The sequence below is a fragment of the Camellia sinensis genome, chromosome 7, assembly GCF_055761805.1.
Source record: "Camellia sinensis isolate YWXY chromosome 7, ASM5576180v1, whole genome shotgun sequence".
Classification (NCBI taxonomy): Eukaryota; Viridiplantae; Streptophyta; class Magnoliopsida; order Ericales; family Theaceae; genus Camellia; species Camellia sinensis.
Genome location: NC_138967.1, coordinates 189,839,440 through 189,983,618, shown reverse-complemented (window position 1 = coordinate 189,983,618; position 144,179 = coordinate 189,839,440). Strand labels below are relative to the sequence as shown.

Sequence of the window (144,179 nt, the reverse complement as noted above, 5' to 3'; positions counted from 1 at the left end):
TGCGGGGCTATCATGGTCTGAGGCGAGGTCAAGGCCGCCTTGATTCTCTCAAAGGCCTTTTGGTGCTCTTGGTTCCACTCGAACTTGGCATCTCCTTTTAACAAAGAGCCGAAAGGCGCAGAGATCTCTGCCAGTGCTGGGATAAACCTCCGAATATAAGACACCTTCCCGAGGAACTTCTTTAACTCCTTCTGAGAATGCGGGGGAGGCATTGCTCTGATAGATTTGACCTTGTCTTCATCTGCCTCGATACCATGCCTATGTACAAGAAACCCGAGGAACTTCCCGGCCGTCACCCCGAAAGCACATTTGAGAGGATTCATCCTCATTTTGAATTTCTGGCACCTCTTGAATACCTTCTCAAGGTCTCGGAGATGGTCTTCTTCTTTCTTGGATTTCACCACTAGATCATCAACATAATCTTCCATCTCATGATGGATCATGTCATGAAAGATTGCAGTCATAGCCCTTTGGTAAGTTGCACCGGCATTCTTGAGTCCTAAAGGCATGACTGTATAGAAGAAGTTTCCGAGAGGTGTTCTAAAAACAGTCTTTTCTGCGTCCTCTTCAGCCATCTTAATCTGATTGTATCCACTGAATCCATCCATGAATGAGAACATCTGGTGTCCCGAGGTAGTATCCACAAGGGTGTCGATGTGAGGAAGAGGGAATTCATCCTTCGGGCAAGATTTGTTCAAATCTCGAAAGTCTACACATACTTTGATTTGGCCATTCTTCTTCTTTACTGGCACGATGTTTGCTAACCACGTGGGGTACTGTATTGGCCGGATGAAACCAGCCTGTTGAAGTTTTTCAATCTCCTCCTTAATCTTCTCTTCGAGATCTGGATGATATTTTCGAGCAGCTTGCTTAATTGGCTTGGAGTTTGGGAACACATCAAGATAGTGGGAGACTAGGTCAGGATCTAGTCCGGGCATTTCCTTATATGACCAAGCAAACACATCTGAGTATCGGCTTATCAACTTTAACAACTGTTCCCGCTTTTCTGGGCTAAGGCTCGAACTTACGAATACCGGCCTCGGTGCATCTTGTCCATCACTCAGATCTATTTCGATAAGTTGTTCAGACTGAGGCTTCGGCCCATCTTGCATACATTCTGGAGCCACTTCAGGCTTTATTACTATATCATTGTCAGGAGGCTCTTCTTTTGACTCGGAGTCGGTGACTGAAGAAACCGACTCCCCGCACCTTCATAAATAGTACACCATCTTGCCTCCTTCTCGAACTTTCATCACCTTCCGAGGAATAGGCGGACTTTCTGGTCTAGACATCGCCCGCTTACTTGATTCTGTCATCGGCTCCTTGTCATCTTTGATATCCTCCCAACGAGGAATTTTGACCCCTCGAGGCTTAGAGGTGGTGGGAACTTCTTCGACAGCCAGTTCGGTGAAGTAGATGGCATCAGAATAATGAGCTTCATGGATCTCGAACGGCCTTTTTGTAGCCTGAATTGTCACCGTCTTCTTTCCCCATTTAGCCTTAACACACTGATGATAACTTGATGGTACAGCCCCATATCTATGCATCCAGGTCCTCCCTAGAATGATGTGATAATTTGCCTCAGAATCGATAATATGGAACTTGGTGGCCGAGCGAATCTCTCCAACGGCTAAATCAACTGTTACGCATCCGATAGTAACTCTCCTTTCTCCACCGAAGCCAGTGATGACTATCGGCTGCTTCACAATGCGTTCTTCAGAGATTCCGGCTTTTTCTAGAGTAGCGCGAGTCATAATGTTGATAGAGGCTCCACTATCTAGAAAGGCCCTTTTAAACTCAACCCCGTTAATAAAAACAATCACATAAAGCGGGCGATTGTGAGAAAAAGGATACTTTCGATCAGCCTCGGAGAAAGTAATGGCACTAGATTGCTCTTTTGCCTTCCTCGGGATAGACCCCTCAGTCGACATGCATTCCTCATGGTGTGCCTCGGCTATATTAATGATAGACTTGGTGATTTCCATTCTTGCCTCCCTGGAAAGTCCAAGCTGGTCAAAGAACTGCTTGAATTTTACACAGTCTTGCAGGGTTTTGGCATAGTGATCCGGATCTTTTTCCACTCTTGGAGGCTCGTAGTTAACCATCTCCTCGGTCTCCTCAAAATAAGATGCCCCATAAACATGGTGTCCTCCTCTTCCATAGTATTCTTCTCCTCCTTCTGGATCAAAGGGATCTTCGCCATGAGTCATAAATGTTCTGCCCTCTGGATCGAGAGCACTTCCATAGTAAACTTGCTCACCCTCTGGCTCGAGGATGTCGTCCAGATAACAGTCATCGTCATCGAGATTAGCGATAGCCTCGATCATTGGGCCTTCATAAGCTATCATAGCAACGTTCTTGCCCTTGTCTCGGTGTTGAGGATATGGTTGTTCTCGGATGTCTTGAGTCCCTCGCTTTTTGAACCTCAATTCGTCTGCCTCGACTTTATCTCTGAAGATTTTCCTGAGAGTCCAACACTTCTCTGTCGGATGTTTCAATGTACGATGGTAGACACAAAATTCAGGGCTCTCACGGTCCTTTTTTGATGGCATTTCTTCAACATAAGGCAATTTTAGCTCTCCGTCAGCCACCCATTCCTTAACTAGAGCTTTCACTTCCTCGATTCCACATGGATAAGAAACATTCCCCTTTTCACTATTATATTGCTTTCTTTTCTGGCCTCTATGACCTCCCCCTTGTGAATTTCGGGTATCCGGGGCAGAGGCAGCAGCAACGATAGGTCCACGAGATGACTTGAAACTAGTCTTGTAACTGGCTTTAAATCCGGACTCCTGAGCCTGAGGAATGCTAATGTTCCGAGCTGCTTCTATTAATGCCGAGAAGGTGGGTAGCTAGAGTCTCGATGAATCGCACAACATGTTCTCGGGCATTTCCTTGTTTGCCGTCGAACTTGATGAACTTCGGCACTGTATACCCCTCAGGGTATGGATAGCTCAGCATCTCAATGGGGTAAGGCGGCTTAACGTCTGGATCAGGCAAAGAGGGTAAGGTCCTCTTGCCCCGTTCGAGATCGAACATGGCCTGCACATCAGCGAGAGTGAGAAACTGTTGAGGGAGAGAGTTTGATGGTGGTATTCCCGGGACTTGGCTTATGTACCCGAAGACTGAGCTAGGGACGTCTTGGCCATTCTGGTGCTGCGAATTCATCATTGGTGAGGACATTTGACGATACTGGCCATCAGCGCCTATAGACAAGCCAGTTGGTGATGGGATATTGAATTGAGGCCCATAGAGTCCACCACACGGCGCCGCTATACCGGGTTGTGCTTGCAGATTTGTTGTCGGCACCAAAGGAGGCCCGCTTGGTGCTTGGGTAACATTCACTGGTGGCGTAACAAGATTAGGTACGGGCATAGCTCCCTTTTGCGCCATCATGCTCCTTATGTTTTCCTGGACACCAGCAGTCGTTGGAGCGCCGTTCATTACACCAGAAACTCCCCTAGTCACCATTGGATCTTGGCTCGGCACGCCATGGAGCCCGGGCATGGGCAAACTGCTGCCGCCTACTGTGGTTTGAGCATGTGTTACTGTGGCCGTGTTGCCATGAGCCATAGGCTGATTGGGGCCTACTTCTCCTTGGATTTGATTTTGCGCTCCGGCGGGAATAACTCCACCACCAGTTTGATTTCCGTTTGGCGCCGGTGCAAAGTTAGAACTCATCACCAATATGGTGTGAGTGAGATTCTGAAGAGTGGTAAGAATCTCTTGCTGAGTATTTTGAAGTCCTTGAATGGCTTCAAGCAAAAGTGGCTGATCTGGAGCCATGGTTCTGTCATCACCACCATTAGAGGATCCTTGTTGGTGAACTTCATCTTCTCCCGCCATCCTTGTTGGAGTTGTATGGATTCCAGATCTCGTTGAGACCATTAACCAATCTGCCTCCCCAGTGGAGTCGCCAAAATGTAGGAGAGGGTTCAAGAAAGGAGTTGGAAAATTCGAAGATCCTTGAAGAACAACTTCGAATTCTCTAGAATATGATGAGAGGCTTAGATTCTTCAATAATCTCAACTTAGGAACATAACAACAAAGGAGATGATGGAGATAAGAGATTGGGTGAAGAAGAAGGCAAAATGGCTAGAGAATAGAATAATGGCAAGGCTCTCCCATTGATCTCCCACTTTCACTCTCAAGGTTGATAATGGAGAAGGGAAATTAGTTCTTTCCCAAGAGTTAAAAATCTCCAAAATCCATCCCTTGTAAAGCTATGGGTGGGTGCTATTTATAGGCACCTCATGATGTAGGATGGAGCCCATGTGCAAGGCACATGGGGGATATTCTCTCTAACCACCTTGTCCGAGGAGGTGACCTCTCCGAGGAGGTGACTTCTCCGAGGATGAGAAAACCCCAAAGAGGAGATCAGTCCCTCGGCGAACCCTTCTTCTTAGCCACACCTAACCAATGATCCCCAATCATCCCAAAGGGTCAGGGGTAGTCCCAGAGGACGTCCTGCCGCAAAAATATTGCCGAGTCTCATGGACCCCCCGGGGTCGTGCCACCTCGACCCGGGTATAGGCTAGTTTAACCGAAGAGTGAATTTATCTCCACTCACCGTCCTCGGGATCGGGTCCTTTGTTCGAACTCCATTACGCCCATGGTTTTGGTGCGTAGATCCCGGAAAGCTCCGAGCCCGCAAGTGTTCTGGGACTCATTAACGGAGCGACTTCTAGATTGCGTCTGAATCCGTTCGAAGCCAAGTACTTTGGATCTCTAGATTCGTGGATCCGAATCCTTTCGAGTCCGAGTGCCTCGGATCTCTAGGCTTGCTTAATACCCTTTCGAGTCCGGGCCCGAGTAAGTCTCTAGGTTCGTGGATCCGAACCCTTTCGAGGCTTAGAGCGATTCAATCCGTTTGATGGCGATAAATCTGGGCCCACCGATTCTTGGACTTGCGATAAATTCGGGCCCACTAATCTTGGGCTATTGGGCCTAAATAATTTAGTGGGCTCAAATTAGCCCCTCTTACAAGGAGATAATTAAATATTTGTCCAAACATAAATAAGATGAAACAATATTTCTGAGACAATGAATAATTTCTCGAGAAGGAGAGAGAGAGAGAAAGGGAGGGGACAACAGAACAAAGAAGACTGACAGAAGGAAGAAAGTGGGTAACGAGGAAAAATTATTGATTCGTCTTGGACTAGGGGTGAGCATGGTCCGGATTGGATCGGATTGGGATAAAACCAGGACCAATCCGTTATTTACGGTTCCTGAAAAATTGGAACCAATCCAATCCGTTTAAATCATGGAACCAATCCGAACCAATCCATTTAAATACGGATTGGATCGGTTTAGGACCACGGATTCACATAATTAAATAACAAAAATATATATATATAACACTTGAATTTCATAAAAATATAAACATAACACTATATTAGTTCCATAATAGCAATATGTTTTTCTATAATAACGACATACTGTTCTATAATTTAAACAACCATAAGAAAACTGGTTTCACCATAAGTATTTAGACCATTACAAATTAAAACTTAAAACTAACAAACAAAAGTAATAAAAGAAGATATTATACGGTTTTAGGTTTGAGTTTAGATTTTATATAGAATAAGAGAAGATACTATGGGGGAGGTTGTATAATAAAAATATAGACTATTTGTATACGGTCCGGATCGGTTCCAATCCGGAACCGTGGGATTCAATCCGGAACCAATCCGTGAATTACGGATTTTTAATTCTTCAATCCGGAACCGAACCGCGGATTCAAAAAACCAATTCAAACCTATCGGATTGGACTGGACTGGATCGGATTACGGATTTCACGGATTCCTTGCTCAGCCCTATCTTGGACGTTACGTGATCATATCTTACATTAATTATAATTTATCATGTTTTCTCATGTTGTTCAATCATTTCATACAAATTTATAGATTTCAACTCTTTCGTCAATCACAATATCATTGGAGCACCACGTGACGATATTCCAAAACTAACCAATAACTTCTAAATAATGAGTTGACGCATGAAGAATAATTTTCCACTTTTATAATTAAAATTACTTCATTCATTTGTTTTGTAAATATAAAAAAATTCTCATTGACTTAGGCTTCGTTTGGTATAAAAAATTTGAGCTAAAATATTCACAAAATAATAAAATAAGTTAAAAAGTTAATAAAACAAAATATCACATTAAATTTATAATCATTTAATTTTTACTCTCACAAAAATTTAAATTAAAATAATTTAAAAAAATCAAAAAAAATGGCTTAGACCCCATCTGGGGTGCTGGGTCTTCTCCTATTGGCCCAAAAAATTGTTTTTTTTTTTTTTTTTTTTTTTGATTTTCAACCATTACCAACCGCTCACGTGGAAGGGAGGTGCTGGGGTGTCTCCTGCTGGGGTCCTCCAGCAGGACCGTTATTTGTAATTCTCATAAAGAATCAACCTTTCAAACAAACGAAAGAGTCAAACTTCACCAGCCAGTCAGGTCCAAAAAAAACCCTTCACCAGCCAACCCGCCGCCATCTCTCTGTCTCTGTCTCTGTCTCTGTCTCTGTCTCTCTCTTCACCAGCCCCACCACCATGTCTATATTATATATATTTATACACTTTTTCATCCATTAAGCAAGGAATCTATACTCAGAAACCTAATTAATTTCAATCTCTTCACATCACTCTCATTGTCCATCAAACAACAACAACAAAAGATGGAAGGTGAAATCAAGAACTTGCTCCAAGTTTGGTTCTCAATCGCAGCCTCTCTCTGTTACTGCTACTTCATCTCTTCAAAACTCCCCAAAGGCAAGCACAGACTCCTCTCTCTCCTCCCCATCTTCTTTCTCTTCACTCTCCTCCCTCTCCACCTCTCCTCCGCCTTCGTCGCCTCCGTCACCGCCTTCTTCATCACCTGGCTCGCCTCCTTCAAACTCCTCCTCTTCTCCTTCGATCTCGGCCCACTCTCTTCCAACCCACCACAACCCCTCTTTCTCTTCATCATCATTGCTTGTCTCCCCATCAGAACCAAACAAATTTCAGAGACATCATCAAAACCCACAAATTTGCCTCTCAATTTAGCTTCAGAACTGGTGGTTCTGTCCCTCTTGATCGGTGTGGTCCACGATTACAGAGAGCTTCTACACTCTACGATTCTCTTGATATTGTACTGTTGCATGGTGTTTCTCATGGTGGACGTACTGGTGGCGCTATCCAACGCCGCCGTCAGAGCCACCGTGGGGTTGGAGCTCGAACCACCCTCCGACGAGCCCTACCTATCAACCTCTCTCCAAGATTTCTGGGCAAGACGATGGAACCTCATGGTAACAAACACACTGCGACACACCATATACAAACCCGTCAGGTCGGCCTGTGAGCCGATTCTAGGCCGAGAGTGGGCCTCACTGCCAGCTGTCCTTTCGGCTTTTCTCGTGTCCGGCTTAATGCACGAGCTTTTATTCTACTACGTCACACGTGTGAGTCCCTCGTGGGAGACGACCGGTTTCTTCGTGTTACACGGTGTGTGTGTGGTGTTGGAAGCCTGTGTGAAGAGGAAGGTAACCGGCAGGTGGCGGTTGCATTGGGCCGTGTCTGGGCCTTTGACTGTTGGGTTTGTAGTGGGCTCTAGCTTTTGGTTATTTTTTCCACCTCTATTGAGGAATGGTGCAGATGTGAAGGTGCTCAATGAGTTCAAATTTTTTGTGGACTTTGTAAAGAGAAACCTTATACTAATTGGTCAAAAATTTGTATGGTAGTTTTTGGGTGTCTGATTTTGTTACACATTTTAAAAAGTGTGTACACATATTTTGTTTGGTTAAAAATAGTAATTTATCATTTTTGATGGAGTGTTTACACTGTTTGGGTATAAGGTCTATATATGTAGACCAATCACATTATATGTATTATTCACACAATAAAAAAGAGTAAACAAATTCTTTTTCATTGTTTTAGTTGTATTGTAAATTGGAATGAAAATTTTAGGTTGATTCCTTTGTGGTGGAACAAGAGGGTCCACAATTTTGTAACACATTGCCATTTAAAAAAAAAAAAAAATTCAATCATTGCATTATTATTTTTATTTTTATAATTGACATAAACAAAAAAAGGTATAGAAGAAGTTGCATTATATAATAATAAGATTTTAATCAGATGTTACACTTAATAAGGGGAGTTGTCTTACTAGGCCGATTTTCTTAGATTGTATTTGATTGGGAGATTCGGAAAAAGATTCGGAAAAGCAAAGAGAAAAGGTATGTAAAATTATGTAAAATGTAAGTATATTTTATTCATATTTTACCTATATTTTTTATTTTCTTTTCTAAATCTCTTTCCAAATCTTCCAATTAAATACAGCGTTAATCTTTAACAAATTGGTTATATGCCAAGAGTTTTACATTTAGGCATAATTTGAACATTATTTTTGTTTTTTGGCTATGGTTGTTACTAAAGTAAATTCATTGACTTAAAAATCAGAAATTGTTGTTCCCATCCTATTTCTTTATAAATGCACTTTAAATTGTCTTTAGTGTTCAAAATTATATATGATGCCATTTCCAATGCACAATATTGGCCAAATTTTGTTGTATAATTGTAAAGAAGTAGAATAGGAATAACATTTTTCTATAAATAAAAAAAATCCAAAATTAAAGAAAATTATATTATTCGGTAAACTTATGACTTTTAACGATAACATTTTACTTATATGCTAATTTTTTGACTTTTTAATATAAAATAAATAAATTGTTTTTCAAGGTAATGTAAAAAAAGGTTTTATTTATTTAATGAGTAATGTTAGAGATTTTAAAAAATTTATCAATTTTTTTATAAAATGCCTCACATGGAAAACTTACACCCATATAAGATATTTGATAAAAAATTTAATAAATCTTTTAAGTTGTTTAGCATTTTTCTTATTTAATTAAAGATGTTAAAATCACATGTTTGCACCATTAAAACATGTAAGACACCACCGACAATGAGGTGTTTTGGAAAGATAGTTAAAGTTGCTTTTTGACTCTTTTTGAGTTTTTTTGTGAGAGAGGAAAATAGGTTAAAAGTTGGGAAGTGGCTTTTAACCCACTTCCCAAAATAGCCCAATGTATCCCAACATTTATTGCATTTTCCTCAATCTAATTGGTTCTCATTATTTGCATTTTCCTAAAGGGTTTGGCTTTGGTCCAGTCTAAGATCGAACTGGACCGTGTTGTTGGGCCCGTGGGAGCCCACCATGAATCCCGTTTTGATAATTTGAACCGTTCAATGTGTAGAACTCGTCGAGTACTATATGCTTATAAAAAATCACGTTGATCCGATGTTGATAGCTATGTGATCAAATTAGTTTTATATATAAAAAAAATGGACGGTAAACAAATTAACGGTTGACAAAAAACTATTTTGATCACATAGTTATCAATATCCGATCAACGTGATTTTTTACAGGCATATAGTACTCGACAAGTTCTACACATTGAACTGTTCGGATTATCAAAACGGGACCAATGGTGGGCCCCTATGGGCCCAACAACACGGTGCAGTCCGATCTTGGACTGGACTGGACCAAAGCCAAACCCTTTCCGAAATCTATTTGGATGGCATTATTGTTGGGTTTTGTCAAATGTATGTCTTAGAAGATTTAAAAATATTATATATTTTTATTGCGCTCATTTTTACATAAAAATATATAATTTTTTAAAATTTATTTAATTTGTGTCTTTGTTGGCTCTATAATTTGTAAAAGCCAATCGTAAAGTGACACGTGGCACCTAAAGGGCAATTTAGAAAATTAATGCAAGTCCCCAATCAAAGACAGACACGTGGCAATTCATGTTAATAGTATTGGATCTGCGTGGCATCGGAATAGTCAAGAGGCGCGAGATAACGAAGACTAACGGTTACCTACAATTCAAATTCAAATTTAAAAGGGAAGCCTAACTACAAAAGAGGCGTAGTGGAAGCTAGTTGAGCGAAGCCATGACCAGAGATCGTGAAAATGTATTTCGACGGTTAGAAGGCCACTTCGACGGTTACTTCTAAAGAGTATAAATAGCGGAGAATGCTAGGACCCAAACTCATATCCAGAAACTAGTTTATTTACTTCGTATTTCCTTCCAGTTTTTACATTTTTAGTTCTTTACATTTTTAGTATTTCAATGCCTATACTGCATTTCATTTCCTAGGAGTAGTTTCAAGTAGTCGTTGTTGTAAACCTTCTTAAGGTTGGGTCATTTCATTGTAAGTTGCTATTTACTCAATGAAATTCAGTTTCTGAATTGTTCTGTACTTGTTATTTCTTATAAATTTCTCTTAAAACAAGCCATTAGTAAAAATCCTCTTCATTGAGGCTAAAAGAACTTCAATACAATCGTTTGATAATTGGTTGGCAATTATAAATTTTGTAAGGACTTATTGATCCTTGCTGGCACGTTTAAAATTACACAATTAACCTTCAAAAGTCAAAAAAGCCAACATTTGTTTTTGGCACGCCCAATGGGACTATTAAAATGGCTAGACATAGAGCAAAAGGAGCAAATAAACGCCTGGAAGAGAGTGTGGAAGGAGAGGTAGAAATACCTAACCCAAAGGACAATGTGATGGATGCACATATCCCATCAGATCCCCCACAAATGGTCGAACAGACCAGTACTTCAGAATATACAACACATGTCCAACACACTAGACAGGGCCATAAGACTGGACCTTCGAATGTCCCTTCTACCCAACCACTGAATCTGTGGGGAGGTTTAGTAGATGTTATGGGACAACAACTAATGTATATAATGGAAAGATGGGCAACATCCTTTTTGGATTGAATGAATTCTCATTAGCCAACTGTTGTAAGACAAATTGAAGAAAATGTAAATAGTCCTCAACAACGATTGGCTCGAGATAAACAGCTTATGCAAAATAATTGACAAATCAATGGTCAGACTAGTAGTCACAACCATGAGAGGTCAGCACCTGTGCCTCAGTCATGGTAAGAAACTCTTTCGAGACCAATGACCACGCAAAATGTACCATTCTCTACCAATAAAACCATATAATTTGGTGGATCTGAGCCAGCACAAGGTAATGGCATGAAGGCATTTCCAAATCCTATGTTTGAAAACATGCCTAGCACAAGGGGTTTCACCAACTCTGTGTTTGAATTTGCACCTGGAGGGTTAGAAGGATTTCCTGCAGTTAGAAGAGAAGCAACACCTGTTTCTCCTCCTGTGGTACCTTTCACAGGACCTTTCATAGGGCAGGCCCCAAAAGGCCAGCCATACCTTCAACAACAACCAGTATAACAGGGGTAACCAGCCCTGAATGTACCCATATATAGACCAAGAGGCCCACAAGCACATGGGGTTCCTCCAAACCCTATGTTTGTTCCTCCAGTAGTGGTTTAGCCAGCACAAAATATGGTTCTTAGGGACCAGATTGTTGATATAGTTAGAGAAATGTGTGGACCTATGGCTCGGGGGGTCCAAACACCAGTGTATAAAAATCCTTACCCAAAGTGGGTGAATAGGGTACATGAATATCCTAGGGGGTTTAGAATACCAGACTTTGCCCTCCTTTATGGTCATGGAAATCAATCAACAGTGGAACACATTGCTAGGTTTATGAGCCAGTGTGGTGAGTTTGCTAATAATAATTACATTAAACTGAGACTTTTTCCAAATTCTTTAACTGGAGTGGCCTTCGTATGATACATAAACCTTACACGTGGCTTTATCCAAACTTGGCAGCAAATGGAGGAAGTTTTTCATGCCCAATTTTTCCAAACAGAACCTGAAGTTTCCATGGAAGACTTGGCGAGATTGAGCCAAAGGCCTGATGAGAAGGTTGCTCAATTTATTGCCAGATTTAAAAGGGCACGAAACAAATGTAGGGTCATTCTACCAGAGCCTGAATTTGTAAGATTGGCTCAAAATGGCTTGGAGTTTAGGTTTTGAAAGAAGTTTGATTCAATTGAGTTTTGAGACTTAGTGAGATTAACCTATAAGGTGTCTAGATATGAAACTTTACTCGAGGAAGAACAAGATCGAAGTAATGCATCATATAAGACCTACTATAGAGACCCTAATTATGAAATTGATACAGCAAAGTTAGTAGGAAAAGAACCTATGACTTGTGAGGCATTAATTCAGAAAGACAGTACAATAGACCAACAATTTAAAAAGAAAGACATGCATAGGAAGTATTCTTTTGACTTAACAAAAGCAGATGACATTTTTGATCATTTGCTTGCAGCAAATTTCCTAAAGTTACCAAATAGAGTCAAGATTCCTACCCTTGAAGAACTTAAGGGAAAACTGTACTGTAAATGGCACAATTCTTGGTCTCATTCAAGTAAAAACTGTATTGTTTTCTAAGACAAGATCCAAGAATAAATTCGGAAGATGCGGCTAAAGTTTCCAGCCAAGTCTGAGAAAGCTATGTGAATTGACACCAACTTGTTTCCAGAGATTGGGGAGGCTGCAGTCAATGTTGGCATGCCAGATTTTCAAAACCTATCCCTGAAAGAATTTGAGGAAGTCACTGTGCAGATGCATGTGACTAGCCAGGCTGCTTTCAAGAAGAACACAAGAAGTTCACTAGCTGATGGACAAAGCTCTGCATGCCTAAAAGAAGGCTCTAGTGAAGAGATGTTAGATGATGACTCTCTCAAAACTAATATAGTGCAGAGGATGTATCCCAGGTGTAGGATGTGTTATAAGTGGCTGAAAGGGCTTTCAGTTGATGGGAAACAGCATTACAAAGAGGTGCAGATGGACCGAATAACCAGCACCCATAACAAAAGGCCATACCCAACTGGCCCCAGACAACATTCATCCTTGGTAACCCCACCAGACACCAGAATGCAATCAAAAAGAAAGAGGCCTCTGTATGAAACTAGGCCACCCAATTATTACAGAATAGATAACCAGCTTGAAATGAAGCATGGATTTAGTGCAAGACATGGGACCAAGACTAATAATTGGCTCCCGAGGACTGCTTCAAAGAGTGGGACAACAGATCCAACAGCCAGACCAGTGGGCTCATGGGTCCCAGGAGTTCTAGATTGGTTTGTCATGCAGAATAAACCTAAGGAAATGCCAACTCAAAGAAAGGCTTTTGGAGACCAGGGAAGAATGATCAAACCTCCTTTGGTGGCTCCAAACAACTAGGTGTTATTAAAGAATCCAAAAACAAGAGAGCCAGATATGGTTCCTATAATTTCTAGATCTCAAAGAAGAAAGATCCAACGAAAATACACTCAGTATTAGAAGGATCTGAAAGAAAGTGGAGAGAGCACTTCCATGGCACAAGCAAAGGATTAAACAGATGGAGGGATAGGTTTGAAGCTTGTTCCCAAGATCAAGAGGAGTGCTAGCATGGAGCAGTTGGCTAAAGTTCATGTTGAACTAAGGGCCAAAGAAAAATCCAATTTAGCAGGTTTCGAGAAGGCTTTAATGGAAAGTGACGATGAAACAGATGAAGAGACTGAGCTAGTCCAAGAGAGAACATTGGCTGAAGATGGAATGTTTGAGGCCTTCATGGCTGAGCAAACCTTTTTGGTTGACAAGCCAACGTAGGTAGATCACCAACAGGCTGTTTTAAAAGAACCTGCTAGCATAGGGGTACCAGATTGCAGCATGGAAGATGCTTCTGAAATAACAGAACAAGTTAGTTTGGAAGAGAAACAAGTACAACCAGCAATTCAGTTTGGCTCATTTTCTCTAGTGTCAGTAAACATGATATATATACTGCCACAGGAGTTCCAAGTTGAAAAGGGAAACTAAGAAGGTCGGGAAGATGACCCTATTCCGGTTTCTAGTGAAGATTCACAGGCTAGCATGATTCAAGATGAGTCTAAAGTGGCCACACCAATGGAAACTGAAGAATAAAATGAGGAATTGAGTATTAATCTCTCATATCCCTTTGAGTACTTTACAACATCTATGACTCAGCATGTTAAGCCCTTGTATATCTAGGCTTATTTCGATGGGATACAAATGAACAGGGTATTAGTAGACAATGGGGCAGCAGTGAACCTGTTTCTGAAGTCCTCCTTGAAAAAACTAGGAAAAAGAAACCCCAGATTAATCCTAACCAGCACAACCACTGCTGGTTTCGCTGGGGATAAGCAAATGGCTCAGGGTATTCTGCTCATCAACTTGAGTGTGGGAACTAGAGATTGCATGACCACATTCTTTGTTATAGACAGTAATACCAAGTATAATGATTTGCTTGGCAGGGATTGGATCCACACTAATAAATGTATGTCTTCCTCTCTACATTAGAAAATAATGACAGCTCTATGCAATGGAGAGACAGAGGAGATCAACGCAGACCCTCAACCTTTTATCGTTTGTGCTGATTTTGCAGAGGCCAAGTTATAAACTGAAGGAATGACGCCACTTAGTGTACTGAGGAAGCCTAATGGAACAACCGAAGTGACGGCTGATGAGGAAGTAGCACACCTGAAACACTTAGTACAGGAGAGTGCTGATGAAGAGTTCGTCACCAAAGATGACAATGATGCTTGGTTGTAGGCAAAAAGATAAGAACCAAGAAAACAGACCTTTGGCCTTAGTCAAGTTTTCAGCATTGGACGTAAAGTTAATAGTCCAGAAGGTTCAGAAACAAGAGAATGAAGCCATGGTGGTTGGCTGTAATCAGGAGCAACAAAAGGTCAGGCCTTTGGCACTTGATAAGTACTGTGCATTGGATATCGATACAAAAGTCCAGGAAATACAAAAAGAAGAAGCCTTATGGACAGATTTTTTCTATGAGAAAGAAAGCAGAAATGTTGAACCAGAGAAGGTGGAAGCAGAATAAAATGGAGAAATTGCTTCGAAGGTAGGAGAAGTCAAAGGGGAAGCATTAGTAAGTGCTTAAGTACAAGACCCCTCGGAAGAAATCAATTTAGGGGAAAGTTCTGTATAGCAACTCACTTATATCAGTGCTTGGTTAAGTCCTATTGACAGGAACCAGTTGTTGGTAGGTCTAAAGCAATATAAGGATTGTTTTGCGTGGTCTTGTAATGAACTGCCTGGATTAGATAGGTTATTAGTGGAACATAGGCTCCCTATGAAGCCTAACTTCAAGCCACACAAGCAGAAACCAAGACGAATAAGCCCTAAAGTGGTTCAGAAAGTGAAGGAGGAGATTCTCAGGCTCCTTAAAGCAGGCTTCATTAGAACAACCAAGTATGTTGAAAGGTTGTCTAACATTGTTCTTGTGGTTAAAAAGAATGGCAAGATTAGGATATGCATCAATTTTAGAAATTTGAATTTGGCAACTCCAAAAGATGAATACTCCATGCCTATAATTGATCTATTGGTGGACAATTCAGCAGGGCACATGATTTTGTCTATGATGGATGGACATTCTAGTTACAACCAGATCTGCATTGCAGAGGAAGATGTCCACAAGGCAGCATTCAGGTGTTTTGAGAATATTGGCACCTTCGAATGGGTTGAATGCTGGGGCAACATATTATAGGGCAATGAATACTATCTTTTATGATCTTATTGGAGGATACCTAGAGTGTTACATTGATGATATTGTTGTAAAGTCCCAATCTATGGAGGAACACTTGGTTCACTTGGAAGCAACTTTCGAAAGAATGAGAAAGTTCAAGTTGAAGCTTAATCCTCTCAAATAATGTGCTTTTGGTGTATCAGCTGAAAACTTCTTGGGGTATGTAGTGCACAAAAAAGGAATACAGATTGATCAGAATAAAGCCAAAGCCATCATTGAGGCCAAACCTCCATCAAGTAAGAAAGAATTACAAAAGTTCCTTGATCAGGTTAATTTCCTTCGAAGATTTATTTCTAACACTGTAGGAAAAATTAAAGTATTTTCTTCTTTCCTACAGTTGAAAAATGAAGAGGAGTTTGTATGGACAGTAGAGCATCAAGCTGTTTTTGAAAGAATTAAAGCCTACTTGGCTAAGCCTCCAGTGTTGATGCCACCAAGGAGCAACAAGCCCTTGAAGTTATACATTGTTATAGCAGAAGATTCATTGGAAGTTTTCCTAGCTCAGGACAATGAAGAAGGCAAGAAACAAGTAGTTTATTACCTTAGTAGGTTTTTAAATTCTTGTGAATGTAAATACTTAGCTGTAGAAAAGCTGTGCCTTGCACTGTACTTTGCAACAATGAAATTAAGATATTATCTTTTGTCTACTATTGTCTTGGTAATTGCAACCACAGACTTGGTTAAGTACATGTTATCTAGACCTATGTTGAGAGGAAGAATTGACAAATGGATATTAGCTCTATCAGAATTTTATTTAGAATATGTCCCCCAAAAGGTAGTAAAAGGACAAGTATTGGCTAATTTCTTGGCAGATCATCCATGTCAAACAAAAAAGCCAAGAGATAATGGACCTTGGTATGGTCAATGTTGAGTCATAGCAAATGTGGTTTAATGGATCAAAAGCCAGTGGTTTGGTTGGAATTGGTGTTATGATTAAATCACCCCAAGAGGTAGAAACCACACATGGTTTCAGAGTGGATGAAATTATTTGTTCCAATAATCAAGCTGAATATAAAGCTTTAATAATGAGACTTGAGATACTTATTGGATTACAAGCTCATGCAGTTGATATATTTAGGGATTCCCAATTGGTAATCAACCAAGTAAAATGAATCTTGAAATCTCAAAGTGCAAGTATGTTACCATATTATGTTGCTGCGCTGCATTTGCTTTCTCAGTTTCAGATAGCCAATATGACTTATATCCAAAGATTCATGAACCATAAGGCCAATGATGTAGCTCAAAGGGCCTTGAATTTCAGAAGAAAGGGGAATACCTAAATGGACATAAGTCAAGCAACATATCAAAAGTTAATACCACATTTGGCTAAAAGGGGTATCATGGTAGAAGTTAACCAGAATAACTTAGAAGAGCATGATTGGAGACATCCAATCATTCAATATTTAACTGGCCCATCTTCAAAGGCCAGCAGGAAAATTAAGTTACAGTCTATGCAATGTATAGTGTATAACAATGCTCTTTACAAAAGGGGAGCAAATGAGTTGTCGTTGGAATGTTTAGGGCCAAAAGAAGCATTAACTGCTATAGCTGAGGTACATGAAGGTATTTGTGGTGCCTATCAGCCTAGGATGAAGATGAGATGGTTGCTTCGAAGGCATTCCTACTATTGGCCAACTATCCTAAAGGATTGCATAGAGTATGCAAAAGGATGTCAGGCATGCCAGAAGCATGTCATGATAAGACATATGTCAATAGCTGATTTGCATGCAGTAGTGAAGCCATAACCATTTAGAGGATAGGAAATAGATATAATAGGGAAAATATATTCACCTTCTTCAAAGCAACATTGTTTCATTCTAGTGGCCACAGATTACTTCACTAAGTGGGTCGAAGCTAAGTCTTATAAGGCTGTTAATCAGACTGAAGTTATTGGATTTATCAAGGAATTTATCCATAGGTTTGTGTCACGACCCAAACCCGGCCCTATGGGTTTAGCACCGTAACCGGCCAGTAATCTGAGATTACCGAAGGCCTGCAGAACAGTAATACCGTAAAACAGAGTACAGGGCCTGGCGGAAGCCAATACAGTAATTAAACGATGTCTAATGAGCTGTGACAGTCTGTATGCCAAAAAGATTTTTTTCATGCATTCATACATAAACAGTACAGAACAGTATGCACAATATTTACATTCATTCCAAACTAGGGACTCGACCCTAGTTAACGGTACAGTGAACAGTCAGTCTATACAAAACAGTGAAACAGTACGGAAGGGGGAAAATTCTTAAAACACCCCTAAGCCTTAGCAGACAGGCTCGGAACCTCGCAGTGAGGCACAAAGGCTGGCTTGACAAAACTGGAGTTACCCTGACGCTCCTAGCTCTGATCTGGTGCCTGTACACCTACATATATATATGAGCAGTGAGCTAAAGCCCAGTGAATAACACAATGCGTAAAGGGGTTTAGAATGAATGTCCTTACAGTAATGAAAACAGTTCAATTCAATCAGTATTTCAGTTGTTCAGTACAGTAGACAGTCATATGTGGTACATCCCTTAGCATAACAGTAACAGTAGGTCTTAACAGACCGAACAGTAATGATGGCCATCAGTCAGTAAACAGTAGTGGCTCCACAAGGGAACCGACAGAGATCTCTGTAACAGTAACAGTACAGTAAACCGTAGGTACTAAGGATGCCACAGTATAGTTCAGAAATAAAGGACATACATTCCTTCAGTAATACCAGTTCAGTAAACAGTTCAGTTCAGTATTCAAAAGATATCAGTTGAACATATCTTTACACAATTGTTACTCACAGAGTTCTGGGCTACAGTATGCTAGAGCGTGTCTCCCCAGTTGCCAACCCTACACAGTTCACAGGTTGAACACACACTAAGCTACACAGTTGGGAAATATCATAACTTAATCCCTAATTTGCCTTGGTGTGTTCTACAACGATATCCTCATCTAAATGTCTTAAACTAGGCCTAAGAATGCCTAGGATGGGATGAGGATGCAAAAATACACTTAGAAAACATTTTGCAAAGTTTGCTGAAAATAGGAGCTTCGCTCGAGCGAGACTTTCTCCGCTCGAGCGTAAGTCCAAAATCAAAGGCTTCGCTCGAGCGAGTAATCCTTCGCTCGAGCGGTCTGCAAAACAGTAAAAATACTGGATGCTGAGATTTTACGCGCGATAGACGCTCGATGGTCGCTCGAGCGGAGCCCTGGACAAAGGTGCTCGCTCGAGCGGGGAATCCTTCGCTCGAGCGAGGAAGCCAAATCTGGAATTTCCAGATCTGCCTCCCAAGCTCAAACCAAGCATTCTACCACTCCAAACTCGACCTCTTGGGCCCAAATTCTGGAAAACATAACTAAATTCAAAGTATAACAAGTTTCAAAGCTCAATTTATGAATTCAAGCCCCAAAGGTGAGTCAATTAAAACCACATTCAAACCCATTTCCAAGAATAATATGAACATGCAAACATGCATGAATTCAAATCATTTCAAAGCTTCAATTTGATGCTCTAAGGAGCCAATTGATCCAAAAACAAGTTGAAAACATGAACCATTACAAAATTATGAACATGCATGCAACATTTTACCATGAATTCAACTCAAACTTCTACATTACAACATGCATGCATGAAATGGGTTTCAAATCCACAACAATGAACTAATTCTAGGCTTGAATCACTAGAGGCTCAAGAATCTTGCATGAATGAGCTTAAACACAACAAAGAGGGGTTGAATTCCTTACCTAGAGCTTTAGTTACAAGGTGAGGAAGCTAAATTTGCAACCTATGTTCCAATTCCTTCATTTAGCAAGCAATTCTTCAAGCAAAATTGAGATGAACTTCACTCCCCTAGTCTCTCTCTCTCTATGGACGGTTAAGCTCAAGAAATGAGCTGATGAAATGCTCTGATTGAAGTGTATACAAGGCTCAAGTGTGTGTGTATTGAGTGGGCCACTAGAGGTGGCGATTCGGTAATTAAGTCCAACTCTTGAATTAGCTTATTTTAATCTAATTTAATCATTCCCAATCAGTTTTCAGGTAATTATACTATAAAATCACATAAATTATGTTGATCATTAAACATCAGTCAATTTTGGATTCGGCCGCCGATAAGGCCTTCAATTAGTAGTTTAAACATATGAACATGAACAGATAATCATACTGCCAACAGATAAAAATGCAATTTAACTAACATATACCCAATCAATTCGGTTTCCAATTTCAGTCAGTCAGTTCAGTACTTTTAATCAGTTCAACTACCAGTCAGTTATCAGTCATTATCCGTTTCGTTTAACAGTAATCGGTGATTATCGGCAATCAATCAGTCATTAATCAGTAAACAGTATAGGGGTTGTTACAGTTTGGCATCCCACAGACCATAACTATAAATAATGAGATTGTATTTAATGGAAAGATGGTAAAATCTTTCGCGGTAGAGTTTCGAATTAGCCTTGTTAATTCCACTCCTTATTATACACAAGCAAATAGTCAAGTTAAGTCATCTAACAAATCCTTGATAAAAGGAATATAAAGGGTTGTGGAAGACAATCTTAGGGATTGTCATAACTTGTTATTAGATGTGTTGTGGGCCTATAGAACTTCTCCAAGGTCAAGCACAGGAATCACTCCTTATGCGTTAGCATATAGACATGATGCAGTGTTGCCTGTGGAAATTAATATTAAATCCTTGGGGATAAAATGCCAGGACCAGTTAACTTCGGAGTAGTACCATCAAAGCATGTTCTTGGAATTAAAAAATGTTGATGAAGCTAGAATTTTGGCATTAAATAGTATTTTTTTCCAAAAGAAGAAGGCAACCAAAAATTATAATAAGAAGGTAAGGCACATTAGCTTTGATGAAGGTGATTTGGTATAGAAAACAATACTTCCAATAGAAATTAAAAGCCATAAGTTTTGCAAATGGTCACCTAATTGAGAAGGACCATACCAAATTCATAAAGTCTTGCTTGGGGGAGCATACCATCTGAGAAATTTGAATGGATATGTGCATCCCAAGAAAATCAATGGTAGGTATTTGAAGTCTTACTATCTAACTGTGTGGAAAACACAAGAAGTATGAGAAATGTTAAAGTAAAAATAAGGGCATGAAGCACTCAGATAATAAATAAAGATTTCATTTCGTAAAGAATTGAATACACACAACCACAAATTGGCCTAAAAATCAGTACAATGTTTTAGTTGTTCCATTACAATTGATTCTTTACTTCTAGGGGATGAGAACAACTGAAAGGCTGTAGCCATGTCCTGTCTTTTATCAGCCAGCCCTGGTTAGTAATTTGCAACTTCTTGGCATTTCAATCCAAGGCTAGGTTGACTGCTGCTAGCTCTTCTTCCAGTTGAACTTTATTCTCCAACAGCTGGGATCAAAACTGGGATGCATAGGAGTGTTGTCCCTTCAATCCAAACACTTCAGCATGGATATAAGATACGAACTCCTTATCTTTCAGCAGTTTTTCTTTTGCAACCTTAGCCATTTGGCAATATTGATGTAAAAGTCTATGAAGCTGCCTGAGATAGATGGCTTGAAAAGGCCAGATTGGATTGCTCGAAGGCCTAGCAACATTTAAGGAAACCATTCTTGATGATAGGCCTCTGTAAAGCTTCAAATGGAATCCTCGAAAATGTTTACAGTAAATCCAAGCAAATGCCCAAGTCCACTCGAGGTAAGGAGGCTTCAGTAGCAGTGAAGGAGCTCTCAATAATCTCTAGCAAAAAATCAACAAGGATCAATGGTTCAGCCTCACCACTTGGTATCTGAGCTGGTGAAGAGATGCCAAACAAACTGGCCAGTTGAGCCTCGAAGATGTTCATCTCCTCCTTTAACATTATCAGTACAGAAGAATTGCTGGTTGAAGGAAGAGATGGAAGTATAGGGATAGGTAAAGGAGTAGAAGTTCCCCTCGCAGAGTCGATAGTCCTGGCTACTAGCAAGTCTAAAGAAGAAGGACTAGAGCTGGGTGGTTGAAAAGAAGGTGGTAAGCTGTAGATGTCATCCTTGGGAAGACTAATGACCACTGAAGTAGAAGTAGTAATTGAAATATTCTCAATTGGGAGAAGGACAGCCAAGACTATAGGAAGAATATATTGGGATGAGATAAAGGATAGATGAGGTAAATATGGAGTTGAGCCCGGACACAAAGAAGATGAAAGACTCTGCCTAACAAGAGGAGAGGAAAAGGGTATGGAAGGTGTAGAGCTGGGAAGTGGAAATATTGCTTGAGTAGGCTCTATCTTCATTAGCACTACACTATAAGTCTTCATTTCTCCTTTTGAAGCTGCTTCCAATTTTGCAGAAGTCTGAGAAGGCCTTTCATCCACAAATAAAGAGGGAGGGGCCTGTGTCGAAGGAATAATGAATGAACTGATTATTGTTGCATATAAAAAAAAAGGGTGTTAATTCCATGCTAAAACCTGGAAAGGGAAATTATTACAAGGGATTGAAAGAGGTTACTAGCTTTAGAGGTTGTGGTACTGCTGCTGTTTGGAGAACTGCGAAGAGAGTAGTACTCAACGGTTTGTTGCCTCCTTGCAGCCTCCCTTTGAAGTGCATTAGCAACAGCAGCATTATCCCTTGGTATTTACTGTTGTCTACTCTTTTCAGACCTCTGAAACACAATGATCTCCTTGGAGTCCTCTTTTTTCATCGCTTTGGTAGCTGCCTCGTGAGTAAAGTCCCCAATAAGGTCAGAGGGAGAAATTGTCTTTTTCTTCCTTCTCTTCAATGGTATTTCTTGCTCTTTCTCTACTTCTTCCTCTTCCAAGTGAGCCTCAGGTATCTCCTCCTCAAGATCGAGCAAAAGTCTTATTTTCCTCTGTTGTTGTTGTTTGCCTTTGAGGATATTCAAAGCTTGAACTCTTTGAGGAGAGTCTTCCTGTGAGGCTCCTGCACCAAAGAAAAGTTATAAGTAAAGAAGCAAGGCATCATAAAGAGAAAAGGAAAATAAAGGAAGCAGCAGTGCATACCTTTCTTCGAAGCAGCTCTAGTGATTTTAGGAGGAGGAGATGAGGCAGTAGGAATAACCTCTGTGGCGGTAGGGGTAGGAGTTGGGATAATAGGAACAGTGGAAGAAGTGCTGATCCCAGTCCCCTTGGACTTGACCTAAGGCACATCTAGTCCCACCAACAGGTCCTGAGGAGGAATGGCCAAGTGTACCTCCATATTGGCTGTCCACCAATTCTGGTACCTTCTCAATGTAGTGCCTTGGGTAATGAAGGGGAGGAATTCAAACCCCATTAAGTCTTGGATCAATTTGGAGATTAACTCATCCAGCCTAGACCTTGGGAACTTTCAAATCTCTACTTGCAAGATTTGAGTTAGATTGGCTGCAAAGAGGTATAGGGATCCCCTGAGTGAGCCCAAATTGTCTAGCAAACAGAGCAGGACAATAGGGTTCAGAAATACATTTATAAGCTCGAGGATTCATAGTGCCAATAAAGAGCTCCCTCGGAATCAGAATAGAAGCCCACATATCTTTGTGTTGAGACCTGGAGGAGGACCTATCACCCAAGAATGCTCTCAGCCAGGCTAGCCCAATGTTGGTTTCGAAGGGGCAAAAACAGAGGCGAGAATGAGAAGAAGTTGGAAGTTGATGAAAAAAAGAAAAGTAGAAGGCAAAATTGGAAGGATAAAGAGATACTCTGACAAACTTCATGCCATAAGTAGTAGGATTTGACGATTGAAATTTTACACATTTGGACTGCAAGTCTGTGAAGTATGAAAAAAGCCGAAGTTGGAGTACCCAGAATGGGCCTCCTTGATTAGCATCCATGGGTTTTCACATAATTGGGAGCAAGCTCTGTAAACATGGCCCAAAACATATGGAGCCAAAGCTACTCTTTTTTTCAAAACAAGAGCTTTGGCGAGAGGAGCAAACTTAGGCATAATCCTCTGAGAAGAGGTACAGAAAAGGAATTTACAAAGTCAATACAACAAAAAAGAAAAAAAATTCCCTATCAGTCACAAGAACTTTCCTTTTATTCTTAGATTTGACAAAGTCACTATAAGAAGAGTTCAAAAGGGTGATAAAAAAAGGAACAGTAAGGTCAGGACAGTCCGAACCAAAGGGAGTGCCAATAGGTGATAACCCTAAAAGATGGCAGATGTCGAGGACAATAAGGGCCATCATACCACATTGAAATTGAAAGAAATTAAAAGCAGAGTTCCAAAAACAAAGAACAGCGGGTATTAAAAATGGATCCTCCGAAATAGTGAACCTGGATAGTTGAAGCGCGTCGAAGAGGCAAAGTTCTTGGAGATCCAATGTCCTAGTGGGAACGACTCGATCGTACCATTCCTTTTATTCTAGCCTTACTGTGGGCCAACAGCTATGGGGTTGGTTCATCCTCCAACTCTCCCAATCAAGGCCACCTTCATAGAGGAGGTAGTGATCTTCCAAACCTGGGTATAAAGCAAGAAGCTGGGCAGGGGCCTCCTTGAAAAGAGGCCTGAGCACGTATTCCCTGTAGCGATCCTGGTTTTGACCCATCTCTTTGCGGTGTTCCAGGCTCGGGTTGGTATGGTTTTGAAGGGTGTTATGTATCTTAGTTCCTTGTATTCTTCTTATTTTGGTTATCGGGTTGTAGCGATGTGTTTGGAACAGGTAATGTCTTATGTTTGTATCGGGTTGTAGTGTATCTTTCATGTTTTGCAACTTCGTTGACTATGTTAGGGATCGAGCTGCTCGATCAGCTCATGGGGGTCCAGAGGGCAGCGCCCCTTGGCGGGTCCTAGGGCAGCGCCCTGGCAGGGTTGAGGGGCAGCACCCCCAAAGCAAAAATGAAAAATGCATTCGAAGTTGCTTGTCCGCTCGAGCCGCCGTTTATGCGCTTGAGCAGAGAATATTTGGTTCTAGAAGTTTGACCTGTTTGCAAAAGTACTGGGAATGTGTATTTAATGCTCGAGTGGGGCTTTCCACGCTCGAGCGAACCATGTTATATCAGTTTGTGAATCTGATATTTCAAATCACTTTTTCAGTCTTCTCTCTCTCTCTCTCTCTCTCTAAAACTCTCCAGAATTCCAAATCTGGAGCTTCTTTATGTAAAAGTCATCTTCTCTCTTTGATTTCTCCAAATCCATGGGATTTAGACCTAAGTTCTTCACCAAAGTTGGTTATCATCTCGAGGGCTTCATTGTGTATGGTGAAGATCGAGTTTAGGTATCATTGATTTTGGGGTTTCATCTCAATTCTTCTTCAATACTTGTGGTAGGGATTTTTTTAGAGTTATATATATATTTTTGCAAGATATAGATGATTTTCGAAATCATCCTTCGATAGTTTTGAAAATTGATTGTTGATTCAAGAAGTTGAGCGATTTTGAAAGTGAGTTTGTCTCTTGTTCTTTTAAAATGATCTTATAGGTTTTGATCTTCGTTGATTGAAGAAAAGATGAATTTTGGAAAGTTTTCTTTCAAAAGATTTGAGTTGTATAGCATTGGTGAGAAAACCTAAAAATTGAGGATTTTTAAAAGAGATTTAAAATCCATGAATGATATTATTATATTTATTTTGTGTGTCAAAATAAATGGATGTTTGGAAAATTTCTCATTTATATTTATATAAATGATGAATTTTAAGGAATATGAGAATTGTTGTTCATTTTGGAAATTATTTGTTCAAAAGGTTAAAATAGTCTTGAAATAACTAATTGTTGAGAATACTTGAGAAGAGAGAATTGTGTTATTCCTTGGATGATGAATTGGAATAAAAGTATTTACATTCATCTTGTGAAATTGACATATCAATTCATTTGATTACATTAAACTTTGAAAGTTGATTTGAAAACTTGCATTGAGAAAAGAATGTTGAGAAACTAGTTTTCATGGAATGGTTTTGGGGTAAATACGTTGGTAAGTCTTGATAGGTGGTGTAGATGGTATTGAATAAGTTGGCTTGAGAGTCCGGGGTGAAAGACCGAAAACTCGCACAGATAGGTGTCGAGCCTTCCGGTTAATACCGGTAAAAACAACAATTTGGTAATACTCGTATAGTCTACTTGCAGACACCGACCTAGGGATTATCAGAGTTGTATTTACTGCCCCTTGAATTAAATTGTTAAATTTTGAACAATAGACATTTCATGGCATTATTGAGTATGATGGTTTTCAAAAGATGAAAATATGATTTATTTGCAAAAAGACATAGCATGGCATGTGCATTCATCTCTTAAGACTTGTATAAAATGTATATACTTTGTTAAGGATTTTCTATTAGGCTTTATGCTCACCTTACGGGATTTTTGTGCAGGAAAAGATGTAGTGATTCCGCCTAACTAAAAGCGAGGAAATATGTATTGAGAGTACAAGGCTTTCATTTTGCTGTAACTCTGTTTGTAAGCCAATGGCTATATTTGTGTAGGTTTGAATAACCATTTTGTGTAACTAGGCCTAAGCCTTAGAAACTTGCAAACCCTTGGGGATATCTATTTATTTATGTTATTTTGATTTGAAGCGAATGTATTATCGCCTGAAGACTATTTGTATCATGTAATGCAAGTGTGGAGATTTATTTTCAGTTTTACTTTAAAGAACTATAGTTATCGTATTATCATTTGGGTATAAAAATTAGGCCGTTACATTCCCTTTGCTCGTGATGGTGGGAACGAAAATGCGCCCATCGATAGAACTCTGTTCGCCAGCTTTGTACTTTTCACATTTTTCAATAATAACCCTCTACAAAGCTACAGATAGGCTAACACACTCAACAACTGGTACTTTCAAAAAGAAAGAAGTCATTAGCAGAAGTTTTTAGAAAAAGAAACTGAGAAAATGAATAAGGAGGAAGAGAGAGTAATAGAAATGAAAAGATTAGTGTTTGGGCGAGTGTAGACACCCCATTTTTTACCGTCCTCAAGACTTGGACGTCATCGTTGGAGTACTCGATGATCATCCATGATCGTGTTCGTTTTGAGTTCCAGAAGGACTCGACTGTGCGCCTTACCTTAGGATCTCTCAACTTGACTGTTTTGTCCTTGGTTGTGGACCAAGAGCTTGTGATTTTTTACTTCTGATGGTAGGTAGTGGCTTGTTAGCCATCCCTGAAACCCATCGGCTAAGGCATGATGCCACCGGTCATGTTTTCTTGCCATCGGCCAAATATTTGGCCAATCGGCACTATCTTTGGCCGGTCGGCACTTTGTTTTGGGAAATCGGCCATTTCTCCTGACTGAACCTTTCTCTTTGTGTCTGTGGAGTTTGTGCTTGCCAGCTGTGCCAGCTAGAGAGCACAGACTGGCTCCTCTATACACGTGTATGAAGAGATTTCATCCTTGTGCAAGCTTCTCCAAGAAGCTTTGCATTTGGATTTCTATAAAGAAGGAGCTCTTCCTCCCTTCTCAAGGGTTCAAGAAACTGATATAGAAGATATATATCACTCTCTCTCTATATTTTCCTCTCTCTCTATGTTTGTGTGTTATAGTGCTCTAAAGGGTGTATTTGTTCTTATTTTTACACTAAAGCGCCTAGTAATACACCATCCTTTAGTTACAGAGGTGCTAAAGAGTTGATTCTAGAGTTTTTGAGTTGGTTTTGATCAGAAGGAGGTGTTGGAGTGGTGTTCTTGAAAAAGTTCTTCAAGGGTGAGAAACTATCCTTTTTATTTCCCATTCTTGCATAAGCTTTTAGCCTATCTTGGATGCTGTTTTGAGCTTAACTTATAACTAATAAAAGTTCTGTTTTTGCATGCTTTTAATCTTTGTTTAAGGTCACTTTTGTGTTTAGGGTTGTCTACCCCCTCTTAGGCCTTGTTTGGCCTTATTTTTGTGTCTCTTTTGTGAGTTTCGGGACCACCTTGTTTTGGCCTTCTCACCACTGAAATCCAGAGGGATTTCAGTGGTGGGGATGGTGTTTTAAGGTCCCGTGAAAGAAAGGGACACCCCCTCTCCTTGTGTCTCATATGCTTGCGTTAATGGCTTAGTATGATAGCATGTATGCTTAGTTTGTTCTAGCACCATTTCAGTAGGTATTTAGTGTTATTTTGTCATTTTATACCTCTGTTTTGAGTTGGTTTAGTGGTCTCTTGCATGCATCGTATATTTGTCTTGTAATCCCATTATTTGTCTTCACATGTATCTAGCATTTAGACTACCATGCTTGCATGTTTTGGCTTAACTTCATGAAGCTTTTAGCCATGTTGTGACATGCTTAAGCTCTGATTTTGGTCCCCTTGGCCCTTTGGCGCTTGCCTCATGTGGCCATGGTTTGAACCCCTTGGCTAGTCTCAAGTTTTGGGCTTCATTGCACGCCTTACTTGCATGGTTTATTTGTTTTGGCATCATCCTTTACATGTTTTCAGAGCTTAACATGTTGATCTAATGTCCATGTTTGTCTTCTTTTAAGTGTTCTTGAAAGTTGTCTTTCATGCCTTAGTCTTTAGGCCAATTGGCATGTATGTTTGTATGTGCATTTGTCCCCATTTTCATTGCGTCTTGGCCACTGATTTAGGCTTATTTGAGAGCTGTCCGTTTTGGCTTAAGACCACTCCCGCATGTTGTTGCATGCTTGCCTTGCATGTTGTTGCATACTTGGCCTATTGCATGTTGTTGTATGCTTATCATTGGTATTGTTGTTGCATGCCTATTGCATTGTATGCTTGGATGCTTATGTCACTTTGTTAAGTTCATCATGCATGTATTATATTGGTCTAAACATGCTTGCTTCACATGTTGTTACATGCCTTGCATATTTACATGCTTAAGTCGCATCTTGCATGCTTGTTAGCTTGCATTTTGTCATGTGCTTGATATGTTGTCACATATTCTTGCATATTTGGATGCATGTTAGGTTACATCGCATTACATTGGTCATGCTCATGTTACATGGATTTAACTTGCATGCTTAGGTTGATTACATTGGGTTGCATTGCACATGTTGCATTACATTGGTTGCATGCTTTGCATTGTATTTGGTACACTTGAATAGCATTGTGTTTGGTTTGGGGTATCAAACCAAACACCAGGATCGAGGGACGTTTCGTACTTGAAGTGATGAAACGTGCCTCAATCCTTGGTCGCTGACGCTCTTGATCCAACATGATAGAGTGTGAGGCATTCATGTGTTTTGTGCATTCATTGTACATTAATTTGCACACTTGGCTCCTTTGGCCATCATGCGTTGAAATGCGTGATTGATGGCTCGAGGGTCGAGAACCATACTCCTTTGAATCTTAACATGATAAGGAGGGTGATTGTGCAAACATTGTTTTGAAAATGCATTACCATGCTCTGTCTGTCCTCTGTTGTAGCAAAAACAGGATTCTGCAGGAAGAGATGGTCGGTCGGCCATCTTTAGTGCCGGCCGGCTATGAATTGTTGTCCAAGATCTCCACAAATAGTCGATGACCAGTTCCACTTGGCCGGTGGCCTTGCCTTTCGGCTGGTGACATCCCACAGTGCTCAGAGAGTGGTTCAAGAGCATCCTTGAGACTTGTGCAGTCTTCAGAGGTGTAGAGTAGTGCAAACAGAGACAACAGAAGCATGACGATAGATTTCCAAGTAGAGCCGAGCATGCATGCATTTGTCCCTCTTCCCGAGGCCTCTTTACTGCCTTAGTAGCTTAATTGATTTATTTAATTAGTTAAGTGATTTTGTAATTAATTAGCTTGCAAGTTAGTTAATTAGGTGATTTGTATTATTCTTTCGGACCCTCCGTCGAGAGGGCCAATTTTGTAATAAGTGTGCGTGAGTGTGTGTATGTCTTCCAACCCCACGTCTTTCTCCATTTTATTTACTAGCTTTTGATGGTTAGTTTTAGGGCACGTTTCAATTAGCATACTTACGCTCGCATGTTAGCATTCATTCATTCGTCTTGCATGCACCGGGCTCGGCGCATCATACTAATTACATCGTATTTCAATTCCTATTTGAATACATGTATCGACTGTTGCATCTCATATGCCATCTTAGAATAGCCAAGCCCATCTTAGTTACATTTTGCATGTGTTGCATAAGGCATTTCAGCATAGTTAGGATTCATGCATGGTTTCTAATTAGCTTCTTTCTTTGGCTTGGAGTACACTGTAAGTGTTTATGCTTTAGCATCATTGCATGTGTGTGAGTGACTGCCATGATAGCATACTTGCCATGAGGCTATTTGCTTATGTGATATAATTGCCTGAATGCCTATGGGTGAAGGTTGAATTATTTGAATTGGAACAATTCATTGAAATGCAAGTTTTAAAGCCCACTTGAGGGTGGCAAAATCATGTTTTCTAAGCCCACTCAAGGGTGGCAAAATTCACGTCTTAGCCTACTTGCGAGTAGCACCTTCAAACCATTTTCAAACAAACAAACATGAGATGATTTGTTCCAACTTAGGCAATCTAGTCTATACTTGTGTGCTGTGCGCATCACATAGTAATTCTAGGCTAATAACCGGAATAAGAACGCATGTGTTTTCAAAAACAAGATATCATGTTAGTAAAGGCCGATCTTTGATCGGGCGAGCGGGAGTGCTCATAGATGACCTTCCCCAATCGTACCCAAGTTCCCGAGCCGAGACAACTTTGGTGATGACGGACACGTGGCCTTAGGCACGAGTCAGGGTTTCCTAAATTCCCCAAAATAAAATATTTAGGTGGCGACTCTATATCTGGCAAAGCAATCCATGTTTGGCACTTCTTTACAAAAATCAGTTTCCCAAAACGATTTGCCAGATTTGGACTCTTTGGTGATTTATCAATCTCACATTGCACATTGTGAGATCAGATTAAGAACCGGGACTTTTGAGTCCGAACTGTAGTAGCAAAGCCCTCGGGGCACGTCTACAGCGAGCGAGCAAGTTAAAAGTGCGAAAAGAAAGGATTTTTAAACCTTTCTGTCCAAAAGGATGCCCAGTTAGCCTAAAGGGGGAAAAAAGACCCGAGATAATTGCTTGACTGTTTTTGGACCCATATGGGTTTAAGCCTTTGACTTAAACTTCAAAGGGGTCTTGAAAGCGAAACATGAAAAGTTTCTCTCGAGAGTGATTGCTTGGGAGGGAAACATGTTTCAAATACCCAGTTTGGCTTCAAAAAATACGTCTTTGGGTTTCGAAGCCAGTTTCTTCTCAAAGTCTCTAAAATAATTTTGGTTTCGAAGCTAGTTGTCAAACACCCAGCTGGGCCCTGAGAGTAGGTAATTGACTTCAAAGCACACTTTATGCCTTAAAATTCAAAAATATTTGGGTTTAATTTGCTTTAAAGGGGTTGGGGGCATACTCTTAGGTTTTCTGTAAAAGATAAAATCCTTCAAAGAGAACTTTGAAGTATTTTGCAGTTGGAATTTGATTCTTATTTGATGTTTTAGACTTCAGAGTAAGTATACTACAAAGCTAGTACTAAGTCAAGTAATCGATCAAAACCCAAAGAGACTTACCTGAACATGAAAAATTCCTTCTTGGATTTTCTATCAAAACTAAACCCTTTTTGGGGAAGAAACCTTGTTACTTTTAAATGTAGTTCCATACTTCGAAACACTTAAAAGTAACTTTGATGCAAAATTGGTTAATTCAAAGCTATTATGTTAACCATGCGATTGAAATTGGACAGAATTATCATCTATATTCCATACTTTGGAGATATTCAAACCAAGCTTCGAAGCAAAGTTGGTTAATTCTAAGCTGTTATTTTTGTATGAACAAAGTGAGGAATAAGGTCACAAACATGTAATTGGAATATAAAACCAGATCATGCAAAAGAGGGAACCTAGTTTTATTGATATATAAATAATTACATTAGAAAGGCTTACTTGGCTACAATTCAATTTCATAATAATAGGGAATAGAAAAAGTAACAAGTTCATTAAATTTAACCCAATAGTGTTCTATGAACTTGTGTTGTTTCTTTATTCTATCCTCCACTCTATCTAACTTAGTTTGCTGTAGTTGATAGGCTCTTATTTTGTGAAAAAGATGTTAGGCCTTTACCTCAAACTCTGTCTCCTTCAAGCCTTGCTCTATTTCATCCATATCAAAATCATCCCTTTACGTTGAGTCCTTGTTCTTGAAGTCATCATATTCTTCAATAAGATTCTTTGCTTCATACTGAATTTGAATTCGATTGACTGTGATTTCGTCCAAGGAGTCACTGGTGGCCAAAGAAATTTTGTACCAATGAAGAAGGAGTGAGAGTTGGTCCAAAAAGGCTTGAAGCTCTGTCTGGGCAATGGGGTTGAGAACATGATCCCGAGTCATAACATCATAGGCCCATTAAAAGTTCCTAAGAGGAATCTCATCTCCAAGAACATTGAAAGGCAAGTGAGAGAAGGCAACAAGCAGAATCTGAGCTTTATATCGCTCAAATGCAGTTAGAGGAACTAAAGGTTGGTAGGAAGAAAAAAATTGACCCTCGAAGAGAATAAGTTTCAATTCCCCCATCCAATGAGGATTCTGAGGGAGATGAGGTGCAGAAGGGTCCATCCCGAAGGTAGAGGGGAACTAGGGGTCATTCACGCATTCAAACTAATCAGAAGAGCAAAGTTTTGCCTTCTTAGCCAAAAATAACGGATTAAATCCCTGTGCTTTGTCTAGATGAGGAGTTTTCCACACTATCCTCACCGGCATGGAAGATGTGTACCACGCCACAAGCAAGTTGTCTTCCAGACTACGTTGGTGATCAATGGGTATATAGGGATAAACCACTGAGCTCCAAGTAGAAGGATGAACAGAAAGGGGATCATCGAATTCAACAAATCAATGATGAATTCGCTCCCTTATTTGGGGTTCAGTAGGTATTGACCAACTTCCCGAGCTAGTGAACTTCAAGGAAAAAGAAGTAGCTTCATCCCATACAGAGAATTGTGGGGCAGAGGAGGAGCTTCCAAGATCCATTTTTGCAAATGCTTGATCCAAAGGTTTGAAGTTGGCAGATTCTTGGTCCAAAGGTTGGTAACTTGCAAAAGCTTCCATGACATGTATAAATGTAGGCGGATAAATGTAGCCACTAAATGCATTAAGGTTCTTTTGAGGCCTGTAATCATCTTCCAAAGACTCCTCGTATGCTCGATCAATGTAAGAGAAAGTGTGATTGGCCATTGGGGATGTACTAGTCTTTTCGTCTACTCAGAAAATGGAAGTGCAAAGCACAAGGATTTAATGAAGTTCACTGCTTCATTGTTCAAAAAGTGGTTATGCTTCCAGAATATACAGAGTCCATGCACGTCCTAGGATATGGGTAGAATGCATTAGTCCACTAATATCACAAAGTATTGGGTATATTAGTGCGGGGTAATGTTGGCTCTATAATTTGTAAAAGCCAATTGCAGAGTGACACGTGGCACCTAAAGGGCAATTTGGAAAATTAATGCAAGTCTCTAATCAAAGACAGACACGTGGCAGTTCATGTTAGTAGTATTGGATCTACGTGGCATCAGAATAGTCAAGAGGCGCGAGATGACGTAGCCTAACGGTTACCTACAATTCAAATTCAAAAGGGAAGCTTAACTGCAAAAGAGGCGTAGTGGGAGTTAGTTGAGCGAAGCCATGACCAAAGATCGTGGAAATGTATTTCGACAATTAGAAGGTCACTTCGATGGTTATCACTAAAAAGTATAAATAGCGGAGAAGGCTAAACAGAAGGGACCCAGACTCAGATCTAGAAACTAATTTATTTACTTCGCATTTCCTTTCAGTTTTTACATTTCCAGTTCTTTACATTTTTAGCACTTCAATTCTTGTACTGCACTTCATTTCCTAGGAGTAGTTTCAAGTAGTCGTTACTGTAAACTTTTTTAAGGCTGAGTCATTTCATTGTAAGTTCATATTTTCTTAATGAAATTCAGTTTCTAAATTATTCTGTACTTATTATTTCTTATAAATTTCTCCTAAAACAAGCCACTAGTAAATTCCTCTTTATTGAGGTTGAAAGAATTTCAATACAATCGTTTGATAATTGGTTGACAATTATAAATTTTGTAAAGACTTATTGATCCTTGCTGCACACTTAAATTACACAATTAACCTTTAAGAGCTAAAAAAGCCAGCAATCTTAAAAGCACACATTAAATATTAATAAGCCAGCAATCTTAAAAGCACACATTAAATATTTATTAGAAAAATGTTTGAGGGCCTGAAATATGAGGCTCGAATCCGGCTCGAAGTCCAAAACGACGTCGTTTTGGGCTTCAAATTTTTTTTATTTATTTATTTTTTCTTCTTTTCTTCTTCTTCTTCTTTTCTTCTTCTTCTTCGTTTCTTTGAACACAGGAGAAGCAGAGGCGAGAGAGAAACAGAGGGGAGAGGCGGGAGCTCGTCGTCGCAGCTCGTCGCTCGTCGGCCGATCGTCGCAGCTCGTCACTCGTCGGCCGATCGTCGCCTCTGCCTCTGCCCACCTCCGCCCGCCTCCGCCTCCGCCACCAGCCCCATTTTTAGGGCCCCCTCCAGTTCTGTTTCTCCTCTTATTCTTCTTCTTCTTCTTCTTCTTACTTCTTCTTCTCAAATTCGAGCCAAATTTGGCTCCAAACCCTTTCGGGCTCTGTAGCAGAGCTCTATTTATTAATATCTTAATGTTTTGTAAGAATATGCTTTTGGTACCTAAAAAATAAATGAAATAAAATAGACCACCTAGAAAAAGTACATGCATATTAACAGAAAAAGAAAAAGTGATGTGCTTTTCTTTTTGAATGGATAAATATTGTGCCTTTATTTTATTAAAATGTGCAAATGTGAAATTTATTTGTAATTATGATACGAATAATCTACTCACAATTACATATATAAATTTTTTTTTTGTCACATCTATGTCCATCACACTAAATTTGTACATATTCATTTTACCTTTTTTTTAATTGCTTTTTAAAATAGATTTTTCTGCCTATAGCTTTTTTCTTATTTTATTATTTTTCTCAAGTCTGAATTCAACATTGGGCTTGAAAATTTACCAAACCCGCCTTGAGTCCGCTAAAAACGGGTGGGTTAAACCCACAATAAATTGTTATACTAAGCTCGTTGGGCCTAGCGTAGTACGTAGAAACCTCGAGCTGGCCCTGTTGTACCCTTATCTAGTGCGAGAAAGCCCTAAAGATTTTGGGCCGAATTTCAATTGTTGTGTCCTTGTAATCACCCATCACGAGTCCCAAAATAATGGTAATGGGTCACGGACAACTCATTGGTTTTCACCAATTTGTAATCTTTTATGGATAAATTATACCCGTGAATATGTTATGTTTATATTTAGGAAAAATGAATGAAACGTCCCTCTCTAACCTTATATAATAGGAGAAGTTTAATATATTTTTTCATTAGCTAAAGTCTCTTAATATTTTCATTGAAAAAATTTAACTTAGAGAAATTTTATCCGATTCAGAGAAATTATGAAAATTAAAATTTCTCTGAGTTGGGTAAATTTTCTCTGAATCAAATTTTCTATGTAAAAATGTTGAGGAATCTTAACTACTATGAAAATATTGTATATCTTTTATCTTATAAAATTTTCATATCAGGAATTTAAAAAAAAAATTCTCCTTACATTTATTTGATATTTATAATTTTAATTGTATCAATTTGATAATTAATGTTTTTATAAAGTGTCAATTTTAGTCCAAGTAGTATTGTTTTATAAATTAGACTGCAATCAAAGGTTAAATTATTTATTTAGTATCCTAAAAATGATTGAGGGTTGACGACGTATTTAAAATGATACACTATCTTTTGAGTGAATTATTTTTTGTTTATTTTTATCTAATTTTGTAATAAATGTTATTAATTGTATTAAATTGACACAATGTAAAAAAATATGGAACAAAATTGATACACATAAGAGACAAATTACAAAAATTACGAGTATAATTTTTTTAAAATGCTATATATAAATAAATCATTTATATTATTTTTCTTATCATGAGATATATAAAAACATTGACTGCATGTATATTTATTAATATGAATCATCACATTTGTTTTTAACAACAAAAAAAAGTTTGATGAAAAATCGGCTTATTCATAATAAGAAAATTATATTACATTTGTTACCTTTCATTTTTATTTTTATTTGTAATGATCAATATAACTAAAATTAAAGAAGAAAAAGTTACATAACAAAGTAATAAAATTCAAATTAAAGCATCATATTTGATAAGACAGTATCATATTAAGCACTTTTAGCATTGTTTAAATAATGGTCCAAACCAATAACGTACCAGAAAATTTTACGAACGGAATATAATGACTCATTTTTGTTAAGTAACAAACACCCATTAAGTATGGATTGCAGTTTTTATTAAAAAGATTAAAATAACATGAATTATTGATTTATTTATTTATTTTAAAGTTTTAAACTTTTTTTTTTTTTTTATTACTATTTTAACAATAAAAATTAAAACCACAATTTTAGGTGTGCAGTAAGTCCAACCCTAACCAGGGTTTCAAAACCTATTCCCACTAGAGTTGGGGCCCATTGGGGGACTTTAGGATCGGGTTTGGTTATGGGATGTGGGTTCGGGTCTGAACGCAGCGTTGGGTTGGAGACTCTGCTGGACTCAGGTCTGGGTTTGAAGAGTTGGGCGTGGCGATACCTCAAAGAACAAAGACAAAACACACTGAAAGAGCGAGCGAGGGAGAGAGAGAAATAGATATACACCTATCTATCTCTATTCTCACTTCTTGTGGGTTGGGTTAATTTGTTCACCCTAACCCCTCTTCTTCCCTCTCTCTCTCTCTCTCTCTCTCTCTCTCTCTCTACACCATCTTCACAGCCTTCATCTCTCTCTTCCTGGTAAGCACTCTCTGCCTTTCTTTCTCTGTGTATTCTATGTTTTCCCATATGTCTCTATAATCGCCTTAGTTTTTCTTTAAAAAAATGAGGATTTTAGGGTTTGGGACGCAAGAAGATGAAAATAAGAAAACTGAAGAGATTTTGTTTCCTTATATGCGTTTAATATAAGAAATAAGGATATATTCATTTGATTTTCGAACAGATGAACAATTTTATTTTATTTTTATGTTTTTTGATACTAGAACTGCTCATTAGCTTGTTTGATTGGTTCTTGTAATGCTTTTAGAAAATAAATTTGATTTTATTACTGTTTTGTTGAATGTTAGCTATTGGTTTGGTTAATCTATATGCTTACACTATTATAATGGGAAAAAAAGAGTCAAGCTTGAAGCTCCTTCACATTTTCATTTGGTAAAACATGACCATAAAAACAACACATTTTGTAAACGTATTATTGCTTTTGAACTAATCAAGAATAACAATCACACGATCCAACTCTTGTTTTCTTATTTGCTGATTGCATAGTGGAGTGCCTAAAAATCATCCAGCCTTTACGGGTACCCGTGTGTCTCTACCATCTTAAAATGGTTGTTTTCAGATTTTGGGGACTCTGCCTGTATGCCTTCTGATCCGCCTCTATGGATTACCCGAAATCTATCTGCTAACATATAGAAATTTATTCATTTCTTCACTCTTCCTTTTCTTCTGATAGTGAAATTTTTAAGTTTTGTGTTTTGTGGGTTCTCAACATTAGACACATTCCTGTCAAGACCAGGGCCTTAGTAGTTTCACCTCATCACCTCAGCGTAGTCCCCGTGCTCTGGCTATCTCTGTTTCCTCCCTTTTTAAGAACTATGAGCTTTATATGCTTAGTTCAAGATCTTGGAGGAGTGTTGATGCTTCTAGTCCTCAATTAGGCGTGTTTGTGGTTGGATAGTGCGGAAAAGGGCTTTGGGTTAAAATATAAACCACATTCATATGAAAGTACATTGCATAGCGAGGTCCAAGTGCTACTTATTAGCAATGTTGGTCGTGTGTCTTTGTTAATTGTTCTGAGGTCAAGAGTTGAGTTTTAAATCTTAGGTGAATTCGAAAGATATATATATATATATATATAGACACTTGAAAAGTTGACAAAAATCTTTTAAATATGAATTGTTTTTAATAACTTTTTGAGAATAATCTTTGAATATTCAATTGGCAAATGTATTTCTAGTCTCTCTCTCTCTCCCTCTCTCTCTCTCTCTATATATATATATACCTATTTTGGTCTTTTCAGATGGGATTTAGTTGCATTATAAAGAAAGCTTTGCAGAATTTTATTTGTGGAAATTTTTTCCTTTAATTCATATTGATCATTTTTGTGTCCCCTTTTCCCTATTTAAAAAAAAAATGATAATGTTTGCAGAAATTGATGTGATATACATGCGAACTGGACAATGGCTGTTCAGGCTTGTGTGAATTCAAAAACGATGGATGAGATTGATGACGATGATGAACCCATAGTTTTCAAGCGTGGTAAAACAGCATCAAAACAAAATCCTTTGAACTCAGCAACAAAGAAATCATCATCTCAAATGCATGATGGACAGTCAGGGAAGCAACTATCTGAAGTACGTTCTTCAAATGGTCAGAACTCCATTTCCCAGAAGGTTAAGCCAGTTCAATCCACGAAGGCATCACTAGTGAAATCTCCTTCAGCAAGCCCAAAAGTATCAAGTTCGTCTGTCAAGGCATCACCAGCAGTATCTCCTTCAGCAAGCCCAACAAAAGCCTCAATTTCATCTGCTAAGGCATCACCAGTGGCAAATTCAAAACCGTCAACTTTAGCAGCTGATCAGTCAAAACATTCATCTCAACAGAATACAACTTCATCTCTTAAGGAGGAGAAGCAGTTGATTAATGATTCTGAGGATTCAGAAGATGATAAACCGCTGATTTCTAGACTCTCTGCTGGATTATCAAAACAAAGCTCCAACCATGCAGACAGAAGGCCAAACACTTCTAGTCTGGGTTTACCACCAGTTCAAAAACCAAGAGTCAAATGTGAAGATTCAGATGATGAAATTCCTTTGTCATCAAAGTTCCAGTTGAAGCCAAATGCAGGACCGTCTACTAGCAAGTCCCATGATTTTGATGAAAATAAACCTAAAGCACCGAAACTTCAGCAAAATGGTTCGACCATGAAGGATAACCGAATTAAAAAATCTTCTACAGTGTTGAATAAGAGACCTGTGGGTGAGGTCAAATCTTCAAGTCAGTCTCCAATTAAAAGGCCAAAGCTCAATGATGGATCCTCACCAATAGTTGGTAAGCAAGTATTTGTAAAAGCAGAAAAAAAGGTAAATGATGAAGATGAGGATAATGTTCCTATTTCCCAGAGAATGAAGAAGTCAATTACACCAGTTAATAAATCATCTTCTGCAAAACAAAAAGTAACAAAAGTTGTTTCATCTTCATTCAAAAAGATGAGTAAAAAGTCCAAGAAAGTGGTGAAAAAATCAAAATACTCTAAGTCGTCAAAGATGCTCCCCGGCTCTGGTGAAGGGCAAAAATGGACTACCTTGATTCACAATGGTGTTATTTTCCCACCTGCATACAAGCCTCATGGGGTTAAGATGCTCTACAAGGCGCAGAAGGTTGATTTGACTCCCGAACAAGAGGAGGTCTCTCTCTGTCTCTCTCTAACACACGCACATTCTTGACTTTTGTGTTTGGCTTTTCTATTTTTATTCATTCGTTTGTTTTTGGTCACTATGCCTTTTTGCATTAAGGTTTCGCTGTTATTGTTTTCATTCTCAGAGTTCCCTCTTTGGATGTCTGTTTTTATTTATGAATTTTATTTTGCAGGTTGCAACAATGTTTGCAGTGATGTTGGATACTGATTACATGAACAAACCAAAATTCAAAGAGAATTTTATGAATGACTGGAGAAAAATACTTGGGAAAAAACATGTCATTCAAAGGTTGGAAGATTGCGATTTTACCCCAATATATGAATGGCATCAGAAGGAAAAGGAGAAGAAGAAGCAAATGAGTACAGAAGTAAGTTAATTGCCTAAAAGTCCTCTGGATTTGTGATGCCAAAGGATCAGGGAATTAACCTGATGAATTGTTTATGAATTTTGATCCAATCAAAATACTCTTACTTTTACTTGGTTTCTTTTCCAAAAAGTAAACATTTAAAAAATTCTGTCTACTTGCTAATGAATTTGACCCCCAACTAAAGTGGTTTCTCAACTCAGTTAACTTCTTTTAGGTCTGATTCTTGCAGTGGCAACGTGTAGTAGTTTATTTTTCCTTAATAATCTATGTTAACCCTATACCTACTGTCCTTAGATTGTAGGAAGCTCTTGACTTATATATATAATAAAATGTTCATTTAGATTCTTTAAAAAAGGTGCTGTTCCATGTTAATCAAGGGTATTTTGAGGGGTGGACTGGGCAGAAACCTATCTTTGGTATTACTCACACAAACCGGTGATTAAATGCATGTCAACTCTATACCTCTCTACTTGATTGAATGCATGTTTCACACTAGGCTACCCAAGCATCTGGCATTGCACCAAACAATTACTGTTTGGAGATTCATTAACCTGGTCAAATGACATTTGAACAAAAGGCAAAAGGATCCTTAAAAAAAAATAATGTATAACAAAATTTACACTTTTATTTAGTAGGCAAACACTTGTGTTGTTTTCCATCCTTGTGCGCTTTGTGGCTAAGAGCCCTCACAACTGAGGCACAATGATGCAATTATTATGGGTGCTCTATCACTGAGCTAATAGCCATGCAAGCAAATGGACAGTGTCAAATGACTCAAATCATTCCCAATCTGTGGGGCTACCTTTGGAATACTGGAATTTGCCACTTCCATTGTATGACGGTCTAGCTATGTTTTCCACAATGACCTTGATACTGCAGGGGTTTGAGTTGTTTGGCAGCAGGGACTGATAGTCTACTATTAAAGAGTGATAGACTCATCCCTTTGAGTTTTCACACAATTCGGTAATACATTTGCATTGAAGCATACATCATCTACGATAAACAAGAAATTCTCTAAGAGTCATCGGTCATCTGCACCATCATATAAAATAGAGCTAACTAGTTCAATGCCCTGGTGATCTAATCCGTATTTTCAAGATCCTATTTGATCTCAAAATATTTATTTGGTATGAGTTTTTGTACAAGTATTTGTTTAATGTAATGTAATGACACCTATGGCAATATCTTGCTCCATAATCTACTACTGCTTTTAGGTAGATTAGGATTTTATGGTCAGACAGTGTGACTTTGCAATTACTGTTGGTACTTATATAGTGATATGATGATGATTGTCTCATTCATCATTTTGATTTATTTTTGTTACAATATGCAGGAGAAGAAGGCCTTGAGAGAAGAGAAACTGAAACAAGAGGAGAAGTACATGTGGGCTATTGTTGACGGTCTCAAAGAGAAGGTTACCACTGGCTTTGACTTATGTATAATGTTTTGGAATTTAGGGTGTTATGCTTGTTTTGTGAATATAAATTAATGATTTACCTGTTAAAAATCAGAAAAGCAATAATAGATTTGCTTCCATCAACATCAGTACTTACTGGTCGAACCCATTAATAGAGAAAAATTGGGTGTGCTAAGTAACAGTAATAACCTGTTTTCTTTTATGTCACCCTACCATTTTACATGTTTTTACTTATTTTATTTTCTGAAGTTTTCTATTGTAGAAAAAAAGGGTTTGAAAGAAATGAAGTACTCAACTTATCCATGCAAGTGGTGAACTATCCATTCAGTATGGAAGACTTGGATGGGAAATCCCAGGGTAGAGAACTGCTTTGATTATCACTCCCTTATTTAATTAGGAAATTTATCTGTAGGGGGTTGAGAAGTAGCGTGCTAAACTGTTGCTTGATTTGAAACTTTTCAACATAACTGTAATTGCTGTTTTGCACTAGAAAGTAGATGTAAATAAGCAGAAAATGGATTGTACTTCCACTTTTGCTTTTGTTCTACCATTCTCACCGTTATTTTTCCACTATGGTTTCAGTTGAATGGAATGATGCAGAAAAGGAAATAAGATATTGAATAAACTTTAAGGTGGAGAACTAATATCTTATAGTAAAAAACTCCTCCCATGTTTTTGACATATTTTCTTTTTCTCCTTTTTTTCCTTCTTTTGTCATTCGAATAAATTTACCACATGGAGTTTTCAGGTTTCCACTTTCTGACATTCTTATTGGTGTTTTATTATTTTATTTATTTTTTTTTTCTCGTTTACTTTTTATTTGGATAGTTTTGGGGCAAAGGTCTTTATATCATGTAGTATTCATGTCCCTGATTTTTGTATGATAAGAAGTTCCTGCATATTTTACTTGGTTTTGTGTTGTAAGGCACCAATGCTATGTGGGAATCTCATTCTCACAACCCACTATGGGCATCTTATGCAAAGGCTCATTCATCTTGCCTTTGCACAATTCAGGGTTGCCTTCCTAAGGCTAATTAAGATTGCCACAGTAAGTGCGTATCTCATTCTTAAACCCCATATGGGAATCTTATATTCCTGGAGCATTCTAGAGTGGGGAAAAAAAGTTGAGCTCACAATGTTCAAAAATTTTCCATTTTTTCCTTGAATAATCCAAACACACAAATTCTATGAACATAGGAATTTTGTTACTAGTACCGGGATTCCCATTCTTGCTTTTCAATTCCTGCTATTCAAGTTTCAAACATAGCCAAAATTACACCTGGGCTTTCATCTTGTGAAATATATCAGTTCAAACACTTGAATTGTATCAACATTGGAATCTTGTTTGTAGTAGAGTAGTGAAATTCCCACTCCAGCCATTCAAGCATATCCAAAGTTACATGTTGGTTTTCATCCTTGTGAAATTTATCAGTTTGCTGGTTGTGACACGTTCTAGTTGTTTTGGATGCATTTCGTCATCATTCTCAAAGCATGCAAATAGAATCTGATTATCTCTCAATTGCAGGTTGGAAACTTTAGAGTTGAACCACCTGGGTTGTTCCGAGGCCGTGGAGAGCACCCAAAGGTACTACTGATATCTTTCTACCAACAATGAAGGATTTATAAAAAATAAAAAATAAAAAATAATCCGGGACAGAATGCTTGATATGTTGTAGTTGTTTCTGGAAGAATTTGCAATTGTTCTCAAGTTTTCATTCAGAACTTGCTGTTGACTTTTGGTTTTGTGGTTCAGATGGGGAAGCTGAAAAGACGCATTCAGCCTAGGGACATTACTATAAATATTGGAAAGGATGCCCCAATTCCTGAATGCCCTATCCCTGGTGAAAGGTGGTTGTTTCTGCCATAATTTTATTGGAAAATAGGAACAAAGTTGTGTCTCTGTTTTAAGATTTTTAATAAATTAACTTCACAGATATTTGATCTTTGCAGATGGAAAGAAATAAGGCATGACAACACAGTTACATGGCTTGCTTTTTGGAATGATCCAATCAACCCAAAGGAATTCAAATACGTGTTCTTGGCAGCTAGCAGTTCTTTGAAAGGGCAAAGTGACAAGGAGAAATATGAGAAATCAAGGATGTTGAAGGTACTTTACATAAAATTTTACCTGCACATCTGATGAATGCCATTTCTATTTGTGTTAGACAATGACTTCCCATCCCTTAGCTATAACTATAATTCGTTGTTTGATTGTAGGACTACATACAAGGCATCAGAGCAGCTTATACTAAAGATTTTGCCAGTAAGGATATCACAAGGCGGCAAATAGCAGTTGCCACATATCTTATTGATAAACTAGCTCTCAGGGCAGGCAATGAGAAGGTATGGTGTATGCAATTGTTTTCGTCATGTTTATGTTTATCTTTTACTCTCTTGTTCGTAGAACATCCTTTTTCTTTTTCCTCCCAATGTAGAAGCATAGTTGAGAATCTGACAACAGGTAATTGGTTAAGACTCTGTTGGATGGGGTGGACAACCTTCTCTGTGTAGGAAACATAGTGATTGTAAAAAATAATGTATAGAGAAAGAGAGAGAATAAATTGTATGTATTATTATTGATTGATATATTGATTTCTATTACAATGATTCATGATTCCTATATATAGAAGAGGGTGAGTGTGTAGTAGGTAAGGAGTAGGTGAAGGTGAGGTGGTAGTGGTGTAGTGGGTTAGGTTTAGTGGAGTAGGTGAGGTGGTAGTGGTGTAGTGGGTTAGGTTTAGTGGAGTAGGTGAGGTGGTAGTGGTGTAGTGGGTTAGGTTTAGTGGAGTAGGTTTAAGTGGGTGAAGTAGGTGGAGAGTAGGTGGATTTTAACAGCCCCCCGCAAACTCAAGGGGGATAGGAACTAACCAACTTGAGTTTGGAGAGAGTAACAAAACAAGAAAATACATAAAAATAAAAGAGGATAAGAGACACTGTATGGTCGTGTCAGACCATTGGTGAAGACACTGGATGGTGGTGTCATAACGTTGTAGAGGACACTGTATGGGGGTGTCATAACCATGTAGAGGACACTGTATGGTGGTGTCATAACGGTGTAGAGGACACTGGATGGCGGTGTCAGACCGATGTAGAAGACAGTTTATGGGGTCATGTCGGACCGTTGTAGCAGACAGTTTACGGGGTCATGTCGGACCGTTGTAGTAGACACTGTGTGGTCGTGTCAGACCGTTGTAGAAGACAGTTTATGGGGTCATGTCGGACCGTTGTAGCAGGACAGTTTACGGGGTCTTGCTGGACCCTTGTAGAAACTAACCGAAATCAATGTCGGGACAGTTTACAGAGTCTTGTCGGACCCATGAAGGAGCTAACCGGAATCAATGTCGGGACAGTTTACAGAGTCTTGTCGGACCCTTGTAAAAACTAACCGGAATCAATGTCGGGACAGTTTACAGAGTCTTGTCGGACCCTTGAAAAAGCTAACCGGTATCAAATGTCGGGACAGTTTATAGAGTCTTGTCGGACCCCTGTAGAAACTAACCGGAATCTATGTCGGGACAGTTTACAGAGTCTTGTCGGACCCATAAAGGAGCTAACCGAAATTAATGTCGGGACAGTTTATAGGGTCATGTCGGACCGTTGTAGAAGTTGCACCCTCAAAAGGTGTGCCCAATTTTGTCAAAAGGCGTGCCATCAAAAGGCGTGCCCAATTCATCAAAAGGTGTGCCAGACATGATGGCGAGGCACGTGGGCACCTTGGCTTGCGCGCCCGTTTTGTCGTCTGGTGGCAAGAGGCACGCGATACGCGTGGCTGCCTCGCTATTTAACCAAGGTTGATGCTGAGGCTGAGGCAGACAAAAAAACTTCTGAAAATCCTCTGAAAACAACTCTTCCTTTGCTGAGAAAGAAACTCTGTAATACTCTGTAACCAACCCGTCTCTGAAACACTCAGCAACATGGCCTCTTCTTCCCGTCCAGCTACCCAGAACATGGCCTCCTCTTCCCGTGGTCTGCTCACGCTCTTTCCAGAACTGAACGAGTCCACAAGAGAAATAATTGGTGCGGTGGCCAGTGAACCTCAACCAAACACCTCTGGTTTTGCTCCGTTGAACTTTCCGATGCGGTCGGTGGAGCAAAAAATGGCGGTGCAGTCGGATGTGGAGGCCAATCAGTATACCTTGAAGTCATGTGTGGAAACCATGACTGCGGTTACAAATTTGTCGAACCGGCTGCAGAGTAGGACAAATGAGGTGCAGCAGTTAAACGCCCAACTGGCTCTGCTCCAACGCATGTATAAGGATGCGCGAGCAGAGATAAGTGTGCTAAAGGCGGAAAACAAGGAGCTGAAGCGGAAGGCCAGTTTTATGTTCCGATTTGGAGGGCCGCCATATGCTGCAGTGGAGGAGCAGGGAGTAGTGATCATGCCCAGTGGAGTGGGAAACACGGAGGCAAGACCGGCAAGGGCCGCCCAAGATGGTGGCAAGAAGAAAAGACCGGCAGAATAGGCGAGAAGAAAAATCCCACTGTTCCGATTTGTGTTGGTTGTGTTTTGTTTTGTTTTGTGTTTTTTTTATTTTTATTTTTTTTATTTTTTTTTATTTTTTTTTTTTATGGTGTAAAATGCTGATCGGGGTTGATCCCCGGCATGAAGAAATGACAAGTTTGTAAAATGTTGTTGTTGTTGTTGTTGTTGTTGTTTTTTTTTTTTTTTTTTTTTTTTTTTTTTTTTTTTTTTGGGAGTGTTTTGTTGAAAAAATAAAAATAAAATGAAAGAAAACAAGGGAGAAAGAAAATAGATAAAAAATATTTATAGATGGATTATATGAAAAACATCAGTGCGATTGTTTCAAAATAAAGTGGGGTATTTAAAAAAGAGGAAAAGTGACTTGGAAAAAATAAATAAAAATAAGTGATTTTTGAAATCAAATAGAGGAGAGAGAGGGACAAACCCATGTGATAAAGTGGAGAGAGAGTCGGTGAGTGGGGTGCAAAAGGTGAAGGAGAAATGATGGATTGAAAATGGTTTGGGTCAAAAGTGGACACTGTTAGTGGGGAACATGAGTGCATTGATTATTTGATATAATAATAATAATAATAAAAATAAAAAGTTAGAACAGTTGGAGAGAATGAGTGGAGTATGGTAAGGGTTTCATCCAAAGCCAAAATTCCTGCAGCGAATCACTTCGCAAATCCTAGCATGAGCTTTTTCTCTTTCCAGGCTTATTCATGAATTTCCTGGTGATTTCAAGAGCCTCTGGTGGCATTGTGGCAGAGAACACCCCAACCTGGATTTTGGGTGGCAGCAACTGAGAACACCCCAACCTGGATTTTGGGTGGCAGCAACTGGAAAATATCATAGATCTGATTTTTAAAAAACCTCGTGACAGCATTTCATCAGCTTCATTCAAGACAAACATTTTGATGTAAACAGGGCGAAGTGATTGTCTCCGCAACATGTCAAACACACGACCAGGAGTACCAACAACAACATGAACCCCACTGGAGAGAATGCGCTGATCTTCGCGCACACTAGTCCCTCCAACACAAGCATGAACCTTCACACTTTGCTGGGCAAGTTCAAGAGTGGGTGGAAGAACCAAAGCTTGGCACTCAACCAAGCTATAATCTAGCTGCTGCAGAATTCCAGAGCAGAATGTTGCAGTGTTTCCAGTTCCAGACTGTCTCGTCATATGAGGTGAAGAATTCTTCTCCATCAGCCTCACACATGACTACAGTTGCACAAATCTTTGTTGATTTTATCAGCGGAATAGGTTGAGGTCCGGCGGGCGGCTAAGGTGAGGTTGCCGCCCGCCGGGGAAGCGAAAATACTAGGTTTTAAACCAGCTCTGATACCATGTAAAAAATAATGTATAGAGAAAGAGAGAGAATAAATTGTATGTATTATTATTGATTGATATATTGATTTCTATTACAATGATTCATGATTCCTATATATAGAAGAGGGTGAGTGTGTAGTAGGTAAGGAGTAGGTGAAGGTGAGGTGGTAGTGGTGTAGTGGGTTAGGTTTAGTGGAGTAGGTGAGGTGGTAGTGGTGTAGTGGGTTAGGTTTAGTGGAGTAGGTGAGGTGGTAGTGGTGTAGTGGGTTAGGTTTAGTGGAGTAGGTTTAAGTGGGTGAAGTAGGTGGAGAGTAGGTGGATTTTAACAGTGATGCAGATCATCTTACAGATGTGCTAATAGTGTTTTATTTACTTTATATAGATGCATGCTTTAATGTATAAACACATGTATTATGTATATGTGATGAGTCCTCTGCGATCTTGCTCAGAAAGTAAATAGAAACATAACAAAAAAAACGAAACAAGTTTTGGAGCCTTTATTCTTATAATTGTTTCAATCTTGCAGGATGATGATGAAGCTGATACCGTTGGTTGCTGCACATTGAAAGTAGAAAATGTAGAACCAATGCCTCCAAATATTTTGAAGGTATAATGGCGTTTATGTCTCAGATGGCAAGGTTTTAAACCTTAACTTACAATTGGATTTGGTTATAATAATAATTGTGAGTTTGGTGGGTTATTATATTGAGATTTTGAAGTTTTAAATGACTAAAAAGGGGTCTGCATGATGTGAAACTGGAATCAGTGTCTGGAATATTTTGAAGACATGTAACAATACAAAGGTTTTTTGTCAACTGCAATTAATAACAAATCAATATCTTTTCTGGTTTTCCAGTTTGACTTCCTTGGTAAGGATTCAATTAGATACCAAAATGAGGTTGAAGTTGAACTTCCTGTGTTCAAGGCAATTCAGCAGTTCCGAATTGGTTAGTGGATGCGTGGCCTTTTGTATCAAAATGTCTCTTTCTGCATTTCATGATAAAGACATGCTCACATGACCTTATTTTTCTACAGGAAAAAGTGGCAGCGATGATCTTTTTGACAAGCTGGATACCAGTAAATTGAATGCTCATCTGAAGGAACTCATGCCTGGTCTCACAGCAAAAGTTTTCCGTACATATAATGCATCTACCACTTTGGATGAGATGGTAAGAGGCAAGCTGGGATTTTTCACACCTTGAAGTTGGTATTTTTCCTGTGAATATGAATTTACTATGTTAACCAAACTTTGGTACACATGGGAGTGTTTGTGTTGGTGTTTGGATTGTCTGACCATCAGGCCAAATAGTTGTACTGGTGCTTATTTGAAAGGTGGTACGAGGGTGAAGTAATAAAAAATTAATAAATGTGGGCTATCTAACAAAACATATTGGAAATAAGATGTTGAAATATAACAAATAGTTGTTGTCATTTGACATTATTAAAAGTAGAAATGGTTTTTAACAAATAATTGCTGTCATTTGACAGTAGTGAACTTGATATGCATTGGCAAGATAACTCAACTCAACTTACCAAACTTTAATCCCGATTATTTGACATGCAGTAGGACATGGTGGTAATATGATGTCATGGTTAAACCAATTTACATTTTTGTTGATTATATTTCATGATGATGAAGGCTATATATGGTGTGTAGATATAGTAGTCTGAAACATGGCGTAGTCTATGCAATGAATAACATAACTTAAGCAGTTGTAGTGAGCATGTGATTTATTATTTTTTATTTATTTATAAAAAAGCATGTTTTATCTTTGTGATTTAAAAAGGTTTTATATTGAGGGGATTCATTTGCTTCTTTGAATTCTTAATCCCTTATATAGTACTCTCTTCTTGCGTGGGATGTTTCTGTTCAATTTTCTGCTAAGATCTGTTCTTTTCTGAAATTTGTTCGGGTTGATGACAGTTGAATAGGGAAACTAAGGGTGGAGATGTTACTGAGAAAGTTGTCGTTTATCAGCATGCAAACAAGGAGGTAAAGACAGTCCATTGCTAGAAAGTTTTCATGAGCTATCATAGTGTTATTTTGGGTTAGATTTTGGAAATTTTAATTTTCCTGTCTTTTTTGTAGGTTGCCATCATTTGTAATCATCAACGTACTGTTTCAAAGTCCCATTCTACACAAATATCAAGGTTGAATGAAAAGATTGAAGAATTAAAGGTAGTCTGGACTTGGAACAAAAAGCTCGACTGCCCACATGGGGAACAATCCTTGGCCTTGAGTGAGAAGGATTGGTTCACATTAAGGGAGTTGGAGCTACTATTTGATTATGATACTGAAGATTTACCTCTCTCTCTCTTTCTCTCTCTCACACACACACACACACACACACACACACACACACACACACACACACACACACACACGTTTCTTGCATTGCCTGGGAATTTTGTATTGCGTAAACAAATTTGTCCTTGTCAGTACAGTTGCTTCATTCTTTGGAGCCGTGGGGTGTTGTCATGTTGGTTGCTTCTTAAGCTTATTTTGTTGTATTGTCTGTAGGGCATTCTAGATGCGCTTAGAACAGATTTGGCTCGAGCAAAGAAAGGGAAGCCCCCGCTGAAGGGTTCTGATGGAAAGCCGAAGAAGAACCTGAACCCTGAAGCGTAAGCACTGGGGACCTTGTTTAAGTTTAAACCTTGTTTATGTTTAAACCTTGTTTATGTTTAAAGTACACATTATGGGATACTGGTGCTAATGATAAGTTTCCTTTACAGGTGGGAGAGGAAGATTGCTCAAACCACTGCAAAGATTGAGAAAATGGAGAGGGATAAGGAGACCAAAGAAGATTTGAAAACCGTGGCATTGGGAACATCAAAGATCAACTACCTTGATCCTAGGATCACAGTTGCTTGGTGCAAGAGACATGAAGTTCCAATTGAGAAGGTGAACATCTTTGCAAATACTTTCTAAGTTTTTGCCGGCAATTTCTTCTATGTTGGAGAAGATATTTTGTACCCTTTGTTTGTTGCTTATTATACTCTGCTATGCAGATTTTCAACAAGTCTCTTCTGGCGAAGTTTGCTTGGGCAATGGATGTCATTCCCAGCTTCAGATTCTGAAGTCTTAGTTTAGCACAGGACACTTAGTACCCCGCTCTGCTCGTTATCTGTCTCACTTGAAAATATTCACAAATTTTATTTTATTTTATTTTATTTTTAATTTAACTCTTCCAGCAGGGAGTTCATGTTGTATTCAGCATACCCATTCACTCTTTTTCCTCCCCCCTCCCATCTATTAATGGTGCTAACTGCTAAGAAGCTGTGACAAGAGTTGTCCACTGAGACTTTTTAGATGAAACAAATATGTATTACTAACATTTTCAGACATTTTGAACAGTGAAATCTCTTTGATTTTTCATTGTCTTATATTTTGAGGTTCTCTTCTTTTATGTTGCCATTGTGAATTTGTGATGTGTTTGAATAATTTATATGGAGTATTGATGGGCAGGGTCAGTGGCACACCTTGTGACATGGTTTCAGTTTTATATAATATTTCCTTGTAAAAAACCAATGAAATTCACTATTGTCATTATTACTATTTATCGTTTAATGATAGCATGCATTTGTGCTGATATTGAAGAATCTTGGTTTGTCTTTTGCTTATATTTGTATTTTGAAGATCTCTCGGTCTGTGGTCGAACCAGCTCACAAGCTGGCCCCGTTTTGTAAACAACATTGCCCTTTATTGTTATATATAAGCTTTCTAATTACCTAAAAAAAAACATATCTGCTTTTTGGGTTCTCAAAAAAATAAATAAAATGAATTGCTATAATTAGGAAAAGAAATTTAAATACAATAGTGATATTAAGTCAAAATAATGAGACTACTGATTGGTGTCAAAATGGTAACATCAAGGTTAAATTTTGATATGTTATAGTGTGAAAATATCATATTTGACAATATATTGTTCAAATGATTCAAATGTTCCGCACAATAAAAAATATAGATATCATTTGTGGGTTTCAAGCTTCTGACATTAGATATTGGGCACATGATCTTGTGTCCAAAACTATCCATTCTCCTATTCAATGCACTTCTGATTATTAGATGATGTTTTTTAGTACTTCATAATTTTATACCGGGAATATTAAGACACAGGCAAAAATTTAAGAATAGAGAAGATCTATGATTGGACAGTAGCATATGCCAAATTTTATGTCAATTTTGACATTATTATAAATTGACATGAAAGATAACACCTTATTAGATATGAGTTTAAAACAATTTATCCAATTTTTTGATTTAACCGGAAGATGGCACAATCGAGCAACAGTATTTGGTGATTCAAGCTTTAAGGTTCGTTAAAAAAAAAAAAAAAGCGCTTTAAGGTTGTGTTCGGTTTAATGATTTAAAAAAAAAATGAGAGAAAAATGAATAAACTATAAGTTAAAATTTTCTTATTTTTTTTCATTCACAAAAATAATTTGATTCAACCACCCCAGCTTAAGATTATAGTTAACATATTAAAATGTATTGCACACATTCAAGATACATAGAAAGCAAATAGATAGAAGATAGACATGAAAGTCTTGATAATGATATTACACGACTAATACACTGTGGCACATGCTAACAGCATGCTTTATTCCACATTAAAAACATACATACATTACATATTCATTTTATTTGCACACACAAAACATGCATACGATTTATAAAGGTCATCTAATTCTTATTAGACTCAGTTTCCGCCTCTTTTGTCTCACCAGCACCATGTCCAGGGTGACCACCATGTCCAGGGTGCCCATGTCCATATTCGTGTCCATGTTCGTGTCCATGGCCATGTTCGTAGCCATAGCCGTGACCACCATACTTGGCATCTTCCACACTTTTCATTTGCATGTTTTCCTCTACAAAAAAAGGTAAAAAAAAAAAAAAAAATAGTTATGCCATAATATGATCTTTTGAAAGAAGAATTAGTACTTCCATTTTATCAAAAACACTATAATTTGTTCTTGCTATGCAATTTTTAAGTGTAATTGACAAAAGTGTGAACAGTTTTATTATAATTTGTCTACTAAAAACAAAAAAAATGGAGTGCATCTAGTAAAAAGAAGAGCGAATGAACAGGATGATAAAAATTAACGGATTTCTAATAAGATTTTTTTACAACTAGACACAATACGGTGTAGCTCATCAATAATTCTTTTGCCAATGAAATAGCAAGTCTCAAACTCAAGGCTCCACAATTTTCCCCAATGTAGCTTGTGGGGATGTTGGCATACATCCCATATTTTGTACTTCAAGGTTGGACCTTGCCTTGAGGGGTTTCTTGTCATTTTAAAAAGAAAAATAGACACAAAAATAATTCAATCTCACATGTATTTATTATCATGAACTTAGAATCAAGAATTTTGTTTGGGAGAGGCCAATGTATATGCATAAAAAACTTTTGATACATTACTAAGAGCATTACAAAGGACACACTAAGTTGTGTGTTAGTGTCAGGTGCCAACTTTTGGCTAGCTGAGGGTATTGTTTGGTGCTGGAGTGGATGAGTTAACGTGTATGTCAGTGGTGTGTGTTAACTTGTTTGTTATCTGCAGCGAGGGTTTTAGCTAGTGAAGGAGGCGTGTTTTTGGTCTTGCCGGTTGACCGGCCGGACATTCGGCCAGTTGACCGGTCAATGGCAATTTTTTTTTTTTTTTGACTTGAAATTTAATTTTGGGCTTGAAATTTTTGATTAAACTAAATTATTTATTTATTTTATTTATTATATACACATACATATATATTTAACATACACGTTAACACATCCATTACACTACCACTCACTCTCTAAAATTAACAAACTCTTAACACATCTTAACAAACATTTTTGGGTCCCACTTCTATTACTTTTTGTCATATAACATACATCTTAATACACTTTTTTAGCCATCCCATTGTTGATGCCCTAATTGAATATAATTTCTTACTAAAGACGTATTTCACGAGAAAACTAAATAAATTTAAAAAATAATTTTTACAATTTTAAACTATTAGATTTTAGTATACAATCAGTTAAACCACTATTTTAAGCGATTTTATTGATTGATAGAATCTAGTAAGTAAAAAGTGAAAATGGCTTAAGATTCTTGAAAAACACTTAAATTCAGTGGTGTTGAGTGTTACATATTAGTTGATTTGTTTAGAAATCAATCAACTAAGATCTAATATGTTATTGTAAATAAATTTAAAGGGTGAAGTTTTAGGTTCCTTAACATTACTCATAAAAACATATACATACCATTTGATTTTTAAAATCAAAAACAATAAATAACATGTACCTCTTGTTTTAATAAAATCAACTTAGATAAGATTGATACTATTATTTAAAAGACAAATAATAGTTGGCGGTGTTTGGGAAGGAGGTTCGTTGTTTTTTTATTTTTTATTTTTTTTTACTAAAAGACAAATTGGTTACAAAATCAAAAAAAAAAAAAAAAAATCTAAAATAAACTATCACATCAAATCTCATAATCATTTTATTTTTTCTCTCACAAACATCACATTCAACTACAAAAAAACTCAACTATCTTTCCAAACACAAAAAAAAATTTCTCCAATAATATCCTACAACTAAAAAACCTACAAAAAAAAAAAAATCCACTTCCCAAACACCCAACAAAGATCATTTCATTAGGCATTATAAAATACTAATGAAATAAAAAGTTAGTAAAATAATTCTTATAAAATTTTAAAAATATCCTATTATTCATTTTACAAATACTCATTAATAATAAATTGTCAAAAATAAGAGGGGGATAGGGCCCTCCAGCCCCTACATAGTTCCGCCCATACTTACCACCACCATGTCCAGGATGCCCACCATGGCCAGGGTGCCCGTGTCCGTGATCATGTCCATGACCACCATACTTGGCTTCTTCCACACTTTTCAATTGCATATTTTCCTCTAGAAGAGAAGAAAAAAAAAAATCATTATGTCATAATATGATACTTTGAAGTATTAATACAAGGTAATATAACAATTAGTAATGGGGGTGCTGCTAGTAATTCCATCAAAAACACTATAATTTGTTCTTACTATGCAATTTTAAGTGTATAATTGACAAAAGTATGAATGGCTTTATTATAATTTTGTCTACTAAAAACAAAAAATGGAGTGCATCTAGTAAAAAGGAGAGTGAATAAACATGATAATAAAAATTAACGGAAATATTTGATAAGAAATGCGTTTATGGATATCATTATTGAAACAATTAATAAGATATATATATATATATATATATGTTTGGCATGCAATGGAGAAAGTGAGGAACTCACTAGTTTCAGCTAGCTCTCTGGCTGAAACCTCAGAGGAGACGAGTAGAAGGACAGCCAACACAAGTCTGTTAATGTACATTGTATAATTTACCATCACCTACCACACACTCACCTACTACACTCACCTACTCCTCACCTACCACCACCATCTCCACTTCACACCTCCTATATATAGGAATCAATGTAAACACTACAATATCAATCAATATCAATAAATAATATTACATCATTTTTAACATGGTATCAGAGCAAGGTTAAGACCTTAGTATTTCTCGCTTCACCGGCGGGCGGCAACCTCGCCTTGGCCGCCCGCCGGACCTCAACCTAGTCCGCTAGAATCTTCGCCATCACCTTCCTCACCATGGCAGCAGCTTCCCTCTTTCTCCATTTACTCGACGAGCTGAGTTTTGCTTCCGTGCATTGGGATAAGATGGCTGATTACCCACACCTGCGGCACCTCTATCGGGAGTCTCATCGCCTCGAGGCTTCAATCTTGATCTTCCAGGAGTGCCGTGGCTACCATCATACGAGTTCTTTCCTTCCCAGGAAGGAGATGCACTACCTTTTCCCACGATCTGTGCTTGATGATGCGGATGAAGTGGTGACCGTTCTATGCTATGTTCAGATCCAACACTTTGTCTTACAGGTTGGCCAGAACTTGATCCACGCCCTCCATGACGTTGATGTGCTGACTCCCCAGAAACTCTCCTGCCCATATTGTCATTACGTGCGGGGGATCCAGTGAACTGCCCAAGGTCACCATTTTCCTTGCTTACTTGATGCTCATGTGCAGTCCATCGCCATGTCCGCCGGACCTCATGGTCCCACCCAGCAACTACCTCTCCGTCATCTTCAACATCGTTCAAATGCAATGGCTCAGCAACATCTACCTCTGTTTCTTCAGACTTCACATTCTCGCACACCACGTGCGTATTGGCCATTGTTGTGTCGTTGTTGTTTAGTTACACTTTTTTTCCTCCACCATGCCGAATGCACAGCCCTACTCCTTTCTTAGAGTCCTCTCCTTTTCTCTCTCTCTCTCCTATCACCGGCACATAGCCCTATACCAATCCATTATAATATCTTTACCTCCACTATCCTAGTCCACCGAGCACAAACATCAACCCCATCACAACCATTTTTTTTTTGTTTTATTCCTTTATCCTTATCATCATGTCCCCCACTCTCTCTTCTATTATTAGTATTATTATTATTATTATTATTATTATTACAACCAAAAACCAAAAAAAAAAAAAAAAAAAAAAAAAAATCACAAATATAAAACATATATAGCTATGCACACTGCTCCATCATGCATACACCAGCACACACATCTTTTTTTATTTATTTATCATCATAAAATAAACAATACCCACATCTACCCACATCTTTTCATAAAGTGTTTTACACACCACCTCCACCCACGTGGGTTGATTCCAATTTTCCTCATCAATATATTTTTGGTTCCAATATATTCATATTTTACACACACCACCTCCACTCATTTATTTTCTTATTATTTTATACAACTCCAACCCATCCTTTTTCTTTTTCATTCTTTTTACACACTCATGTTCCCCACTCCATTTTTTTTACTCCATCTTTTGAACATGGGTATTTTTTCAAAAAAAAAAAAAAAAAAAAAAAAAAAAAAAACAAAACAACAAAAAAAAACAAACAAAAAAAACAAAATGGCACGCCAAACTTTACTTTATTTTATTCATCTCCGGGCTCAACCCCGTTCACACTTACAAAAAAAAAAAAAAACAAAAAAACAAAAAAAAAAAAAAAAAAAAAAAAAAAGCCAAGACCACCATCACAACAACCACAGGATTTTTTTCCGTATCCCTTCTCTACTCTGCCGCCGGTCTCTTCTTTTTGCCTCCATCCTGGGCGGCCCTTGACGGTGTTGCCTCCGTGCTTCCTAGACCACCAAGCAAGTTGCCTCCTCCCTGCTCCTCCACTGCAGCATATGGTGGCCCTCCAAATCGGAACATCACGGTGGCCTTCCGCTTCAGCTCCTTGTTTTCTGCCCTTAGCACGCTTATCTCTGCTCGCGCATCCTTATACATGCGTTGGAGCAGAGCCAGCTGGGAATTTAACTGCTGCACCTCATTTGTCCTGCTCTGCAGCCGGTTCGACAAGTTTGTGACCGCCGTCATGCTTTCCACGCATGCCTTCAAAGTATACTGGTTGGCCTCCACATCTGACAGCACTGCCATTCTTTGCTCCACCGACCGCATCGGAAAGTTCAACGGAGTAAACTCCGGGGCGCTTGGTTGAGTTTCCAGTGCCACCGCACCAGTTCTCTCTCTCGTTGACTCGTTCAGTTCGGGAAAGAGAGTAAGCAGACCACGGGAAGAAGAGGAAGATGAAGCCATTTTTCTGGGCACCAGAGTGTTACAGAGTTCTCTCTCAGAAAACAGAGTGTTACCACGTATCTCCCTCAGCAATCTCTCTCAGAAAACAGCGTGTTACAGAGTTTTTTTGTCTCCGTCTCTGCCTCAGCATCTGCCTTCGTCTTGTTTAAATAGCCAGGGCCAGCCACGCGCATCGCGCGCCTCTTGACGCCCGACACACTGGCACGCCTTTTCATAGCACATCTTTTGATAAAGTGGGCACGCCTTTTGATGGCACGCCTTTTGAAAAATTGGGCACACCTTTTGAGGGTGCAACTTTTACAACGGTCCGACATGACCCCATAAACTGTTTTCTACATCGGTCTGACACGACCACACAGTGTCTGCTACATCGGTCCGACATGACCCCGTAAACTGTCCTGCTACATCGGTCCGACATGACCCCGTAAACTGTCCTGCTACATCGGTCCGACATGACCCCGTAAACTGTCTTCTACAACGGTCCGACATGACCCCATAAACTGTCCTGACATTGATTCCGGTCAGCTTCTACATCGGTCCGACATGACCCCATAAACTGTCCCGACATTGATTCCGGTCAGCTTCTACATCGGTCCGACATGACCCCATAAACTGTCCCGACATTGATTCCGGTCAGCTTCTACATCGGTCCGACATGACCCCATAAACTGTCTTCTCCACCGGTCCGACATGACCCCGTAAACTGTTCTGCTACAACGGTCCGACATGACCCCGTAAACTGTCTGCTACAACGGTCTGACACAACCATACAGTGTCTCCTATCCCATTTTTTTAATTTTATTTATCAGTTTATTTTTTTTCTGTTTTGTTACTCTCTCCAAACTCAAGTTGGCTAGTACCTATCCTTCTTGAGTTTGAGGGGGGCTGTTAATGTACATTGTATAATTTACCATCACCTACCACACACTCACCTACTACACTCACCTACTCCTCACCTACCACCACCATCTCCACTTCACACCTCCTATATATAGGAATCAATGTAAACACTACAATATCAATCAATATCAATAAATAATATTACATCATTTTTAACACCAAGAAGAAGAAAAGTTTTGGAGTATGCCATTTTGAAGGGATGATGAGAAGAGCTTTGTGACTCCCCCGTATTTATAGCCTTGGAGAGAGAGGCGGTTCAATTAATATATATATATATATATATATATATTTCATGATGCTTCAATTTGATATTTATTAATTAAAAATGTAAAATTTAATATTTTTTTTTGTTTATTTTTAAGAAATAATTTAATAAGAGTCGAGTGATGAATTATGTGAAATAATACTCCAAAACCTACCAAATAATCACTCGTTATTTAGTGGTCTAGGAATAATGTCTCATATCATTTATCACTTGACATTTATTAAATAATCTCTTAAAATCCTGACAAAAAATATTAAGTCCCATAATTTTAACTAAAAATATCAAATTGAGAAACTTGTCTCGAGGCCACAGAAAATTATTTTTCGGAAGCGGCAAATTGTCTCAAACCTGCATCATTTGTCTCCTTCTATCCGTTCATGTCCATCCTTTTCATGAATCGATTATATATGAATTCTTAATCTATTTATTTATTAAAATTTTAATAAATATGTTATATGCTTTATATATGATCTGATTTTTTTATAAAATTTTAATAAAATTATAACAAAAAAAAAATGAAGTGTTAACAAGAAAATATTTTGAGTGTGTTAATTGTTGAATGTTAAAGTTTACAGAAGTAAAATGTAAATGAGTTATAATTTAGAAAAAGTAAAATGATAAAAAGATAATTATAAAAAAAAAAAAAGAAAGAAAAAGGCAAAAAATAAAATGCAAAAATTAATGCCCTCATTTACCCAAAGTTCTAATATCATGCAAACCGTCGGTTGAACAAATGAGTGGACCAAAAAATGCCTGAAAAAGCAAGTCCTGCAATTTACAAAGAGTCTCTTATCATAGAATTTTTTTGTACTCTTCCTTTCTTATGGCCTATTTTAGAAAGTAATTGACTTCTTTTCTGACAAAAAAGAAAAAGAAAAAAAATTTAAAAAATTAAAAAATTAAAATATTAGTTTTTAACCATCTTGCCAAGAGGACTACTACCTCTAAATAAAACTGGTCATGTCATTGTGTGTGTTTTTTATTTTTTTATTTTTTTTACACACACACACATATATATATATATATATATATATAAATTGTATGCATAACAAATCATAATTCATAGAAATTTTTCAACTGTTTCGACAGATCACTGTGTATATTCGGAATGGTAATGGGTTGAGTTTTTTGAGTTTTTCGAGTGAATTTTTTATTTAAATCTTAATTATTTTTATAGGGGAATGGGGATGGAGAATTAATATCCACCCCATTGCCCCCCATTGCCATCCCTAGTGATATATTTTCATATTTTACTCTAATTTTAACCTTTTTTAAAACTTTTTATCCTATAATTTACTCTACTCTACCATTGTTGTCCCGAATCCTTTTAATAAAATTGGGTTGGAACAAATATAACTAGGTCAGTAATTTCGCTATTCATGATGTGTGCATAATACTAATGAGATGGCACAGAAAAAAAAATTTAAATAAATGGGATAGACTATGTTTGTTTGCTTTTCAGAATATATTTTTTGATTTTTTTAAATAAAAAAACTAAAAATTAATTTGAAAATGGAAAAATAAAAAATACTTATTATTTTTATATAATTTTATAAATAATTTTTAAAAAATTTAAAATATATTTTTAATGTTTATTTTTATCAAACTAGTTTTTTTTTTTTTTTAAATTCTGAATATTGTTTGAGAATAACAAATCAAACATACCCCTCCTCTTCCATTCAATCAAGAAAAACAAAAAAGTAAAAAACAGAATACGTAAAATTGTATATTTTGTATATAATTCTTAAAAAATGATTGGTGACCACAAATTCTGTGGCTCAAATGATTCGAAATTGTCAAAACGACATCGTTTTGTTTCGTTTTACACCCAAAATGACGTCGTTTTAAGTGTTTCGAGCCATTCGAGCCATAGAATTTGTGACCACCTAGTATTGCTGATAATTCTTTTATACATGTAGTACGGTTGTTCAATCAAACAAGTGAGTCAGGGACATTATTCAATATCTTTAAAGTAATATTTCATTTTATTTATTTCTCCCATCTTGGCCATTATACAATTAATGCATGCATATCCTATGGCGTGTCCCATTTGGCTTTGATCTTTGGGGTGGTCTACAACACCAACCCACAATAATGAAGGTCAGTTATTGAGTAGTCCTCCAACATTATCTAGTATATTTACAAAAATGTTGCTCTAAAAATTTTATCAAAAGTTTTATTAAATGTTCATATAGGACCTACATTATGTAAGACATTTGGTAAAATTTTTAGAGTTTCTAATATTACTCATATTTATATAGTGCTCCAAATTAATTATTTGGCCAAAAAAAAAAAAATTATGAGTGAAATATGCTGATCCATCTTTATTAGATAATTATTTTAAAAAAATGATAATTTACTTAACACACTGTAATTTTTCATTGACTAAAAATATCCTGTGTTACTCCATAAATATTTAACAATTTTCTTATAATAAGGAGTTTTGGTTTTGTTTGATATAGTTTTTGGTGGATTTAAAACTGATAATCATAAAATATAAACTAAAAATAATCATTTTTACAATTTATATAAGGTATTTATGTCTTACAAGAGCAACTCTAACACTACTCTTTTTTCCTTCCTTTTCCAAATCTATGAATCAAACACAACTTTCACTTTTCACAGCTAAAGTACCAAAAACAAAAAAAAAAATACTATGTATTTTACCTAATCAGGTTCTCATCAATTCTGTTCATTTTGTAAGTCCTTGTGTGTAAATTGTTGGAGAATCCGATAATTATAGTCATATCATTTCGTTACATTTTGTTTTAAAAATATAAAAAAATAAACGATTTATTTCTAAAAATATTCTTACCATCCATTTTAAAATATATATAATTAAAATTATTAGATTAATTTAATTTTTTTAAATATACCATCTACATATAAAAGCACTCATAAAATGAATTATTAAAATTAGGCCGGTGGTTGTCCATGAACCCAACTTGGCAATACAGTCCACGAACGTGGGCCGGAACGGGGCCCAATGTCAGAAATGGATACAAAGAGCAGAGGGTGATGTCATGCGTGACGCAAAATGTAATATATAGGGAGAATTTCAAAAGAGTAAAAAGTAAAAAAATAATTTTTAAATGATGAAAGTATATGATTTATTTGCATCATCTAATGCATAATCAATTGTACCTTCATCGTTTTAAAATTATTTTTGTACTTTTCATTTTTTTTTTAAATATTTTCCTTAATAAATATTTTGCTGTTTTAATACAAAATTAGAAAAATTATTTCGTGATTCAAGGATACAACGTGACCATGCCTTGGCCAATCACAAACCAACATGTTCCTTGTTATTTTTTAATTACCCAATGCAAAATTATAGGTCTCACTCTATCTATCAAAACAAATTATTTAGTAGTCTAGTGGCACAGCCACATAGTGCCTCATGTGTGTGGTAATTAGTGGAGAAAATAGAACTCATAATTTTGTGCTGGGTGATTAAGAAAAGACAATAAACATAATAATTTATAATTGATCAAGAACATGATCACTTGGTGCATCTGGACCACGAAATAATTTTTCTTTGAAAAAAACGAATCAATGTTAATTTTGAAAAATAATTACATATTCATGATAAATTTTATATACATTAATAATTAAAATCACAAAATTTTTCATAAATTTATACTGATTTTAAGATAATACCATTGATTTGTAAATTTCTCATTTTTCTTCTACCAATGATAACCACGTGGCCATCCACAATACCACCAAATAACTTCTGACAAAATTAGGAGTACAAACAAAGATCTATTAAATAATAGCACTTGCAAACAATGAAATGCTTACATGTAATTCTCTTGTCGGTCTGCTATTTGACTTTTTATTTTTCACTGATTTAATAGTTTTTTTTTTTTTTTTTTTGGGTTCGAAATTTCATTCTAATTAATCTTTAACTATATTAAATTCTCAGTAGTTATTAACTATGAATCTTAAGAGTGACTTGAAAATAAAGTGAAAAATACTATTTAAGCTATTAATTCTTAATTTTGGACTTCAAATCATAACTAAAAGGTACAAATTCTCACTAACCAAACTAACTATGCTAAGAGTAAGTATTGCAAACAGTTAAGAGTAAATTTGTGTTTAAATTATGGATTTTGATAGAAATTTAAATATATATATATATATATATAATTGAAATATAATTATACTTTCTATATATTTTTTATTTAAATTATTACCTAAATTCATAATTCACAAATTCTGACTAACCCAACTAATCCATTTTAAATTCTTAATAGGGTTGAGCAATGAAGAAAATTAAAATGAGCATTTTTTAACTTAAAATGGGCATTTTTAACATAAAATGGGCCGGGTTCAATATCCAATTAAAGCCAACTAGAAACTAAAATATGGGCTGGGCCAGTCTAGATCTACACGTTTATTGACTTGATTAGTGGGCTGAGTCTTCCATTGTGTTGGGCTGGGCCATTTAGCAAGTTTTGAATATAGAGAGAAATCCAAATTCATTCTCGTACGATTTTATTGCAAACTCTCTCTATAGTCATTTTAAAGATTAATCTAATCTACAAAATCGAAGCTCGACAACAAGCTTCTAGAGATTCAAGGTTTTCTGTTTTGTGATTATGAATTTTTAATTTTCAATAAGTTGTACCAAATAAGGTCTTAGCACTTTCCAAACAACTCACCCTCTCTTTTCTTAAAAAAAGTTTTTTTTGTCAAATTTGACATTGTCATAATTTGATATGAAAGACAACATGTCAATAGAGATGAATTTGAAATAGTTTATCAAATTTTTTTGCTTTAACCCGAAGGATAGCACACCCAAGCAACATTATTTGACTATCTAGGTCCTAAGGTTGTGGTTGGTTTAAGGTTTAAGAAGGAATTTGTGAAGAAAAAGAAAAAGGAAAAATAAAATAAAATATAAGTAAAATTTTTATCATTTTTTTTCCCTTTTACTTAATTGTTGATATCAACATTGTGACTTTGGCTTAAGATTATAGTTAAACATATTAAAATATCTTGCAGCACAACATAGAAAACACATGAACGAGAAACAGATATAAAAGTCTTGATAATGATGTCACACATCTAATACATCTTTTCGACTTGTGGCATACGCTCACACTATGCCTTATTCTACTATCCATATATAGTGTTTTGATCTAAAATTTCAATTCTTCCCTATTTCAGCAGTAGCATATTATCCCTTGGAGATAAGGTCCAAACTATGAAAGAAATAAGTGTTTCCATGACTCGACCACTTAATCAATTATGTTCCACTTAATCATTCTTTCATGGCTACATCTTTCCAGCTAAGGAATGAACAATCTACATGAATCCAATATCTGATATACATGTCTTCATGTGTTTTTTATGTATATCCTCCACTTTTGGAAACATAGGATTATATAGATGAAAACCTTATAAGAATTAATACATAACAACTAATCATTACATAATTATAATAATCAACCTTAATAATATCTTTAGAGCATCTCCAATGGTAGTAGGCATTTTACCTATCTAAATATTACTATAAAGTATACATTTTATTTTGCCTGTCAACGATTTCATGTTTCTGCCCTAACCATGCTCTTTATTTTAGCTATTCATCCAAATACTATTAACTTTATAGAATGCCATGTCAGCAACAAAGATGGAGGGAAATAATCTTAATGATTAAATACATTTTGCCTAGCCTTGAAGGCTAGCTACATGTAGCTAGTGAATGTGAGCTGAGCCAAAATGCCTAAGCATATGCCTAGTGCATTGGAGTTGAAAAAAGTGAGTCACATTAGGCATTTTGACTAACAAGCATCATATGCCTAGTGGGTTGGAGATGCTCTTATATTCGAAATGTTTAAAATCAATATTAATGTTAATATCAAATAAATTAAATAGAAATATTTAATTTTATTTTTATTAAAATTCAAACATATAATATCTGGGCACCTAACATTTTTTTTGTTTTCATTTTTTACGCAAAATAAATATAAACATGCCTATATTTTTTGTAAATTAAAAATAGTTAAATTGTAAATGTTACTCAACATAGCTAAACATGGCAATTTTTTTTTTTTTTATCAGGTAAAAAAAAAATTATGAAATGCAAAAGATTACATTATGATAAAAGTAAATAAAAAATTATACACAATAGTTACATATCCAACATCTATATAAATAGGGAAAATTGCAAATAGATGGGACAGTCATAAACTAATGACACTAAAAATGATAATTTTTTTGGGTGCAATTCTAACACATGAACCGGTTGTACCAAATACAAGAATCAATTTGTACCATGAATATAGGAGAATTGCACCATCATGAAAATATAATTGTACCATCATAAAAATATAATTTTTTTTCACTACTCCATTGAAAAATAATTTTTTTCATATAAATATTGTGTAAATTTTTAATTTTTATTTATTTATTTATTTATTTTAAATTCGTTACAATGTTCTTACCAAAAATGCTTGGGTGCTCTAATTAGAGCCACCACTAATGATGTGGTAGTAGGTCCCACCCACTGCCACAGTGTATGTTGTGCCCTTTCTTTCTTTTTTTTTCACCTCACTAGTGGTGGATTTAGAGCTCCTTATTTAGAGCTCTAAATCATTGTTGTTGTTCTTACTTTTGCGTCCGGATCCTCTAGAGTGATCTTGTGAAGTGATCTTCTAGAGTGCTTTTTTATAGCGCGACACATGTCTCATTTATGGAATCAATTGTTGAGATCATCCCTCACCAAAACAACATCGTTTTGGTAAGTCAGACCCAAAAGAAAAAATATATATATATTTTGCAGAGTTTGCCCTACAGATCGAGAAGGAGAGAGAGTTGAGGAACCCCATCTCTCAAAGCCATCTCCAAAAATCTTTGCAAATCTTAAACCCATTTTCTTCTTCATCTCTCAAACTCATTTTCTTCATATTCCCATTTTCTTTTCTCATGTGGGTTTCTCTACAAATCCATCCATTTTCTCCTTAAAGCTTCTTGAAGAATAGATTCGATCTCTGCAAATCTTAAACCCATCTCTCAAAATCTCTGCGAATCTTTAAACCCACTTTCTTCTTCATCTCTCAAACCCATCTCTCAAACCCATTTTCTTTTTATTCTCTGCAAACCCTCCCATTTTCTCCTTAAAGCTTCTTGAAGAATAGATTCGATCTCTACAAATCTTAAACCTATCTCTCAAACCCATCTCTCAAAATCTCTGCAAATCTTTAACCCACTTTCTTCTTCATCCCTCAAACCCATTTTCTTCATATTTCCATTTTCTTCCTAAACTCATTTTCTTCTTCATCTCTCAAACCCATTTTCTTCCTATTCTCTGCAAATCCACTCATTTTCTCCTTGAAGCTTCTTGAAGAATAGATTCGGGCTACGCGACTTCGGCAAAAAATTGTGGATCAAACTATGTAAAAAAATTGCAAAGAAAAATTTTCCTTGGCTTTCTCTCTCTCCTCCTCCCTCCCAATCTGTAGTGCAAACTCTGCAAAAAAAAATTTGTTTTTCTATTTGATCTGGCTCACCAAAACGACGTAGTTTTGGTGAGGGATTATCTCAGCCATTGATACTATTAATGGGACACGTGTCGCACCATAAAGGATCACTCTAAAGGATCACTTCACAGGATCACTCTAGAGGATCCGGACACCTTACTTTTGGCAATCAAGTGGCGGAGATGCCCTTAGGTGGGGCAGGGAAGGGCTCGATTTCTGCTACGGTAACAGCCTTATCAAATTGTACCAGGCTATTACAGTTCGTACGATCAATCTGATTATAAATAATCAGTATGTTGGTTTTAGTTTTTTTAAATTTTTCGTATTTTTTCATTTTTAATCAGTAATTTTTAAATTTTAAATAATTTTTTTATATATATCTTATTTAGATGTATCTAACTAGTAAAATATTTGTGAAAAAATATTTTAAAAAATTAATAAATACACAAAAATATGAAAAATGTATTGAATTTTCATATCTTTTTATATTTTTGGTATTTAGTATATTTTCAAAGATTTTTTTCACAAATATTATACTTTTTAAGTGTATTTATGTTAGGTGTGTCTAAAATCTTTTTTAAAAAATGCTTAAAATATTTTTAAAAAAATCATTGAAAATATTAAAATATGGAAAATAAAAAAGTAAAATTTTCTGAAAACTAGAACTAAGGAATCTTTTTTTTTATAGTATAATTATTATATTTTAAAAATATTAATTTTTTAAAATTATCTTTTGATAGTATATTTTTTTAAGCATATTAATTGTCATAATTGTACTTTTTGTGTTATTAATGAATTTAAAAGAAGGGTAAAATAGTAAATTCATATTATTTTATTTTTTGATTTTTGAAAATAAATTAATAATTTAAGATAATAAAAAATAAAATAAGAAATTAATATTTTGACGCGGAGGAATCACAATATTTTAAGACTCACTTTGGAAACAACAATTATGAGCCGCGTTTTACAAGATGAGCATGAGAATTGTACAAGATGAACATGGACGGGTGCTTGAAGAACCTCCTAACGAAGTGAATGAAGGTTTTGATCATTGATGACATGATTGGAGTTGGTGTGCTAAGGGATGAGTTCTTCATCTCTTTTTGTTGTAATTTGACAACTTGATAAAAAGTTAATTTTTTAGTTTTTTATTAAATTCTTCCAAAAAAATTACAAAAAAGCCACTAATAAAATCAGTTTTTTTACTAAAAAAATCACCAAAAAAGTTAAAAAGGTAAAAAATTAATTTTTTACCAACTTTTCAAAGCACCCTATGTATTGCTTTATTTTGATGTTTCTCTGAACTCCTGCTTGTTTGAATTTCCTTTGGAAAAAAAAAATGTCGCATTTTGGCGCGTACTCAAACACCAAAAGCAGCTTTTTTGGCCAAATTGATTTGGGTTTGTGGTTATAAGTCAAAGAAAAATGATTTAGATCTCTAAAAAAAAACCTCTAATAAAGCTCTAATTTGTCTTTTTCTTCTCCCTTTTTTGTCTTGTACTTCACTATTTTTTTTTTTTTTTTTATTTGTTGGACAGCTCATTAGAGCTGTACTGCAGAAGCTCTAATTAGAGCTCTGTAGCAGCTCCGTAAGTCAAAAGTGAAATTGCGAAACTACCCTTCATAGGTGGAAAATGAGCATGATGACAATGTGTATTTTCTAAATTGGTTAGGGGTATTTTGGTCAATTGACATCAAGGCATGGTGTCATGACAACCTAAACAAATATTAAATAAAAAAATTAAAAAGTAACTTTTTACCAACTTGTCAAATAAGTGGTTGTTTGGCATGTACTAAAATAACACATACTATTTTAACACATTATGCTATTTAGGTCACAATTATCTTATTTGAATCACATCACATCTCTATTACATCACTTCAAATTCAATTCATATTTCATTTTTTTTTTTTCATAAAAAGTTAAAAAGTATACTAATCTAACTCTTCCCAAATAACTCCAAATGAAAAAGTCAAAAAACTTGATTAAAAGTGAAAAAAAAAAAAAAAATTTTTTTACCATCTCCCTAAAACACTCGAGTGTTGCTGATGAAATCCAACTAGCCACACATCGAAAAAATCACATACAAGCAGTGGGGAGATCATGTCGTGTGGACCATCTTTGTAAACTATTCACAACTATGAAGTCTTTTCGGAAGGTGATAAAAAGTCAATTTTCAATTTTTTATCCATTTTGAGTCACATCACCTCTTACATAACTTACTTACAAAAAGACAAAATAAACTAAAAAAGTTAAAAAGTAAACTTTTTACCAACTTCCTAAAACACCACTATATAAACACCGCCATTGACTACAAAAGCAGACTTCCAATGCTCGTCCCCTCTCTCTCTCTCTCTCTCTCTCTCTGTAAGTAGTGTTTTATTTAGCTGGCAACAAAAATGGAAAGAGAGAAGGGACACAAAAAAAGGGTTGTGGACAGTGGAGGAAGACAGAATTCTCATGGACTGCATAATGTTGGAAAAATCTTTTGTGTAAATAAAATAAATTGAAACTAAATTAAACAAAATAAAATACATAACTTACAGAATTTATTTTATCGAATCGAATGGAAAAATAAAAGACCAAGTCGAGTGTATGACACTCTGTCCTTAAGACAGATTCGCTCCGCTACAGTGCTTATGGTTATGTGGCGTCTATCTCCTAGGATACAATGATCTTCACAAATTTGTAGTAGCACTCCAAACAAATTTGTCCGGCGAACTTGAACCTTGTATTCAATACTCTCTTTAATTTTCTCTAAAACTATAATGAAGAATAAAATGCAAAGGAGAAAATTCTGGATAGCAATATGGAATAATTTCAGATTTTTTTTTCATACCAAGACAGTTGCAAATGATAGGTATTTATTGGCAAACACTGTTGTCCGAACAGGTGTAGTTTGACACTGAACAGGTGCTATTTTGAATTGGACAGATATCATTCAAAATTCAAACAGATTTGCAACAAAACTGTCTAGAATTTGAATATGTCTGGACAGTTATGAATTTGTTCGGTTTTGGACAATTAATAAACTGTTTGTACTGAAAATCTGTTGTGGAATTTGGTTCAGAAAGGAGGCACAAAATTATGGACAATTATTTGAATTTCAAATTCAAATTTGGAATTAAATCTTAAAATAATTTTTGAAAAAATTCAAAAGAATATTGTCCAAAAAATTAATATTAGAACCAACCTGCACCCAGCCCGGCACGACGGCGCGCGTGTGGTGGTTTGGACTAAAACGGTTCACTTTGTCCATAACTCTTCCGTTCTATAAACCTGGAGTGCCCCTTGGGATCCAACCCAAGTGTTGTAGTCTAGAGTTTATATACACAAAAAAAACTCTTTTAAAGTTTTAATGTGGGACAACCCATTAAAAGGAAACCCACATTTAAATATTTAAATGTCCATTACTTGAACCCGAAAACGACGTCAACTTGCCATTCACTCAAAAATGGTTTTGACGAACCGTCTTCACCGTGTGACTTGTCACGCGGTAAGAAACACGTCACCTCTTCGGACCCGCCTCAAAAGACATTTGGGGTCCACTCTATTTTGGGCTCAAAGATGGCTTAAAATAAGCCTATATTACACTATTTTTCCAACACACATAGTAAAGGAAGATGGAATCGCGTCGCTAAGATCACAGGTCTGTGTTTTCTGAATTCGAGTCTTAATTGTTTCGTGATGCACCTTCCTTTCTTTTATTCTCCCAATTCTCAAAACAAATTGTATACATTATGGGTGTTAATTATTATTTAGAATAGAGTTTCTGATATTATAATTTTTTTTGGAATGTGGTGTAGGATTGAAGAGGTGTGGCAAAAGTTGAAGATTAAGATGGATTAATTATCTAAGTCCAAGCATTAAACATGGCAATTTTTCAGACGAAGAAGACGACCTCATCATCCAACTACATAATCTCCTTGGAAACAGGTTTTTTTTTTTTTTTTTTTTGGGCAATAAAGTTTCAATATATTAAAATTAATTAGTAATACAATATGCTAATCTACCCTCTAGAATCATTGTACAACTGATTAATAATAATGAAGGAATAAAATTTTTTAATCAAGCTACATCATTGATCAATTATTGTCACTTCTAAACTTTACTAAATTAAGCAATTATTAATAATAGTTTAACTTACACAAACTAATTAAATAAAAAAATTATGAGGAACACTCACGTGGTTGTATTTCATCATCATCGGAAAGTTAATAAACCATTTTTTCAGCATATTGGAATAACATTTGAACTAAGGATTATTTACATAATATTATTTTCCAGTGATAATTAAAACAAATTCATATTTTGGGCATATAGCATTATTAATATTCCAGTTGTAATGAATTGCTTGGCTCGTCCTGTCTATAAAGCAGTTTCAATTTTTTCTTCCCTTGTTTTCTTCAGCAAATGTGCCTTCAGATTAGTTGTGTTACTGACATGTTGTTTTCCCCTTGTTTTATGGAAGATTTGAAAACCGTGGCATAGGGTACATCAAAGATCAACTATCTTGATTCTAGGATCACAGTTGCTTGGTGCAAGCGACATGAAGTTCCAATTGAGAAGGTGAATATCTTTGCAAACACTTTCCAAGTTTTTGCCAGCAATTTCTTCTTTGTTGGAGAAGATATTTTGTACCGTTTGTTTGTTGCTTATTATACTCTGCTATGCAGATTTTCAACAAGTCTCTTCTGGCAAAGTTTGCTTGGGCAATGGATGTCATTCCCAGCTTCAGATTCTGAGGTCTTAGTTTAGCACAGGACACTTCTACCCTCGTCTACCCGGTACCCCGCTCTGCTCGTTATCTGTCTCACTTGAAAATTATTCACAAATTTTATTTATTTTTACTTTTTTTAATTTAACTCTTCCAGCAAGGAGTACATGTTGTATTCAGCATACCCTTTCACTCTTCCCCCCTTCCCATCTATTAATGGTGCTAACTGCTAAGAAGCTGTGACATGAGTTGTCTATTGAGACGTTTTAGATGAAACAAATATGTATTACTAACATTTTCAGACATTTTGAACAGTGAAATCTCTTTGATTTTTCATTGTCTTATATTTTGAGGTTCTCTTCTTTTATATTGCCATTGTGAATTTGTGATGTGTTTGAATAATTTATATGGAGTATTGATGGACAGGGTCAGTGCCACACCTTGTGACATGGTTTCAGCTTTATATAATATTTCCTTGTAAAAAACAATGAAATTCACTGTTGTCATTATTACTATTTATCGTTTAATGATAGCATGCATTTGTGCTGATATTGAAGAATCTTTGTTTGTCTTTTGCTTATATTTGTATATTGAGGATCTCTCGGTCTGTGGTCGAACCAGCTCACTTGCTGGCCCGTTTTGTAAACAACATTTCCCTTTATTGTTATATATAAGCTTTCTAATTACCTAAAAAAAACATATCTGCTTTTTGGGTTCTCAAAAAAATAAATAAAATGAATTGCTATAATTAGGAAAAGAAATTTAAATACAATAGTGATATTAAGTCAAAATAATGAGACACTAATTTAGAATCTCTCTAATGGTTGGTGTCAAAATGGTAACATCAAAGTAAAATTTTCATATGTTATAGTGTGAAAATATCATATTTGACAATATATTGTTCAAATGATTCAAATGTTCCACACAATAAAAAATATAGATATCATTTGTGGGTTTCAGCTTCTGACATAAGATATTGGCACATGATCTTGTGTCCAAAACTATCCATTCTCATATTCAATGCACTTAGATGATGTTTTTTTATACTTCAAAATTTTTACATAATTTTATACCGGGAATATTAAGACACAGGAAAAAAATTTAAGAATAGAGAAGATCTATGATTAGACAATAGCTTTTGCCAAATTTTATGTCAATTTTGACATTATTATAATTTGACATGAAAGATAACACTTTATTAGATATGAGTTTAAAACAATTTATCAAATTTTTTTATTTAACCGGAGGATGGCACAGTCGAGCAAACAGTATTTGGTGATTCAAGCTTTAAGGTTCGTAAAAACAAAAAAAAAAGCACTTATAAGGTTGTGTTCGGTTTAATGATTTAAAAAAAATGAGAGAAAAATGAATAAACTATAAGTCAAAATTTTCTTTTTTTTTTTCATTCACAAAAATTATTTTATTCAACCACCCCGGCTTAAGATTATAGTTGACATATTAAAATGTATTGCACACATTCAAGATACATAGAAAGCAAATAGATAGAAGATAGACATGAAAGTCTTGATAATGATATTACACGACTAATACACTGTGGCACATGCTAACACCATGCTTTATTCCACATTAAAAACATACATACATTACATAATTATTTTATTTGCACACACAAAACATGCATACGATTTACAAAGGTCATCTAATTCTTATTAGACTCAGTTTCTGCCTCTTTTCTCTCACCAGCACCATGTCAAGGGTGCCCATGTCCATATTCGTGTCCATGTTCGTGTCCATGGCCATGTTCGGAGCCATAGCCATGACCGCCATACTTGGCATCTTCCACACTTTTCAGTTGCATGTTTTCCTCTGGAAAAAAAGTAAAAAAAAAAAAAAAAAAGTTATGTCATAATATGATCTTTTGAAAGAAGTATTAGTACTTCCATTTTATCAAAAACACTATAATTTGTTCTTGCTATGCAATTTTTAAGTGTATAATTGACAAAAGTGTGAATAGTTTTATTATAATTTTGTCTACTAAAAACAAAAAAAATGGAGTGCATCTAGTAAAAAGAAGAGCGAATGAACAGGCTGATAAAAATTAACGGATTTCTAATAAGATTTTTTTACAACTAGACACAATAGGGTGTAGCTCATCAATAATTCTTTTGCCAATGAAATAGCAAGTCTCAAACTGAAGGCTCCACAGTTTTGCCCAATGTAGCTTGTGGGGATGTTGGCATACATCCCATATTTTATACTTCAAGGTTGGACCCTTCCTTGAGGGGTTTCTTGTCATTTTAAAAAGAAAAATAGACACAAAAATAATTCGATCTCATATGTATTTATTATCATGAACTTAGAATCAAGAATTTTGTTTGGGAGGGGCCAATGTATATGTATAAAAAACTTTTGATACATTACTAATTGAATATAATTTCTTGCTAAAGAAGTATTTCACGAGAAAACTAAATAAATTTAAAAAATAATTTTTACAGTTTTAAACTATTAGATTTTAGTATACAATCAGTTAAACCACTATTTTAAGCGATTTTATTGATTGATAGAATCTAGTAAGTAAAAAGTGAAAATTGCTTAAGATTCTTGACAAATACTTAAATTCAATGGTGTTGAGTGTTAAATATTAGTTGATTTGTTTAGAAATCAATCGATTAAGACATGATATGTCATTGTAAATAAATTTAAAGGGTGAAGTTTTAGGTTCTTTAGCATTACTCATAAAAACATATACATACCATTTGATTTTTAAAATAAAAAACAATAAATAACATGTACCTCTTGTTTTAATAAAATCAACTTAGATAAAATTGATACTATTATTTAAAAGACAAATAATGGTGTTTGGGAAGGAGGTTTGTTGGTTTTTTTTTTTTTTTTTTTTTTTCACTAAAAGACAAATTGGTTACAAAACCAAAAAAAATAGATCTAAACAAAATATCACATCAAACCCCATAATCATTTCACTTTTTCTCTCATAAACACCACACCCAACCACAAAAAAATCGAATTATCTTCCCAAACACAAAAAAAAAATTTCTCCAATAACATCCTACAACTAAAAAACCTACTTCCCAAACACCTACAAAGATTATTTCATTAGGCATTGTAAAATACTAATGAAATAAGAAGTTAGTAAAATAATTCTTATAAAATTAAAAAAATATTCTATTATACATTTTACAAATACTCATTAATATAGAATTAATAATAAATTGTCAAAAATAAGAGGGGGATAAGGCCCTCCAGCCCCTACATAGTTCCGCCCCTCAACTTTTGAAAAATTATTTTTTTACCCCTAATAAAAATATATATTTCAATTTAATCCAAGTAATATCTTGAAATTTTTATATCACTATTTTCTTTACTTTTTTTTAATAAAAAAAATGTTTAATTTTTCACTTTAAATGTTTAATTATGCTAAAAAAAATTCTTATAAATTTTATAGTAGAGAAATGTTATATATGACTGATATTTTGTCACTATTTTATATCACCTCTTACACGACACATAATTATTACACAATTAATGACAACTAATAATATATTGCCATATAATTCAATTATTCAAAACGGTGAAAAAAATAAGTAATATATAATAGCCTGTGCATATTATTTATTCATCATTTTCTCATTTCTTTCTCTATCCTCACTATATCTCTTTATGTGTGTGCATTTTAATATAATTTTGTTTTCATATTTTATGAGGGTATATGTAATTATTTTTTAAACCATGATAATCATCACATATAAAATAAATTAACAACAATAAAGATAGTGATTAGTTAACTTGATCTTACATTTAAATATAATTTTTGCATCGCATTAATTTTTAGTCCTACCATCAAATATAAATTAAATTAAATTATAATTTTTATTAAGATTTTAATTCAAAAGTGCCTTTTCTGAGACAAAATCCTGGCTCCTTCACTGCTTACCACCACCATGGCCAGGGTGCCCGTGTCCATGATCATGTTCATGGCCATGCTCGTAGCCATAGCCATGTCCACCATACTTGGCTTCTTCCACACTTTTCAATTGCATATTTTCCTCTAGAAGAGAAAAAAAAAAAAAAAACATTTTGTCATAATATGATACTTTGAAAGAAGTATTAATACAAGGTAATATAACGATTAGTAATGGGGGTGCTGCTAGTAATTCCATCAAAAACACTATAATTTGTTCTTATTATGCAATTTTCAGTGTATAATTGACAAAAGTATGAATGGCTTTATTATAATTTTGTATACTAACAACAAAAAAATGGAGTGCATCTAGTAAAAAGGAGAGTGACTAAACATGATAATAAAAATTAACGGAAATATTTGATAAGAAATGCCTCTATGGTTATCATTATTGAAACAATTAATAAGATATATATATATATATATATATATATATATGTTTGGCATGCAATGGAGAAAGTGAGGAACTCACGAGTTTCAGCTAGCTCTCTGGCTGAAACCGCAGAGGAGATGAGTAGGACTGCCAACACAAGTCCAAGAAGAAGAAAAGTTTTGGAGTACGCCATTTTGAAGGGAGATGAGTAGGACTGCCAACACAAGTCCATGATGCTTCAATTTGATATTTATTAATTAAAAATATAAAATATAATATTTTTTTGTTTGTTTTTAAGAAATAATTTAATAAGAGTCGAATGATGAATTATGTAAAATAATACTCCAAAATTACTAAATAATCACTCGTTATTTAGTGGTCTAGGAATAATATCTCATATCATTTATCACTTGACATTTATTAAATAATCTCTTAAAATCCTGACAAAAAATATTGAGTCCCATAATTTTAATTAAAAATATCAAATTGAGAAACTTGTCTCGAGACCACAGGAAATTATTTTTCTGAAGCGGCAAATTGTCTCAAACCTGCATCATTTGTCTCCTTCTATCCGTTCATGTCCATCCTTTTCATGAATCGATTATTTATGAATTCTTAATCTATTTATTTATTAAAATTTTAATAAGTATGTTATGTGCTTTATATATGATCTGATTTTTTTATAAATTTTTAATAAAATTCTAACAAAAAAAAATGAAATATTACAAGATAATATTTTGAGTGTATTAACTGTTGAGTGTTAAAGTTTACAGAAGTAAAATATAAATGAATCATAATTTACAGAGATTTGTTGTAATTTGTTGTTTTAGAAAAAGTAAAATGATAAAAAGATAATTATACAAAAAAAGAAAGGCAAAAAATAAAAAACAAAAGTTAATGCCCTCATTTACCCAAAGTTCTAATGGCCCTATTTGGTAGGGTTTATTTCTAGTTTATTTTAACTTTTAGCTTAATTTAAACTATTTTGATGTGTTTGATTCAGCTTAATAATACAATTTATAACTTTTTGTAAGTCAAAAATCAAATTATTCTTTAAGTAGAGGGAGAAGAAGCTTAATTTATAAATCAAAAATTAACTTATATTCACAATTATAAATTATAAATTATAAACTATAAATGATTAAGTTATAAATTATAAACACTTCTCTAAAAATCTACCAAACAAGGTTAATATCACCAGCGGTTGAACAAATGAGTGGACCCAAAAATCCCTGAAAAAGCAAGTACTGTTTTGTACTCTTCCTTTCTTATGGCCTATTGTGTGAAGGGATTATTAAAATTCACTAACTTTTAATTTTTTTTTTCATAAAAAAAATTAAAAAGTTCAAAAAAAAATTAAATTTTAACAATCTTTTTAAAACACTCCTATCTCTAAATAAAACTGGTCAATAGTCAAGTCATTGTGTGTTTTTTTATTTATTATATATATATATATATATATATATATATAAATTGTATACATAGCAAATCATAATTCATAGAAATTGTTTAACTGTTTCGAAAGATCACTGTGCCTGTGTTTGGCAAGTGAGTTTGCAGGTTTTTTTTAGCTATTTTAGCCACAAAAAATAAAATAGGCTATTTTAGCCATAACAAACAAAACATCACATCCAACCCATAATCATTACATTCTTCTCTCACAAAAAAACTCAAAAAAGCCAAAAAGCCAAAAAGCCCTTTTTGGAATATTACTCTTCCAGGTGTTGTCTCAACGGCGTGCAATTCTCAGTGCGGTGCCCTTTTTCTTTGTGGAAGGTGCACCGTGATCTTTCGTCATAATCCTTCTGGACTTCTCCTAGCTTGGCTGGCCACTTGACGAAAGGCTCATCTCTTATTTCGCTAAGAATCCGATATATTGGTTTCTTAAATACCGTGGTAATGGCAGTACGGATTCTCAACCATCTTTTATCAGGGTCTTCTCCGTTATCTCGTCTGCCACGTCCGTTTTTGTTCTGACGATCTACTGTATTGACCTTTGCTGAGGTCTTCTTTTCTGGTACTGCGGTTGCACTAGATTTTGCTTTGGCTCGTGCGCCATCCTCTTCTACCCTGATGTGCTGGTGCACTCTTTCCATCAGGGCTTCCATAGTGAGGGGTGGCGTCATGGTGATCGAGTCCCTCAGTCTGTTCCCAACTGGAAGGCCTCGTTTATACTGTGCAATGGTGAGGTTGGTGGGGCAGTCCCCTATTTGATTGAATATCTCCCAGTAGCGACTGTTGTAAGATCTGAGGGTCTCTTTTTCACCCATGTCGATGGAAAGAAGCTGGTCGATCTCCACCGAGGTTTTAGTGTTTGTTCGGAACCTTGTTACGAATGCTTCTGCCAATTGAGCCCAGGAGGCTATGCTGTCCTCTGGGAGTTTTTCGAACCAAGTCAAGCCTAGGTCGCCAAGGCTTGATGGGAAGAGTATGCACATTAAAGCCTCGTTTCGCCTGTACACAGCCATGACTTGGCGAAAGTGGCTCAAGTGTGAAAACGGGTCCGTCTTCCCTTCATATGTAGTGAATTTCGGCTGAAGGAAGCCTGATGGTAGGGGTGCGTTTTCAATTGTTGGAACAAACGGCGAAGTCTGCAGCCTTGCCAACGCTTTGTCCGTTGGTTCATAGGCTGGGCGCGGTATTGGCATTCCAACCTCGACGCTTCCATGCGTCCGAGGAGCCAACCGCTGTAAGGCAGAAATTCTATGTGGATCCCGCGCCCTGGCATCTTCCTTGCATCGTGCTTTTTCTTCTAGCACGGTTCGTAAGTCGGATGACCTAGGCAGCTCTGTCTGTCTAGATCTGGTTTGGTGTGAATGCGAGGGCCAATATGTGCTTCCTTCAGTGTAGGATCTCTCAGATCTCATCCTCTCAGACCTGGAGTGACGAGTTCTGGAAGACAAGGATTGAGTGTCGCCTGTCCTGAGGCTTCTGTTCTCTCCTTGTGTTTCAAGGCCTCCATGTCCGCCGCCATCTTCCTTATCAATTCATCTTGCTCCTTCACGCGGTCTTCCAGGGCTTGGGGATCAATCCTCCTCCTTTACTTGTCAGGGCTTTGCGAACGAGAGTGACGGGAGCTGTTATTCTGCCTTCCCCTGCCAGTCCTCCTGGAGTTATGTTGTTGGGGTTCCAAGTCCGCCATGGGAGGGACGGAGGGTAATCCTTCACGCCTTGCGCCCCCATCTGGAGTTAGCCCGTCGACGGCGGAATGCAGTGGTTCCTCAATATGTGCCATTGATTGAGAAAAGGAGAAGCTTAGTCAAGAGGTTTTTTGTTCTTGTCTGTTCTTCCCACAGACAGCGCCAATTGTGCGGGGAAGAAATAATTCTCCTCGTATAATCCTGTTGACTAAGTCCACGCTCCTCCGTACGACGTCGCTTTGTCACCTGAAAACACAAACGTGAGCTAGCCGGCGGGTGTGTGCCGGAAACCTCTCCGATGCCTAAGTCAGAAAACTTGACAAATAGACAAAGCTCAATGTATTTAAGAAGCAAAATTGTATGTTGTGTTATGTTACCTCCTCCAAGGTGATATTTGTGAGCTTTTATAGGTTTCGAGTGGCACAATCCTAGTAGGATTTGTATTCCTCCATGCAGAGTCCTCCTAGGATTCATACTCCTAAGGATAATGCTTATCCTTTTACACCCTCCCCCACTACTTAAACCAAGTGGGATGGTTTTCATTATGGCCGAACTGCCATACGACCGAGATAACTTGACTATGCAGAGCCACTGAGTAGGCCGAACTTCCTTAGTTCGGTTCTGCTTTTACTCCTCCTTACCTCGGTTCTCTCATGTCAACCCATGACACGGTTGGACCAGACTTAACAAATTGCGACCGGTATAACTCCTAGGTCGGTCTAACTCAAAGGTACCGCCAAACCGACCTATTCAGGAGACATCACAACCGGACCAGAGTAGCTTTACACTATCATGGGCCGAAGTAATTATACCTCTCCTGAGCCGGAGTAACTATACCTCTTCTGGGCCGAAATAACATTACGGCCTTTTACTGAGTCCTTCATACTTTGGGCCACAAAGTCCATCTCACAGCTCGGCTCAATTTTCTCCAAAAATTACCCCCTCATTTTTAATATTTATTTTTCTCAAACTATTTTTTTTTTTTAATTCTGAATATTGTCTGAGAAAAACAAATCAAACATGTTACATACCCCTCCTCTTCCATTCAATCAAGAAAAAGTTTAAGCGCACAAAAAAATAAAAAACAGAATATGTAAATTTGTATATTTTGTATATAATTCTTTTATACATGTAGTTCGGTTGTTCAATCAAACAAGTGAATCAGATTAAATTCATCTACGTATCGTGAAATTATTCAATATTTTTTAAGTAATATGTCATTTTATTTATTTCTCCCATCTTGGCCATATATACAATTAATGCATGCCTATCCTATGGTGGCTTTGACCTTGGGGTCTACAGTACCAACCCACAATAATGAAGGTCAATTATTGAGCAGTCCTCCAACATTATCTAGTATATTTACAAAAATGTTAAGACGTTTTGATAGACGTTTTGAAAATTCTATCAAAAGTTATGTTAAGGTTAAGTTTGGCATCTTCTATATAATCTATCTTTTTATCTTTTTATCTTTTTTTTATCACATCACCTCTCTACTTTTCTGCACATCTTTTCGTAAAAAGACAAAAAGTACACTTATTTAGATCATCCCAAACAACCCCTAAATGTCCATATGAGATTCACATTATATAAGATATTTGGTAGAATTTTTAGAATTTTTAATATTACTCATATTTATATAGTTCCCCAAATTAATTATTTGGCTAAAAAAAAAAATTATTAGTGAAATATGCTAATCCATCTTTATTAGATAATTATTTTAAAAAATGATAATTTACTTAACGTACTGTAATTTTTCATTGTTTAAAAATATCCTGTATATGTGTTACTCCATAAATATTTAATAATTTTCTTATAATAAGGAGTTCTGGTTTTGTTTGATATAGTTTTTGGTGGATTTAAAACTGATAATCATAAAATATAAACTAAAAATATCTCTTCTTTTATTTCTAGATCATTTTTACAATTTATATAAGGTATTTATGTCTTACAAGTGCAACTCTAACACTACTCTTCCGCTGTGTTTAGTTCATGAATTTAGGTAGAAATTTGAAAACAAAAAAGAAAAAAAATAGGTAAAATGTGAAAATATAATTACATTTCACACATCTTTTTTCCTTTCCTTTCCAAATCCATGAATCAAACACAACTTTCACTTTTCACTAGCTAAAGTACCAAAAAAAATACTCTTTATTTTACCTAATCAGGTTCTCGTCAATTTCGTTTATTTTGTAAGTCATTGTGGGTAAATCATTGGAAAATCCGATAATTATAATCATATTATTTTGTTATATTTTGTCTTAAAAATATAAAAAATAAACGATTTATTTCTAAAAATATTCTTACCATCCATTTTAAAATATATGTATATATAATTAAAATTATTAGATTAATTTAATTTTTTTAAATATACCATCTAGATATAAAAGCACTCATAAAATGAATTATTAAAATTGGGCCGGTGGTTGTCCATGAACCCAACTGGGCAATACAGTCCACGAACGTGGACCGGAAAGGGGCCCAATGTCGGAAATGGATACAAAGAACAGAGGGTGATGTCATACGTGACGCAAAATGTAATGTATAGGCAGAATTTCAAAAGAGTAAAAAGTAAAAAAATAATTTATAAATGATGAGAGTATATGATTTATTTGCATGATCTAGCGCATAATCATTTGTACCTCCATCGTTTTAAAATTATTTTTGTACTTTTTACTTTTTTTTTTTTTAATATTTTCCTTAATAAATATTTTACCGTTTTGATGCAAAATTAGAAAAATTATTTTGTGATTCAAGGACACTACATTGCCATGCCTTGACCAATCACAAATCAACATGCTCTTTGTTATTTTTTAAGGGCTATGCTACAGACCCCCAGCTAGGGGCACCCCCAGTGACCTCCAGTGGCAGGTGGCACACTGCCGTTGGGTGGAATTCAAAAAAAAAAAAAAAAAAAATTCAGCCTATCAGGGGCGACCCCCAGTGACCCCCACTGGGGGTGTTAGGCATTTTTCATTTTTTAATTACCCAATGTAAAATTATAGGTCTCACTCTCTCTATGAAGACAAATTATTTGGTAGTCTTGTGGCATAGCCACATAGTGCCTCATGTGTGTGGTGATTAGTGGAGAAAATAGAACTTATAATTTTGTATTGGGTGATTAAGAAAAGACAATAGACATCAGGGGTGTTTGCAGTTCGGATTTAGACGGTTTGCGGATCGGTTTGGACCCGCTCGTATCTATGCGGTTTGGGAAAAAGACAACTCCCAACTGCTCGCAATGTTGTTTGCGGTTTGTGTGGATAAGGTTTGTGGATGTGCGGGCGGTTGAGGACAGTTTGCGGATTGGTCTTTTTTCTTCAAAATTTTATTTTTACCATTTTATAAATATTTATTTTGGAACATTTTCTCCCTATTTTCTAAAATGTTCCAACATTAATAATTAATGAATTAAAACTTATAAAATTAAAAACACAACAAAATCAATTCGTAACATAAACAAATTATTCAAAATCTTAAATCAAATTATAAACTAACACAAGTATATATTTCAAAATCCTAAACTATAACTGCATATTCATTAAGGAATTTAAAATTTCAAATCACACTTCATCCGTGACAAGTTCAATTATGTAACAATAATAATATGATTAGTATTTATTCAATTTCAGTTGATATAATACTATTAGCAAATGTAATATTAAAGTAAGTTTAAAGAATAAAGGGTGTTTTGTTTTGGGCAAAAATATCTAGGTGGGATATATGAATGAAATCAATGGTTAAGATAAAAAAATAAAAATAAATAAAAGTACGGGCGGTTTCTTGCGGGTGCGGGTTAAACCCGCAACCTGCCCGCATTGTATTTGTGAAACCGCCCATTTGTATGCGGATTGGGTAAGTTGGGCGGTTTTTACGGGGCCCACCCCTAATAGACATGATAATTTATAATTGATCAGGAACATGATCACTTGGTGCATTTGGACCACGAAATAATTTTTCTTCGAAAAAAACAAATCAATGTTAATTTTGCAAAATAATTACATATTCATGACAAATTTTATATACATTAATAATTAAAATTATAAAATTTTTCATAAATTTATATTGATTTAAGATAATACCATTCAGTGTGTTTGGTTTGAGTTTTCTGGATTAAGTTTTTCGAAAATTGAGTTTTTTTATTTGCATGTTTTTTTTTTTATTTTTAGTGAATATTTTTAAAATTTTAAACATTTTTTATATTTTTTTAGATACACCTTACTTAGATATATCTAAAAAGTAAAAAATTTGTGAAAAAATATTTAAAAATATTAATAAATACATAAAAATATAAAAAAATGTACTGAATTCTCATTTTTTTTATTTTATATTTTTGGTATTTAATGAATTTTTAAAAGGTTTTTTTTATAATTTTTTTACTTTTTAGATATATTTATGTTAAGTATGTCTAAAAATTTAAAAAAAACTTCTTACAATATTAAAAAAATTTAATAAAAATAAAAAAATATGAAAAATAAAAAAATAAATCTTTTTAAAAAATATTTTTAAAAAATTCTAACCAAACAAAGTGATTTGATTTGTAAATTTCTCATTTTAATTCTACCAATCATAACCACGTGGCCATCCGCAGTACCACCAAATAACTTCTGACAAAATTAGGAGTACAAACAAAGATCTATTAAATAATAGCACGTGCAAACAATGAAATGCTTCACACGGTTCACTTTGGAAAGTTAACAAAAAGTAGTTTTTAGCTTTTTTTTGTTAAAAAAATTAGTTTTTTTACTTAAGTTAGTACCAAAAAAAGCTTTCTTTTTTTTTTTGTGACAAAAACATTAAAAATTAATTTTTTATCAACTTTTCAAGACACCACGTAATTCTCTTGTCGGTCTGCTATTTGACTCTTTTTTTTTTCACTGATTTAATAGTTTTTTTTTTTTGGTTCGAAATTTCATTCTAATTAATCTTTAACTATATTAAATTCTCAGTAGTTATTAACTATGAACCTTAAGATTGACTTGAAAATAAACTGAAAAATACTATTTAAGCTATTAATTCATTTTTTTGGATTTCAAATCAAAACTAAAAGGTTCAAATTCTCACTAACCAAACTAAGCCCGGATTTGGTTTTTGAGTTGGGACTAAATAAGTACATACGGACAAAAAAAAGTTACAAAATCACAAAATGACAAAACACTTGACTTTTGATACAAAATTACCAAATTGACCCATATACAAACAAAAAGTCAAAAAAAACATCATTTCCAAGTGGAGGGCAATTTTGTCATTCCAATGCAAAAAAGCGAAAAAAGCCAAATAAAAAAACCAAACGAACAAAAAAGTTCCAAACTAAAAAAGTCAAAAAAATCAAAAAGTCAAATTTGTCAAACGATACCTAACTATGCTAAGAGTAAATATTGCAAATAGTTAAGAGTAAATTTGTGTTTAAATTATGGATTTTGATAAAAATTTAAAAAGAAAAAAATATATATATATATAATTGAAATATAATTATATTTTATATATATTTGAATACAATCACCGAATAACTTGAATACAATCACAGCCTAATATGCACACAAAATAACTTATAAATAACTTAATAACTTACAATTGTTTACTGAAATGAAGCAACAAGCTCTTCACAATACATAACTTGAAAACGAATTGGAAAATATTTTTAGAAAATTACAATACAGAGGCAAACTTTCTTTGAGGTAAGGAGCTCTCAAATTTTTCTAACTCTGATTACAAATGACTAAGGCATTACAATTTATAGACAGGAGATAACTATGCATCATGTGATTTGAGCAACTGGCAGCACATGGGAATGGGCAGGCTAGCAGATGCTTTCGGCTAATTGACTGAAGTTGAAGCAGCTTTTGACTGTTGTTGATTGATGAATAGTGAACAGTAAATTTGACTTTTACTATTCATTACTTTCGATGGAGACATGTGACTGAGAGAATCAATATAGATATATATCAGTAGCTTTTCTCAAAATAAAAGTATTGATTGAAGTTGATAATTATAGCTATATCAATTCGGTTGACCATATCAAGCATATGGGTCCTGAGCATCTTAGAACTCGGGTCCATATGGATTTTGAGTAGTTGAGCCTTCAGAAGAGTTTGAATTGTCTAGACCTTCTTCTGATTCTTCTAACTCGGAGTCTGACTTGGCTTGGGCCATGATGAGACGAACTATTTGGAGAAGCTCATCTTTGGATGGCTTGGACTTGGACTTGACTTTGGGCTTAGCCTGTGATGAAAGAGTTTTGACTTAGCTTTGGACTTTGGTTTTGGTTGATCAGATTTGGGCTTCACTGATTTTGCTGACTTGGGCTTGGCAGTGCTTGAAGTTGGCTTCCTTGAGTTACTGAAGCAACAGTTGGGTTCTGCTGGGCTTTGACCATGGCAGGTGTAGGAGCATGAATGTTGACTGGAAATTCTTCCTGAACTTGTTCAATGATCCGTGGTGGTTTGAAATTATCTCACCATTTAACCAAATGTTGACGAATAACTATATCATCAGAAATAGCATATTGCCATTTAAATATCCAAGGGACTTTGTATTTGGATATGAAAATGAGCAATGTAGGGAACTTCTTTTGCTGTGGACTAAATGAGAATACTGTGGAGAAATAGTTGACTTGTTCAATCAGAATTGCAAGGAAAATATCCGTAATGGCGCCATACTGAGACCACCATCGCAGAAACCAAGTAGGGAATTCTGATTTGAATTTGTGATCAAATTGAAGAAACCATGAATGACTATTGTTCTCATTTTGATAGAGGAGAACTTTAAACCATGCATCATTATAATCATAATAACTATGTTGAAGAGATTGACCAGGTAAATCATGGAGTTGGTAAGGAGAACCCCATTCAATTAAAGAAACAATATTGTGAATATATAATGAATGGTACACTATTTTACTAGTGTAGGTTCGATCATAAATAGGTTTAATAACAATGGACTGGTGATTAAAAAGAATATCTTTGTAGAAGGTAATTGACTTTTCTGGATGTAGAGGAACAAAATGCCATCTAGGAGGAAAATAGGATTTGACTAGGTCAAGAGCATTGGCATTTTTGTAATTGGGTTCTTTGAAGAAAAGATTAGTAGTTGTGGATGGAACATAATCAGATCGAGCTAATTTAATAGGGTTAGGAGGATATGAAGTGACTGCTTGACTAGAGGATGCAAATGGATCAGCAGCTAGAGCAAATGTATAACTGGGTTTAGGAATATTACTAAGAATTTGGTAATGGTTGACTAGTTCAGCAGGATGGTATTTGGTGACTAACTCCAAAGGAGGAGGAACAAAAGGTTGACTAGTTGGGACCAAGGCTTTGGAAGGAGGCCTGGGGCGAGACATCTGTGACAAAGAAATATCAATTAGCATCCACTGAAGACATCTAATTGATCAACATGAGAATGTAAACAGTTAAGACAATGAGCAATTTGTTGTCGTTGGGCTTTAATACGATGGTATTAAATGTACTGAGCACGTTTAGTGGATGTATGAGTTGATTTGAGCAAGGCAAAGCGAGAAGTAGTATGCTTAACTAGGGATTTATAGTGTTTAATTTGGTGTTTGTGGTGAGAAATAGAGGGAATAGGCATGATTATCCACCCTATAAAAATTCTCGGGTAAGAAAATCAGGAATAGAATTTTGACAATTAGGTATATATTCAATATCAAAATAAAAAATACTTAAAATAGATTGTCAACGGGCAAAAATTTGCTTGCTAGCAAGATTTTGAACATCTTTTCTAAAACATATTTAGCAGATTTGCAATCAACACGTAATAAAAATTTTTGATTTAAAATATCATCTTGAAATTTACTAATACATAAAACAGTAGATAAAATCTTTTGTTTAATAGTACTACAATTTTTTTGTGCTTTATTCCAAATACTAGAATGAAATCGAACAATTTGTTCAGATGACTGAGGAGTAACTTTTTGAAGAAGGATGCCCCCATAACCAATATCAGAGGCATCAATTTGAATAATTTTGAATGAATTTTCAGTAGGAATACCAAGACAGGGGAGAGACTTGACATACTGTTTGACTTGTTTAACAATAGCAGTATGAGTAGACGACCAAGGAGGAGGATTATCCTTTAACCGATCAAACAAAGGTTGACAAGTTTTCCTAAGGTCTTTGTAAAATTCAACAATATAATTAAGTGATCCTAAAAAGCGTTGTAACTGAGTTTTATCTAATGTTTCATCAGGAAATTTAGAAGCAAATTCAATTGAGCGGCTAATAGGTAAAATGGTATTTTGGTGAATATCATACCCTAAAAATCGGACTTTAGTTTGAAACAATTTAATCTTGGGAGCAGATATGACTAGACCATGACTTTTAATAGTATAAAAGAATGCAGTAAGATGCTTCTAATGTTCACTAAGGGATTTAGAAAAAATAAGAATATCATCAATATAAACAATGGAAAAATGACTAAAGGGATTGAAAATGTCATTCATTATATTTTGAAATTCAATAGGAGCATTTTTTAATCCAAAATGCATGACATTCCATTCATAATGACCAAAAGGTGTAGTGAAAGGAGTTTTATATCTATCTTTAGGATGAATTTGTATTTGCCAAAATTCACTTTTTAAAGCAAATTTACTAAATATAGCAGCTTGACTAAGTCTCTTGATTAAGTCTTTTTTTATTAGGAATTGGATAATGAGTCCATTCTAAAACTTTATTTAATGGTTTATAATTAATAACTAATCAAGGGACACCTCTTTCTAATTCAGCATTTTTATTAACATAAAAGGAGGACAAGACCAGGGAGATTTACTAGGACTAATAATGTTATTTTTTAATAATTCATTGATTTTCATTTTACACATTTCAACTAATTCATGATTCATTTGAATAGGTAGAGATTTCGTAGGAATTTGTCTTTCATTAAAATTCTTAATGTATGATAATGTAACTACATGTTTTTTCCTAGGCCAAAAAGCAGTGGGTAAAGTAGAACAAACAATTGTTTCTAGTTTTAATTTAAATTCTGCAATTTGAGAAATAATAACAGGATCAGTTAATTGTTATTCAATTCTTTTATAATTGACTTCTTCTTTGAGATATCTTAACTGACAAGTTAAACGATTAATAGATTAAGAAATGGAACAGTCTTTTAATTGATTTAATTCTAAAACTTTAGAGGGAGATAAAAAGTAAAAGTGACTATTTGGCCAAAAGCTTGAATAGTATGCCTTGACTAGAAGTAGTGAATGGATATAATAGAAATATAAATGGTGTTCCTAAAATAGCTTTATCAGCCATATTTTGGACTAATACAAATAAGGTTTTAAAACAAACATTATTTTGACAGATATGAACTTTAGGTAATTTATATTTAATATGCATTTGACTACCATTAGCAGAATTTAGTTTTTCACGAGATTTCTCATAATATTTTGTAGGGAGTAATCCTTCTTGAATACAATTAAGATCAACACCAGTATCAATTAAAGCTATGACATTTAATTCAAAATCATTAATAACGAGTTTAATTTTTTAGTACCATTTCTGAATATGAATTTTATTAATAAGATTTAGTCTGTTACTTTCAAGATTAGAGTGGTGTGATCGATTATCAAATAAAAGATTATCAGGATTGGTATGGTCTGACTCATGTTCAGATTCACTAGGGGAGACAACATCTTTTTCTTGGAAATTATCTAAACTTTTATTAATTTTTAATGTAATAATTTCATCTTCTAAGGCCCTATCTTTATTTTGTAAATCCTTGATAAGACGTTTAATCTGGTTAATTTTCAGTTGTAAATCGTGAATAGTAATTTCTTTTTGTTTATTTTTAAATCTTTCTAAGGTTTTGGATAAACTAATGATTGGTTTGTCAGGTTTGGGTTTATGATCAGTATTAATTAATAAAGATTTTAATTTGTCAGTATATTTTTGTTTTAATTCAAAATCTTCAAGTTTACTAATTAATTCAATAAGAGCGGTTTCTTCTTGATTTTGTTTAGTAAGAACAGTAATTTATTTAACTGGTTTACAACAAGTATCATTATATCCTAATTCTATATTATTATCAGAAGTATCACTAGGTGAATAGTAATCAGATGAATTAGTATGATTAGGGGATTCATTAGAAGACGAATTACTAACATATTAGTTTAATTGGAAGATTTCAAATATTTGAATTTTTGATTCATCATTGATTTGGAGTTGATTAATTTTATCTTTTAATTTTTGTTTTTCTTGACATTTATTAGAATAATGACCCTTTTGACCACAATTATAACAAGTAATATCTTTATTAGATTTAGATTTTGGATTTGATTTCTTATAATATTTCTTTTTAGGTTTAGTATAAAATTTATTAGTTGATTTGGAAGGTGAATAGTTCCTTTTATATTTATTGAAATATTTGTAGGAAGATTTGTGTTTTCTTATTTGGATTTTTTAGTTTTCTTATTTAGATTTTTTGACTTTTTAACTTTAGAATAGCAATTTTTTATTTTGTTTTTTCATGATTTTTGTTATTTTGGGATTTTTTAACCCAGGAGAAAAAATCAAACGAGCACTTAATTGTTGGTGATGCACCTTCTCTTTCTTTTATTCTCCCAATTCTCAGAACAAATTGTATACATTCCGGTGTTAATTATTATTTAGAATAGAGTTTCTTATATTATAATTTTTTTTGGAATGTGGTGTTGGATTGATGAGGTATGGCAAGAGTTGCAGATTAAGATGGATTAATTATCTAAGTCTAAGCATTAAACATGGCAATTTTTCGGACGACGAAGACGACCTCATCATCCGACTTCATAATCTCCTTGGAAACAGTTTTTTTTTTTTTTTGGGCAATAAAGTTTTGATATATTAAAATTAATTAGTAATACAATATGCTAATTGACCCTCTAGAATCATTGCACAACTGATTAATAATAATGAAGGAATAAATTTTTTTAATCAAGCTACATCATTGATCAATAATTGTCACTTCTAAACTTTACTAAATTAAGCAATTATTAATAATAGTTACACATAAACTAATTAAATAAAAAAAAATATGAGGAACACTCACGTGGGTTTATTTCATCATCATCAGAAAGTTAATAAACCATTTTTTCAGCATATTGGAATAACATTTGACCCAAGGGTTATTTACATAATATTATTTTCTAGAGGTAATTAAAACAAATTCATAATTTGGGTATGCAGAAGTGTATATAATTGTAAATGTGTGTGTTGTTTTCTAACCACACTGCCAAACAGGTACTCAGCTGGAGAACACTACCAAAATAGATTGGACACGAACGACCTGTCATAGAAAGATAAGACTCCGACGGTGGTTCGTCCACTCGGGGCACTCCGACGATCAAGTCAATACTCAGTTATCTCTCAAAGATAACAGATAGTGCTTTTACTCACTAGTCAGAATACAAAAAGTGTACCTTAGACCCATGAAGGTGCCTTACTTTTATAGTCAGCACTAACCTGATCCCTGTAGAACCCTAGCTTCTCTTGGACTTTAGCCCATTGCTCATCCTGGACTCTCCAATAGATAAAGATAAACTCTCTAAAAGCTTTATCCTTATGCAGGTTGAGGTCCTCCATCTTTCTAGGACTCTTATCCCTTATCCGTTCATCTCGGATTTCGGTATCTCCGCAGATAACCTTGGCCTAGCCGAGATCATCTCAGTGTCATGACCAGGACACATGGCACCTTGGCTGGCACTTCGATGCCACCAACTTCCCCCTAGGTTCTATTACCTCGGCATCCTGAGGTGATGGAACCTATATCATTTGAACCTTCAGCACGTTGGCTAAGTTTGCTCTATCCTTTATTACCGAAGTCATCATTCGTCGGCTTCATATGACCAAGCCTTGTAGTTTGTTTTCATTAATGCCTTAGAGCCAAGAACCAAGTTTTTTCAAGTTCTTTAGCATAGATTGTCTCCCTAGCCGAGGTCTTTACTTCATTAAATCAAGAACTCCAAGAGTTTCTACACGCGTATGAGCAGTCACGCACAGTAACTCAACCGTTTTCGCCACGCGTCTCTTCCCTATTGAACCGTACCTGACACACACCATCAGGTCGTGTCATTTCTGCGCGCGTCGCTTGACAGACATGTCGTCCTAGGCACACTAATTGTGACTTTGCCGCCTTTTCGTGTTTTAATAAAAAACACTCCTCTCTCTCCATTTTTTCACTTTATGCCCTTTAATTTCTCTTAAGCTTTCTCTCTCCAAAACCGCCATTGTTTCAAGCTTTCCAAGCTTTGAATCTTGCTCTGATCACCTCTTCCAACGAAGCATTTACTGCTCCGTTCCATTCACTGTTGTCGTCTGTCTTCGACAAACCTTACTCTAGCGTCATTTTCTTCGGTAAGTCACTGTTCCCCTCCTTTTAGTTTCGAACTTTGTTGCTCTTGTACACTGCTTTCGTGAATGCATTCACGTACTTGAATATACATGTTTGTGTTTTTAATCCCATCAAAAAGCATGCTTTGTTTGGGGATTTCTATTTGTTCAATTTGATTTTGACTCACTGTCCTTATGCACACATATGCAGTGTTTTCACGCGTCTCGATGTTCTTGATAGTTCATCACTATTATTGATTTTGAATCACACTTTTTGCTATGTTTTCTTGTTGTATTTTCCAAATTCCTGCCTTCAATTCTTGTTTTCATAGTCTTAGGTTTTGGGATTTGTTTCAGAACTCCTATCCTTAGGAAAAATTGAAACGAATTCCTCTTAGATCTTGAAAATCCTTGCCCCAGTTTCTGTTTTGAGTTAAGCCAAGGTCCCTCAAACCCATACAAACCATTTTCTTCTGAATTCTCAACTTGCCCATCTTAGCCGACATCATGGGTATGTTTAGGTGGAGGGTAAACACTCCCACTAAACTAGACTATTTTAGGCAAGAATTTGCCATCCCCGCCGATGTTCACCTTAGGCTAACAGGGAAGGAAGACTCCATCATGCCTGATGGGAACTCCATGCATTTCCCTGTGGTGGCCTTTATAGAGTGTGGACTTAGGTTCCCTCTTAACATCCACTTTCGAGAAGTCCTTTACTACTATAAGCTCAACCCAATGCAACTAACCATTAAATCTTATCGAGTCATAAACGGTATAATTGCCTTAGCCAAAAAAGAGAACGCTAGGATTACTCTAGTCGACATCCAGTACTGTTACACCATGTGCGGCCTGAAGTCAGAAAATGGCTATATCTATTACTTTAAGCCGAGATCCACAAAATACAAACTTGTCGCCGACCTCCCAGACTCCAACAAGGGTGCTGGAGATGATTATTTCATCATCTCGGGCAACTGGGAGTTCCCACCAAATGATGACCTTCACCTCTACCCCTTAAGCCGAACAGTGTTCAAAGAGGGGAATGGTAAGAGCTAAGTGTCACTTTGCTTGCTTTCAAGTCCTTTATTACTTCTGATACTTTTGTATGTTCTAACGTCTGTTTGTTACACTTTGCAGTCCTTCTCCAACCTCCCAAGGACTTTCACAAGACAGTCTTCCCCAGTAAGGACTTCAAGAAGCTGCTGGACTTGCCTGTTAATCAGTGCAAGGCTCCTCTGCTCCTGAACTACATCCCGACCTACAAATCAACATTGTCTGACGTCCCCAAAAAGAGCAAGTCTCCACCCTCAGCAACAACTCCCCCAACTACCTCATCACCAAGGCTCGATCAAGCCTCAACATCCGACCCAGCAGAACAGCCATCAACTTCTGCTCCACAACTGATTCCGCCCTCTTAGCACCAACGCCGATGTTGAGCTCCACTGCTTGCCCTTGTAGGTAGAACTCATAGCCGAAAACGCCGAAGTTCTGAGACGTCGACTTACGACCCAGCCAATCCACCCACAGCTCTGCCAGCAATCCACTTCGGCACAAGGATCACAGTCCCCGCTACTGCTGACAAGATAGGACGCAAACTTGCAGTAGTTGAAGATTTGCTTACCAATATCCCTGGCGTTGTTACCATCCACTCTTCATCTTCTCCTCAACTAACCCCAAAGCCAAAACGAATGAAGAAGGCCAAGGCGATGGCCACAGTAACTCAGATCGATTTTGAGGACACTGTGTCCATCTCAAAGTTAGCCGAGGCCTAGAAGAGGGCTCCTTCTGCCGAAAAGCGTCCCGCTGAGAACCCAGCTTCCGAAGCCCCACCTGCTAAAAAGCCGAGGTCAGACAACCAAGAGGGCAGTAGCAATCCTTGAGGCATGGTCTGAGCGCCCGAGGTCATGGTCGACGACAGACCTCTTACCGTGAGGCATGGTCTGGGCGCTCGAGATCATGCTCGACGACAGACCTCTTACCGCTGGTGACAGTGCTGCGAACCTTGAGGCCGGTGCGGCCCTGTCCATAGCAGTTTTTCTGCCCAAGGACATGAACTGGATGGCCGAGCAACACGAATATGAAGATTTTGCTTTTATGATGCAGCATTCGGTCTTGGTAAACCTCTTTCCTACTCTTTTTGGTAGTCTTTCCATACTTAGTGAATTTTTGCTAACTTGTGCTACTTCTTGCAGGCCATCCAACATGCCCACTCTTATGCCACCAAGACCGAGATGATAAGGAAGGATTTGGCGAAAAAGACAAAAGGAGCAGCCAAACTCCTATCCTCACTCAATCAGGCCGAGGCCAGCAACCGTTCTCTTATAGACCAAGCCAAGGACGCCAAAACAGCCCTGAGTCTGGCGGAGGATAAGGCCAAGGCGGCAAAGGATGAAACCGAGGCAACAAGAGCTGACCTCGAAGCTGCAAATGCAAAAGTGGCCGATCTGGAGGCCATTGCCAATAAAGAGGCCGAGGTGAAGGCAGCCGACGAAAAGGCCTATGATGAGGGGCAAGCCGCCGTTCGCGATCAGTACAAGGAGCAAGTCAACCTGGCTTGCAACCGAGGTTACTACCTCGGCTAGACGGTTGCCCTCAATAAGTTGGCTGTTGCTATGGATTCCGTTCTTCAGGACATCAACCAACTCCAAGTGCCATTCCCCTCAGAGCCTAAAGAAGCTGACGCTGAAGATGAAGATGATGCCGATGATGGAGAGGCCGATGAAGATAATGGGAAGGCTGCCACTGATAACAAGTCTCCTACCCTCAATGAGCAAATAGACTTAACTTAGGACGAGGAGGATGACTTGGTATCCAAGGGCGTCTCTCCCATTCCAACAACTTCTGAAGCCGAGATCCACTGTGTCGAAAAAAGTCTGGATAAGACTTTGCAAGAAATTGATGCTGAACTTGAAACCGGAAGGACTGCAACACTACCCTCCGATCAAGCCAAGTCTAGCACTTAGAATTTTTTTGTTTTCTTTTTTCCTTGTTTCTGTTCCTTCTTAATTTGTAATACTTCCTTTGAACAATGTTTGTTCTATATTTGGTCAGGGTGCCCTTTTTTATAACTTGAACAAGTAATCGTTCTGCAGGCCGAAGTGTCTTTTTCCTTCTTTTGAATGCAAGTATAACTTCTTTTTCAAGTGTTTGTATGTATGCCTTCTTTTCCTTTATGTGTCATTCCATACTTAGAATATTTTTTTGCACATTTTCAAAAGTGCACCATATCTGTGCAATCTCCTCAGGAAAAAATACCTCAGACATAACTTCCAATTTGTTTATCTCGGCCTTGTCTTAACACTTAAAAACATTGTCACAATATTTTCACAAGTGTTTATCTAAAACTTGTCACTTTACTTATTGTCTTCTATCAAGACTTCGGTCTCTAATGCTTTCCAAGCTTGGCAACCTGGTAATCTCGGCAAGTAAGTAGATATTTCTTTCAATATCACCTCGGCTTGACTTCAACTTGTAAATTTTCCTGAAAATTTCAACAAGTGTTGTCCCAAGCATCATTCTCTAGCTCTCTGCTCCCTAATGCGAACTTAAGTTTCACTTAGGTTCTCATTAAGCATGTAGCTATGACCTTGTTGCCGAAGTTATGTTCAAACAGAAACTAGCCGAGGTTCTCAACCTTGGTTCCTCTATTAATCTTAGTTTCAATGTGAGTTTGGCTCTGCCAATATGGCAGACCTAGGTTAATCTAACTTAGTTCAACTCTATTATATGCAAGTATAATTTCACCTCTGTCATATAATGAGTCTAAGTTATTCGTCATGTTTCAATCAGAAACATCGCCAACTTAGTTCAACTCTATTATATGCAAGTATAATTCAACTCTGCCATATAATAAGTCTAAGTTATTCTTCATGTTTCAATCAGAAACATCGCCAAGGGACTGGTCAATTGTTTTACACAAGTTTGAAATTAAAAAGTGAGCTAAAATTTTATTATTTATTTCGGCTAATAACAAAAAACTTTAAAAAAACAAAAAGAAATCTAATGATAGAAAAACTTTAGGTTGCAAGTATTCCAAGGTCTTGACAACTCTTTGCCTTCATTGTCTTCAAGCCAATATGCCGCATTGCCCAGGACCGAGACGATTCTATAAGGTCTCTCCCAATTTGGGCCAAGCTTGCCCTCTCTGGGATCCTTCTTGTTGCTGACGACCTTTCTCAGGACGAGGTCCCCGACTTGAAACTCTCGTGGGTTGACCTTCTTGTTGTAAGCCCTAGCAAGCTGCTGCTGGTATTCCCTCAGCTGAATTACTACTTTCTCCCTTTTTTCTTCTAACAGGTCCAGATCTCGGGCCAAGAATGCCTCGTTGGTCCCATTTTCTACTCCCCGGGTTCAGATCCCTGGGATGTCGACCTCCAGTGGAATAATTGCTTCTGTGCCATAAGCCATGGCGAATAGGGACTCCTCAGTTGATCTTCTCGGCGTAGTCCGATATGCCCAGAGTATATTGGGCAACTCATCTACCCACTTTCCCTTTACTGCTTCCAGCCTCTTCTTAATCCCATCCAAGATAGTTTTGTTGGATACTTCTGCTTGTCCATTGCTTTAAGGGAAGCTTGGAGTGGAATAGTAGTTCTTGATTTTGTACTTTGCACAGAAGCTTTTGATTAGCTTACTGTCAAATTGCGTACCATTGTCTGCTATTATTGCCCTAGGGATCCCAAACCTGGTGATGATGTTCTTCTATATGAAGTTCTTTACATCAATGTCTCGTATCTTTGCAAGGGGTTCAGCTTTCACCCACTCGGTGAAGTAATCTATTGCCATTAGCAGGAACTTTCTTTGTCCAGTCGCTTGAGGTAATTGTCTAACAAGATAAAGGCCTCATTGGGCAAATGGCCAAGGGTTGGACATTGGGTTCAAATTCGTTGCTGGTTGGTGTATCAAAGGTGCAAACCTCTAACACTTCTCACACTTTCTAACATAAGTTTCAGCATCTTTCTGCATGTATGGCCACTAGTATCCCTGAGTAATGGCCCTATGAGCAAGTGATCTGCCCCCGATGTGGCTTCCACATACTCCTTCATGTATTTTATACAGGAAGTCTTTAACTTGTGAAAGGTGCACACACCTCAAAAGGGGACCAGTAAAAGATCTTCTGTAAAGATGTCCTTCTGCTGTCAGACTAAATCTTGCCGACTTCAGTCTGATGTTATGTGCTTCTTTATGATCATCTGGCAGTTTCCCATCTCTAAGGAATACTATTATCGAATCCATCAAACTTGGTTCCATCTCCACACACATTGCCTCATACTCTGTGTTCAGAGGTTCTACCCTTGGACCTGACAAGTAGTCAACCATTATTGTCCTTACCTCTCCTGGTTTCATTGCACTAACTAGGTTGGCCAAGGCATCAGCATGGATGTTGCCATCTCGCTAACTTGCTGTAGTCGGCAATTCTGGAATAAAACTACCAGTCTGCCCACCTCCTTCACATAGGCCATCATCCTTTCATCTCGGGCTGCGTATTCACCTCTTGCCTAGTTGACGATAAGCTGGGAGTCACAGAAGACCATCACCTCGCCGGCTTCCATTGCTACTGCCAACTTCAACCCTGCGATCAGTGCTTCATATTCTACTTCGTTGTTTGAGGCCTTAAACTCCAAATGAATAAATTGTTCCAGCATCTGCCCGTCTGGCGATACTAGCACTACTCTTACCCCCGCTCCTTGTCGGTTTGAATTTCCATCAACAAACAGGCGGAAGGAGTCGCCGACGTATATACTGCAGGGCCTGAGTTTTTTTTCTTTCCTCTGTTCTGCTGTCCCCAGTTGGGTTTCTCCTTGTTCACTTGGACATCATATACCCCGGCTCAACGGAGCCCGATGTATAATGGCGCCTGGTGTGAACTCGGCCACGAAGTCAGCCAAAACTTGGCCATTGATTAATGTTCTGGGTCTGAATTTCAGGTCATATTGGCCTAACACCACTGCCCATCTGGCTATCCTGCCTGCCAGATCCCCTTGCTGTAATAAGGACTTCAAAGGATGCTCAGTTAACACCACAATCTTGTGGGCTTGAAAGTAATGACTCAACTTCTTGGAGGCTATTACTAAAGCTAGTGTCAGTTTCTTCAAGGGTAAGTATCTAGTCTCTACATCTGGTGGGGTTTTACTCACGTAGTAAACTGTCTTTTGCTCTCATTTTTCTTCTCTGATTACCACTGCACTCACTGAATGCTCTGAAACCGCCAAGTATAAGAACAGCTCCTCTCCAGGCACTAGATTTGAGAGAACTGGAACGGTGGTCAAGTATTTATTCAAGTCGACCAAGGCGGCTTCGTACTCTTCTATCCATAAAAAGTCTGTAGCTTTCTTTACTAAACTAAAGAAAAGATTGCATTTATCAGAACTTTTGCTTATGAACCTATTCAGGGCTGCAGCCCTTCCAGTCAATATCCGGACTTGTTTTGCCGACGTTGGGCTCTTCAACTCCAAGATAGCCTTGATCTGATCCGGGCTTGCCTCAATGCCCTTTCTGGTGACCAAGTATCCCAAGAACTTTCCCGACCTAACTCCAAATGCGCACTTCAACGCATTGAGTCGGAGCCGAAATGTCCTCAGGATATCAAAGACTGCTTTCAGGTCGGCTAGATGATCCTCGGGTTCCTTGGTCTTCACGACTATGTCATCAATGTATACCTCCACGTTTTTGCCTATTGGATGTCTAAACATCTTAGTTACCAATCTCTGGTACGTTACTCCTGCATTTTTCAACCCGAAAGGCATTACTCTATAGCAATATAACCCTTTTGTGGTGATAAATGCAGTCTTCTCCTCATCTGGGAGGTACATGGCTATCTGATGGTACCCCCTATAAGTGTCCAAGAAGCTCATCCTTCCATGTCCTGAGGTGGCATCCACCAATTGGTCAATTTTGGAGAGTGGAAAACTGTCTTTGGGACAAGCCTTGTTCAGGCTGGTGAAATCCACACAGACCCTCCACTTTCCATTCTTTTTCTTCACAACAACCGTGTTTGATAGCCATGTTGGGTAGTTTACCTCTCGAATGGCTCTAGGCTCCAGAAGTTTGTCCACTTCCACTTCTACTGCCTCAACATGCATCAACGTAGGCCTCCTTGCCCGCTGAGTGACAAGTTTGGCCAACCTATCCACATTCAATCTATGGCAAGTAACCTCGGGGTCAATGTCAGGCATCTCGTATGGTGTCCAGGCAAATACCTCAAGGTTTGCTCTCAAGAACGCCCCTAATTCCTTTTCCTCCTCCTCGTCCAAGCTTGAGCCAAGAAAGAAGAAGCGTTCTTCATCCCCTTGTTGGACTAAGATCTTCTTTAGGGCCTCCTCACTTTTCTCGGCTGGTTCTCTGCCGATGTCCTCAAGGACCTTCATGTCCTTATCTTCAACCTCTGTTGTTTCTGCTTTTCGTACGTTGCAAGTGGATTTCATTGCTGCCATGGAGCAATTCTTTGCCTACACCTAATCTCCTCTGACCTCCTCAATTCCATGTTCTGTTGGGAACCGCAATAGCTGGTGCAATATTGAGGGAACAGCCTCCATTGCATGCAGCCATGGCCTTTCCAGGATAGCATTGTAAGGGGAGGGGGTGTCAATTATTGTGAACTCCGTTTTTACCTTCTTGGTGCCAGCCTGCACCTTCAAACTCACTGCTCCCAGGGGCCACGTCGGCATTCCGTTGAACCCAACCATTGGACCATTGGATTGTTCCAAATCATCTTGGTGAAGGCCAAGCTCCTTATAACACCTGACATACATGATGTCACAAGAGCTGCCTTGGTTGATTAGAATTCACTTTACCTGGTACTCTCCAATCTGGAGGAATATTACCAAGGCATCGTTGTGTGGATGTTGCACCATCTCTAGGTCATCTTCAGTAAAGGACACCATTGGTCCCCGGCACTCGTCTGCCCTAGGTCTCTTCTGCTGAACCTGATACACATGCTACAAGTTTTTTACCTACTGAGCTTCTCCACATATCTTGTTCTTATTGACTTTCGTTTGAATCACATTGATCACTCGAGGTCCGCCTGCTTGCGGTTGTGGTGCTGGAGGAGGTGGTGCTACCGGTGCCCGAAGTAGTCTCGCTTGCTCTTCCCGTGTCCTAGCCTCATCTATCAGGTCCCTTAGGTGACCCTGTCTTACCAGGTCTTCCAGATATGCGTTTAGGGCTCTGCACCCTTGAGTCAGATGCCCATCTTCATTGTGGTAGGCACAGTGCTTCCCCAGACTTCTGCCCATAAATTCACCAGGAATCTTCTCTGGTGCTCTATAATAGGGCTGATTCTTGATTCTTTCCAAGACTTTGTAAACAGGAATTCGGAATACGATTGTGACTGCCTATGCAGCCCTCAGTCCTGTCTCTTGCTTATTGTATCCACAATTACCTCGGCCTCGCTTTGGCGAGCCGTTTCTCTTCTCTTGTTTTGACGCCTTTGTCCCTAGTATATCCTCTTCGGCTCTCGCATACTTTTCTATCATGGCCATAAGTTCCTCCATACTGTTAGGCATTGTTTTTGCCAATGATTTTCAAAGCAAACAATTATCGTTCAGGCCGTTCTTGAAAGACACGACCGCTACCTCTTGGTTGCACCTTGATATTCAGTTGAATACCTCATAATACTTTTTGGCATAGGCCCTAAGGCTTTCATCCTCGCCGACTCTCAAAGCCATCAGAGAGTCTACCCTCAACGGCTATAGTTTGTTTGTCACAAACCTGGCCACGAACATCTTGACCAGGCCCTCCCAGCTTTTCACAATTTCTTTCGACAACTTTTGAAACCAGTCTGATGCGATTTCTCCAAAAGATGAGGGGAACACTTTGTAGAGCAACGGCTCGTTCCCGGTGTACAGTGCCATTGAGTTCAGGTACAAGCCGACGTGAAAGTTCGGGTCAAACTCACCGTCGTATATCTAAAATCTCGGCATGTGGAACCTTTTTGGGGCCTCAAATTTGTCCAATTCTACCGAAAATGGTGTTCTCGACTTAACCGGAGAGGTTACCTCGGTATCTTGTCGCTTCCTCTAGAAGTAATCCCTCAGATCCTCCTTGATCCGTCCAGGAGCTCGACTATCAACGGATTTTAACCTCTTTGGTGTGCTACTCCTGGTGTCGTATGAGTCCTCTTGGACATCTCTCTTTTAGTTGTGTCGAAATAGAGTTCCTTCCCTTGAACATGCTGATGTTCTTTGGGGTTAGCTTATTTAGTACGATGTGTCCTCCGAGAATCTCCCGTCACTAACTCTTCTCGTCCAACCTCCCTTGAAGGCCGGTGAGAGTGGTCCTTGGTCCTGGTGTGCTAGGGGACTGCAGGGACTGTTTTTTGTCCTACTTTCTGGGCCTCGTTCTTAGCCGCTAGAAGCAGCATGTCTTGTAACAGAAACGGTGGCTACATGATGTTGTTTTGCATCATGAAATTGACGACCGATTGCAAGTCCGCCAATTTATTCGTCATCTCTCCGTCCCTGCGCAGGCATCTATCTTTCCACAACTGGATGTCATTCTCGTTATAACACCCGCCTCGGTCTGACTTCTTTGGTGCGTCGTCCTCCTGACCGACGTCTTTCTCTCCAAGATTCTGATCCCGAGTTTTTTCGTTACAGTTATCCTCCTCTACGTTAGGGTCAATGTGTTTACCACTTCCAGTAGAGATGACGTCCCCAACCTTCTCTTTCTGTCTGTCACTGACCATCTATTCTCCTTTCTTTCCCACAAATGGCGCCAAATTGTGTATGCTATTTTCTGACCACACTACCAAACAGGTACTCAGCTGGAGAACACCGACAGAATAAATTGCACCTGAACAACCTGTCACCGAAAAATAAGACTCCGGCGGTGGTTCGTCCACCCGAGGGCACTCCAATGATCAAGTTAGTACTCATTTATCTCTCAAAGATAAAGATAAACTCCCTAAGAGCTTTATCCTTATCCAGGCTGAGATCCTCCCTCTTTCTAGGACTCTTATCCCTTATCCGTTCATCTCGGATTTCGGTATCTCTGTAGATAACATCGACATAGCCGAGATCATCTCGGCATAATGGTCAGGACGCGTGGCATCTCGGCTAGCACTTCGGTGCCACCTTGGCCACGTGTTGTCATTCAAAAAATATGCCCCCACAGTAAAAAAACTATAGAAGATATGAACTACAAAGTCCTTGTCATTATTGTTGCTTAGACTTTTTATATCTAATGTATTTATTATGTTAGATTTTTTATCTTCTAGCCTTTGGAAAATCAAAAAAGCCTACGGTTAGGCTTGATAACTTTTTTGTTTTTATATGAAAATTGTAGTCTATAAATTGGCTTTGAAGCTAATGGAATATACAATGTAAATTCTCTCCATCTTTGTGCTTCCAACTTCGTCTCTAACTTCTCCATCATAATTTCATACTCCATAACTCCATCATAATTCCATAATAAAAATAGTAAAAATCTCATTTCCTTTTTTTGTTTTGTAATTGGTATTAGAGCTTGGTGAAGAGTTTTTGAAAGCAAGATCAAGCTATGTAAGTATTTCTCTCTAAGTCTAAATTTATGATATATATATATATATATATATATATATGTGTGTGTATGTGTGTGTGTGTATGGTGTGCTGTATGTTATAAAAAAAAAAAATTTAAAAATTTTCTTCAAGTTTAGTCTTTAATTGTGTATCCTTTGTATTTTATATGTTCATAATTATTTGTTTCATTTATAGTTGTTGTAAAATCTATATACTTAGTGTATGTCAAAACCCATATACTCATTAAGATCTTTTGACTATTGGCCATAATTAAGTCTTTAAGATTATAAAGAGAGGTTTTAGGCACCAGATAATACACTAGGAGGGTCTTAGGTACCAACAACAATCTATAATGGTAATGAATTATGATGATATAATATACTTTGAAAATACAAAAAATAATGTTAATAATAAATATAACCATAGTTTTCATATTACTAAAGAGTCTGCAAATGTAAATAGTGTGTGTTCTAATTTAAATAATATTACGGATATTATGTGTTCCTGGTTTTCTAAATTAGATAAAAATCAAAAAAATAAATCAAAATTATCTAGAAACCAAAGTTGAGTCTATAGAATTTAAAATAGACAATTTGGGTTCTATAATAAATATTGACTTAAATAAAGAAGCAAAAAATCAAATAAACAATTTGGTAACAAAATTAGAAACTATATCCTTCATAAACAATGATGGAATGAATAATCTAGGAGATAATTACATTCCTAGGCTATTTTATGGTACATAAAATATTATGATACTTCAAACTAATACCTATAACAAGACTGAATATGAAAATATTGTTGAAATATTGAATTATTGGAGAAAATTATATAAAGACCTAGATTTAGGTATTTATGAAAGAAATAGCCTACTAGATCAGATAAGAGAAACTTATCTAGAACATGAAACCCTTTTACAGCACTTTAATTATGATATTAATATGTCAACTAATGATGGTGATAGCCAATCATCCTCATCTGAAGAAATATTAGATCAAGATATTTCACCAGAAATAAATAAAGGGAAAAGAAAGGCAGAAGAGCCAATCGATCCTGAATTATTTGGCACATGGGGAGATGAAGAAAATTTTGACTTTATTCAAACAAATGAAGTTTAAAATGATATTAACACTGGAAGTACCTCCAATCCTACACTTGAGCCAGTAATATCTAGAAAGGATAATAATCATAAGTATCCAATAGCTCAAAATAGTACTTATTTAGACTTGTCTCATGTTCCATTTAAGGATCAGGAACAAGCAATTGATGATTGGGCACAATCCTTGTCTATCATTATTACCAATTATAAAAATAGTTGGTCAAAGGAAAAATTCATTGATTATAGTGCAGCAACTCTCTAAGGAGATGTGTTGCAATGGTTAAGACAGTAGGAAAAATTTGAAATTGGAAAAAGTCAAAAAACGGCTTTGTTAACAAATTTTCTCACACTTGACACAATTTTAGCTGAGTTTGCGAAAATCATAAAAGAAAATTTATGTGGTTTTGCAGGAGATACTAATTTATAAGCAGATGCAAATTATATTTTGACTAAATTAGAACTATGTAATATTTATCTTTTTGAAGATTATGTTCAAACTTTTAAAAAATATTATTATCTTATTGATCCACTAGCAAGTCAACCCTGGCTAGATCAATTTTTTCATAAACTCCCTAATCCATGGGATGAGTTATATATTAAAACATATCCTGATTTTCTCAAAAAAATGGGGACAGAAAAATATGATAATCTTGGTTTTAGCATTAATTATGTGCTAAGACTAATAACAAATTGGTGTCTAGAAGCAAAGACGAAAAAACAAATAAAAAATCAAATTTCCAACTCACAATACAATCAAAAATGTTGTGATAAAATTTTAAAAGAAAATTAGAAAATTTGTTGTAATACATTTCCTAAACAAAAAAGATTTTCCAAAAAATGCAGAAAATATAAATGGAAACCTTGGAAAAAGAACAAAACTTTTTCAAAAAAGGAAAAGTATATTTGAAAAAAGAAACCAACAAGTGTTTCAAAAAAGAAAACTTGTAAATGTTACATTTGTAACGAAGAAGCTCACTATGCACCAGAATGCCCAAAAGGGGAAAAAAGTGCAAAGAAAATGATCAAAATTCTTGAAGAACAAGACTTTGAAATAATATATGGTGAAGAAATTTCTGATGAAGAAGAAATCTTATATGAAATTTCTAGTGATGAAGAAAGTTCAGATGAAGAACTAATCTTCATGATGACTAATATTAATAGTCAAGAAATATCTCAAGAAGCAGATGTAGAAACGCCCTTGGGCCTCATGCTACAGTTCGGACTCGATTTGTGTCGGTTCTTAATCTGATCTCACAATGTGCAATGTGAGATTGATAAATCACCAAAGAGTCCAAATCCGACAAATCGTTTTGGAAAACAGATTTTTGTAAAAAAGTGCCAAACATGGACTGTTTTGCCAGATACAGAGTCGCCACCTAAATATTTTATTTTGAGGGAATTTAGGAAACCCTGACTCGGTTGCCTAAGGCCACGTGTCCGTCATCACCAAAGTTGCCTCGGCTCGGGAACTTGGGTACGATTGGGGAAGGTCAGCTATGAGCACCCCCTCTCGCCCGATCCGAAGATCGGCCTCTACTAACCATGATATCTAGTTTTGAAAACATTATGCGTTCTTATTCCGGTTATTAGCCTAGATTTACTACGTGATGCGCACAGCAAACAAGTATAGACTAAGTCGCCTAAATTGGAGCGAAACATGTCATGTTTGTTTATTTGAAAATGGTTTGATGGTGCTACCTGCAAGTAGGCTTAAGACATGAATTTTGCCACCCTCAAGTGGGCTTAGAAAATATAATTTTGCCACTCTCAAGTGAGCTTAAAACTTGTATTCAATGCATTGTTCCAATTTAAGTAACCCAACCTTCACCCACAGGCATTCAAGCAGTTATAACACGTAAGCATATAGCCTCATGGTAAGAATGCTATCATGGCAACACTCATACTCATTCAAGGATGCTAAAACATAAATGCTTACCGAGTACTCCAAGCCAAAACAGAAATTAATTAGTAATCATATGCATGATCCTAGTTCATTTTGAAGTGGCTAATGCAACACATGCAAGATGCAACTACTATAGGCTCGGTTATTCTAAGATGGCATATGATGATGCTACAGTTAACACTTATTCAACTTAGAATTGAAATACAAAATGCAGTTAGTATGATGCGCCGAGCCCGGTGCGTGCATTACGAATGAATGTATGCAAACATGCTATCATAAGTATGCTAATCAAAACATGCCCTAAACTAACCATCGAAAGCTAGTAAATAAAAGGGAAGAAAGACGTGGGGTTGGGAGACATACACACACTCACGCATACTTATTACACAGTTGCCCTCGCTCAGAGGGTCCGAATAAATATTACACAACAAAATGAATACTATTAAATTAATTATTACAGAACTTCTAATTAATTAACAAATTAATTACAGAAAGAAGGTGGCCGCAGCCCCGCCTCGGAATGCGTGAATGATGCATGCTTGGCTCGTCTTGCTCGAAAACCCGTACCATGCCACTGTTGCTTCTGTTTACACTGCCTTGCTTCTCTAAAAATTATGAAAGTTTCCAGAACTGCTTTGAGTTTCCTTCTGAATGCTGTGGAGTGCCACCGGCCAGAACAAAAGGCCACCGGCCATGTGAATGGGATTATCGGCCAAATATAATGTCATCGGCTGGACATTGATGGCCGGTCGGCACTAAAGATGGTCGGTCGGCCATTTGTTCCTGCAGAATCCCTTTAAGAACACCTCAAGAATAGCAAGTCCAGCCACCTTCTTCTGATCAAAACCAGCTCAAAACCTCAAGAATAAACCCTCAACACCTCCCAAAGTCGAAGTATGGTGTAATGGTGTGTGTCTTAGTGCAAAAGTAAGAACAAATCACCCTTTTAGGCCCTCAAACACACACAAATGAAGAGAGAGAGGGAGATATAGAGAGAGAAGATGTATGTATCAGAATATATATGTTCTAGGTTTGATTTTGCTTAACCTCTTCAAAGGAGAGGGAAGGTCTCCTTATATAGACAAGGCAATGGGGCTAAGCTTCCATGAGAAGCATGAGTAAAAGGGTGCAAAGATTCAAAACAGCCACACACATGTATGGGGGGGAGGGTCTGTGCACTCCAGCTGGCACAGCTGGCTTGCACCATGCCTGAAAAAGGCAAAAAGGAGGTACCGGCCAGAAATGGAGACAATCGGCCAAATAAATGGTCGGTCCGCTACTATAAATGGTCGGCCTGCTATTTTGCTGGCTGGCCGGCTAAATTGGTGGCCTGTACATGGCTTCCAAGGCCAAAAGGTGGTCAATGGATGCCCAGATTGAAGCCCCAGAAGTTAGTTTTCCAATGGCACAAACCTTGCATTAAAATTCCTCCTATGCAAAAAGTTATGCCCGTTTTGGTGAAGCCGCGCAGATTCGATCCATCCAGATTGATCCCCTACTTCAACCAACCATATCTCCCCCACCCGAACTTGGCTTTAGGAGATTCTTGAGTGCAAAATGAAGCCCCGGAAGTAAGATTTCCAACGGTGGTAGCCTCATAGATAAAATCCAAGTATGCAAATGAATAAGCCCGATTCAACGAGGGCTGTTCGACTCTCTCTCCTACCCGGATCCTTGCCGAACTTCTTCTCCAATTTGGTTCCTCCCCTCTTCTCCTCTTTTCTTCAATTTCAAACCCCTAAGCAAGGTGTTTTGAAAGACTTTTCAAAGATTTCATCTCTCTTTCATTCATTTCCACTTTATCCTTGCTCGGTTTACCGAAAAACGCAACATTTACCGAAATGCGAGCGTCGGAACATCGTAGGAACTTTATTTTCAAAACATTTTGAAAGAGAGAGTTTTAGGATCTAAAATATTTTGATCAATATTATTTTGGTCCAAAAGGGGTATGAAGTTGGGGTTTGACTCTCTCATTGCTGAAGAAATTGAACCTTTGCCCTGCACACCTTTTACCACCAAGTAAACCATCAGTAACGCCCAAGTCTTAAGGGCGGTCAAAAATGGGGTGTCTACAGTTGCCCCTCTTTGACAGAACTTGTGAGTCAAGAAGTGACGGGAGTGAATGTCAAAGCCCAGAGACGATCCATTTTTTACAAGGCCGAAGATTTGGATAATCAAACAAAATACAGATAAATAAATGGTTGTGCCCGCGGGCTGCCTACGTATCCCTTTGCAAGGAATCAAACCAGCGTAGTTCAAGGGCAGGATGCAAATGATATGCAGGAAGACTTTGATAATTGGATTTACACGCTACACGAAGCCGGTTTGAAAATTGGACTTATACGCTACGCGAAGCCGGTTTGATTAAAAATTCAGGATTTTTGCAAAAAAGAATTACACTTTTAGAGAATTTAAGGTCTCCTAGACCCGAGAGGGCACAGGACAGTGCGAGTGATACAAAAATACAACGTGCACAAGACAGTGCGATGCAGAGTGGATGCACAAAACAGTGCCATACAGGTGCACAAGACAGTGCGATGCAATGCACTAACAAGTACAGGTAAAGTTCGCAAGATAGCGCGATGCAATGCACAAACAAATGCAGGTAAGGTGCGCAAGATAGCGCGAATGTAAACTGCACAAAACAGCGCGATGCGCAAGAAAGCGCGAATGCACAAAACAGTGCGATGCGCAAGAAAGTGCGAGTGTAAACTGCACAAAACAGCGCGATGCGCAAGAAAGCGCGAGTACACAAAACAGTGCAATGCGCAAGAAAGCGCGAGTAATTTGAAATGCACTAAACAGTGCGATATGCTAAACAACGCGATTGATTTGAAATGCACTAAATAGTGCGATACGCTAAACAGCGCGATTGATTTTGAAATGCACTAAACAGTGCGATACGCTAAACAGCGCGAGTGATATGCAATGCACAAGATAGTGCGAGTGAGATACAACCACAAGATGTATGAGATAGTGCAAGTGAGATACAAAGTGTAAGTGCACAAGACAGTGTGAGTGAGATGAAATACACAAGAAAGTGCGATAAAATACGTCTTCTATGCAAGTATGGGGGCATTTTCTATGCAAAAGATACGAGCATTTTCTATGCAAGTATGGAGGCACTTTCTATGCATGAAGCAAGCATACTCTATGCAACTTTTGAAAGCACATTCTATGCAATATTGAAAGCAAATTCTATGCATGAGACAAACAAAGCATATTCTATGCAAAAATTGAAAACAAGCATATTCTATGCATGAATCATAACGACGCGCGGCACGCATGTAATAGAAGTGTATATGAAAGTGCACATTCTATGCAATAGAAGGACATAAAACATGTACTCTGGTGCCTCTGATTTATCTCTCGGAGGGCTTTGTAACACACTCAGCTCAAAAAGGGCACACCCTGTTCATATTGGCAAGAGATAACATCTGCTGCAGTTTTAATTGCTATTCTGACTTGAAGCAGGCTTACACTTGGGGTTGAGATACACTCATACTCCAGAGAAATGGCGAGGTCTGAGAAGGTGCACCTGGAATGCAGCCTCGGAATTGGCCGAAGCTGAAACACACTAGGATGCTCCAAATTTTCCTTTTTTCTTTTGCTTTGCAGTCTGGAACCCACATAGCTTCAGATAGGTCCTTGTTTTATTATTCACAATTATCGGGGGTGGGCCCTGCAGTTTATGAAAGAAACAATCCTGTTTTGCACAAATGTTGAGAATGACACAGCACACTGAGCATAAAACGATTCATTTTTTTGAATTTGAGAAATGAGAAAAAAATTTTGACTGGGTATTGAGCCTACGACTGAACACAGCACACAACGACTCGACAAAGAGAAACAAGAGGTAAACAACCTAAACACATCGAGAAATACTCGAAATGACTCAAAATAATAATCGAGACAAAACAAAAGACACGACACTCAGACGTGCACAGGGAGCCTGTCTCTTCGAGTATTGTTTCCCACCCTTTCTCATTTGTGATTCTCACATCACTCGGCCCTTAGGCTCTGTTTTTCTGGAAAAAAAAACCATTTTCCTCACTTTTTCTCTCAGCTCACATCTCTCTATTCTTCAATATCTCATTTTAAATCCCTCCCCTGGGTGGTTGATGGATAAACAGAAAGTTGTGGGCTCTTGCCCCTAGCATTCCGCTAGATTCTCTTTCTTCTGCTCACAACAGTGAACTTCCCCCATAGAGGGGTTGTGATGCGGCTGGATGTGCAGCAGATCTGTAATTGACATTGGTTGACGATGCTCTAATGGGGAGTTGGGACGTGATTAGATCATTCCAGTTCGTGCTTCGCACTTAGCTTGATACCTCGCTGCTTGGAGGATGAGAGAGCTTTTAGCCCTTTGTTGTTAGCTTCAGTTGTGCCCTTTCTGGCGAATATGATGCCCTTTCAGGCAAGTAGAGTGCCTTTTCTGGCAAATGCATTCTCAACGGGGAAAAGACAGGAAGCCTGACTCAACTGTGCCCCTAGTTCATCATTTTGACCATTTTTTATTTTTGGCTTTCTACTAAAACAATTTTGACCAACATGGGAGTTAGATTAACATGCTTATTCGATTTTTGATTTGAAAATCATGTCAGTTAGGCTATGAGCACTGAAAATTTTTCTTTTTTGGATCCAAGAAAATGGTCCAGTTTTGGAAAAGATGGAATAATTTTCGAGAAAATAGTCAACCTCAGTAAAAATTCTCAAAAGCTATTTTTGCAAACGGTCAATGCTTAACGAGTACGGAACCTACTCTTAAGATGCACAACCTCAGATCCATGACAATGGAAAATTGCCCCTTGCTTGAAAAGAGCTGCATGGCAACGGAAAGTTGCCCCTTGTTTGAACGGCACCGCAGCACATTGTAATCAGTCCTTAGAGCAATGATTACAACCGAACTCTCGGATACAGAGAAGACAAAGATGACCAGAACCATCACATAGACACAATCGAATTTGAAGTGTTTTACGGCTGGACTTCAGAATGAAGTTTCCTACGTATCCCAAAGATGGGAATCAAGCCTTACGTAGTTCGGGGGTTAAGGTACACTCAGGTATTAACCTTTCCTTTTACGCTCTAACTTTTGCCAATGCCGCCCTTTCTGGATTTTTAACCTTGCGAGCTTTGTTATTCTTTTCTTTTCAATTCTTTTCATTTTTTCATTTTTTTTTCTTTTTCATCTTTTCTTTTCATTTTCTTTATTTTCATTTTTCCTTTTTTTTTTCTTTTTCTTATTTTTCTTGCTCTAACTTTTGCCTGGGTCGCCCTTTCGAGTTTTCGGCCCAGCGAGCCTCTCAAGGGTAAAAGTGTAACTTTGTCCATGTTGAATGGTTTGAGATCCTGAAGTCATCTGAATCCAGGAGAACGGCTGTTGTTCGCTGACGATGCAGGAGTCCATCCAATGGGGGCTGAATTTGCCCCTAGTGTTGTGGATAGGAACTCAGTTGTCCTTTAGCAATACCTTCGTCTTTCCTCCCTTCTGGGATTTGGCATTTTTGCCGATCTTCATTGATTTGCGGAGCGATCCATTTTGGGCTCTTCGAGCATGTCTGATATTTGTGCCCCTACTTCGAGGGGTGTTTCTAATCTAGCTTTGTAAGCTTCTTTCGATCACAACTGATCTTCTTGATCTGACTTTCTTGCCTCTTGTTCGAGGGCTGCTTCAAATCTGGCCACACAGGCCTCACATTGTAGTTGACCTTTGAACTTTCTGAGTTCTAGTCCAAGGTTTGAAAATGAGGGGTCGAGTCTCGAGGCTGAGAGCGATCCTAAGCTGCACAATCTCAAGAGCAATTCCACACAGGTCTTCGCAAGACCGCGCAAAATATTTTTTGAAATCTTTTAAGAAAGCGACTAATCGCTCGCACTGAAGACGGTGTGGGACCAATCTGGATCAAGCCAAGATCCTTCTCAGTACTCACGTTAACAAACATGATTTCATTCATTAAGGGCTTAGCACGCCTCTCTTTCTCTCAATTGATCAAGTTTTTGCAAATCCCGGGGAATTCCTTCCTCTTCGTTTTCATCACAATGTTCAAAAACAATTTTGAAAAACTTAGGTCAATGCAATGATTTCGAGGCACAGAAAGGCAGGTGAAAAGCACTGTCGTTTCATTCAAACTTCTGGCACAACTGGCGCAGGACAGAAGCAAACACAAGAGTGTGAAAATTACCGCTGTTCATTCAAATCTATTGGCATTACCGGCTCCAAGGCAGAAACAGACTCAAAATAAAATGAAAAGACAAACACAAAACAAGCAAGTGATGTCCGAGGTAACACCTCTGAAATCACCCGACTCTAACAAAACAGGACTGACTCAATACAATAAGACAGACCCACTGACTCAGTATGAAAAGACTAACTCAATACAAAACGGCAAGACTGACCCAATACCCAAGTCAGAAAGCAGAAAAACTAGCGTTCGCAAAATGCTCAAAACAGTGAGTGCCATACGCCACATCCAGAGTAAACTGAGCGCCGCCCACAGGTGGTTCATCCCCCGATCAAATAGTCACAATATCCCCCACAAGTTCACTGATCCAGTGTCGATAGACTTTGCAGGACCCGGCGCGACGATGACCTTGTTGTCAATCAGATCTTGTATTTCATAGCGAAGATGGTAACAACTATTAGTGCCGTGGCCGACTTGTTGATGGAAGGCACAGTACTTGGCCAGATCATGGAAGGGGGGAAGTTTATCTGGCAGTGGCCGTAGCTCCAGGGGTTTCAGATCCTCCTTTCTAATCAGGACCTTCAAGACCGCTGATAGAGACATATACAGTGGGGTGAACACCCTCTGGCCCCGAGGTGGGTATTTTGAGGTTTGTGGAGTTTTGCTGGACGGGCCAACAAAGGGATTGACAGGCGCTAACTGGGTTTGCTGATCTCTTCCAAGCATGGGATTAGAGCTGAAAGGGACATTCCTGGTGCAATGACCCTTCTCCCGACTTGCCCCTTGATTTGAACTGCTCTCATTCTGAGTGACGAAAGTGTCATCCACAGTTTTTGCAACAACTGCGAGTACTTGCTGTTTGTTCAACCCTTCGGCTTTCAAAGCCTCAATATCCCACTAAAGATGTTCATAGGGACCAATGCCTGCCCCTACCTTGTTCTTACCACTTGCCTCCACTTTGCTAAGAGATTGGCCTTCTCCCAATGCAGCCCGTCCCAAGGTTAGGGAGCCCTTTGATATGAACTCCCTAGTATGTGATGCGATTGACGACGGAGCCAAAACTCCAAAGGCCAAATCTGCTATAGTTCTTTGAAGATCTTTGATCATCCTCATCAGCTCAGAAGTAGTGGGTTCATGGGTTTGGGATGATTGGGGTTCAGATGCACCCATCATGCATAAGTCTATGTTTTCCGGGATAAACACCTCAGGCTTGGGTAAATGGACTGGGGTGATGTATGCACTGGGGTCGTAAGGGACGGCCAGTGTGTGGATTAGGTTGAGATGTGGATGAGGTACTTGGTCATTGGGGGCTGAAGGTGGAGCTATCGTCCGGTTGTCAATGAGATTTTGGACCTCATGACAAAGGCGGTAGCAACGGTTGGTGCTATGACCGCGCTGTTGATGGTACACACAGTACTTTGAAGGGCTATGTCTGGCTGGGAGTGGGTCAGGAAGAGGTTAAGGATCGAGGGGTTTGAGATGCCCTCTTTCCATCAAGACTTTTAATGCGCTAGTCAGGCTCATATAGGGGGGGTGAAAGTTCTACCCTGAGCTCGGGCTGGGCCGGCGGTTTGTAGGCTTGGATTGGCAAAAGGGTCGGCTGTAGCAACTGTATTGATTTTGGTGGGTTTGGGAATAGCGCTACTACCAGCGTTGGTACTCCCTGAAATCACCCTCCTTGTCAGTTCACTTGTTCTGGGAATGATCTCACTATTGAACGCATTCTCGATCTGAACCCCCAGTTCATGCAAACTTTTGAAAGTGAATAACAGAGCGACTATCAACTTTTGCAACATATCATGCTCGAGGTTTTGCACCATCATTTGCACTTGATCCCTCTCGGAAGGCCGATCTGTCATCTGTGTTGCCTTTGCTCTCCATCTTGCAACAAATTTCACAAAAGGCTCTGTTGGGTTCTGGCGGGTTGTTTCAAGCTCTTGTATAGTCATTTCAACTTGGGTGTTGTATGAATACTGATCGATAAAGGCCTCAGCCAGTTCTTCCCAGTTTTGCTTCACTTTATCTTCCAACTTAGCGTACTAAGTGGCTGCTACACCCGACAGGGTTCTTCTATACAGAGAGAGTTTATGTGGCTTAGTCAGACCCATCGGCTTCAGGACATCCAAGAAAAATCGGATATGTACCATTGGATCTCCAGACCCATCGAAACGGTCAATATATGGCATTTTGAATCTATCTGGGAGCCGTACGATAGCCTCGGTGTGCCCATCCTCAATGTCGGGAATGGAGTTAAGGCCCCGTGCCTTCTTGAATTGCTTCCCAAGGTTCGCAATTTTCACCGCGGTCGGATCAAGGTCATTAGCATCAAGGGGATAAAGCCTCTCATTAGGCTGCACCAAGGGTCTGAAAACTCGGGCTTGAGCCAACCCTTCTCGAGGATCTGGACCCTGCAAATCTTCAGCTGGCGGAAGTGGGTCAAAGTTCGGCTGGGGTCTCAAAGCTGGATGTGAGGCAGATGCCCTAGATGGGCGTTGCGTTTCAGTATTAGTCTCATCCCGCATGGTAGTTCCCTGATGTAACGCTGCTATCACGGCCACAAATTCTTCCGAACCCTATGCCATCATGGGTCTGCTAATGATATGACTGGTGACTGTCGGATCAGATGAACCAATGAGCCCTGTCTGGCCCTTCTTTGCCTTACCCCTGGCGAAGGAAAACTGGTTGCCCTTGAACTGAATCTCTGACCTGACAAAGTCTATCAACACAAGTCCAATGAATCTGGGGGATCTCAGAGACTTCTGAAGCTATGGTAGAGAAAACATAGAGCATCTCAGCTTGATTTCACTAGAATGGACATGAGTATAGCAGGATGACTGTGCCCTCTACTAAATTCTGTCCCAAATTCTGCCTGAAACCGATACCCTCAGGTAAAACTAATTGTCCCAAAATACTGATGCCCGCAGGCCTGATACCCAGACGTGTAAACTGATACATGCGTTCCTGTAGAGACGCAATCCAAAAGTACATAGCAAACAAGTGAGAGCCAAAAACACCCCTATGTTGGGGTAGGGTTTCCCTGTCCTATTTTGTTAGGAACTAGGGTTTCACTACGCACGCAGCGGTTTCAAACAACCTATAATCTGGTAAGCAACCTGTCCTAGTTTGGAATGGTCACTATGGATTTCGATATGCACTAGGTCGAATAATCAAAAAGAGTGCCCCAGTAAAATCGGGGTTTGTGTTCCCATCGTGGCAGAGCCCGCAACCGGTTAGCCTTCTGGCACGCTTCTCAAAGTGAGCCTCCGGCAAACCGCTCAGGAATAACAGATGGCCAACACGGTGTCCTAGGCGCACCAATGCACATGCAATGCAAAGAACACACATAAGTATAGTCAAAACAAGATATCATGAGTTCGAGCCAAGTTCTCTAAACTCCCCAGCAGAGTCGCCAGAAACTGTAGACGCGCCCTTGGGCCTCATGCTACAGTTCGGACTCGATTTGTGTCGGTTCTTAATCTGATCTCACAATGTGCAATGTGAGATTGACAAATCACCAAAGAGTCCAAATCCGACAAATCGTTTTGGAAAATAGATTTTTGTAAAGAAGTGTCAAACATGGACTGCTTTGCCAGATACAGAGTCGCCACCTAAATATTTTATTTTGCGGGAATTTAGGAAACCCTGACTCGTTTGCCTAAGGCCACGTGTTCGTCATCACCAAAGTTGCCTCAGCTCGGGAACTTGGGTACGATTGGGAAAGGTCAGCTATGAGCACCCCCTCTCGCCCGATCCGAAGATCGGCCTCTACTAACCATGATATCTAGTTTTGAAAACATTATGCGTTCTTATTCCGGTTATTAGCCTAGATTTACTACGTGATGCGCACAGCAAACAAGTATAGACTAAGTCGCCTAAATTGGAACGAAACATGTCATGTTTGTTTATTTGAAAATGGTTTGATGGTGCTACCCGCAAGTAGGCTTAAGACATGAATTTTGCCACCCTCAAGTGGGCTTAAAAAATATAATTTTGCCACTCTCAAGTGGGCTTAAAACTTGTATTCAATGCATTGTTCCAATTTAAGTAACACAACCTTCACCCACAGGCATTCAAGCAGTTATAACACATAAGCATATAGCCTCATGGTAAGCATGCTATCATGGCAACACTCACACTCATGCAAGGATGCTAAAACATAAATGCTTACCGAGTACTCCAAGCCAAAACAGAAACTAGTTGGTAATCATATGCATGATCCTAGTTCATTTTGAAGTGGCTAATGCAACACATGCAAGATGCAACTACTATAGGCTCGGTTATTCTAAGATAGCATATGATGATGCTACAGTTAACACGTATTCAACTTAGAATTGAAATACAAAATGCAGTTAGTATGATGCGCCGAGCCCGGTGCATGCATTACGAATGAATGTATGCAAACATGCTATCATAAGTATGCTAATCAAAACATGCCCTAAACTAACCATCGAAAGCTAGTAAATAAAAGGGAAGAAAGACGTGGGGTTGGAAGACATACACATACTCACGCACACTTATTACACAGTTGCCCTCGCTCGGAGAGTCCGAATAAATATTACACAACAAAATGAATACTATTAAATTAATTATTACAGAATTTCTAATTAATTAACAAATTAATTACAGAAAGAAGGTGGCCGCAGCCCCGCCTCGGAATAGGTGAATGATGCATGCTTGGCTCGCCTTGCTCGAAAACCCGTACCATGCCACTGTTGCCTCTGTTTACACTACCTTGCTTCTCTAAAAATTATGAAAGTTTCCAGAACTGCTTTGAGTTTCCTTCTGAATGCTGTGGAGTGCCACCGGCCAGAACAAAAGGCCACCGGCCATGTGAATGAGATTATCGGCCAAATATAATGTCATCGGCTGGACATTGACGGCTGGTCGGCACTAAAGATGGCCGATCGGCCATTTGTTCCTGCAGAATCCCTTGAAGAACACCTCAAGAACAGCAAGTCCAGCCACCTTCTTCTGATCAAAACCAGCTCAAAACCTCAAGAATAAACCCTCAACACCTCCTAAAGTCGAAGTATGGTGTAATGGTGTGTGTCTTAGTGCAAAAGTAAGAACAAATCACTCTTTTAGGCCCTCAAACACACACAAATGAAGAGAGAGAGGGAGATATAGAGAGAGAAGATGTATGTATCAGAATATATATGTTCTAGGTCTGATTTTGCTGAACCTCTTCAAAGGAGAGGGAAGGTCTCCTTATATAGACAAGGCAATGGTGCTAAGCTTCTTAGAGAAGCTAATATAAAAGGGTCAAGGGGGTCAAGCTTCCAAGGGAAGCTAACCCAAAGGTCTAAGCTTCTTGAGGAAGCTAAGACAAAGGGTCAAGCTTCCTCAAGAAGCTAGACCAAAAGAGGTCAAGCTTCCATGAGAAGCATGAGTAAAAGGGTGCAAAGGTTCAAAACAGCCACACACGTGTATTAGGGGGAGGGTCTGTGCACTCCAGCTAGCACAGCTGGCTTGCACCATGCCTGAAAAAGGCAAAAAGGAGGTACCGGCCAGAAATGGAGACAATCGGCCAAATAAATGGTCGGCCCGCTACTATAAATGGTCGGCCTGCTATTTTGCTGTCCGACCAGCTAAATTGGTGTCCTGTACATGGCTTCCAAGGCCAAAATGTGGTCGGTGATATCCAGATTGAAGCCCCAGAAGTTATCTTTCCAATGGCGCAAACCTTGCATTAAAATTCCTCCTGTGCAAAAAGTTATGCCCGTTTTGGTGAAGCCGCGCAGATTCGATCCATCCGGATTGATCCCCTACTTCAACCAACCATATCTCCCCCACCCGGACTTGGCTTTAGGAGATTCTTGAGTGCAAAATGAAGCCTCGGAAGTAAGCTTTCCAACGGTGGTAGCCTCATAGATAAAATCCAAGTATGCAAATGAATAAGCCCGATTCAACGAGGGCTGTTTGACTCTCTCTCTCCTACCCGGATCCTTGCCGAACTTCTTCTCCAACTTGGTTCCTCCCCTCTTCTCCTCTTTTCTTCAATTTCAAACCCCTAAGCAAGGCGTTTTGAAAGACTTTTCAAAGATTTTATCTCTCTTTTATTCATTTTCACTTTGTCCTTTCTCGGTTTACCGAAAAGCACAACATTTACCGAAATGCGAGCGTCGAAACATCGTAGGAAATTTATTTTCAAAACATTTTGAAAGAGAGGGTTTTAGAATCTAAAATCTTTTGATTAAGATTGTTTTGGTCCAAAAGGGGTATAAAGTTGGGGTTTGACTCTCTCATTGCTAAAGAAATTGAACATTTGCCCTGCACACATTTTACCATCAAGTAAACCATCAGTAGCGCCCAAGTCTTAAGGGCGGTCAAAAATGGGGTGTCTACAGCAGATAGTATATCTCAAAAATAATTACAGGCAATTCAACTTGGAGATGTAATCGGAGAAGAAAAAAACTTTTACTGACGAAGAATTAGTAAAATTCGAAAAAATGCAAAAAGTTGTTCCAAGAATTTATAAACTTTCAAAATTCAACTTCTTTTCAGTAAGAGTGTTTGAACAATATAGTGGTAACACTCAAGCAAAATGGTCAAAAAAAGAAATATTTATATTCCATTTTTTGATAAGAAAAAGTTGCAAGATAGAAAAAGAAATATCCTGAAATTCAAAATATTTATATTGGATTAATTCAAGTAACCATAACAGCAACTCCAAGAAGTTTTAGACAAAAAGTTGATTGAAGAAACTAGAAGCCCTCAATCTAGCCCAACTTTTATGGTAAGAAACCATGTTGAAATTAAAATAGGAAAAGCCCGAATGGTAGTCAACCATAAATGGCTAAATGAAAATTTAGAATTTGATAGATATTTTATTCCAATAAAAGATGTTTTGATTAACTTAACCAAAGGATCAAAAATCTTTAGCAAATTTGATTATAAGAGTGAATTTTGGCAAATTCAATTGATTGAAGAGTTAAAAAAATTGATAGCTTTCAGTACACCTAGAGGACATTATCACTGGAATGTTATGCCTTTTGGGTTAAATATTGCACCACAAGTATTTCAATGGTGGATGGATACAATTTTTAAAGATCTTAAAAATTGTTGTATAGTTTATATTGATAATATACTTATCTTCTCTAAAACTAAGGAGGAACATAAAAAATATTTAAAATTACTTTGTTCCAAAAACATGGAATTATTTTGTCTTCAAAAAAGATTGAACTAGAAAAGAATCAATTGAATTTTTGGGAATAATTTTAGACCAGAAAGGTTTAAAATTACAAGAACATTTTTTCCAAAATACGAGATTCTCCTGATACTCTTGAAAATATAACACAATTACAGAGTTTATTAGGTATTTTAAATTATGGACGAAATTTTATTAAAAATCTTTCAAAAATAGAAATTCCTTGGTTAACTAAATTAAGAAAAAATGCTATTTTTGAATGGATAACAGAAGATGTTGCTTTAATTAAACAAATTAAAGAAAATGTTAAAACTTTACCAGATGTTTATCTTCCTAAACAGGTGATAAATTAATTTTAGAACCATATGCCACAGAAACATGTTGGTGATGTGTTCTTAAAGCTATACCTAGTAATTTATGGCGTGATAAAGAGATACCTTTATCAGAAAATGGGATTAGACCAAGAAAAAAATTCAATACCCATAAAAGTATAAAAAGAAGAATTAATTTGTGGATATAATTCTAGAACATTTAAACCAAATGAACCGAAATATATTATTTTTGAAAAAGAATTACTTGCAATAAAATTGGCAATAAAAATTTTACATATTTATCTAGCCCCAGAAAATTTTATTGTACGCACTGATAATAAGGCAGTAAGAGATTTCTTAATCAATAAAAAAACCTATTGAGCAAAGAAGACGATTAGCCTGGTATAAAAAATTTCTAAATATACTTTTGAGGTAGAACATCTTAAAAGTACTAACAATTTTCTAACAGATTTTCTTAGTAGAAATTGTTTCAGAAAATTAAATTACTAAACAAGTAATTTTAATTTTTCCAATGAAATGAATGTAATGCAATGTCCAATGCAACAAATGAAGAAATGTGATTCAATTTAAGCAAAATAAAACCGTTAATGTCCAAGAAAACATCATTTTCTTTCTAAACTCATTCTCCAATCATTATTCAACTATGACATCCTATTTTGACCAAAAGCCCCAAAAGTTAAACATAATTCCTTTATTTTCTTTAAAAATGCTCTTTTGGTCACAAACTGGTAAAAATTTCAAACCGGTCGAATCGAAGTCCGTTTTTGTTCAAATTTAAAACATAACTCTTTCATAACCTTATAAACATATTCCAAGTTTACACTTTTGTAATTTGGGCATCAACTCTTTATTTTTCTCAAAATTTTCCTTTTAAGCAAATAAATCATAAAATTTTCAAAAATTATAGTTAAATTATATACAACTCTAAGCTCCATATAATCAAGTAAAAGTACATAAAGAAGTGTAGAAAAAATTCCTACCGCGAGCCAAGAAGCTTTCAAATTTTTCGGCAACAAAAATTAATTTTTTTTGGAGCCAAACGACGCCTTTTCCGCCCTCTACGTTTTGATCCAAAGCACTAGGGGTCAAAAATGACTTACACTAGATCAAACCCAAGAAAAACCAACTTGGAACCTCTTTTCTCTTGTTTCCTCAATGCAAGAACTCTAAAAATTCTCAAAAGTTGAACAAAATATCTATTTGGTTACTATTTATAGATATTTCCTTTTTCTTTTTTTTTTAACTAAACAAATATCTAACCATATATATATATACACCTATATATATATATATATACACACCTATATATATATATATATCAATTAAAAATACATTTCAACATCTTTAATGACAAAAGCAAATATAATATTTGTGACACCCGAATGTTTTAAATTTAATATTACAATAAATAGAACTCAAAATATATATATATATATATACATGTAATGACAATAATAATAAATAAATGCATAATTTAGGAAATTGGGAATTTTATTGTTAAGGAAATACATTGTGAAACACCACACATTAAATATTTTAGTAAGTGATAAGTGATGTTTTATAATTGGGTAGTGAAGTTTTTAGACGTGAACCTAACTTATAGTCATATATAATTTTAGGAGTCATCATGGATTCCCAAAGAAGGTAATAACCTTTAGAATAGTAAAATGGTCAAAGTAAGTCCTAAGAGATTAGAATAGTAAATGGTCAAAGTAAGTCCTAAGAGATAAAGTCAACAAGTTTAATAAATAAATAGATAAGGGTGAATTAGGGTTAATCTGCCAAGATTTACACGCGTTAAACACTCGAAACCTTCCGTAACTTGTTACCCACGGATTACTTCCCTATAAATAGGGAGGATTGGCATGTTAAGGGCAGCAGAAAAAGAAAAAGAAAGTAGAAAAGGAGGACAGCAAGGGTGAGGGATCTTTGAGTGGTGGAAAAAAAGAATAAGAAATTAATTTAAGATGAGTTATATTATACCTTGAGCTAGTATAATATGTTTTAAATATGTCTTGAGTTACCATAATATAGTCTACGTATGTTTTGACTCACCATAATTTATTTTATACAAGTTATATTTTATGAATTATATTAATATTCTAATTACGTGGATTCTTTTATAAACGCTATTTGCTTAAAATGAAACTCATGGATCTATTTGTGTATATTTTAAAGAATATTTGACTATAACCTTATAAACAATTATGTTGAGTAAGTACCACCACGGGAGTCCCACGCCTTGGGGGACTTAAATAACCATTGGCCCCTGTTTGATCACTTTGTGGTCCCCTGTTTGTCATGGATCCATTGACCCATGTTCTGATTGTCACTCTAGTGATCCCTGTTCTGTTCTATTCTGTACCCGTGGTTATAGTTATTTATTTCCGTTCTGCCACTTAAATAATCTGTGTATTCAACTCAAATTATGTTACTGTTTTAGTTTAAATAACTATCAATGGCTATTTTGTACCCTAATACTCACAGTATAATATTTCTCACTCTGCTATGTGCTTATAGCTGTTACCCTTTTCAGGTGACGAGGTTTAGCGGGATCAAGATAGGGAATGAATCGTTGTGTTGTTTTTTTTATTTCCTTTTTGATTTCTATCTGTTTTGTTTTTTTTATCGGACTCTTGTAACACAATAAAGCTCAAATGACTATATTTGTTTCCTTTTAAATAAGCATTTGGTACCCAATTATTTTATTTTAATTTTTCTGCTTGCGCTACGACTACAAAATTATTTGAATTATTTCATTTTTATCCTTTTACGAAGCCGAGCTTTTGGGTATCGGGTTTGAGTCGTGACAAAAGTGGTATCAGAGCAATGGTTTTTTTAAAAAAATAAATAAATAAATAAATATATACATATATATATATAGTGTTTTTAAATTTTTTCTGTATAATTTTCACATTATTTGCAATTCACATTATTTAAATTGAAATTAAAAAAAAAAACGGTAAAATATAAAATAATAAAATATATATATATATATATATATATATATATATATATATATATATATATATATATATATATATATTAAACTTGCATTATTTGGTATTATGTGGTATGTCTAATGCAAATAAACCATGTTATATGTATGTCTAGGCTAAGTTTTCTTGTGTTGTAGGAAATGACGAACCTAATGGAGTTATTCTGGTACGAGCCCCAGAAGCTCATCTCCTCCCAAACCAATTAGAGGGCTAGGGTGACTTAGAGAGTCTTGTCAGGCAAGCCCATCCAACACTTGACCATCTCATGGGAAGACCCGTTTATTTACAAGCTGACCCCGATGAGGATTTCTTATTCTGGAGACTTAGCCGAGGTAGCACTCGTGAAAGGTACATAAGACCGACCCACGTTGTTGGTCTTGCTCCAGACCTAGAACCGCCACATTTTCTGGTCGCACCTCTACCCGTAGGCTTTGCAGAGAGGAGGGGACCGGCATACCCTAGTAACCACATTCGCACTACGACACCTCCTCCACAACACATTGCCTATACCCCAGCTGTGGACTTTACTGACGGTGCATCATACTTGGAGATACCGATACGGATTACTGGACGGGAATTTTGGGATTATGATCACGGTGCTCCTGTTTACATAGTCCAGGTGGTATGGAGCTGCTTTGGAGTAGAGCACAGTGGGTGGGAGTTTGAGTCCATCATGCAGAGTGAGTTTGCGGGGTTATTTCATGGGCCAGTTTTCCGAAGCCAGTTCTCCTGGTGGCCTAACGGTCCATTCTAGACGTCTGACCAGAAGACCCTTTTTGTGAGCTAACCATGATTAGTCTAATCCTTATATTTTTGTATCAATAAGATTAGACATTAATTTGTGACCGCCAGACTAACGCTCTATGTATGGTGACAATGATGTATATATATATGGTATTAATGTGGTAATATTAACGTGATGGTAAAACTAATATGTTATATATGAATGTGGTGATATTAATGTGATAGTAAAACTAATATGTTATATATGAATGTGGTGATAATAGAACTAATATGACGTTGTATCAAAATTGTATCAATATGATGTCACGCTTATATCATTTTACCTTGTAGTAATGGTCATTGAAGGAAATGAAACCGGATCATCAGCCAACGGTACCATCCCAATGGAACAAATCATGGAAAGAGCAGTCACCAACTTTTTGCAGGCCTTGCAAACCAGCATAACCAATGGGACATTAGAGAGGCGAGAAGAATCGATTACGATTAAAAAATTTCAGGATCTGAAACCCACCACGTTTATCGGCAGTCCAAATCCACTAGTAGCAGAGGCTTGGGTTAGGGACATGGAGAAAATCTTTCGCGCGCTACCATGCACAGAAAGACAGAAAGTGACTTTTGTCACCTTCACCTTCAAAGACGATGCACAAGAATGGTGGCTTCTTACCCTAGAGAAGGAAGATATTGTGACTTGGGCGAGATTTTTAGAAGTATTCTATGAAAAGTACTTTCCAGATTCACTACGGGAACAAAAAGTGTCAAAATTCATACATCTAAGGCAAGGAACCATGACAGTGGCCGAATATGAAAGTAAGTTCACACAACTGGCCCGGTTCGCGACATATGTCATTCCCACCGAAGCTCGAAAAGCTAAAAAATTCGAAGTAGGATTGGATCCTAAAATTAAGGACAGGCTGGAGGTTTTGAAACTACCAACCTATGCGGTGGTGGTAGATCGAGCATACATTGCGAAAAAATGGATTAAAGCCTTGCGTTCCGGGGAACTAGGCCAGAGGAAGCGACTTTAGGAAAGAGATAACAGAAGACCCAGTATTACACCTTCCAAGAGAGTAAATATGGGCACAACCAGTTCAAGCAATCAAGGTCCTACAAATCCCAAAGGTGGCACCATTCCAGCTTGCACTATTTGTGGAAGGACCCATTGGGGACAATGCCGTCAACATACGGGAGCATGCTTTAGATGTGGCCAAGTCGGCCACTTGCTGAGAGATTGTCCAAAGCTTACAAGTCCTACAGCTAGCTCCTCTACACTAGTGCAAAAACCCGCGATATCTGGAGGAGTGAAGAAGGACCAGAAACGCCAAGGAAGAGCTTTTGCCCTGGTGCCTGGAAACCCAGAAGTTACTGAAAATGTTGTGTCAGGTACACTTTCTGTTTGTGGTCACTTAGCCCATGTTCTCTTTGACTCTAGTTCAACTCATTCTTTTGTTACACCACACTTTGCTACCAAGTTGGCATCAACACCCGAACCCTTAGGACATGTACTATCCGTGTCTTTTCCTTCTGGAAACTCCGCCCTTAGTACTGATGTATACAAATCTTGTACTATATCCTTAAAAGGTGAAACCTTCCACGTAGACTTGATACCCCTTTGCATTAGTACCTTTGATGTAATCTTAGGAATGGATTGGTTAGCTGCCAACCGTGCCTTTATCGATTGTAAAGCCAAAAAGGTCTTCCTCAAGTCACCAAACCAACTCGAGCTTGTCTTCGAAGGAACTGGAGCCTCTCCCCCTCCATGTATTATATCCTTCATGACAGCCCAACGACTACTAAGAAAGGGTTGTTGTGGCTGTATCTGTTATGTGATTGATACTCAGCAAGAGACCCCCACACTTGATGCAATCCCTGTGGTTCGAGAATTTCCGAATGTATTTCCTAAAGACTGCCTGGCACCCTAGTTGATCGGGAAATCAAGTTCACCATTGAAACCCAACCTGGTACACAACCAATCTCAAAGACCCCTTACTGCACGTCCATGGCAGAATTGAAAGAACTAAAAACTCAACTCAAAGAACTACTGAACAAAGGCTTCATCCGACCAAGTACCTCACCATGGGGAGCTCCGGTACTGTTCGTAAAGAAAAAAGATGGTACAATGAGGTGATGCATCGACTATCGAGAGCTAAATAAAGTCACCATAAAAAATCGATACCCCCTGCCACGAATTGACGACTTGTTTGATCAACTGCAAGGTGCCCGAGTATTCTCAAAAATTGACTTGCGTTCTGATTACCATCAACTAAAAGTCAAAATGGAAAGCATCGAAAAGACTGCCTTCAGAACCCATTACGGGCACTACGAGTTCCTCGTCATGCCATTTGGCATCACCAATGCTCCAGCGGCCTTTATGGACCTCATGAATCGAGTGTTCAAACCCTATCTTGATGAGTTCGTCATTGTCTTCATTGACAACATTCTTATATACTCCAAATCACCAGAAGATCATGAACACCACTTGCGAAAAGTTCTACAGACATTACGTGATCACAAGCTTTATGCCAAGTTGAAGAAATGCGAATTCTGGATCACCAGTGTACACTTTCTCGGTCACGTCATTAACAAAGATGGCATCTCAGTTGATCCCCAAAAGGTTGCAGCAATCGTGGATTGGCCACGACCTACTAAAGTATCAAAGATTCGAAGCTTCTTGGGCCTAGCCGGCTATTACCGGCGCTTCGTGCAAGACTTCTCGAAGATAGCTTCACCCTTGACCCAGTTAACTCAGAAGAACACGCCTTTTGAATGGACCGACAAACAGGAACGTTGCTTCCAAGAATTGAAGAACAGACTTGTGACGGCTCCTATACTAGCACTTCCCGTGGAAGCAGAAGGGTTCGTAATTTATAGCGATGCCTCATATAATGGTTTGGGTTGCGTTCTTATGCAAAATGGAAAGGTCATGGCATATGCCTCACGTCAACTAAAGACCCATAAGAATAATTACCCAACCCATGATCTGGAATTAGCCGCAGTAATCTTTGCCCTCAAAATCTGGCGTCATTACCTCTATGGAGTAAACTGCGAAATTTACACGGATCACAAGGGTCTCAAATATCTATTTACACAGAAGGAATTGAATATGAGGCAACGACGGTGGCTAGAATTTATGAAGGACTACGATATAGAAATCCATCATCATCCCGGCAAAGCTAACGTAGTAGCAGACGCATTGAGTCGAAAAACGACCAAAAGTTTGACATGTACCCTCGCTCTCCACAAGATCAATGGGCTGCTCGCCAACATAATCGTGGAACTCGAGTTGATTGAAGAAATTAAAGCCCGCCAATGTGAAGATAAACTTTTAAAGAAAAAGTACGAGGAGCAAGGAAACACGCTTGATCCTGACTTTACAATAAGCAATGGGATGCTAAAATTTCGGAATCGAATTTGCGTACCCGACCTTCCAGAACTCAAGAAAAAGATATTGGTAGAAGCTCATAGCTCGAGGTTTGCGATCCATCCTGGCAATACGAAGATGTATCACGATCTGCAGGAACACTTCTGGTGGACAGGAATGAAGAAAGACATAGCAAACCATGTCTCCAAATGCCTGCATTGTCAACAAGCTAAAGCAGAGCATCAAAGACCTGCAGGAATGTTGCAACCACTCCCTATTCCCGAATGGAAATGGGAACATATTACTATGGATTTCATGGTCGGGCTACCGCAATCAGTATGGAGGAATGATGCAATATAGGTTATCGTAGATCGATTGACAAAGTTAGCGCATTTTCTACCAATCAGAATCATGTACTCCCTCTCTAAGTTCGCCACTCTCTACATTAAGGAAATCATTCATTTGCACGGCACCCCAGTTTCAATCGTATCCGATAGAGACCCCCGCTTCGTGTCTCACTTCTGGAACAAATTACAAGAAGCTTTGGGAACCACTCTAAGGTTTAGCACGGCTTATCACCAGCAAATTGATGGGCAATCTGAAAGGACGATCCAGACCTTGAAAGATATGTTACGTTTGTGTGTGCTAGACCTTAAAGGAAACTGGGATAATCATCTACCTTTAGTGGAGTTCGCGTATAATAATAGCTACCATGCAAGTATTGGAATGGCATCATGCGAGGCACTGTATGGAATGAAATGTTGATCACCTCTGTGTTTGATAGAAGTCAGACACAGAAAGTTATTAGGCTCCGAGATCGTGCAAATAACGAGCAATAAAATCCAACTCATCCAACAACGAATTTGCACCGCCCAGAGCCGCCAGAAAAGCTATGCAGATACACGGAGACGAGACTTAGAATTTCAAATAGGAGATCATGTGTTCCTTAAGATCTCACCAACAAGAGAAGTTATCCGATTTGGGAAGTGAGGGAAGTTAAGACCACGTTACATTGGCCCATTCGAGATACTCGAAAGGATTGGTCCTGTAGCATATCGTCTTGCGCTCCCACCCGAACTGTCCAATGTCCATAATGTGTTTCACGTTTCGATGCTTCGTCGATATCTTCGAGATCCAGAGCATGTTGTCGATCATGAGAACCTAGAAGTTCAAGAAGATCTCTCTTACGAAGAGCAACCTATACAGATTCTCGATCGTCGGGATCAGATCTTTCAAAATAAGACTATACCACTCGTAAAGGTCTTAAGGAGAAACTATCATGTCGAAGAAGCAACGTGGGAAACTGAAAGCCAAATGCGAGCCAAATACCCACATCTCTACGAAAACCAAGGTACGTCATGTTTGGGGACAAACTTCTTTTAAGGAGAGAAGAAATGTGACACCCGAATGGTTTAAATTTAATATTACAATAAATAGAACTCAAAAATAAATAAATATATATATATATATACATGTAATGACAATAATAATAAATAAATGTATAATTTAGGAAATTGGGAATTTTATTGTTAAGGAAATATATTGTGAAACACCACACATTAAATATTTTAGTAAGTGGTAAGTGATGTTTTATAGTTGGGTAGTGAAGTTTTTAGACGTGAACCTAACTTATAGTCATATATAATTTTAGGAGTCATCATGGATTCCCAAAGAAGGTAATAACCTTTAGAATAGTAAAATGGTCAAAGTAAGTCCTAAGAGATTAGAATAGTAAATGGTCAAAGTAAGTCCTAAGAGATAAAATCAACAAGTTTAATAAATAAATAGATAATGGTGAATCAGGGTTAATCTGCCAAGATTTACATGCGTCAAACACTCGGAACCTTCTGTAACTTGTTACCCACGGATTACTTCCCTATAAATAGGGAGGATTGGCATGTTAAGGGCAGCAGAAAAAGAAATAGAAAGTAGAAAAAGAGGACAGCACGGGTGATGGATCTTTGAGTGATGGAAAGAAAGAATAAGAAATTAATTTAAGATGAGTTATATTATACCTTGAGCTAGTATAATATGTTTTAAATATGTCTTGAGTTACCATAATATAGTCTATGTATGTTTTGACTCACCATAATTTATTTTATACAAATTATGTTTTATGAATTATATTAATATTCCAATTACGTGGATTCTTTTATAAACTCTATTTGCTTAAAATGAAACTCATGGATCTATTTGTGTATATTTTAAAGAATATTTGACTATAACCTTATAAACAATTATGTTGAGTAAGTACCACCACGGGAGTCCCACGCCTTGGGGGACTTAAATAACCATTGGCCCCTGTTTGATCACTTTGTGGTCCCCTATTTATCATGGATCCATTGACCCCTGTTCTGATTGTCACTCTAGTGACCCCTGTTCTATTCTATTATGTACCGTGGTTATAGTTATTTATTTCGGTTCTGCCATGGCTATTTTGGACCCTAATACTCATACTATAATATTTCTCACTCTACTATGTGCTTATAGCTGTTACCCCTTTCAGGTGACGAGGTTTAGCGGGATCAAGATGGGGAATGAATCGTTGTGTTGTTTTTTTTATTTCCTTTTTGAATTGTTGTGTTGTTTTTTTTTATTTCCTTTTTGATTTCTATCTATTTTGTTTTTTTTTATCGGACTCTTGTAACACAATAAAGCTCAAATGACTATATTTGTTTCCTTTTAAATAAGCATTTGGTACCCAATTATTTTATTTTATTTTTTTCGCTTGCGCTACGACTACAAAATTATTTGAATTATTTCATTTTTATCTTGTTACGAAGCCGAGCTTTTGGGTACAGGGTTTGGGTCGTGACAATATTTTCTCACCACAAAATATATTTCGTTTAATGGTACTCACCATAAATATTTACTACTCTTTTATGGTAATCAAATAAAAATAATAAAACCACAACACTATTACATGGTTACTAACGGGTCACAATTTAATCAATTGGGTCCAAAATGAATGGAATTTAATAATTTAATATAAATCCCCAACTGAGATTAAAGTATAAATTCAATTTGATTCAACTCATTACAACCTTCCCCCCTTGAGGAATTTCGTCCCCAAAATTTAAACTAGATAACCTTGCTGAATCAAAATCAATTACAACATAGAAATGCAATCATGGCATGATAACACAACCTCCCAATTAAACATAAGAAATTCACCCTAATCCATAACATATACAATGTACATCCTAATATCAAAATAACATTTCTATTACAACTCTCAAACATCGATAAAAAGATCCGGATACTTCTTACGGACTTTAGCCTCACGTTCCCAAGTTGCCTCTTCAACCCCCTGGTGTCTCCACAACACTTTCACCAAGGGACAAATACGAAAAAAAAATACACAGACACATACGGATAAATACAGAGAAAATACACAAATACGTACATATACATAGACACATTTGGGGAATATGCCGTTACTAACAAGGAATATTATGTCTATGGACATCAGCGAGCATATGCCGTTACTACGATGAAATATTCCGTTAGCTGACGTCATCGCGCGTAAGCAAAACACGCAAAAAGGAAATAAAACACGAATGCAAGGATACGAGGTTTCGAACCCCCGACCTCGGGCTCAGCCTCTCCATCCTTAGACGCCGAACCAGACCACTTAACCAAGTCACTCTTGTGGCAAAAATAGTTGAATAAATGTATATAATACATAAAAATACAATATATATACATATATGTATACAATTTTCCCGCTTCTCTCTCTTCCTTCGAAAATTACATCTGACACGCGGCCTTGTTTTTGCATCCGCTGGCTAACAAAAACAGACCTCCTCGATTTGTAAACTCACGCGGCCTTGCTTTTGCATCATCTGGCCGACAAAAGCAAGCCTCCTCGATTTGTAAGCTCGTATCGGCTCTCTCTCCCTCTTTGTCTTCTTCTCTTTCGTCTTCTTCTTCTTCATCACTTTCTTTCGTCTACTTAATCACTCTCTTCTCTTTCTTCTTCCTCATTCCCCTTGAGAAAGACAGAACATCGAGACTGAGCGGAGGAGAAAAGTTGGCCTAAAACTTAGTCTGTTCTCTGTTATTTCTTTTACTCTCCTTTTTTTTCTTTTTCTTTTTTACACCTCTCACCACACATGGCCTCATCTCGTCCCCTCGCTCTCTTTCCAGACCTCAATGATCCAAGCTCTCATGGACCAAGTGCCCCTGCTCCTACTCTTCTTAACCTTCCAGTATAGAGTGCCCCTACTCCTACTCTTCTTAACCTTCCTGGACAGAGTGCCCCTGCTCCTACTCTTCTTAACTTTCCCATGATGTTAGTTGAGCAAATCATGGCTGCTCAATCTGACATTGAAGCCAACCACTTCACGCTGAGATCCTGCATGGAGACAGTGACTGCGGTTACCAAATTGTCTCACTGGCTGCAAAATAGGACCAGTGACGTACATTAGTTAAATGCTCAACTTTCTCTACTCCAGCGCATGTATAAAGATGCGTGAGCAGAGATTTGCGCACTGAAGGCGGAGAATAAAGAGCTGAAACGAAAGACCACCGTCATGGCCCGATTCGGATCACCTTCATACTTGGCCTTTGACAACCAGCAGGGAGTCAACTCTCTCGGCAGTCCTGTACGCACTGAGGCAGGGCCTTCAAGGGTCTTCCAAGATGACAAAAAAAGGAAGGGCTTGGCGGAAAAGTCGAGTAAGTGAAGTCGGCGTGTGGCCGTTATCAAAAACAAAATTCCTTTTCTTTTTTTTTTCTTTTTTTTTTCATGTTGCCTCTGCAATCGGGGATGTCATCCCCTAATTTCAATAAAATCAGTTTCGTTTTTTTTTTTCCATAATCTAGTGCAATAATTTACTTAATATTCATCTAAAGTGATTATCTCAAGACTCTTAACCAATGAGAGCACCCTCTTTTTAAAGACACAATTCAATGATATATTTTGTAATCGCAACCGTCACACTACAACTAATTCATCTCAATATTAAAATGAATTCATACGCGGTTACCCAATTGAATAAAACTATCACAAATAATGACTTCAAATATTTCATCCCATGAGAACCTCCACTGATCCCCTAGTATAATCATATTCTTCCCTGGATTATTCCAAAAACAAAATTCACAAATCACCTTAGCCTCAACTACTTCACTTAAACAACAAGAAACACCAACCCTTATGAAACATAATGCAATCATGCCAAACACACTACTCGAAAATTCTCAGCCACAACTTTAATTGCCCAACCAAGCAATTTCTGTATTATTTTTACCTATCCACTCTATTTATTTCACTTGACGAACCGACTAGCAGTTTACACAAACTTGTCTACATCCACCCACATAATTTCACTCCAACATAGAATTTACCCAAACGCTCACACAATGCACTTCGAGTCCACATAGAATTCATCAAGATTAGATACACATTCTAACAATACTAAGGTACTCTCAACAAATACTCATAGTTGTAATTATTTTGAATTCTCCTTTGAAGTCTCTAGTCAGCTTGCTTCTACCCAAATTCTAAAAGATATAACCACAAGCTATGATGTCACTCATTCACTCTAAAAAAAAATTTCTATGTCAACAACAATCATTCCATAACAATTTTCAAGACTAACAAAATAACGAAAGTATTTCATACCAATTTATTTCCCGATGAGGGGTCTACCAAATAACTTCTTCTAAGGTAATATCACCACAAAACACGATAAAAAAAATTAAAATAAGGAATCATCCTCTATTAGGCAAAACTAAATACATTTTAATTAAGAAAACACTTACCACTTAAGGTCAAATACACTCATCAAATTGAACTCAATGGTAATATTAGACCAACATACCAACAACACGAATTCTTACCACACTTATAGCAAAACGAAGGATCAATATAAGGGATTCACAACTCTTACTCCAAGGATACAAAACAATCTTGTAACTAAAGGACAAAGGATACAAAATAATCTCCATTTCCATTACATGAACCACACCATCACGACACACACCAAATTTAACCGAAAACACTCTCCTATACCTTCAATCTTCACAATTTCTAACTCATACAAACTATAAAAGTTAACATCAATCACTCTCAATGGGTCAAGCATAAATTCCCATAGAAATACTCAAATTACCACCATACTAATTATCCCAGGGCACTTACTTTAGAATTATAATATCCTCACAAAGTAATCTTAAAAATTCCCTCTAAGAACATTGGTTGCCAACACAACTCCACAACATCCGTCACATCATGTCCTTCAACACTCATTTATTGCATTCAAGAATATCAACAACTAACTCTAAGACAATGGGCTCCACCAATCTTGAAGGCATTCGGAACTCGCCTACATGTTCTAAATATCGACTCACGAGTCAATGTTGTTACTACTAATAATCCCATCAAATGGCGTAACCCAAATCAAATTTAATCTCATTCCAATCCATCTCAAAATTATTTATCTCATTTGCCCTCTTAGGATTTGCAGCAAAATTATGAATAAAATAAACTCTTTAAGAAACACATCTCTTACTATACGATATAATTTCTATCATGCTAAGGCTACGTTTATTCCCAAACACATACAAAATAATTGGCCTAGGGCCCATCACTAACCTTACAAGTAGTCCATCAAGCAAGTGAAACAATCCAACTATAACTAATTTCATCTATCCCAAGAAAATTTAGAACTAGTTTTACCTGTTCTAATGTCAACAATCCAAAACATATTATCTTAGATTACTTTAATTATTATTAAAGTCACAACCAAACCAAACTATTAGAATAAGGTTAATCTTTAACTCACTCTACTTCTAAGAATTTTTTTTTTTCATCTAGTCCATTTCTACAAACTTGATATAAAATTGAAAAATAATTAACTCCTCATAACAACAACCCAGTCGCTACACAACACAAACTCTACTATTTTAAGGTCACATTTACACGCACAATCATACAAATTGGTTAACCTACGCTTTAATACTAATTCCATAACATCTTGACCAATCATCCCGGCCATATTACTCTAGCTTACACATTCTTCCTAGGGAAAAGGTATCCTCCTATATAAGAACATCCTGGGCACCCCAAGTGCCTCTATTACGGCCTCTCCCGGATTATGACATCTTATATAAGAGACAGGATTTAACTCAGAAGTAAGTACTCCACACTAGTTTTAACATGCCACATATGGATTAAACATAAACTTACACATGTATCTACATCACATAAGGTAAACCATATAAGCACATAGTCACATAGAACACATACAGATTTTCTTTCTAAATAATGATTGTCCCATGACGTTGCTAGAGTTCCAATCAGAAATAGCAGTGATCAAGTGCTCTTCTGACTGGACTTCCAGGAACTCATAGACCCAATCAACATCTCAGAAATCAAACCCCATACCCATATAATCACATAAACATGTTATCACATAGCACCCCATCATACAGATATCTCTATCAAGCGAGATAAACCCACTGTGGTACTAACCACTCCCTACATACCCAAAGTATTCGAACCCCATACGCTCTGATACCAAGTTGTGACGTCCCAAAAAAATTAGGCAGGGTATATCTATTTATACAACAAACCCACCTGATAGACAAACACATATATCTAGCTAATTATTCCATACATCCATTTCCATTTAATCTTAAATGCCAGATAATAAGTGCCCTACAGGCTTATAAATTTATCTAAGAACATTCTGGGTTACACAAAATGGAGTTTCAACTCAACGCAATATAGCCCTGGGCTTACATTCAACAAATAACCATAAAACAAAAATGAAGCCTCAGCTCCAAGTCCTCCCAAGTCAATGCCTTGGCGGAGGCATAGCACCTGTACCTGAAATGGTTTCCCTTATAGGGTGAGCCACAGCCCAGTAGAGATATACTACACAACATATGGACCATGACAAAACTAAAGAGGAGTATGTTCATGCCATGCTCATGATAAAACAGTTTATCTCTCTTTTTATAAAGCATACAATGCTGAGATGTGACAACAGATATAAAATCATTTTCATTTTAAACCATATCTTCTATATAAATACAGGCTTTGTGAATCTCTATGTGAGTGTCTGCAAGTAGACCCTAATGCACTACCACTGTCATTTTTACTAGTAAACTGGAAGGCTCGACACTTAACTGTGCGGTTCTACACCCCCTACCCAGATTCACCAAGTATTCATCTTTTCGCAAATAAATACATTTCCAAACATTTCTCAAAAATAGATACATTTCCAATGAAATGAATGTAATGCAATATCCAATGCAACAAATGAAGAAATGTGGTTCAATTTACTTAAGTCTCATGTATTTCTACAACAATCATGGCTATCCTCCACCGATAGCCCAAACAAATATTTCTAAACAGATATTTAAACAATTAAATTCTAAAAATTCTGATAGATACAATCTATTCCACATCTCATTAAATATGAACAACTACACCAGTTTTCATATCACAATCACATCCGGTAACCTCTCAAGATCCATTTCTAACCATGTCAGTTTTATTCCAATAAATACTTTAAGCAAAATAATACCGTTAATACCCAAGAAAACATCATTTTCTTTCCAAACTCATTCTCCAAGCATTATTCAACTATGACACCGTATTTTGATCAAAAGCCCCAAAAGTTAAACATAATTCCTTTATTTTCTTTAAAAATGCGCTTTTGGTCACAAACTGGTAAAAATTTCAAAACCAATCGAATCGAAGTCCGTTTTTGTTCAAATTTAAAACATAACTCTTTCATAACCTTACAAACATATTCCAAGTTTACACTTTTGCAATTTGAGCATCAACTCTTTATTTTTCTCAAAATTTTCCTTTTAAGCAAATAAATCACAAATTTTTCAAAAATTCTAATTAAATTATATACAACTCTAAACTCCATATAATCAAGTAAAAGTACATAAAGAAGTGTAGGAAAAATCCCTACCGCGAGCCAAGAAACTTTCAAATTTTTCGGCAATAGAAATTAATTTTTTTTGGAGCCAAACGACGTCTTTTCCACCCTCTACGTTTTGATCTAAAGCACTAAGGGTCAAAAATGACTTACACTAAATCAAACCCAAGAAAAACCAACTTGGAACCTCTTTTCTCTTGTTTCCTCAGGGCAAGAACTCTAAAAATTCTCAAAAGTTGAACAAAATATTTATTTGGTTATTATTTATAGATATTTCTTCTTCTTTTTTTTTTTAACTAAACAAATATCTAACCATATATATATATATATATATATCAATTAAAAATACATTTCAACATCTTTAATGACAAAAGTAAATATAATATTTTCTCAACATAAAATATATTTCGTTTAATGGTACACACCATAAATATTTACAACTCTTTTATGGTAATCAAATAAAAATAATAATACCACACACTATTATGGTTACTAACGGGTCATAATTTAATCAATTGGGTCCAAAATGAATGGAATTTAATAATTTAATATAAATCTCCAACTGAGATCAAAGTATAAATTCAATTTGATTCAACTCGTTACACAGGAGCCAGTCATAAATCATATGATAGCATGACCAAAGCTAAAAAAGTTTTTTACAATGCACCAGTTATGCCTGTTTATCAAAAGAATTTTTGTCAAATGAGAACTAACCCAGTTCCAACTAATATTCAGACATCTAGACCAGATGAATCTGAAATAAAAGATTTTTTCAACCCTGGTATATCTAGAAAAATTTATACAAAACTTAATGGAGTTTGGAAAACTCACATTGTAGACAACAAAGTGAAATTTCGAAAACACATGGGAGTTCTGGCCAACAAATTAGCTGAGCAAACAGCTAAATTAAAAGATTTGCAAAATCTTTGTTTCAATATCCTTAAACAAATGAATTGGAATGGATTTTAATTTTGAAAAAATAAACAATTTTCTTCAACTATCAGACCTCATATCAGATGAGTTTTCTAATTCAGTTTTTGAACAAATAAAAAGAATTTGTCTTTTTGAAAAAGCAAGAACTTTGCTTCCAAAAAAAAAATTTATGTTAATTAAAAATCGAGTTGAAGATCATCGTGATAAGATTAGACAAATCTTAAAACGATCTTACGATCTCATGTTCTAGATAAGTTTCTCTTATCTAATCTAGTAGGTTATTTCTTTTATCAATACCTAAATCTAGGTCTTTGTATAATTTTCTCCAATAATTCAATATTTTAACAAATATTTTCATATTCAGTCCTGTTATAAGTATTGGTTTGAAGTACCATAATATCTTTTGTACCATAAAATAGACTAATTTTCTCCTGGACTATTCATCCCATCATTGTTTATGAAGGATATAGTTTCTAATTTTGTTACCAAATTGTTTATTCGGTTTTTTGCTTCTTTATTTAAGTCACTATTTATTATTGAACCCAAATTGTCTATTTTAGATTCTATAGACTCAACTTTAGTTTCTAGATAATTTTGATTTATTTTTTTATTTTTATCTAATTTAGAAAACCAAGAACACATAATATCCATAATATTATTTAAACTAGAACACATGCTATTTATATTTGCAAACTCTTTAGTAATATGCAAACTAGGTCATATTTATTGTTAACATTATTTTTTGTATTTCCAAAGCATATTATATCGTCAAAATTAATTGCCATTATAGATTGTTGTTGGTACCTAAGACCCTCTTAGTGTATTATCCGGTGCCGAAAACCTCTCTTTATGATCTAAAAGACTTAATTATGGCTATAGTCAAAAGATCTTAATGAGTATATGGGCTTTGACATACACTAAGTATATAGGTTTTATAACAACTATAAATGAAACAAATAATTATAAAGATATAAAATACAAAGGATACACAATTAAAGACTAAACTTTACGAAAATTGTTTTTTTTATTTTTTTTTTATAACATAAAGAAAACCATACACATTTATATATATCACAAATTTAGACTTAGAGAGAAATACTTACATAGCTTGTTCTTACTTTTTAAAAGCTTTTCACCAAGCTCTAATACCAATTGCAAAACAAAAAAAAAGAAAATGAACTTTTTACTATTTTTATTATGAAATTATGATGGAGTTATGGAGTACGGAATTATGATGGAGAAGTTAGAAACGAAATTAGAAGCACAAAGATGGAGAGAATTTATATTGTATATTCCATTAGCTTTAAAGTCAATTTATAAACTACAATTTATATATACAAACAAAAAAAGTCATCAAGCCTAACCGTTGGCTTTTTTAATTTTCCAAAGGTTAGAAGAGAAAAAATCTAACATAATAAATACATTAGATATAAAAAGATATAAAAAGTCTAAGCAACAATAATGACAAGTACTTTGTAGTTCATAAAGCAGTTTCAATTTTTTCTTCCCTTGTTTTCTTCAGCAAATGTGCCTTTCATATTAGTTGTGTTACTGACATGTTGTTATACCCTTGTTTTAAAGAAGCTTTGAAAACCGTGGCAATGGGTACATCAAAGATCAACTACCATGATCCTAGGATCACAGTTGCTTGTTGCAAGCGACATGAAGTTCCAATTGAGAAGGTGAACATCTTTGCAAATACTTTCTCAGTTTTTGCCAGCAATTTCTTCTTTGTTGGAGAAGATATTTTGTACCCGTTTGTTTGTTGCTTATTATACTCTGCTATGCAGATTTTCAAAAAGTCTCTTCTGGCAAAGTTTGCTTGGGCAATGGATGTCATTCCCAGCTTCAGATTCTGAAGTCTTAGTTTAGCACAGGACACTTCTACCCTCCTCTACCCAGTACCCCGCTCTGCTCGTTATCTGTCTCACCTGAAAATATTCACAAATTTTATTTTATTTTTTTTAATTTAACTCTTCCAGCAGGGAGTTCATGTTGTATTCAGCATACCCTTTCACTCTCCCCCCCCCCCCCCCCCCCCCCACCCATCTATTAATGGTGCTAACTGCTAAGAAGCTGTGACAAGAGTTGTCTACTGAGACTTTTTAGATGAAACAAATATGTATTACTAACATTTTCAGACATTTTGAACAGTGAAATCTCTTTGATTTTTCATTGTCTTATATTTTGAGGTTCTCTTCTTTTATATTGCCATTGTGAATTTGTGATGTGTTTGAATAATTTATATGGAGTATTGATGGACAGGGTCAGTGGCACACCTTGTGACATGGTTTCAGTTTTATTTAATATTTCCTTGTAAAAAACCAATGAAATTCATTATTGTCATTATTACTATTTATCGTTTAATGATAGCATGCATTTGTGCTGATATTGAAGAATCTTGGTTTGTCTTTTGCTTATATTTGTATTTTGAGGATCTCTCGGTCTGTGGTCGAACCTGCTCACTTGCTGGCCCGTTTCGTAAACAACATTTCCCTTTATTGTTATATATAAGCTTTCTAATTACCTAAAAAAAACATATCTGCTTTTTGGGTTCTCAAAAAAATAAATAAAATGAATTGCGATAATTAGGAAAAGAAATTTAAATACAATAGTGATATTAAGTCAAAATAATGAGACACTAATTTAGAATCACTCTAATGGTTGGTGTCAAAATGGTAACATCAAAGTTAAATTTTGATATGTTATAGTGTGAAAATATCATTTTTAACAATATATTGTTCAAATGATTCAAATGTTCCACACAATAAAAAATATAGATATCATTTGTGGGTTTCAGCTTCTGATTGGGCACATGATCTTGTGTCCAAAACTATCCATTCTCCTATTCAATGCACTTCTAATTATTAGATGATGTTTTTTTACACTTTAAAATTTTTACATAATTTTATACTTGGGAATATTAAGACAGGCAAAAATTTAAGAATAGAGAAGATCTATGATTGGACAATAGCTTTTGCCAAATTTTATGTCAATTTTGACATTATTATAATTTGACATAAAAGATAACACTTTATTATATATGAGTTTAAAACAATTATCAAATTTTTTAATTTAACCAGAGGATGGCACAGTCGAGCAACAGTGTTTGGTGATTCAGGCTTTAAGGTTCGTTAAAAAAAAAAAGGGCGTTAAGGTTGTGTTCGGTTTAATGATTTAAAAATAATGAGAGAAAAATGAATAAACTATAAGTTAAAATTTTCTTATTTTTTTTCATTCACAAAAATTATTTGATTCAACCACCCCGGCTTAAGATTATAGTTACATATTAAAATGTATTGCACACATTCAAGATACATAGAAAGCAAATAGAAAGAAGATAGACAAGAAAGTCTTGATAATGATATTACACGACTAATACACTGTGGCACATGCTAACACCATGCTTTATTCCACATTAAAAACATACATACATTACATATTTATTTTATTTGTCCACACAAAACATGCATACGATTTACAAAGGTCATCTAATTCTTATTAGACGTAATTTCCGCCTCTTTTGTCTCACCAGCACCATGTCCAGGGTGACCGCCATGTCCAGGGTGCCCATGTCCATATTCGTGTCCATGTTCGTGTCCATGGCCATGTTCGTAGCCATGGCCATGACCGCCAAACGTGGCATCTTCCACACTTTTCATTTGCATGTTTTCCTCTGCAAAAAAAAAAGTAAAAAATAAATAAATAAATAGTTATGTCATAATATGATCTTTTGAAAGAAGTATTATTACTTCCATTTTATCAAAAACACTATAATTTGTTCTTGCTAAGCAATTTTTAAGTGTATAATTGATTAAAGTGTGAACAGTTTTATTATATATAATTTTGTCTACTAAAAACAAAAAAAATGGAGTGCATCTTGTAAAAAGAAGAGCGAATGAACAGGATGATAAAAATTAATGAATTTCTAATAAGATATTTTTACAATTAGACACAGTAGGGTGTAGCTCATCAATAATTCTTTTGCCAATGAAATAGCAAGTCTCAAACTCAAGGCGCCACAGTTTTGCCCAATGTAGCTTGTGGGGATGTTGGCATACATCCCATATTTTATACTTCAAGGTTGACCTTGCCTTGAGGGGTTTCTTGTCATTTTAAAAAGAAAAATAGACATAAAAATAATTCGATCTCACATGTATTTATTATCATGAACTTAGAATCAAGAATTTTGTTTGGGAGGGGCCAATGTATATGTATAAAAAACTTTTGATACATTACTAATTGAATATAATTTCTTGCTAAAGAAGTATTTCACGAGAAAACTAAATAAATTTAAAAAATAATTTTTACAAATTTAAACTATTAGATTTTAGTATACAATCAGTTAAACCACTATTTTAAACGATTTTATTGATTGATAGAATCTAGTAAGTAAAAAGTGAAAATTGCTTAAGATTCTTGAAAAATACTTAAATTCAATGGTGTTGAGTGTTACATATTAGTTGATATGTTTAGAAATCAATCAATTAAGACATGATATGTCATTGTAAATAAATTTAAAGGGTGAAGTTTTAGGTTCTTTAGTATTACTCATAAAAACATATACATACCATTTGATTTTTAAAATCAAAAACAATAAATAACATGTACCTCTTGTATTAATAAAATCAACTTAGATAAAATTGAATACTATTATTTAAAATGCGATATAATTAAAGATCATTTCATTAGGCATTGTAAAATACTAATGAAATAAAAAGTTAGTAAAATAATTCTTATAAAAGTAAAAAAATATCCTATTATACATTTTACAAATGAATAATGCTATATGCACCAATTAATATACTAACTAGTGTACCAATTGATGATGTAACATAATTTAAGAGATTTTTAATATTTGTAATGTGATTAATGAGTACATGTAGTACCACCGTTTACAAATACTCATTAATATAGAATTAATAATAAATTGTCAAAAATAAGAGGGGGATAGGGCCCTCCGACCCCTACATAATTCTGTCAATACTTACCACCACCATGTCCAGGATGCCCACCATGGCCCGGGTGCCCATGTCCATGATCATGTTCATGATCATGATCATGTTCATGGCCATGCTCGTAGCCATAGCCGTGACCACCATACTTGGCTTCTTCCACACTTTTCAATTGCATATTTTCCTCTAGAAGAAGAGAAGAGGAGAAAAAAATAAAAATTAAAAAAAAAATCATTATGTCATAATATGATACTTTGAAAGAGGTACTAATACAAGGTAATATAACAATTAGTAATGGGGGAGCTGTTGGTAATTCCATAAAAAACACTATAATTTGTTCTTATTATGCAATTTTAAGTGTATAATTGACAAAAGTATGAATGGCTTTATTATAATTTTGTCTACTAAAAACAAAAAATGGAGTGCATCTAGTAAAAAGGAGAGTGAATAAGCATGATAATAAAAATTAACGGAAATATTTGATAAGAAATGCCTCTATGGTTATCATTATTGAAACAATTAATAAGATATATATATATATATGTTTGGCATGCAATGGAGAAAGTGAGGAACTCACGAGTTTCAGCTAGCTCTCTGGCTGAAACCTCAGAGGAGATGAGTAGAAGGACAGCCAACACAAGTCCAACAAGAAGAAACGTTTTGGAGTATGCCATTTCTACCCCTCACACAAACAAAAGGTACTCTGCAACACACTAATAAATAACAACTCACTTTGCTATTTAAAGGGATGATGAGAAGAGCTTCGCGACTCCCCCGTATTTATAGACCTGGAGAGAGAGGGGGTTTTTCACGTGATGCTACAATTTGATATTTATTGATTAAAAATATAAAATTTAATATTTTTTTATTGATTTTTAAGAAATAATTTAATAAGAGTCAAGTGATAAATATGAAATAATATTCCAAAATCCCCCAAATAATTGCTCATTAAATTATCTCTTAAAATCCTGACAGAAAATATTAAGTCCCATAATTTTAACTAAAATAATCAAATTGGAAAACTTTCTCAAGATCACAGATAATTTTTCTATGGAAAAATGTTTTGGATCTTAAATAATTTATTAAATTTTTTATCAAACCTCTTATATGAGTGTCTGACTGACACAAACACACATGTGTATAGGTCTTATATCTATATAAAAAGTTTGATAAAAAATTTAATAAATTATTTAAAATTCCTAATATATTTCTTTTTTATAAGTAAACATAAAGACAGGGTATCAATCGATGATTATGAATTATTTTTCGGAAGCGGCAAATTGTCTCAAACCTACATCATTTGTCTCCTTCTATCCGTTCATGTCCATCCTTTTCATGAATCAATTACATATGAATTCTTAATCTATTTATTTAAATTTTAATAAATATGTTATGTGTTTTATATATGATCTGATTTTTTTTATAAATTTTTAATAAAATTCTAACAAAAGAAATGAAGTATTAACAAGATAATATTTTGAGTGTATTACTTGTTGAGGGTTGAAGTTTACGAAAGTAAAATGTAAATGAGTCATATTTTAAGGAGATTTACTATAATTTGTTATTTTGGAAAAAATAAAATGATAAAAAGATAACTATACAAAAAAAAAAAAAAAACAAAAGGCAAAACAAAAAAAGCAAAGTTAAGGTTGGTTTGGTATTTTTGAAAAAAAAAAAGGATAAAAAGTAAAAAAAAATACTTTACAAAGACAAAAAATTATCATTTTTTACAAAAAAAAAAATATAAAAAAATTAATTTACACATAAAAAAGTACAAGTCAAGAAAGTATTGAAGTGATTGGGCTGTCTACATTGATGGTACAACCAATCAGACAACCCATCAGACGGATGCACTTCTCATTATATATAGGACAATATTGTTCGGCTTGTGAGGGTCATCACGAGTCCCATTTTGATAATCTGAATGGTTCAATGTGTAGAAATCATCAAGTACTATATATTTATAAAATATTATATTGATCAGATATTGATAACTATATGATCAAATCAGTTTTATATAAAAAAATGGATGGTGAACAAATTAACGGTTGAAAAAAAATTAATCGATTAAATAGCTATCGATATCCAATCAACGTGATTTTTTACAAGTATATAGTACTCAATGAGTTGTACACATTGAACGGTTTCAATTATCAAAACAATACCTGTGATAAACCCCTACAAGTCGAATAGCACCGTCAATAACATATGGTACAATCACTGTGAGTACCATATTACATCTATGCTGCTCCAATACACCTATGCCGCCCACCATATTGGCTCAATGGTACAATTATTGTCAGTACCATACTACCATATTAGGGGTAATATGATAATTTTATTATTTTATATAATATACATGTCAAAAAATTATCTCAAATCATCAATTTTTTTATTATTTTTTATTTTAAAAAGTAAAAAAATGTACTTATTTAATACCCCTAATTTACCCAAAGTTCTGCTATCAAGCAATATACAAAGAGTCTCTTATCAGAGAATTTTTTTTTTTTAACTCTTCCTTTCTTATCTCTAAATAAAACTGGTAGTGTCATTGTGTTTTTTTTTTGTTTTTTTATTTTTTTTATATATAAATTGTATGCATAACAAATCATAATTCATTGAAATTGTTCAACTGTTTCGAAAGATCACTGATGTGTATTTTAGGAATGGTAATGGGTTTAGTTTTTTGATTGAATTTTTTATTTTAATCTTAATTATTTTTGATGATACAATTTTATACTTTATTCTAATTTTAACAGTTTTGACTTTCTTATCCTATAATTTACTCTACTCTACCAGTGTCGTCCAAAACCTTTTTTAAAAAAATTAGGTTAGGACAAATATAATCATGTCACATAATTTTGCTATTCATGATGTGTACCTAGTTATAATGGGATGGCACAAAAAAAAAATTAAATAAATGGGATAGACTATGTTTGCTTTTCAGGTTTTTTTAATGTAAAAACTAAAATTAATTTGTTAAAAAAATGGAAAAATAAAAAATACTTATTATTTTTATATAATTTTATCTTTTGGGATGGTATAAATAATTTTAAAATATATTTTTAATATTTATTTTTATCAAATTAGTTTTTTTATTTTAAATTCTGAATATTGTTTGAGAAAAACAAATCAAACATACCCCTCCCCTTCCATTCAATCAAGAAAATGTTTAAGCGCATAAAAAAGTAAAAAATAGAATACCTAAATTTGTATATTTTGTATGTAATTCTTTTACGCACGTAGTACGATTGTTCAATCAAACAAATAAGTTAGATTAAATTCATCTATTTATTGAGAAATTATTTAATATTTTTAGAATAATATTTTATTTTATTTACATATGGATATTTAATACTTCTCATGAAATTTTAATATAAAAATAATAAATTTTATAATTGAAATCAATAATTACTCATTGCTTCACCTATTGAATAATTTCTCCCATCTTGGCCATGTATACAATTAATGCATGCATTATGGAATGTCCCATTTGGCTTTCAACTTGGGGTGGTCTACAGTACCAACCACAATAATGAAGGTCAATTATTAGTAGTCCTCCAACATTATCTAGTATATTTATATAGTGTTCCAAATTAATTATGAGTGAAATATATTGATTTATTTTTATTAGATAATTAATTAAAAAATGATAATTCACTTAGCGTATTGTAATTTTTTATTGACTAAAAATATCTCGTATAAGTGATACGCCATAAATAGTTAATAATTTTGTTATAATAAGGAGTTTTGGTCTTGTTTGATATAGTTTTTGGTAGATTTAAAACTGATAATCAGAAAAATAAACTACAAATATCTCTTCTTTTATTTCTAGGTAATTTTTAGAATTTATATAAGGTATTTATGTCTTGCAAGAGCAACTCTAACACTACTCTTCCGCTGTGTTTAGTTTATGAATTTAGGTAGAGAATTGAAAAGAAAAACGAAAAATATAAGTGAAATGTGAAAATATAATTACATTTCACGCATCTTTTTTTCTTCTGTTTTTTTTTCAAATTCATGAACCAAAAACAACTTTCACTTTTCACTAACTAAAGTATAAAAAAATAAAAAAATACTCTTTATTTTACCTAATCAGGTTCTCATCAAATTCGTTTATTTTGTAAGTCCTTACGTGTAAATCGTTGGTGAATCCGATAATTATAGTCATATTATTTCTTTACATTTTGTCTTAAAAATATAAAAAAAAAATAAACGATTTATTTCTAAAAATATTCTTACCATCCATTTTAAAATATATATAATTATAACTATTAGATTAATTTAATTTTTTTAAATATACAATCTACAAATAAAAGGACTCATAAAATGAATAAAATAAATTATTAAATCGGGCCTGCGGTGGTCCATGAACCCAACTGGGCAATACAGTCCACAAAAGTGGACCGGAAAGAGGTCCAATGTCAGAAATGGACACAGAGGATGATGTCATGCGTGACGCAAAATGTAGGGTGTGTTTGATTTGTGTTTTGAGATAAGTTTTTTTTAAAAATTTACAGAGAAAATTTAGAAATTTTTTTGGTTTGTTTGGTTGTATATTTTGAAAGTAGTTTTGGAATTTGGAAGTTTGGGATGATTTGGCATTTTATTGTAGTTGAGTAGATATTTGTAAGAGAAAAAATGATTGAGAAAGAGAGAAGAGAGAGAAAAAGTGATTAATTGGTGTGTAAAAGAGAGAAAGTGATTTTAGAAATAAAATTCAAAAAATTTCTAACCAAACAAAATTTTAGAAAAAAAATTTAGAAATTATGTTTTAAAAGTTAAACCAAACGAGGCCGTAATATTTTTATTTTGGGAAGCTGCCCATTTTGGATAACATTACCTCTCACATAACTTACTCACAAAAAGACAAAATACGTTTAAAAAGCCAAAAAATTAATTTTTTACCAACTTTTTAAAACACTGAAAATTTGGAAAAAAGTAAAAAGTAATAAAATAGTTTTGAGATGATAAAAGTATACGATTTATTTGCATGAGCTCATGCATAATCATTTGTACCTTTATCGTTTTAAAATTATTTTTATACTTTTCGCTCTTTTTTATATATATGGAAAAAGATCCGGACCCTCACAGGAAATGACCCCCACGACCCCTCTGCAACATGATTGGCCAATGTTTTCTTTTTCTTTTTCTTTTTTTCTTCTTCCTTCTCCCTCAATCACCAACCTCCACGTGTGTGTTGGGATGGGGGTGGTGGGGGTGGGGGCTTGAGGAGGTCTCAATCACCTCTCTCTCTCTATATATATTTCTCCTAATAAATATTTTGTTGTTTTCATACAAAATTAGAAAAATTATTTTGTGGTTCAAGGATACTATGTGATCATGCCTTGACCAATTATAAAACATGTTCCTCGTTATTTTTTAATTATTCAATGCAAAATTATAAATCCCACTCTCTCTATCAAGAAAGATTATTTGGTAGTCTTGTGGCACGGCCACATAGTGCGCCATGTATGTGGTGATTAGTAGAAGAAATAGAATTCATAATTTTATATTGGGTGATTAAGAAAAGACAAAGGACATGATGATTTATAAAAAAAAAAATTATTGGTAGCCTGAATTTGTGTGGCTCGAATGATTCAAATGTGTTAAAACGACATCGTGTTACATCCAAAACGATGTTGTTTTGAGTGATTCAAACCATTCGAGTCCTAATTTTTCGGGCCACCTAACATTGTTGAATTTATAATTCATCAAGAACATAATCATTTGTTGCATCTGAACCACAGAATAATTTTTTTTCAAAAAAAACAAATCAATGTTAATTTTGAAAAATAATTACTTATTCATAATAAATTTTATATATGTCAATAATTAAAATTATAAATTTTTTCATAAATTTATACTGATTTTAAGATAATACCATTG

The 144,179-nt window shown here is 36.4% G+C and overlaps 5 protein-coding genes and 1 long non-coding RNA gene across 6 annotated transcripts; 3 read left to right on the top strand and 3 right to left on the bottom strand.

The window, feature by feature from the left end:
- The first annotated feature begins 6,462 nt into the window (after positions 1–6,462).
- LOC114284009 (putative long-chain-alcohol O-fatty-acyltransferase 5) lies at positions 6,463–7,911 on the top strand. Its single transcript, XM_028226887.2, has one exon. The coding sequence runs from the start codon at positions 6,684–6,686 to the stop codon at positions 7,722–7,724; it is 1,041 nt and encodes a 346-aa protein (XP_028082688.2). The 5' UTR covers positions 6,463–6,683; the 3' UTR covers positions 7,725–7,911.
- A 27,882-nt stretch (positions 7,912–35,793) lies between these two features.
- On the top strand, positions 35,794–49,803 carry LOC114284010 (DNA topoisomerase 1). Its single transcript, XM_028226888.2, has 16 exons — positions 35,794–36,159; positions 37,568–38,825; positions 39,010–39,204; positions 40,538–40,618; positions 42,147–42,206; positions 42,375–42,469; positions 42,572–42,728; positions 42,839–42,964; positions 46,943–47,023; positions 47,273–47,363; positions 47,452–47,585; positions 48,341–48,409; positions 48,506–48,595; positions 48,938–49,041; positions 49,153–49,321; positions 49,429–49,803. The coding sequence occupies exons 2-16, from the start codon at positions 37,599–37,601 to the stop codon at positions 49,495–49,497; spliced, it is 2,748 nt and encodes a 915-aa protein (XP_028082689.2). The 5' UTR covers positions 35,794–36,159; positions 37,568–37,598; the 3' UTR covers positions 49,498–49,803.
- A 1,124-nt stretch (positions 49,804–50,927) lies between these two features.
- On the bottom strand, positions 50,928–139,059 carry LOC114284011 (uncharacterized). The gene is made up of 4 exons (XM_082881643.1): positions 138,868–139,059; positions 138,327–138,476; positions 53,226–53,333; positions 50,928–51,288 (listed from the first exon to the last, which is right to left on the bottom strand). The coding sequence occupies exons 1-4, from the start codon at positions 138,962–138,964 to the stop codon at positions 51,104–51,106; spliced, it is 540 nt and encodes a 179-aa protein (XP_082737769.1). The 5' UTR covers positions 138,965–139,059; the 3' UTR covers positions 50,928–51,103.
- On the bottom strand, positions 53,902–57,137 carry LOC145796465 (uncharacterized). The gene has a single exon (XM_082881642.1). The coding sequence runs from the start codon at positions 54,643–54,645 to the stop codon at positions 54,061–54,063; it is 585 nt and encodes a 194-aa protein (XP_082737768.1). The 5' UTR covers positions 54,646–57,137; the 3' UTR covers positions 53,902–54,060.
- Positions 68,312–69,802, top strand: LOC114273815 (uncharacterized). The gene is made up of 4 exons (XR_014336902.1): positions 68,312–68,390; positions 68,548–68,677; positions 69,213–69,310; positions 69,418–69,802. It is a non-coding gene; the product is annotated as an uncharacterized LOC114273815 (long non-coding RNA).
- On the bottom strand, positions 70,943–74,002 carry LOC114273787 (uncharacterized). Its single transcript, XM_028215597.2, has 3 exons — positions 73,871–74,002; positions 73,372–73,485; positions 70,943–71,285 (listed from the first exon to the last, which is right to left on the bottom strand). The coding sequence occupies exons 1-3, from the start codon at positions 73,962–73,964 to the stop codon at positions 71,170–71,172; spliced, it is 324 nt and encodes a 107-aa protein (XP_028071398.2). The 5' UTR covers positions 73,965–74,002; the 3' UTR covers positions 70,943–71,169.
- Positions 139,060–144,179: the final 5,120 nt, after the last annotated feature.

Bases quoted from the DNA above. Each gene is read 5' to 3' on its own strand.
- LOC114284010 (XM_028226888.2), top strand. From the start codon at position 37,599: ATGGCTGTTCAGGCTTGTGTGAATTCAAAAACGATGGATGAGATTGAT. The intron at 42,470-42,571 runs GTGGTTGTTTCT...TGATCTTTGCAG, and splicing joins TGCCCTATCCCTGGTGAAAG to ATGGAAAGAAATAAGGCATG. The intron at 47,024-47,272 runs GTATAATGGCGT...CTGGTTTTCCAG, and splicing joins TGCCTCCAAATATTTTGAAG to TTTGACTTCCTTGGTAAGGA.
- LOC145796465 (XM_082881642.1), bottom strand. From the start codon at position 54,645: ATGGCCAATACGCACGTGGTGTGCGAGAATGTGAAGTCTGAAGAAACA.
- LOC114273787 (XM_028215597.2), bottom strand. From the start codon at position 73,964: ATGGCGTACTCCAAAACTTTTCTTCTTCTTGGACTTGTGTTGGCAGTC. The intron at 73,486-73,870 runs GTGAGTTCCTCA...TTTCTCTTCTAG, and splicing joins CAGAGAGCTAGCTGAAACTC to AGGAAAATATGCAATTGAAA. The intron at 71,286-73,371 runs GTAAGCAGTGAA...CTTTTTTTCCAG, and splicing joins GCACCCTGGCCATGGTGGTG to AGGAAAACATGCAACTGAAA.
- LOC114284009 (XM_028226887.2), top strand. From the start codon at position 6,684: ATGGAAGGTGAAATCAAGAACTTGCTCCAAGTTTGGTTCTCAATCGCA.
- LOC114284011 (XM_082881643.1), bottom strand. From the start codon at position 138,964: ATGGCATACTCCAAAACGTTTCTTCTTGTTGGACTTGTGTTGGCTGTC. The intron at 138,477-138,867 runs GTGAGTTCCTCA...CTCTTCTTCTAG, and splicing joins CAGAGAGCTAGCTGAAACTC to AGGAAAATATGCAATTGAAA. The intron at 51,289-53,225 runs GTAAGTATGGGC...CTTTTTTTGTAG, and splicing joins GCATCCTGGACATGGTGGTG to AGGAAAACATGCAAATGAAA.